This window comes from Numenius arquata, chromosome 15, assembly GCF_964106895.1.
Source record: "Numenius arquata chromosome 15, bNumArq3.hap1.1, whole genome shotgun sequence".
NCBI classification, from domain to species: Eukaryota; Metazoa; Chordata; class Aves; order Charadriiformes; family Scolopacidae; genus Numenius; species Numenius arquata.
This window is the reverse complement of record NC_133590.1, coordinates 16587592-16731435: the sequence shown is the minus strand read 5'-3', so window position 1 is coordinate 16731435 and position 143844 is coordinate 16587592. Positions and strand designations below refer to the sequence as shown.

The 143844-nt window shown below is 44.9% G+C and overlaps 1 protein-coding gene across 1 annotated transcript; it reads left to right on the top strand.

The window, feature by feature from the left end:
- The first annotated feature begins 32296 nt into the window (after nt 1–32296).
- On the top strand, nt 32297–100484 carry TCERG1L (transcription elongation regulator 1 like). The gene is made up of 13 exons (XM_074159096.1): nt 32297–32578; nt 33984–34130; nt 34950–35130; nt 44158–44337; nt 74286–74411; nt 80218–80312; nt 80708–80796; nt 84316–84470; nt 89456–89525; nt 91589–91724; nt 95366–95455; nt 98838–98956; nt 100328–100484. The coding sequence occupies exons 1-13, from the start codon at nt 32297–32299 to the stop codon at nt 100482–100484; spliced, it is 1827 nt and encodes a 608-aa protein (XP_074015197.1).
- Nucleotides 100485–143844: the final 43360 nt, after the last annotated feature.

Sequence of the window (143844 nt, the reverse complement as noted above, 5' to 3'; positions counted from 1 at the left end):
TTTTTCTTCATTGTGTTAGAACATTGCACACAGGAAGACGAGGAAAACGTCGGGGACTCTCAGGCACCGGGATGCTGATGCCATGACCGTGAAACGTAGTACTACAGCTCACTTCTGCTGTAGGAACGTACACGAAATGGACAACATGAATTCCTGCTTTTCCCACTTAGAAACAGACTTCCACTTAAAAACGGTGTGTGAAGTGTTGCCGCAACTCCCCAGAAAACTAAAAACACTTTAGACCCCTGCTCCCAGCGAGCCAGCCTCCTCCTAAGAGCTCTGGGCAGGCGAGCTGCCAAGCCGGGAACAGCAGCCACCCAGAGAGAGTTCTTTTTTGCTCCGGCTCATTAGTGAGAAGCAGCTGTGAGTTCATTCAGTATTAATGTCAGCCATAATGAAAGACACCCACTTGTAGGAAGAGGTGAATTTGGAGAGAGCTCTGAAGACAGACTCTGTGCCAAATTGCACGGTATCCGTCAGGGCGGTAGAATTATAGCAAGACTCGACTTTTTGTGAAACCATAAAGGAATAATGATAAAAGCAGGAAAAATGTACATTCTCCTGACTCAGCAGACTCCAGCCATAAGGCATGCGCTTGGCTTGAAATTAATGCAACACATAAAATTAAGAGGACTTTTGCTGGGATGATTTCAAATGTCGAAACGTAACACAGAGAGAGATGTATGATGCTGTTCATGCTTGATACAACCTGACTCTGCTGCTGCCTCAAAATTTTGCCCCAGGGAATATCTGAAAAAAAACACCCTCCTGAAATGAAACTCACTTCATTTATTTTCCACTTCTAAAAATATAGGATAAGACTTTACAAATATTTAACCGTTTTTCTCCCTTTTAAGAATTGAAAAGGAAACAATAGACCTGCAGGGACAATACTCATTGCGTTACAAAACCAGAAAACACAGAACCAAAGTATTTGCCAGAGGAAATGTTTTTTTAATACAAATTATTCATTTTGCAGAAATATCCAGGGATGTTGCTGCTAAATGAGGGGAGGGCAGGAGAGGAAATAACCCAGAAGGTGTCAGGTCTGCTTCCAACGACGGGGAGGGATTGGATTTACTGCTTGTATGCAAAATGCCTAACAAAGTTACTGATTTTATTTTATAAAAAAGAGAAAAAAATGGCAAAAAATTATTTCTGATAAATATGATGATTATGATTTTGTTAGTGATGGGAAAAAGTGAAGAACGAGGATGGGAGGTTCAGCGGCTCTTGTCCCCGCTGCTGCCTGGAGAAGGCACTGCTCCTGCAGAGAGCGTTTGACCCACGGGGAGGGATTTTACAGCATCCACCCCCTCTGCCTGCCCAGTGTCTGTCACAAGAAGCTGCTCCTGTGGTTGAAGTCGAGAGGTTGAGGACGCGATGCTCATGAAACTGAGCTCCTCCACTGCCTCTGGAGCCCCAGAGAAAGCTGAAGCTGGCTGTTGCCGGCAGCCAATACCCCTCCTGTGCCCGGAGTTGGGAAAAACAATATAATTCTGATGGAAATGTGGCACCGTTGGCGCGTTGTGGAGCCGCAGCAGAGCCTTCACCCATCTCAGGCAGAACTGCCCAATGAACCCCCCGCATGGAGCCCGGGGAGCTGAGCAGATGCTGTGGGAGAGAATATAATATAGAGGAAAAATACCCCCCATGCCACTGAGGTGGGTTTCCTCTTTTTTGCGTGCCAACCCAACACACACCGGGGGAGCTGACAGTTGCCTAATTATTTCTCTCCCCCTGCAGCAGTGATGATGGGCTCTGCAGCATCTCAGGCTTCGTGTTTCCTCGTCTTCTGTGTCTTTTCCAGTGTGTTTCATATGGGCGGAAGATGGAGCTGAAGGCAGATGCCTCAATTCCACCGGAATGGCACATCTCGGGGTTTGGCTTTCATGTGCCATAGGCACATCCATGGGGATGGCATTTACAGCCGTAATCTCTGTTTCCCTGGGAAACCTCATCTGTTTCCCTGCCAGCCCTCCCAAACTTGCTTTCTTCTCACCTAACATCATCTTTCTCAAAGGAGACCCTTCTCCTTGGTGGTACCAGTCTCATCTGTAAAACACCCAGCCAGAGAGGCCAGTTTCTGCAAACATCTCAATCAAAATGTGGCTCTCAGCCGTCCCCTCTCTCTGGACGCTCTCAGCTCCACCAGGATCTCATTCACCCTCTTTGTTGCTGTTAAACCCCATCTCTCTTAGGCTTTAAAGCGTGGGACATCTGAGCAGCAGCCCATAGGGAAGAAGGGAATCCCTGAGAGCAGCGATGGGGTTAGGATTGGGAGCCAGGGGAGCACTCAGCAGGTTCGGAGCCCTGGCACGGGCTTGAGAGAGCCAGGCATGAGAATTCCCCTGGTAGAACAGTCTGACCTAATCGCCTTGTGCTCCTCTTGGCTTTGTACTCGTCTCACCTCTTCTTGAGTTGAATGGGAAAGCCCAGGCTCCCCCAATAGACTGCCCAGGTCTTCACAGAACCCCAGCATGGAAGGGGTTGGAAGGGACCTCTAGAGACCACCCAGTCCAACTCCCTGCCAGAGCAGGGTCACCCAGAGCAGGGTCACCCAGAGCAGGTTGCACAGGAGCATGTCCAGGGGGGTTTGAATGTCTCCAGAGAAGGAGACTCCACCACCTTTCTGGGCAGCCTGTTCCAGGGCTCTGCCACCCTCACAGGAAAGAAGTTCCTCCTCATGTTGAGCTGGAATTTCCCATGTTCCAGCTTGTGCCCATTGCCCGTTGTCCTGTCACCAGGCTCCACTCTTGGTGAGGTGCTGCACCCGTGGAGCGAGGAGGAGGATCTGTGCCACCTCAGATGGGCTTCACCCATGCCTCTTGGTCCCAGCTGGTGACATCCCCTTCCCAGGATGGAGAGGAGAGAGAGGACAACCCAGACTCTCCGTGGTCCCCCAGCCACAGGGGATGAAGGATGCCCGCTTGGGCTGCAAACCTGTTTACGTGCAGAATTTAGCACAATAAACTTCAACGCTGAGCTTGGCTCCTTGGCACTAATGACGCCTCTGGATAATTAAGACAAAGCAGAAAGCTTAAGGGACTGAGACATGTCATCTATTAAAGTTAATAACGGAGAGGTAGTTAAGCTCACTGAGCTCCTGCAGGGACCTAAGCCAATTTTTATGCAGGGCAATTTCGGGGAGTTTTATAGATTTTAAAGTGAGGGAGATTGTAAGGGTGGGAAAAGAGTAAGATGGCAGATAAGAGACGGGAAAGCAAACAGCTCAGAGCTGATTGGGGCTGAGGGGAGAGAAATCCAATTCTCGTTGCAGCTTTAAAACAAACAGATGAAGTCAAAATCAAAGCAAAACAGATGAAATGGCAAATATTAAAAACATATTGTAATGGGAGAGAACATGCAGTGTTGGTTCTGCTTCAAAGCCATGCACGAGCCAGGCTGGGGTTTCTCTGCTTCTTTCACTGTATTTTCTCACCTTCCCCCACCACAATGGGTTTATGGCAGTTTTGGGGGGTGCAGGTAAATTCTACTTTCTTGAATTCAGGCAAGATTAGCAGCTTCTATGCCCAGCCCCACCGCTCCTGCACGGGCTGGTGCTGCTGCTGGCAAGTGCAAAAACCTGATTTTTTTTCTCCTTGTCTTTCTCCACTTTCTGAAGAAAAACGCTGGTGTTCCCCAGCAAATTGGCACCTTTCGTTCTCATCACGCTGCCAGCACAAGCTGGGAGTGCAGAAAATGATGTTGCTCCTTAAGTGGGAAATATTAAGGTCACACGTATAATCTCAGTGTCTCTCCCAAACAGCTTTAACCGTGCTGGAAAAATACTCGTTTCCAGCAGCTTCACCCCGGGAGGGGGAGAACGTGTGATGTGCAGAGCAAATAACAGCACGTTTGCTGGCGAGGTGCTGCCGCTCACCCAACCATGTTGTAGCCCATGAAGCAGGAGATGGGGGTCAGCATCTGGGCCAGGAGGGGACCTGGGCAGCCCTTTACACCTTCTGCTGTCAGCAGCCACTGGCCTGACACAAGAGAGCAAAGAGTTTTAAAGGTTTTGGGGCTCAAGCTCCCTCAGGTTCAAGAAGGCAGGGCGAGTTGTCCCCCTATTACCAGCCATGGGAAGGCAGGAGGGTGAGGGCAGGGTGGGTCGTGTCCTTCATTGCCCACACCTGGTGGCAATCCCACCCCAGAGGAAAAAAACCTGCAGCCAGAAGAGATAAAAGGGCTGGGGAGGGCAGGGTAAGGGGCTCTTTGTGAGGTGGTGGGTGGAAGGTCTTCTCTTCTGTCCTGGTGAGTGGCTCTGTGGGCATGGGTGGGTTGGGTCATGCCCTTCAGCATGTTGCTGCTTGGTGGTGGTCAGCTCTTGATAACCATTTTATAGTTATTTGGGTTATAGGGGGTTATCATGAAAGAGGGGAGACTGAGATGAGATCTGGGGAAGAACTTCTTTGCTGTGAGGGTGGTGAGAGCCTGGCCCAGGTTGCCCAGAGAAGCTGTGGCTGCCCCATCCCTGGAGGGGTTCAAGGCCAGGTTGGAGGGGGCTTGGAGCAACCTGTTCTGGTGGGAGGTGTCCCTGCCCAGGGCAGGGACTTGAAACTGCATGATCTTTAAGGTCCCTCCTAACCCAAACCATTCTGTTATTCTATGATCATCACCCTCCACATCCTGCCTCCTCCTGCAGCCTCCCTGCCCCTTGCCACTGTTTCACGTGCTGGCTGAAATAGTGATCTGACTAAAAATAGCCTGTTTTAAGTCTGGTATCATGGTGGTGTCAGACCTTCTTCATGATTGCCAGAGAAAAATCCTTTTTTTCAGTGCTATGTGTATGTTTCTGTGTCTGTCATTCTTCTCTGAAATGGTCTTGCTCAGATAATGGCTGAGGGGGTGCGTGAAATGTAATTTATCTTCTGGCAGATGCTCTCAGCCTGTAGTGCTCTGTGCTGGGCAAGGACTCCGTGTGCTCCCTGTCCCTGCTGCTCTGGGGTGTTGTGGTTTGCAATGTACCCTGTCACTGCCTGTCCCAACACCATGGTGTCATGAGGAATGGCAACACTTAATCCGACTGTGGCATTGCATTTACCTTCTGAACAGGTAACACTTCATCTGCAGCCCTTCCGAGCTGCTAAAGAGAGTCTTGACGGTGGTGTCCCCTCTGTCCCCCTCAGATGCTTCTACATCTCCACTTGATGAGGCACTGAAGTGCTGGGGGAGGCTCTCTGACAGTGGCATCAGGATGCAAGCAGGTTTTTAGGTGAAAATGGTGAAGAGAACTATACCTCAAATCTGTGTATGTGTGAATTTTGGCCACTGAGTAACTGCTGTTTGCTTTTCCTTAGCTAGGGGAAAAGTTTTTTTTAGGTAGAATGATATTATGAACTCATTAACATTAGCTCTATCCACACATTTTATGCAAATACTGGGTGAATTTATAAACTGTTACTTCTTTTCAATTTAGTATGGGATAGTTATAAATACCTAGGCCAAAAATAGGTTTATTACGAAAGCTCTTTTCTCATTAGGAAATTCAAATGTGAGTTGATTTTGCATATACATATATTAAGATATCTGGTTTCAAGGATTCCCATGGAATAACTTATGCATGTGGTTAGGCTATGTGGGTCAGGAGTGATGGTGGTGGGGGAAAAAAACCCCAAAGTTCATGTATAAATTTCTAGGTTGTTTGTGTTGTAAGAAATTGGATACTAATTTGACTGTGCAATGGGCTTTTCATTTTATTTTGGTCTGATTTTCTAGTGCACTGTACCCTTCTCCAAACCCCTCTGTTTTCAGAAGAGGGGGGGAGGTGAGGGAATGCCTCTTCTCAGGGGGCATGTTCCAGCTTAAAGGAAAAAAAAGAAATTCAAAATGCCTGAGAATCGTCTTCCTACTACTCAAGGTGAAGCACTTGATGTGCATCATTTTATAGCAAATGAAGAGAATAAATGCGGTGAAACACCGTCACTGCGGTTTTCTGGAGTGGTAGCCCACTGCTGGGGGAGTGGAGGTCACCCCACTGCCCGTGTGGGGGAGGCCAAGGCTGGAAGGAGAAATGTGGGAGTGACACCATGAGCCGTGGGGTTCCTTGGCCTTACTGTTGGCCTGTGACAATGATGTTGTGTTGAGAAGCAACGCAATGATGTGATTGAACAGGCAGCTGGCCAGGGGCTTGGTAATACCTGGGCTCTCCTGCAGCGAGGGTGTTTCTGCCCTGATTATGCACGGCTCGGACCTGGCACCATGGGGTGGAAGGAAAAAAAGGCAAAATATAGTGAAAAGTTAGACTGGGTCTCTGTGTTCCTGCAAGAAGGGTCCAGGAGATGATCCAAACCATCTGAATGTCTCTCTGAGCATCTGGATGTTGCAGCAGGATCAAGGACTGATGTCCCTGACTCACCCCTGGCACGTCGCCTCCCAAGGAAGGGCTGGGAGGGGAGGAGAACGGCTGCCTGATTTGTCCATTGGATTTTCTGACATATCCTTTGCCATGGGAGCAAATGGTCCTTCCCCTGATCCCCCAGGTTCTTGGTCTGCGTGAGGCTGTTGGTGGCTCTCAGGATCCCTGGCTGAGACTGGGGAGAAGAAAGGCAATAGAAGACTAAATACTGAGTTACAGGCTGACTTAACACGAACTAGACATGTACTTTTAAGTATGCCATTTTAGAAACTTTACAACTTTTCCTTGTGAGCAGGCCCTGTGTCTCACTAGGGATGTGCTGCTGAGGAAGCACAGCCGTGGCTGGTGTATTACAAAACATTTTTTTTCCCTAACGAAGCCAAAATTAAATTTGATGTTTCCTGAGTGTAGCCTTATATGATGATGTAAGAGGCATTCATTTGCAGCTGTCATCATTAATTACGTGTTATCAGGAAATTTTACGATGTGATTTAAGCAGCCAACTGTGAAACGCTGCATTAAATGCATTACTGAGAAGAGACCCAAAGGTGAGCTTTGCTGAGAATCCCAGTGAGAGGAACAGTGGATTTCATGGTGAAATCTCCATTTACAGGCTGTAATGGAGGTGTATGTGCTGTGTGCTTGCTTTATTTGGTGGGTAATGATCTGTCTTCATCGTGGGGCAAAACCAAATTCAAGAAAACGCTCATTTAGGAGTGTCGTGATGCTGTTGAGCTGAAAAAAGTGCATGAATAAGTGGAGGACTTGAGCAAAGAACCCATTAATAACAAGGGAAAGCAGTAGTCACTGGCATGCATGAGACAACATTTGTAATCTTGGAGATTTTGGAGTTAGACAAGTTCTACAATCACAAATGCTTTTTTTATTGATCCAAGACATGTTTTCCCGATTCCCTGCTGTCTCATGATGAGAGCATTTCTGCTGTTTCTTTCTGTATTTGACAGTTTTATACCTGCTCTTCCTGCAGTCCCTGGCCTGACGGCTCGCACGGGTACAAGAGAGATGCTCCTGCCATGTGATGGGGGCAGGCAATGAGACCATTACTTTTTCATTTTCCATCAACCGGAGCCAGGCATAGGTGGAAATGCTACTTAGTGGTATGAATTATTTATATATAGTAGTAGACAAATAATATGTATTGATGGATTAATGCTGAGATGTATTTTTAAAAACTGCTAGTCTGCTGCATTACATAAGAAAAATAATCCATGGATGAATCCATAAGTGTTGGGAAGGGGTCTCTGTGAGCTCTCTGTGGGTCTGGGCACACACGGGAGTGGGTTGGCTGCTGCCCCACAGCTGTCCCACCCTCCAATTCACATTTATAAACCCACAGGAAACAAATCACTCACCTCTGTCTTTCTTCCTTGCTAATGTTTTTGCGTAAGGGCACCATGGTGCTGTCTTGCCTGTTTTTAAATGCATACATCTTTTCTGCTAATTGTTTTTGGGGTATTTTGGGGCAAATTAAATAACTAAACCCTTTCCTGGGATCTGTAGTGGTTTTTGGATCACCAGCCCTTTGGCAGAGCTGGGCGTCCCAGCGGGGGAAGTTTCCTGGTGGAGTTTGCTGTCTTGACTTACTGAGGATTTATGTCAGTGGAGAAACAAAGCAGTCAGGGACTGAACTTGTAGAAATCCTGTTGGAACAGACAGTAAATAACTTATATATTCTAGTCATCACTGAAGGAAGACAAGGAGGGGTGTTTCTGAGAGCCTGGTAAATTTTAGATCTCAGCTGTGTCGCTGTAAGTTTGGAAACTGCTATTTCTCAAATACTTCAGGAACTGGCTGTATCAAAGTTTGTGTAAACCGAAAATATTACCTCTAATAAGCCACATCTCATTAGTGGTATGAACACACTTCTAAACCCTTGCTTTTCAGAGAGATGTAATGTGCAATCCCAGATGATAAAACATTGAACTCAGCAAGCTGTTCTCTGCCTGACAACCAGGTAGTGATTAACTTAAATGATGCCTTACACAGAGTATTTTGGTGTCTAATGAACTTCTGGGTAATACTGATTGCAATCAGTTCTCTGTCCAAAACTCACAAAATGATGGCTTTTTTTTTTCTTTTGCAAAACAATTCAGAGACTTTAAGCATACATCTTCTGCCAACTTTCCAATGAATATTAATCTACTCGTAATAAACTGTCTTATGAATAATTCCAGTTCTACAAAATGAGTGAATTTAAGATATTGCAAAGTTAAATGAACCATTAGTGATGTATCTCTTGTAAATATTGCCAATTATTGGATGTTGTTTCAGAGTTTTCTGTCATGTTATTTTATTCCTTCATTTATGAATGTGTTACAAAGAATCTTTAACTTTTGTTCCTTATCTATCTTTTTATTGTCTCTATTGAAACATAAGATGGATTTATGTTGGATTACAATGGTTATGGCCTGTTGCTAAGCAGGAAAGACTGGAATGTTACCATCCAGTGAAGAACAGAAGGCAGGAGATGAAGTAACTTGATAAAATGAGGGCTAAGGATGCCCAAGTTAAGATTTTGGATCTTAAATTGCCTTCCTTACCCAGGACAAGACTTTCAGCCTATCTCAGCTGCCCATATTATAAAATAAGGATGATATTCCCTATTTTGTTTTAAAAATCTGTTCTTGATGAGAATAGTTGGGCACCTTTCTGCATGAGTGTGCTCCTTAGGGAACTGAGTTCCATTACCTGAATTTTAATAACAAAAAGTTTGCAAAGCTTAAGGAAATTCAGCTGAGAACTTTAATTTCGTTTATTTTTTACTTTTTTCAGCTGTTTCCTCAGATTATGGACTTATTGCAGTGCCCCTTTCTCTCAGACCTGCTTTCCATCTCTCATCTTGTTGGGTGCCATTAACTGTTATTTCTGTGAAGCCTCAGGGCCCCATAAAAGTGGCAGGGGGTGGGGAGGAGGGCCCCAAACTCAGATGGTCTCCATGGGTACTTAACTATGTGTTAGTTAGTCCCTGGTTTCTGTGAGACCTCTGCCTTCAGGAAGCTCCATTTGGATACTGGAGTGGCAAGTATCACGGGAAGGCAGCCAACCAGCAGCGTGCCAAGAGGTAGCCTTGAGAAGAAATATGGGGCTTTTAACAGCTACTGGTATATAAAGCTCAGCACACAAGGGCAGTTGAGCGAGTGTTGGCTCCGCTGGCTCATACACCTACAACTGGGTGTGAATGGGAATTCCCCAAAACCTGAGGAATTGGAAGGAAAAGAGCACAGGGTTCTTCCCAGAGTAATGATCTGTCTTGGATGGGGGCCTTTGTGTCCTTCACCTTGACCGCTGTGAACAGCCGATGGTCTCTGCAAGATGCCCTGATGTGGTTCTTGTCTCCGTACCCTCTTCAGGCACTCCCTGTCCTGGTGAGAAAGCAGGGCACACCCAAAAAGGAGGAAATCTGTCCACCGATGTCTTCAAAATAGTTCTCTAATTCTAAACAAATCAATATTATCTTAATAACATGTTATTTTCCCATTTTTCTCTTATTTTGAAATGCGAGTTACACATTTCTGTAGCTGAGCATCAGATAGGCAAGAAGATGATTTGCTTTTGGAATTCAGAAAAAAAGTCAAACCATGTAAGCTTAATTATTAATGGCTAAAACTGCAGTGAAAAATTTCTTAAACTGCTTCCTTTGAAATAAAAGGTCTAGTAAACTGTGGAAAAAGCAATTTTAAAGAAAATGTTTATAGCAGTTAGATGATTTATTCCCTGGAAACCACTCTCAGCTTGACTTTTTGGAAGCTCTCAGTAAAAAAAAAATAAAATAAATTACTACTTTAAGAAATGCAAGATTTTAAAGTAGACAATAAAGCCATAATGACAGTAGCCTACTTCAATCTGCAATTTAAAGCATATTAAATAACTAGACTCTTTGTATTTAAAGCTTTTAAAGTTGTTGTTATGCCTGATTATAGGAATATCTTCATAATTGCTGAAACTCATCCATTTATATTGTTGAAGAATGTAACCTACATGTGGAGAAGCAAATGGAGAAGAAAATGCTCTGGTTTTGTTTGTATCATTTAATCCAGTGATGGGAGTGAGAGTTTCCCTTGAGTGAGCACGGCTCAGAAATGGTGCTTTGTCAGCAAGTTGCCGCCTCCTTTTTAAAAAGCTCCCTGCGACCCCCATGGTGCCAGTGCCTGGGCTCTGGTATCACCCAACTGGTGATTCCACGGTGTGGAGGCTTCATCAGACTCATCAAGCTGAAAACCTCCAACTAATTGGAAGTTGGCTGTACAGCAGGCATAAATCCATTTCCTCTGAGAAATGAGGTGAGACACAAATCTCCCGGCTTCCAAACCTTGAATGGTTAAAGAATTTAGTTATTTATAAAAAATATGCAAGCTGTACAGAGACAGATAAGGTTTACTTATGAATAACATTACCCTATAATTCTCATCTGACGCTCTTCTCCTTTCTCTGCCATTGCTACGAAGATCGCAAAGTAGATAATAGAGCCATTTGTAAATTAAACAAAATGTTTTTTATAAATTACTCTAACATTTCAATTTGCTTCTCTTTTTTTTTTTTTTCCACTTTGGGCTGATTTGGACCCAACTTTTTTTTTCCCCTTCACTCCTGGTAGCCCATCTCTCAGCGCAGGGCCTGTTCCTTGCCGACTCCTGCAGGGGGGCCCCTGGGGCTGTGGGTTGGTCATCACTGCATTTCTTTGTCACATAACTGTGTCCTTGTGTCACACATCTGACCCCATCCAATGGTCCTGTTTCCATCTTAATTTAGGTGAAAGTTACTCTTCACATCAATTCCCCATGAAATATTGCAGGCTTGAGAGAGTTGGGGGGGTTCAGCCTGGAGAAGAGAAGGCTCTGGGGAGACCTTAGAGCCCCTTCCAGTCCCTAAAGGGGCTCCAGGAAAGCTGGGGAGGGACTCTGGATCAGGGAGGGGAGCCATAGGAGGAGGGGGAAGGGTTTGACACTGACAGAGGGGAGATTGAGATGAGATGTGGGGAAGAACTTCTTTGCTGTGAGGGTGGTGAGACCCTGGCCCAGGTTGCCCAGAGAAGCTGTGGCTGCCCCATCCCTGGAGGAATGGGGTTGGATGTCCCAGGTTGGATGGGGCTTGGAGCAACCTGGTCTGGTGGGAGGTGTCCCTGCCCAGGGCAGGGGGTGGCACTGGATGGGCTTTAAGGTCCCTTCCCACCCAAACCATTCTGAGATTCTATGATGTCACTGTCCCTCTGGTATCCCCTTGTTATAAAGACTTGTAGTGGTCCTTCCCCTTGAGGAGTGCTGGTGCTGAGGACAATGGCTCTTGCCGTGGTGTGGTGGTTTGGGCTGGATTGGCCAATGGTGATGTGCTGGATGGCTTTTCTCCGCACCCCTAGCGGGTAGGAATTTGGGCAATTGCAGCCTGAAGGTGTTGCCTTCTCCATTTCCCATTTGGTGATTAATAGCTCTGCTCTCTGCAGGAGGTGGCAGCTGATTTCCTTCCTGCTGCCTCTGAACCTTCAGGTTCTCCTTCAGTCTGCAGGAGGACATATGACGGGAAGACCCCCACCAGTCTGTACTTGCAGGTAAACCAGCCACGCTTCACTGGAGAAGCCCTGTGCTTGGGAGAAGTGTTTCATAAAAGGTTGCAACCCCAATAAAATCTGTACAAAACAAAATTCTTCCAGCAAATCTCTGGCCATTTCTCCTGTACTGGGGTGTACATCCATCCTCCACACACACATGTGGATGGGAAGTTTGGGAAGGAGCAAAACTGGAGCTGGTTTGTCGAGGTGATTATTCAACTTTGTTCTATTATAGAAAATTAATTAGTCTATTATCAGGGGCTCAGCAGCAGCAGGTTGCCATGTGGTTCTCATGTGTGTGGGTGTAGTCCTGAAGGTTTTCTGGATCTTTTAATTACTAGTCATGAGTGTAGCAAAGCCTTGTTGGAGATAAATGCCTTTGGAGGAAAATATTAATACTATCTGGATGGGGGACTGTGGGGAATATTTCTAGCCAGGTGCCTGGAGGCAAACCTGCTTGAAACAGTCTCTGTGAGAAATGAAATCAGAAGGAACAATTCCATGTGTTTGAATCAACATTACAACAGCAGTGGGGCTATATACATTATGCTTTTAATTTTAACAATCTTATCAAATCCGGGTACCACAGAGAAGGTTTCAGAGGGCCTTTAGCACTGCCAATATTTTTTTCTCCATTAAAAGCGTCCTTTTATGTGTTCCCTTCTAGGGAAAAAAACCTTCCTGTTTTCACTTGGCTAATCTGGTTTCTTATACAGATTTTAAAGGCTTATTGCTTAAGAACAGAAACCACCTCATCCATACACAAGCTGTGTTACATTCCTCAACTGTCACTGAAAAACAAACAGAAAAAAACCCTTAATTAATATCTCCATGGGAAGCTGCCTGTACAGCATCACCCAGGACAGGCTGCCACGTTCTTCAGTAGCTTGGACCTGCTAAGGTCCGTGAGGGGTTTCCTGGACAATAAATACAGCATCTGGTCCATAATCCTTATATATCTTTTTAATATAAAATATAAAAAAAAATCTAACAAGCTTTCAGGTGTGGTTGCCCAGGTGGTTCCAGGGCATTACCCGGTTTAAGCCAAACTCAGAGCTCTACAAATGTCTGAATCTGGATTTATTCAACTTGTCAGAGGAACCTCAGTCTTTATCCCACTCTTGATGCACAGCTCCTGCTCCATTTGGTGGGAAAATAAATAATTTCCTATATTTTGGGACATAATATTTCCTCAAAAAATGGCATGTAAACACTTGGGGTTTCTCTTTACTTGGAAACTCAAAGGAGTCAACAGTGTAAATGTTTCTGCTACCCACAAGCGCTGTGTTCTGGCAGCCATGTGATTATTTTAGGCTGAGACTTTCCAAAAGCTGATCCTGCAAAGACACGTGAATGAGATGGGAAATGGGGCATAGTGAGCCAAAGGTGTTCACTGCTTCCTGTGGGATGGGGGGGAAAAGGGGCGAACTGGAGCTGCAGTACCAATAAATGCATTGATTCTTGACCTTTCAGAATAAAAATCCAGCACTTAATTCTGAAGTGGAGGAATACCCTCAGCATTATCAGTATTTTGTCTGTAGCTTTGAACAAATACACTGAAAGCAGCAGCATCAAGTAATAATAGCCCTTCTCTGCAATCACCAGCAGATTACTGGTTAGAACAGTGTTTATTACCCGTGATGTTACCTCTGATGTTGTGTAGTCTCTGGCAAACCTTAAATGTCACAAAGAACGTTAAAACTGGAGATTTTGAGCTGCGTTTGCTGCCTCCCCCCAAAAATGCAGCTAACTTTTCTTTTGTGACAATCTTTAGATCGCATTTGTGCAATTGCAGGTAGAAGTTTCTGCACGTAGTTTTTATTCTGAAGATAGACATGAGCTAAAAAAAGAAACAACAAAAAAAATCTAATAGCCTGTAATAACTCATAATGTCAATTCCTAAATTGCGTTTCTGTGGCGCTGAGATTGGCACCGAGATTACAGAAATGCTTTCCTCCAACTGAGGATCTGAAAGATCTGCATATTTTATTTCGTTGATGAAGACAAATTCTTCAAATGTTCAGTTGCATTAGGTTAATGTCTGGGTGTGTTTCCTCAGGAATATGATGATAAATTAAATTGGCTGGTGTTTGGCGTATGGGTGTGCAGTTGGTCAGTACGAGGTTTCAGGATAATATGTAGAAATTATCTACCTGTAAAGATATTCTATATGTAACAGTTCACATCCTGGGTGTTGCTGCCATCACATCTGCTGGCTTTTCTCCCACCCCAACTTCAGTTGTGGGATTTTGAGCTTTTCTAGGGCTACCTTTGCTTTCTATGCAGGAATTTAGCTGATTTTCAACATTCAGCTGAAGCATTTGGTAAAATAGAGTTCTACCAAACCTTGCTTTTATCATGTAGGAAACATTCATTTGTGAGATAGTTTAAAACTTGTTTTTCTTGTAACTGAGCTTCTTTGATCTCTCTTTCTTTTCATTATTTTCTTTCCTTCATCATCTTACTGTTCTCACTTATTTTTGAGCATCCATCTTTCTCTCCCCTCGGTTTCACTCATCCTTCTTTCCATTTCTTATCCTTCTTCTTGATAATCTTTCATCAGTCTGCTCTCCCTGCTTTTTCTTAACATTACTTTCTTCTCATTTCCTTTTGATGTTATTTTCTTGGCATTACTTTCTGGATACACGTTTTAAAAAGCCCGATGGGAGGGGGTGTCAAGGTGGAGGGAGGTAGTTCTCTCTGTTCAGAAAGCTGGTTTCTGTTGCTAGCCTTCAACCCACTTTCAGTTCACAATTTCTTTCAATCAAATCCAGATTTTGGTCCTGCATGATGATGGCTAAATTAATATCTTAGCCTCGTTGGGAAGGTGATGACCTTCAGCCCGTTCAGCTCTTGTTGGGTTAGTTTCAAGAGGGAAGGGTGGACCTGGTGATGCTCATCTGCCCCTGTCAAGCACTGGTTGGATGTTGATGGAAAGTTTTGTGGTAATCCCGTCTCTCTAATTCCGTACTCCTATCAAAAGAGAGAGGGGGGGGGGAAAATGTGATTCAGAATGTATTTGACTCAAGATAATGTCTAGCCTTCCTGCAAAGGCAGCCTGACCATCTATGGAAGAAATATGATCTATTTAGTTTCATATTTCAGACTACTTCAGTTTCAACCAGAACAGCAGTAATGAATCACTGACCCTAGAAAAATATCACTGATTTGATTAATTAGCACTTAAAAGAACTCTTCAGAAAGGAAACTTTCAAAGGTTGGAAATAATGTTGGTATTTTAGTTGTCCTTGCATTAACTGGAATCCTAAGAGAAATTCTGACATGATTTTTATGGGAATTACTTTCCAGTTGGTGCAGTGTAACCTCTGATTGGGCTACCTCTAGCAGAAATATTGCCATACATAGACCAGAAGGGAAATTCAAAGGGAAGTAGATTTCATTTTAATGAGTTGGAATTTACTTTTTAAATTTAGAAAGCATAGGACCTATCCAGGACAGATAATGTATGCCTTCCTTTTTATTCATGAAGATAGTGGTAAATCATATTTCACTATTTTCAATCAGAGCTGTTCACACAGATACTTCTGCCGGTTTCATCCTTCAACAACACAACTGCCCGGCAGCAAAGAAAAGGCACGTCCTCCAGTTCTCTGCAGGAGTTGCTCCTACAGGGTAGTTTGTGGTGCTCAAAATTTCTGATGAGAGAGGTGAGAACCTCTGCAGAGGGAGAGAATACTTGGGAGCTGACTGGTGCTGTTGCAGGTGATCATCTTCATCTTGTCACATGTCCTGTGTTGACAATCTACCAACGCGGTGTTGGCTCTGGAGACTTGCCAGAGTCTCCTCAGTGAACCAAATGAACTATTAACGGGTTAGAAAAGGCTTTAAGTGTAATTTTTTTGCTACAGGGAGAGCGAAGCCTTGCACGTGACCAGTGAATGGTGGAGAACCGCTCTGGAGTAGGGGAGCTCAGCAGATACCTGGAGGTGTGGTGACTGTGGTCAAAGCTCTCCCCACAGAAGACAGGGGTGTTGGTGTTCATAGCAGTGTACAGAGTCACAGTCAGACGGCAGCTTGGGGGGAATGGAGGGCTCATCTCTGCTGACTGCCTTGAAGGTGCCCTGGCTCAGAAATAGCCTTGCTGTCACCTGGACAGAGACACCCAGAGTAAAGAAAACTGGGCAAATTTCAGTAGAATTACAGAAAAAAAAAAAAAGTAATCCCAACCTCCTCCTGCTGCCGTGCTCCCTCACTCGGCCACTCTTCTCTCCTCTCCCATCCCTGCATTTTGTGACTTATTTTCCCTCACTCTTTCCACTGGACCTGACTTGTGCCGCAGCCAATTTCTTATTGTCGCATTCCCACAGAAAACAGTGGTGACAAGCAAACACCTTTCAAAGCTCTACGGGCTGTTACTTACCCTTTTATCAAGATTGCTGTTTTGAAAGTGATCTTTATTTCTTTTTTATTTTATGCTTTCTAGTAGACCAAAGCAGAATTTCAAAGAGGCTGGTGTGAAAGGCAGCTAACGCTCTGGCAGCGGGAAGTCCCCCAGTCTCCGCTGCCTTGTTGCTGGAGGCATCTCGTTGAGACCTGGGAAGCGGTTCCCAGTGTCCTTCAAGAAGTGGGGGGCTGGGGCAGGGTGATGGGTGCCAGATAAACTCTCTTTGGGTCCAAAAAAGAGATTAAACACCAGGAGAGGTGTCAGGAATGCTAGCCAACTGCTTGGATTTGGTTGCCCTTTGTGGGAGCTGGAGAACCACCAGACTTGAATCGCGTCTGATCATCCCGGTGGTACGAACCAGGGCAGGATGAGCTGACCAGGACCGTAACTGGGTGTGGGGAGTACTCCCGTGGCAAATCCCGGGAATCCCTCATGCCTGGCATCTGCCCGATACAACTCAAGAAGCACACAAATAGTCTTGGGTTTATTGAACCTATGGATTTCATGAAACCTGCATGTTCACTTAATGAATTCAGTTTTCCAAAAATTAAGTCTGTGTCTATTCTTATAAGGTGCCAGGGAGAAAAGTAGCTTTCATTTTTATTTCCTTTAGGAATGGACATGTTCTGCACTAATTTAGAATTTGATCTGAAAACAATTTACGGTATTATCTTTGCATGATGTAATGTTATTACATGTTAATTAAATTAATTGAAATATGTTAACTGGTGATTAGTCAAATGCACTTTAATTGGATAGGCAGCATTACAGCACTGGGAATAAAGCGACAGACACATCTTACAGCTCTCTCCTACCTTTGGGTTGGCTACGTATGCAGTAAATAGGCTTTGCATTTTACGTTGCTGAACTTTACATGAGCAGTTTTCTGCCTATTGTGCCTCTGGGATATCCTTTGATCCATGCTGCTTATGTTTTATTGGATTAAAACCACTTTAATAACTGCAGAAAGCTGTGTTTGGATTAAGAAGGAAAATTAATGCTATGAGGAAGGAAATAATGAGACTGATCCTGCGCTTTGCTCCTCTGACTCCAGACTCATTGCACGAGCAAAGTCTCTTTGTCAGTGGGACTGGCTGAAACGGGCATTTCTGAGTTCTGTTGACCATCACGTGTCAGTCAGGGAAAGGAAATGCGTACTACACTTTTTCTTAAACTTCTGCAGAAATTTGTCATTCGCAGTTGCGTGTGGGCAAGGGAGGTGTGCCTGCCCAGGGCAGGGGGTGGGACTGGATGGTCTTTAAGGTCCCTTCCAACCCAAACAATTCCATGATTCTATCTTGTCTCGGTGACTTGCCCCTCAGTTCCTACAGAGAAGCTTCAAACGGGGCTCGGGCACATGGGGTCAGTCTGTAGGGCTGCAGCACTTACAAGGATAAACTGAAAAGTGGATTTCTAACTGCATCAGAACACCTACTTTATTTTGCATTATATCTGTGAGTTGAGAACTGAAATCCTCACCCAAGCCAGTGAGGGAATGCCGACGTTACTACTGATGAAGTTATAACCCAGAGGATGGGTAGAGAGTTTGGGAAGAGAGGGAGGATGTGTATTCATTCAAAGACAGGGGTTCACTTGTATTTAGGAGGAACATAAAGCTCCTGGAGAAGTTTGTGTGCTGTCACAGAGGCAATGCACGTGCTCTCTCTCTCTTTTCCTTCCTTATTCTCATGCTAGATCAAGTCATAAACTCCTTCCTTCCCTTTAAACTCTCTCCGTCAGTATCTCGAGGCCTGGACTTGATCGCAGCCTATTTTGGCGTTTGAGAAACGTACTTAAAACCCTCACTAAAAAAAAAGAGGAGGCCGAGGATCTCCCATCCCTGTTTGCAGAGCCCCCAGAAGGAACAGCGCATTCACGGGGCTCCATAAATATTGCTGCTAATACTCCAAGCCCGGCTGCGCTCATCAGCACCCTTCATTTGGGCATTAGCCCCGCAGCCGGGGAGCAGCGCGCTGCCTGAACAGCACCACGGCTTGGCAATTTCCTCTGATTGCTGGAGTAAGTGGTGCATAGGAAAGAAAGCTGCCTAATGACAGGGCCCTGATACGAGGGATCTGGAGATTAATCAGGCACATCACTTTTTTTTTTTTTTTTTTTTTTTTCCTGTAGGAAACAGCCAATTTCTTTAAAATTAATGGCTTGGAAAACTTTCTACTAGATGGAAACCCCCCCCTACATCTTGACAGATTTGTTTGGCCTCGTGGGAAATCCTGCTCAGCTCCCTGTCGGGGACCGGCACTTGCCAACACCCGCTTTGGGAAGCCTTGGGAAGTCCCAGGTCTCCCCCACGATGTCCCCTCACAGCCCCGATCGCTGCTACAAAGCAGGGAGTGAAGAGAGAATATTTTATATTTTTTAAAGCCTGCTATTATTGCTATTCAACAAACAATAATAATGTAATCAGAGCGATCAAATCTTCAAGTACTGTCAAATTATTTCTGGAAGATGAAAGCATGAAATGTTCGGTGCTTCTGGCAGGTTTTTTGCTACAGAAACTGAACAAAGTGGAGAGTTTGATAACGCATTAATGTTACAGGTTTTAAGCGGAGCTGTGTGAAATGCTGCATTTCCCTGCCAGGGGATCGGTGGGGATTTTGTTGCTGTTTGGCGTGTGTGGGTTTTCGCTCCCAGTTCTCATAATTTCTCCTCATGCTCAGCTCTTGCATAAAGCCCTGCATCTCCCAGCAGCGCAGCATCTCAACTGATCTGTTGGTCCTGCCTGGGGGCCTGGGCTTCACGATGGACCAGGGAGCTGAAAAAACTGCCCCTCACGTTAAAATCTCCGAGGGGATTTGAGGAACCAAACATGGCTGTGGTTAAATGTTTGGGTGTCTGTAAAACTCCTCAAGAATGAAAAAGAGCCAGTTAAAAGACTTTGATCATTTATTTGTCCAAAATGATAAATACAAGACTTTCTGTCTTTTTTCTAACGTGTGTAATATGGAATAAGGGGAAGTGAAAAGAAAATAAGGCCTCGGGGGTGCAGTGTGAGCTGGGTTGTGGTCTGGACTGGGCTACTGGGGTTCAAGATAAGAGGAGAGTCTGAAACACTGATGGGATCACAGAGAAGGACAGCTTTCCTCCTCGTACCAAAGGAAAAATAATTGGCAGACTCAAAGTAAAATAAGAAAGCAACATAAGAGAGGAACAGCAAAATTCAGAGGGATTGCAGAGGAGAGTAAAAATAGCACTGACATTTTGAGAAATATTTAAGAGATACGGGTAACTGAGATGTTTGTTTGAAGTGCTGTGATATGAAATATCTACCCCTCAGTTCCGACTGCTCAGATAGGCAGGGCTGATCCCATAACAAAGCGGCATCACTTGGTGATGCAGGATAGACATGCCTGCTCTGTGTCCACCATGAACGGAGAGAGGTGCCACCGCTTGTCCCTGCACTGGGGACCTCCAGGAGGCTGCCTGCTGACCTGGGCAGTGGGGCCAGTGGTCAGCGGGCAATCTCTGGTCCAGTCCCTGGCAGGGAGGACTCCGGCTCCCTGGCGGTGCTGGCTCCTGTTGGGTGCGGCTTGAGGGGTGATGCTCATGTCTGGGTGGAGAGGTGGTAATTCCATTTATTTATTTTATTTTTTTAGTGAAAGAGCTGCTTCATTTAGCTCCGAGAAAACCTCCACCTATGGCAAGTGGCAGCCTTCACTAGAAATATTATACTTTCCCCACTGCTGAGAAACTTTTGGAGTTCTTCTGGCTTGCTACTGTAAATATGGAAGGCTTTTTAATGGGAGAGCTTAGGAGAGGGCAGGCAACAAAGTTAATCATGTCATTATCTAAGTGGATAAATAACTCTTCAGGAATGCCATTAAATTCTCATTGTCTAACTGTATTACTAAGAAGGTTGGCCATTTCCTTAGAAATATTTGTACTTGGGATTTTTTTCTTTAGAAAGTTACTGGGGAATCCAGTTCAGCTCTTTCCACCAAGTCCCCCTCTATCTCAGTGTGGTCTAACAGGGATGTATAGTTTTCTTTGAAAGACCCCATGAAGAACTCAAAAAGGACTTAAAAAAACCCAAAGCCCAACAACCAAACCCCAAACAAACACATAAAAGACTGTGAAGAGCTCAGGGACCTTCCTCCCCACTTTTACTGGGGTCACAAGAAGCGACACAGAGAACTCAATTACCCAGAAGAAATACCGTGGAAGATGTAATTGCCATCTACCAGCAGGACCCTCTCGAATTGATTACTTTTTTCCCTTCAGGAGCTTGCTTGTCAGTTGAGCTTTGCTTTCATTAAAGTACTTCTTTTGCTTTCAATTTTTGTCAGCTCAAAAATATCCAAAAAAGAAACTTAGAGGTTTTTTCCCTCCCTAGTAGAATAGCACTACCAGCAGTTGCTTGGGCTATTTTTAAATTAAACAGTGTGGAGGAATTTTCTAATAAGAAGAGAGGATTTCAGTCATTATTACTCTCCCTTAAAGCCCAAGCCCAAAGCAGACCATTTTCTCCACCTCCAGCTCCCCTCGTGTTAGAAGAAAGGCACAAGTCTGATCTTGTGCCAGGCACCGTGTTCTTTTTTTTGGGGTTGTTTTGTAATGTAAGATGTTTTACTCTTGTCTTAAATTGGCAATCCTCAAGGTGTCTGGAGAATTAAACTGCTTTACAAGCTTGATCACAAGTATTTACTGAGCACTAATAGTGATTATTTATTTATTTGTTTTTAATGAGCAATACCAAGATGGCTAGATGTGTATTCCTTCCAAAAACTGGCATTACCTGATATTTTTTTTAAAGCTGCTTAGAAATTCTCCTCTCTGTCCCTGTCTCTCTTTCCATCTTCCTACAAAAATTTAAGTTCATATCCATTTGTACATTAAAAATAACCATTTATTTTCTTACAGGAGAAGAAAGTAATAATTTCGCATTCTGTCTCAGTGACTTTTTAGTGTGTATTTCTTTAAAACCTATTTGAATGTTTTCTAAGGGCTAATCTTATAAAAATAAAGTTAGGGAAGTGCCATTATGGATGGATGAAATAACAAGGAACATTATTACTTGAATGCAAGGAAGTGACTTGAATGCAGTAATGACTGGTTTAATGATAATGATTAGCCAGAAATACTTTGGGCCAACACATTTATAATTTTTTTTTTTTTTTTTTTTAGGTAAGCTGGATGCATATTTATAATTTACAAGGTACATCTGGCACAGCAGAAGTAAGTGTTCAGAAGCAAAGCAATAGACTTCTGTGATACTGCTACCAAGACTTCCGAAACAAAAGCACACGTGCTCTGAGGGTGAGAGAAAGGATGTCACAGCAGGTTTCTGGTTGTTTTCTCCTTTTTAAGGACTCTGATCAGGTCTATCAATGAGAGGGGAAAAAAGTGTAGATGATTTTATGGCAAATGAAACAGGCAAATACCTTGTCTAATTGTATTAATAAACAAAACCAAAGTATCCACTTGTAATCAAAACTAGTGCAAAATCATTGTTGGTGTATGGGTTTGAGATGAGAACCTACGGTGTTATTTTTAGGGTGGTATAAGGGGTCCTTTTTTTTCCTGAACATATTAAAACAGATAAGGAAAAATGAACAGAGAGGAAGAGAAATCCAGCAGGTAGCTCTTGCAGGAGGTGCCACTGGTATTACGATAAGTACGGTGGATGTCTATGGGGCTCCAAGGGCGTATGAGAAGGATTCCAGTTCTTCTGGTGCCTGCCACCAGCCCAAAGCACCGTGTCGCTTGGTCATTTTTGTCTTGCAAGGTCAGGTTAAACAATACGTGAACTTTGTGCTTTCACATGCCTGAAATTCAACTACCGTGAGCTCACCTCGTGAGCGGCAGAAGCTGTTTTGTTGTGAGATCTTCCCGACCTGGGGCTGGGTCTTGGTTAGGAGATGTCCCTGGGCGTGACCTCAAACACGCGTTCAGATCCTCTTGCAATGCTCCACGTCTCTGGAGTGGTTTTGCTTCTCTCTGCCCCTGACAGCTGACTTTTGGCATCTGCATTGAACCCTTCTGCAAAAGAAGCCAAGTGAAGAATGTTCTTGATGTCAGCTCGTAGCCTGTAGGAAAACTCATTAAGAGACGAGCTGCTCCACAGACCGTTCTGAAAAAATAGAAGTTCTAGCACAAGAAAGATTATTATTCAACAAAATGATTTCTTCAAGCAGCAAACAAAAGACAAATCGAGCTTGTGACATGAATGACATATTGTGAAGAAGCATCAGTTGGGAATATCGACTTAGAAGAGCAAGTGCATCTGCCCCGGCCGCGGGAGCGTGGGGTCTTTGTGGAGCCCTCCTTCCCCAGAGCACGGCGGGGATCAGAGGGAGTCTCTGGCTGTAATGAAGGGAAGAAGGCAAGAGAGAAAATAATGCTCACTTCTGCCCTCCGGTATTTCCTTTTAACACCGGAGGTGGTGTCCTCTTCAGCTGAGCAAAACATAAATAAGTTATGATGCTGGTAATGCTCAACCCAAAGACAGAAATGCGCAGCTTGGCGATCTCTGGAGAGAAGAGAGCATGCATTTACCGACCATGGACAGAGATCAAATCAGTCCTTGAAGGTTGGTTTTGTTTTGTTTTTTTTTTGTTTGGGTCTTTCGTGGGTTTTTTTATTGACCAAAGTGTCAGGAAAATAAAGAGGGAAGATGAATTCCAAAGGCTAGATGATAAACAACAGCAACAAACCAACCCAAAAATGTATTTTAAGATTTTGAAATTAGTGGAATCAGCCCAAACATCTCAGAGGAGGAAAAACAAACCTGAAAACCAAAGTTAAAACCATCCTGAGCAAACCTCTGAGTCCTGGACGGAAAGGGGAGGCTGCCTGGCAGGGGCCCAGAGAAATAGCAAGGCTGGGGTATGGGATGGTCTTCTACAGCCTGATCTTGAGAGATGGGAATAACGTTTTGTATTTGCTGCTCAAGTCAATGTCGTGTACCGGGATGACGTACCACAAGAAACTGCAAGCAAAAGTGTACAAGTAATTAATTTTTTTTTTTTTGTCATAACTTGCCGATTATTAAAACCTGGAAACCCAGTAAAGAAGAAACAACAGAACTGCTCCACCACTTTCCATAGCCTTTCCCAGACTTTGGACTTACTTATCTCCAAAACCACTAAGGAGAGAATGTGATCTGGTACGCTGTCTCCACCACTGAATCCAGAATAATAGCGATGTTATTTAAGAGCAACAATCTGGGAAGAGAAATAATTAGGTAACGAACGTCTATTAAAGTTACTACAATGTGGATGAAGCTCATAAAAATGAAATTGCTCGGCTGATAAAGCGACGTTTTAAACTTGCAATGAGCTTTGACATAACGGTGTTAATATGGGGAGGTAAAGTACCTAATTAAGAAGCTAAAAGCATGTATTTGTACCTTGCAATAATGTGCACAAAGCAGAGGTAGAAACGATTTTCCACCTTCTGTGGAGACCAAAGTGCCCACGACTCGCCCTCCCTCCCCCCGTGAATTTTAAATAACCTGAGCTCAGTGTAACCAACTGTCTCCTGACGCTGCCTTTGCAACAAGCCCTTCTCAGCCATTTGTGAAAATAGCGTGTGGGCTGATGGTAATTAGGTGCCTCAGGAAAAGTCTGTCCTTGGCAGGAAACATTGCTGTCTCCTCTCCGACGGGTTTGGTGCCTGTTGTCTTCGGCAGTGGGGTGGTGGGTGGGCGCAGCACCTTGCAAACCCTCCCACTCGGCACCCAGAACGTTCCCGTGGGGCATCGCGTCTGCAGCCAGAAGCCTCCTCCTTGTCTGATGAAAGATGTGACTGCCCTTCCATGGACCAGCAGTCGCTGTGGGTGCTGGAAACAGCAGCTCCGAGACAGAAAATTGCGTCCTGTGGGCAGTTTTGAAGGCTTTCTCCAAGACATGGTGTGATGAATGACTGTTTCCAGCCCACTGCAAAGCTGGCCACGCTTTTTGTTGTTCTCCAATGTTACCCGCATTTCAGAGCTGCTCCTGTTGTTCCTCTTACTGCTAAGGTCCACTGCTGAGTTCCAATAAAGCAGGTCTCACGAAGGACTTGTGACTATCAGACAAGCTGTGGGGCTGCTCTGCTGTCTGATGTCCTATCAGTTAATGCAGCCTTCTCTGGAAAACTCAGCTTTTCTAGACTGGAGATTAAGCAATAGCAAATGTTTTAGAGCTGTAAGAACAGATACGAAGACTTCTCTTCTTCCCACTTCCATGCAAACCACAGTGTTAAAATGCTAAGTGGTCTACAGCAGTGAGAGGAGGACAATTTTTTATCCCTCCAGGATGAAATGCAACTTCTTTTTGAGAGTAAATAAAAAGTTGCTGAGTACGTGACAGTGTCTTGCTGGACCGTGCTATGGAGCGTGTGGATTTGATTACTGCTCTTTACCTTTTATTAATAAACTAGCTACTAGTGGGCACCAAAAAAATGTGAGTCTTTATGCTATAAGCCCTACTGTTTTTCCAGTCTTTCCACAAGGGAGTTCATCTGACTAACCATCAAGTATCTCTTTAGAGCAGTAGGTAGATGTGAGATGGCACCATCTGTTGTTTGTTGTTTTGGAATCCACAGCTTTTTGACTAGTGAGAGGTTTTGAGCTTATCACATACGTATTTTGCTGAAATTCAGGAAACAGTTAATTTCTAAGCAAGTTATTGAGAGTGAATTCATTGATCTGACTTCACTGAGAACCTGGAATGCTCAAAATTTCTTCCTAACCACCTGAGGTACTCGAGGTACCCAAAATGCGTGTGAGACACATGGTGACGCAGAGGGCCAGATCTCCAGGCCTTCAGTGATGGCTGAAGAATGTAAGTTCGGAAAGCATCCATATTCTGCAAAGTTAAAAATAAGAGACTCCTACTGATTCTCTTGTGGGGCGTAACAACGTCTTCTCTTCTGGGGTGTACCTGCTGCGATCCAACATCTTTGCTTCAAACCCTCAATGCTAAGCACGTACCTCAGTATTTTGGAGGATGAAGAAGGTGCAAATCTGATTCTGATAAGGCTACTTTTCCACAATGTGTCTTCTCTGAGACCCATAGACTCCTTCCAGACAATCTGTAGGCTCTGAGAGACAGGAGGGAGGGAGTAGTCAGCGATGTCGACTGGGAGCATCTCCTGTGGAAAGCCTCTGGACTCGGTGGATGCGTCTATGGATTGCTTGGTCCCAAAATCGCTTGGAAACTTTTGGGAGCCTTTTAAAGGAAGGTCCAGATCTGTGAATGTTCTCATGAGTGCTCTGGGACAAAGCATGGCCAGAGGTAGAGATCTTTATCCTACAGGGTTTTTATCCTTCTGCCACTGTGGGGTGGAACCAGGAATGGCTACCAAAGGAGGTTAAAATTAGACCAAACAGAGATGTGTTCCATCTGACTAGTTAAAAAGCAAATCTTGCCTCAAACGACTGTGCTCTTCACTCTTCAATTCAAAAGGGAGATGTTTCCAGCTACTTAGTCTCTTGCATGAACATACAAAATATGCCATTTTTTGTATTTCTCATGGTCTGAACGCATTCCTGTTTCTTTTCTTAGCTGCCTGAATTGATCTTCCTATATGCAAAACCCTGCAGAGCTTTACTCTGGTCTATGCATTAGTCGTTCTGTTTGAAAGAAAAAAGGTATGTTTGACTTCTGCATCCAGCATTATTAGACTAAATTAGGATTTCAGCAAAGGGGTTTAGCTGTTCCAGCAGTCCTGGCAGAAGAGACTTGTCAATCCCCTCCATGTCCTGTTTTCAGTTGACCATGCAACTGAAGGGCAGTGGTCTCTTGTTTGTTTTCTCCTCCTAAATAACCAGAATTTGAAATTTTGTTTTCAATAACTCCATCTTTGTATAAATAAAATTAAGAATATTGTTTAGGAAATCAGAAAAAAAAAATGAAGTATAATGGAAAGGAAATTCATATTTTATAGCTTAACTTGCCAAATAATCATCTTTGTGCACTCACATGCTTCTCTGACAGCTGCTCAAACTGCCGTTGGGTTAATCTATCACCCAGCGAAGAGAAGATTAGCCCTAATCTCCTGGTGGAACCACAAGAAACCTGAAGGCCGTTGAGTTTGGAGACAGAGTGAAAAAGGAACAAACGGCTAACTCAGAAATGGAAAAGTGTCAACGGCAGAGCAGCTCCAGAAATCCTCAGCAGCATTAGGAGGACTTGGTTCATTCCCACCAGCAGAAGGTGTTGGTGTCTCCTGGGGATGGAGGATGCTGCTCCAGCTGTTTCCCCACCCAGAGGTGAGTCTCCTTTCTGTAAGCTGTGCCCAGCCCCACTCCCCGGCTGGCGGAGGGCTGTGCTGACCTGCAGGACAGTCCTGGGGGGTGATGGGACCATCTGCAAAGCCTCAGCTGCTCTATCAGGTCTCCAGGCCGTGACCAAATCCTGCTGGTTGCTCATCCACCGCTCATTCTCCCACCGGCTCATTTCAGTATCCATAACCTCTTACTCCGAGACTTCAAACCAAAGAAATTCAGATGATCTTCTTGTAGTTTCCTCAAGTTTCTCCCCTTGTTTAACCACTTTTCTCTGCTGTTTGATTTTTTGTTCTCCTTGCCCATCTCCTGCTGCAGTTCAGGGCGTCCTTGTCCCCTGGGTCCCTGGCAGTGTCTGACCTGGTTTGCCATGGGTCACCTCCTGCCAGAGCTGGGGCAGCCTCCCAGGGAGCTGTGTGTCTCCAGGCAATTCTCATCATCCCCAGAGGCTGAGAAAGAATTCCGAGGAAGGCTGAAGTTACATATCGTGCTTGTTTCCCTGCAGTGATTTTTATGGCACTGAAGCTACTATTCATTTGGCTCCTATTTCTTTGATTTCTCTTAATGGGGTTGCCTGGTTTGGGCATTGGGGCTTAATCCCTCTGTCCGGGTATGGAGGGGCTACTGCTTGGTAGCCACCCTTTCCAAAAAGGGGGGTTTGTCAGAGCTTCGGATGAGCTACACAGGAGAATAAAAATAGCATCTGGGATCCTGCTGGGTAGAATAAAAGCTGTAGGAACAATCAATCCTTGTGCTACAGACTATAAACCGGTCGCTAGCCGGACTCGAGCTCATTTCCCTTTGTAGCACGGTATCGCACAATTAGGTGCATAGGGGGTTTATTTGATACTTTTCTGAAATATCTGCTATTTATCCGCTGTTGGAAAGAAATGACTAATGCAGAGGAAAAGGATTAACCCAAGGGACAGACCATTAGTCCACGTCGTTACGAGAGAACTCAGCAGAATAACCAGCTGGCCAGCTCGCTTGTTTGGCCGGTGATTTTGACAGCTCTGCTTGGGAAGGAGCGAGAGCGGCTCGGCCGGGGTTCCCGGCTCTGCGCTGCCGTGACACAGCCAATCAGGCGGGTTAGCACCTAAAAAAATAATAATAAAAATGTGCTTGTGTTCAGGCTTGCTTTCTCACGCAGCACCAGGTGCCGAAAGATGGCAGAGGAGATCCCCTTTTCTGGCTCCAGCCGTTCCGCACGGTATGAAAGGAGCAGTTTAACCTGGCAGAGAGGGCTGCAAACCTCGCTCCCCGGGACCCGGGGCTTAGATACATGGAAACAGGGAGGGATTTATTTATCAGGAATTTGCTGAAGCATGTAATTCTGCCAAGATTCTGGTCAGTCCTATCATCTATGGGAAACTTCAGTCTGTTCAAACATACACGGCTACAGATGTGCCTGTGCACAGGGGGTTCTTCTGGGTCACGGAACAGGTTACTCTTCTGTTTGTGTTTACCATACCAAATGAAATTTATCCCTGTGGATGGCTACTGTGCTACAGCAGCAAGTTACATCCCCTAATGTGTAAAATAGTTTTGTGCATTGCCACCAGAAAGCTTGGTCATTACCTGATATTGTCTCAAAACAAGGCAACCTCAGCATGAAGACAAGTGGTTCAGAGCGTCCTCAGTAAGGAAAGCCTGTAATTTAGATATTAACGAAAGGGATCACTTTTTGACTGTTTAAACCCACTTTTCAGACTTAAAAATGAAGGTGGTAGCTCTAAACCTTTCATTCTAGTGCTCAATTGGCTTTTTGGCTACCTAAAGTACACTGTGGCTTTTGAGGGCTAATGTGTGCACTAGACGTGAGACCAATTAACTCTTCCAGCTGTGATCCCCCCCTGCCCCCCAAAGCACTTCCAACTTGAAGTTGCAAGAGTTGAAAAAAGTTATGCCCCAAATACTTTTCTTTCCTATTAACTCTCTCTTTTGTCATGAAAAGTGAAAAATACCCCCCCGCACCTTTGCTGACAATGTGAGATTTTTCCAGTTGGGTTGTACCCCCAGGGCTGGTATGGGATGCACTGCGGGATGAGCCCTCATCCCTTCCCCAACCCATGCTGGAGGAGACCATGGCCCTTCTGTGTCCCTTCCTCACCCTTAGAAAACCCTTCTAAGGTCCAAGCTAGATTTTTCTGGCTACAATTTCGAACTGCTGCTTCTTGTTCTGTCCATGAGGAGCATGAAAAACAGATTAATCTCTTCTTGCCAGCGGACCTCCTGCATATTTATAGGTTATTACCATGCCTCTGCTCCCCCTGTCTCCTTCCTGTTCCTTAGCCCCAGTGGACCACTGGCATCTCCAGCCCACCAGCATCACTGTCACGCGTTTCACCCATCATGGAGCACTGGGGAGAGACCCCTTGAGTGCGTCAATGCTGTGGCTGGAAGGGGCTGTTGCTGACATGACAAGGGGGTTACTGTGCCATCCTCTCGGCGATACACACCATTTCAAGCACATCAGGTTTTAATGTGACCGTAAATGCCCCCTTTCATTCATAGGAGTGCGTAACAAGCTTGTCAGCAGAGGAAGAGCAGGATTGCCATGAGAATAAGCTCCACGAGGAACTGGGGAAGTTCTCACTGGAATGTACAGACACCCCTTGCCCTTATGGAAACCACTGTGAGGGCTGGGCTGGGCAGGAGGCAGAGGTGTGTTCAGGGCAGCCCCTGACCAGAACGAAGGGACTTCTGGAGAGGGAGGCAGCAGCTGGTGGTAAGGAGCACTAGAGATGCCACTTCATTCTCCAGGGGAGGCCACCTCTTGCTCTGAAGATGAACACGATGCAGATCCTGAGTGAGTCCAGAACGTGAAAACTTTCTCTGACCCTTTTCCCTTTGTGAAGTGCGGCTCCGGAGGCAGCGGGCGCCCAGACATCACCCATCGCCCCTCTGGGGGTCTGTCCCCTGCCCAGCCACGGCTGTCACCTGAGGCTCGATGCCGCCTGGGCTTCATCTCCGCTCCGGCGCTGGCCTCGGCGTCACTGCCACTCACTGGGCTGGCCAGGAAAAGCAGAGCTCTGGCAGGGAGCATCACCTGGCTCCGGTGGGGATGCTGTCCTTGCTCCTGCTGTCACCTTCGATCCTGCTGTCACCTCTCACTCTGCCATCACCCCTCACTCCTGCCATTATCCCTGTCTCTTGTTGTCAGCCCTCACTCTGCCATCACTCCTCACTCCCACGGTCGGCCCTCATGTCACCCCTCTCTCCCGCTGTCACCCCTTGCTGGCTGGGCTGCAGCGTGGGAGCGCTGGGCTTGGACCACGCTGAGCCTCTTGCCTTTGGGCTTGTTACCACCCTGCCCACACACCCAGCCCGGGAAACACCCAGACGCCTCCCCGGCTCCAGGCAGGAAGGCAACAAAAGCTTTATTACCATTTTTAAAGCGTAGAAAAAAGAAGCCTAAGCAAAAAAGCAGCTGATGGCCGCGAGTGTATCCTTCATCCCGGCTGCAGTGTGCCCGGCAGATGAGAAACTCTCCTCTAACCCCAGCGAGCTGGGACTTTTTGCCACCACGTTACATTTATAGACTTTCCCATCTAATATTAGGGAAGTGCTAAGTAAGACTGCCCACTGGTAAGAAATTATAATGATTTTGATCTATTAATCGGTGGTTTTGGTGGTCTAAATAACAACACTGATTTGTGCTTTAAATAGTTACACAGCTGGTGGGTCTGGGCTGGCCGTTGGCCATTTCAGTGGGCTGATGTTAGCCATGGTTCCAACACAGGGAATAAAGTCTGCTCAGAAACAATTTTTCTTCTACTCAAGGACCATTGCATTTCACAGCAAACAGCCTTTTTTTGGTTGTTTTTCTTGTTGCTGTCATTGTGTTTCTGTTCCTCTGTTTACTTACAATTACCAGGAAGTGATTTTTGAGTTTAACAAATAGCCCAGCACTGAAACGTTTAGAAGTGAGCTTCTCTTTATCTGATTTCTGTCACTTTGTAGATTACTCAAACCTGTATTTCCCAGTATCCTTCCGAGGATAATTGCAAGCAGTGTATTTCCCTGATCTCGTGTTTATCCACAGGTCATAATAATTTGATTTCAAAACTTCTTGGGAATTACACCTTTACTAAGGTTATCCACTGCCACGGGAGGTCCAGTTCCTCCGCACACCACATAGCGTTAGAGAGGCTGAGGAGAAAAGATTAATTTCTGAGGCTTTTGACTTTCTTCCGTGCAGGTTTAAGAAGTGATGGAGAGCTGGTGGTTTGGCAGCGAAATGTAAGCAATGATTTTAAACCATAAAGTTGAAGTGTTTGTATGTTCTGTGAGCTCAGGCTCAGCCCATTTCTCTGTTATTCATCCCTTTTTTTGCTGTGATGCCATCAGCAGCTGGAAGAGGGTTGCTCAGCTCCTCTCTGCTCGAGGCCATGGGAAGGATGGAGCAGAAGGGAAGAGGAATAAGCCCACAAGTTGCCAGCAAACAAGTTGCTCGCCCCGGGGACTGCCTGACCCGGGCCAGGGAAGGGAGATGCTCTCAGGCTTTTGCAGACGTCAGTGCTTGTTCTTGCTCAAATCATTAAATGGAGCGTGGTGCCTCACTCTCAACTGCTAGAGGTCACCTGTGACCAAGTGTCAAAGGCTTAATTTTTAACGAGGAGCTACCAGTGGCTTCTTCCACAGTGTGGCAGAAGCAGCGGGTGCTTGGTAGGGCTGGTGGTGGTGTCCTGGGACTCTTCCCACCTTCTCTGCAGTAGAACTCGCAGAGATCCCAGTGCCATGCTGGGTACCTGTTTCCCAAAACGCCATTCTCCAGCAGCAGCAACGGGCTTGTCTCCATCTGGATGTGAGCAAATTTGTGTTACTTCTACTGAAGACAGGAGAAAGACCTTATTCGAGGGGGGTGTCCATGGGATTGTTATGGTTTGAAGCACCCACAACGATTTATTGTCGTATACATAATGATTCTATCACCTGATGAGCCCTCCCCACCTGGGAAGGGGAATCAGGAAAAACTAAGGAAACGTTCCAACATGGGGGCTGGAATATAAACAGATTTAATAGAACAAGACTGAGACCTCAAAACTTGCATCCCAGAGCTGGCTATAAAATAAGTATTTTCACCAATTCAGACATTTAGAGTCTTTTAAATGTGCAGTTTTCCCAAGCGTTGGCAGAGACCTTACTGACAAGCAGCGTTACCGAAAGAGAAATTAATCCTGTGCTGCCCACAGCAGGATGTGGGCGCTTGGGCCTGAGGCTGCGGTTCCCCGGGAGCAGCTCTCTCCGTCCCGTCCATCCCGGGGGCGGCAGCGGCGCCGTGCCCAGCCCTGGCATCGCCCCGCATCTCCGGGACGCCCGCTCCTCCGGGGCCTCCCCCCACCCCCCCGTGGGAGCCGTAAGGGGTCCGGAGGCGGCGGCGATGTGTCCCCCCCACCGGGCAGAGGGAGCTCTGCGGCGCCGGGCGCTGCTAAACAACCTTAATATGGGATATGATGCTGGAAACCCCGTTTTCCCCCCGTACGAGGACCACCGCAAGCGCAGCGCTGCCCCGCCTGGGGGGAGCTGGCCCCGGAGGCTGCCCAGCCCGGCTGCCCCCGCCCCCCCCCCCCGGGGCGGCCCCACCGCAGCCCCCGCCCCGCTCCCCCCACGCCGGGCGGAGCTTTACCGGCGGGGCCCCGCCGCCAAGTGGAGTTTCACTCGGTGGCAGCGGCGGCGGTGCGGAGCGTGGGGCTCCGCCGCCAGCCCCCCCCCCCCCCCCCCAGCTCCGTACCATGTAGGATGCTGCCGGCTCCCGCAGCCCAGCGGCCGCCGCCCCTGCTCTGGTCCCCCCCCCCCGCCGCCGAGCCCCCGCCGCCCCCCTGGGCCTGGGTCCTGCCGGGGTTCCTCAGGGTCGGTGCCGCCGGGGGTCCCCCCCCTCCTCCGCCTCCGCTGCTGCTGCCGGCGCCCCCCCCCGCCGCCGCCCTGCTGCGGGCCGCCCCGGGCTGGCGCCTCCCTGGCGAGCCGCTCCTGCCGCTGCTCGCCACCGGCGACCCGCACGCCGCCGCGCTCCGCCACGGGCAGGTAAGGGCGGCTCGGACCGCACCGCGGGGCGGGGGGGGGAAGGGGAGGGGGGGCACACACAAGTTTCCCGTCGCCGCGCTCTGAGCATCGTCGGAGCCGCGGGGACGGAGCCTCCGGCCGCCCCGGGAGCGGCGGGACGGAGCGGGGCGGCGGGGGATGCTGCGGGCTCGGCTGCGCTCCCCGCCGCCCTGCGCAGCTTCCGCGGGGATGGCGGGGCGGGAGAGGGGGCTCCTGGGGGAGAGGGGCTGGAGGGGAGGCTGGAGGGGGCTTCTCGGGGAAGGGGGGGGCTGGAGAAGGGACTGTAGGGGGGGCTTCCCGGGGGAGAGGGGTTGGAAACGGGGCTGGAGGGGGGTTTCCCGGGGAAGGGAGCGAGGGCTGGAGAGGGGCTGCCGCTCTCTCCGGCTGGGCTCGTCTCCATCAGCCGGAGAACGGCGGCTGCGGGGTGCGTGTTCTGCAGACAGGGACCAGAAAGGGAGAAAACCGGTCGTATTTAGCGTCAAGTGTTTTGGGGTGGGTTTTTTTTTTTTTTTTTGAAAATTCATAAAGACTGAAGTTTTGAGTCATGTCAGTTGAGCCAATCTGTCTACTCGTTGCTTTGCCTGATGAATATTTCAATTATTCATCGCTGTCGTAAGGCTGCTAGAATCATAGAATGGTTTAGGCTGGAAGGGACCTTAAAGATCATCTAGTTCCAACTTTGTCCTGTTATAGCGGAGATGTCAGAAGCTCCACTTGTAGTTTTGCCTTGTCTTTATATTTTTTACAAGAAAGAAGTAAAAATGAAATGGAGATTTGAGCACTGTAGTATCCACTCAGTTTCATCTGAAGACTTCCAGCCTTTTCGAGCACGAGCGTCTCTTGTGGTTTGGGAGAGTGAGTGGGAGGGAGAAAATAGGTAGTGCTGGGTCTAATGAAACAGTAACATCAATTATTCCCCAGTGTGAGACCACTTAAATAAACTGCAGAGGTGGTTTTACTGTGGGAACCCATTTGCCAAACGAATTTAAGTCAAGAGAAAAATATGCTTCCAACATTTCCTTTGGTTCTCATCTGCCTCGAGACGAATTTTAAAAATGCTTTCTATGATGTTTTTATTTTGCATGTGAGATTCTGTTTGAGCAGAGGAAAACCGAGCTTTCCTGGCGACTAGCAGCCATTAGCCAAGTGCTGTGGTTTTGCTGCCAGGCTACTGATTTGTGGCTTCCTAAAGCAGTTTATAACGCCGGTGCCATATGTCACTCGCCGTGTAACGCCTAAAGAAACGCAAGTGGTGGTTGGACTGAAGAGACATGTTTGAAATTTTCTGTATTCCTCTTCTATGTAATTAAGAAATAATGAAAAGCATCGCTTTACTCAGGATAAAATCCTTTTGTAAACTTGTTGTCGGTTTTTCTTTTCCCCTCAGTGGATATTTGGAGCTCATTCTCCGGTCATAGGATTTTCACCTTCTTCGAGTGTGGAATTTGTTCCTGTTTTTCCACCTGTGTACACATCTACGGTTCCGCCTCATGCTGGGAAAAACTGGATCGATAAAAGGCTACCGAGCTGCAAAGTAGGTCTGATCTTTGTATGTTGAAGTATTTTAAAGGCTAAAGTATATAAAGCTGAAAAATGTTACGGGTTTTATGAATGGTGAAGGCACACAAAAGGTCAGGGAAAACCCCTTGGAGGAGGAATGTTGTAAGGGGCAGTTAATGGGGGAGGCTTCTTCAGCAGTTGCACGTCTGCACTCTTCTGGAGTTTTAAAAAAACTAAAATATCTTCAATATTAATCTTTACTGCGTTGAGTACAATGTTTTAACTTTACTATGGGATGTGATTATGAGGGTTTTCTATTCTCCCTTTCTTCTTGGTACTCCAACTGTTTTTCCCCAAAAGGGAAGCAGTGAGCGCTGCCACCTCCCCGTGCCCAGGGTGTTACTCAGCGTCCTGCGCCCTCATCCTGCCCACAGTTACCCACATCTGTACAGTTACCAACCCAGATAATTAAATCACGGCTTTGTGACTTTATCCTGCTTCCCTCCCTCATCCCCGTCTCTCCAGCTCGGAAGGTGGCTGCAGACCCTGAGGTGCGGGTGGGCTTGCGCTGGGGTGGCTGTGGCTGGGACACAGTTGCCTTCAGCTATTCTCTGCTTTCTGTGAGGCTGCATTGGCCGATTGGTCGTGTTAAAAGCCCATTAGTTTTTAAATGATCAGCTAAACTCGGCCAACAGCACCCATGGAGCAGAAATCAACCTATTTTTGCAAGTTCATCCCCAGCTTGAGATCCTACCTGTACTGTAATACTGAGTTAAAGATACTTTATTCTTACTTTGATTTCGAGTTTTTGATCTCAAACCTTAACATTCTTTTATTTACCGATGTTGGACAGATATACTTGAATAATGCATTTGCTCTGGATTCGGCGTGGATACATCCTGAGGAATCCAGGCTCTTCCAGGGAAATGAGAAGCCTCTGTTAATGACCAATCAAGTCGCTATGGCTATAGCCAGGCCGGCTGCTGCCTCCAGGCCTCTTCCCACAGTGGTGTTGGCACCTCAGCTGATACCAGGTCAGTAGCACATAAATAATTAAGTATTTACTTTTTTTTTTTTTTTAATGCATCTTCCCAAAGAGACATAAGCCATTTTCTAAAGTAAAGGTTTCGTTCCATTCAGCTGAAAATCTTTTGCTTGATCTGAACCTTGATGACAAAGCGCATTTCATTCTCTAAATTACTTTTAAAGAAAGAAAAGACCACGGGTGGTTATGGAAGATTGTAAATAGATGATTCAGTAACTGGTTGTTGACTTCTGGACGGCAGGGGCCAGCCGCTCCCGGCTTACTTGGCTTGTTTTCAAACAAGAAATTGCCGACACAGTTCCTGTATAATTCTCCCATCGGCTGCTAATTTTAAGAGTTTGCTGTGGTTTCTGTAGACAGCGATCAGTAGAGAAAAGCAATTGATCCATCATCTTGTTAAGGCTCAGTTATGCACAATGATATTTGTGAAATAAATTCCATTAATCTGCATAACTCAGGTGTGTCAGAGCTGTTAACGGAAGAGCTACGCTTTATACTTGGGAAAGGACAGAAAACACATTGCAGTAAAGCTGAATCTCCCTGTTTTGGTGCTACAGTAGTGATTTGAAATAGCGGATGTCTCACAGAAAGGGTTAAGAAGTAAAATGCTGCTGATGTTTAAACCTCTAACATATATTCTTAAATTCAGAATTAATTATCTTCTTAACGGCTTGATGTCATTTTTTCTTCCTTTCTCGTAACAACGGTGATGCCCGCTCAGTTGACAGCAGAGCCCTCTTACCTGTAAATAATAACTATAAAGTTATTTCTCATTTTGCAGCTCTGCAGATGCAGGAAGTTTCCCTGTGTTTTGCCGGTAAGGCAGAGACTCAGTGAGAGCGTGCTGGAAGAGATCCTCACTGTTTGGGTTCGTTTGCCAGACTGATTAATTAGCAGTGAATATTGTTCTGTATTGAAACATGTTGAACCGCCCAAATGGGTTCCATATTTTGCTGTTTTAGCAGCCAGTGTGGGGAAACTGCCTCCCCCTCCTGCCAGAATCCCCCGATGCTCAGCTGGGGAGCAGGGATGGCCCTGGTGGACCCGTCCCATGGCTGCATTCCTCCTGGGATGCTGAGGACCAGTCCAGATGTGCCCCCAGCCAGGAGGCACTGATCCAAGCCCATAAGGACAGGCACGTTGGTGAGAGATCTGTTCTGCACAGGGGAGTGCCAGCCTACTGTTTGTTTATCTACGTTTAAAGTAATTCAATATTTTAAACAAACATATTTTATCACCTGCAACATTTCAGACATAAAGCCACAGTTAGGGAATTGCACCTGGCAGAACAGGGGCATCCCCAGCCTGATGCTGTGTCATAGACTCATACAATTGTCCGGGTTGGAAGGGACCTTTCAGATCTTCAAGTCCAACCGTCAGCCCAGCACTGACAAACCACTGACCCATGTCCCTCAGCACCACGTCTGCCCGGCTTTTAAATACCTTCAGGGATGGCGACTCCACCACTGCCCTGGGCAGCTTCTTCCAAGGCTTGTCAAACCTTTCTGTGCAAAAATTATTCTATCCTAAACCTCCCCTGGCACAACTTGAGGCCATTTTCTCTTGTCCCATCGCCTGTTCCTTGGGAGAAGAGACTGACACCCTCTGGTTACCGCCTTCTTTCAGGGAGTTGTAGAGAGCGAGAAGGTCTCCCCTCAGCCCCCTTTTCTACAGGCTGAACACCCCCAGCTCCTTCAGCTGCTCCTCAGAAGTTCTCCAAACCCTACTCCTTGTTCTCCAGACCCCTCACCATCTTCGTTGCCCTTCTCTGGACACGCTCCAACCCCTCAATGCCTTTCCTGTCGTGAAGGGCCCACTGTGGTCTGTCAGTAGCACAGAGAAGGTTTTCTTCCCCCTGCACAATACGTGGATGCTGAAGCCTGTTTGCTCAGGAGATCTTCAGGTGGCCCCAGCTCCTCCTCCAGCAGCCTGCTCGGTGTTGGCTGTCACCCCCTGAGCATCCCTCTGGCTGGGAGCAGCACAAAGACCCCCAACCACCTTTCTGAGTCTTCCCATCCTATTTCTGGTCCATGCCATCGATGCTCACCCCGTGATGCCCATGGCCACGTGTGAGCTCCAGAGACGGTGATGGCTTTGCTGCAGGATGGCCGTGTCGGTGCCCTGCAGTGTTACGGTAGCACTTGAGGTATTTCCTATATAATTTTTACACTTATTATGAAGAGTAATAAGAAATACTGAGAGCAAATTGCTTAGTTAAGTGGTTTAAGCTGAGGAATTAACAAGTTTTTTGCAGGCTCTGCGGCCGCGTTCGTTCTGAAAGCCCGTCTGACGGCAGGTTTGCCTTCCCCAGTTATCAGTAATGATATAATTGTTTTCTCAGTGTATCAGCAGTTTTACAAAGATAAAGGAGTGAGGCACTGGAGTTTGGTGAATGGTAATGCGCATAATTTAACAGCCATGAGCTCCAGCTACTAGAAGGTGTTATTTTCTGTAAGAAAGGGAAGCAGCTATTATTCTCGCGCATATTGCAAAAACATGAATTTATGTACTTACCATTTTGTGTATCTAAAGTGAATAGTGACATTTTATTTTCCCACCTAGGAATGATAGCTTGGTTTATGTCTACTGGATAGTGCGGGGGTTCTTTTTTTGGTGAGGAAAGCAGCGCCTGGATGTTTTTGCAGAGAAAGGACTGATATTTTTGTCTCCTGCGTTGTGCTCTTTGCCGTGGGGATGCAGTTGGGGCTGGTTTGGTCCCCAGTCAGGAGTGTCCATACAGTATCTCTGTGCTCTGCGTGTCCCTGTGAGGTCGGTGGCCACTGGACATGGGGTGAGGGACCACCATCAGGACCCCTTGGTGGCCCCCGTTAGATGAAACCTGTAGCCCTCTGATATGACTTTCAGTGATTTTACTATTATTGATGATATTTTAAATGTTTGAAGATCCGTTCTTGCTGTTTGGCATCTCTGGCTCTCAAGAGCATCGCCAGGATTGGTTCCTTGCAAAATGGGTGCTCTTACTGGTGTGTTTGAGAAGGCTTTCCCAGGAAACCTTGGAGAACAAGCCTTTCATTCAGCCTCCTGTGAGGGAGGGAGCAGGAGATGCAGATGGAAGGGTGTTGTCCGCTCTTCAGGTAGCGAAGTACCCCAGAAGAACTTCAAGAAGTGGCCAGTGGCAAGCACTGAGCAGAGCCCACAGCTGGGCTGGGTGGCTGAGGGAGCATCCTGAGGGAGGCCACCAGGAATGTGGTGATTTTGCTGTGGTGAGGTGGTGGCGCTCAGCTCGTAGCCCTTGAAATCCGTGTTTGCCTTCTGCTTGCTGGAGGATGATGGTGAAATGTGAGGTTAGCGAGGTTCCTTCTGTTAATGTTGCCAAAGGCTTATTGAATGAACACCCTCAAGAGCTTCTGGGGGTAAAAGTCATGGGCAGCTGCTCAGCAGCAATTTGGAGACCTGCATAACCTCAAAATCAGAGTGTTTATGGTACAGGAGTTTCGGGTAGGGTGTCGGGTCAATGGAGCCTGGATGCTGCCTTCTGCACTTCTACTCAAAGAAAATCCAGCATTTCAACATCTGTTTTCAGTTTGAAGCATTTGACAATCCTCAAATGGATTTTTAAATTTTTTTTTTTTTTTTTACACATTTCAACATAAATTGCATTTTCTTACTGATCTTGAGTGTTGTACTGGCCCTGGCCCCATGGATGCCTTCAGTAACAGCCGTGAAGGTGTGTGCAGAAGAACGCAGGTGGCAGAAGCTCTGTGTTCTCCCAGGCCTCCGGCAGAGAGCTGTGTCGGAGCCGGGAGCTCTAGGAGGAGGCGCTGACGAGGTGAAAGCCTCCTCGTGGTTTGCATCCTTAACAAAATGCTCAGAATACTTTTTTTTCATTTGTAACAGGAGCAATTTCACCTGGTATGAAGACTTTCAGTGTTGGTTGCCTTGAAGGAAAATAGTCTTCTTAAATAAGATATTTTATTTCTTCCTTTTTATTTTTTTTGATTTTTTGTGGAATGATTTTTCAGTAGAAGATATTTTTCAGTGATGTTGCTGCCTCTACGTTTCTGCAGTGTCTCTTTGCTCAAAAGCAATCTTTTTGCTCTTTCATCCATTGGTGTTGAAGTCACAAATACCAGAATGAAGAGTTCATGTATATTCTTTCAGCAGATTGCTTTAGCGTTACCGATCCTGTGTATAGATTAAAATTTTGATCCTTCTTGTTTTCCTTTTTTTTTCTTTTAATCCCACTGACCTTTACAGAACTGAGCTAATATTTTTCCTGGCAGGTATCAGGATTAGAATTTCTATGCATATAGACATATATGTACAGATACAGTTTTCTAGGTAATTTCAGTTTAAATTTTACAAATCCATGAAGAAATGGGGTTGCTTTGTGTTAAATTTGGGTTCTGTTCTCTTGTGGTTTTTAACAGTTTTGAGACGCATGACACAGGACCTCTGACCTTCTCTATTTCCTCGACGGAAGCTTTATATCTGAAGCACATGTGTGTGTATATAAGGAGGCAGGTTTTGGGCCTCTCAAGTTGGATTCTCTTATATTTAAGGGCTCCCTGCTTGGAAAAAAAAGAATAGCACTGCAGGAACCTGAGTATTCCTGAAATGCTGTGAAAACCCTCTTTATTTGTGGAGCGCTCAGGCACCACAGAGACGAGTGTTTATTAACTCTCTGGGAATGCTTGACTTCAATCACAGCCGTTAAAAAGTTTTTGTTTTGCTTATTAAGTTTGTGCTTTTTTGATGCTTTTCCTGTCGTCTACCTAAATCAAGTGCAAACTTTAGTCAATTAAGATTATTTTTTTTTCCCCACTTAAGTTATAGAAATAAAACTACAGGTAATGTGTTCATGGGAAAGGCCTGTAGCTCTCACCCTTTCATAATACTGTCCTCTCTGGCCCCAGGACCTCTTTATAAAGAAACCCGGACCTTTCAGTGATTTGCAGTGGCTGCTCTTGTTTGTGAGGAGCCAGGTATTGTTATCTACGGTATATGAGCATTGCGATGGGGTGCAGGAACTGGACTGAAATTCCAGGTGGGACTGGGACATTTATAAGTTGTCGTTCAGTGAAGCCTGGGCTGAAAGGATAAGCAAAACCCAGCCATTCATTGGATCGTTAAATAAAGTTAGAAGGAACATCATGCTTGTGTGCATTTAATTCCTTTTTCTCCAAGAGAGATGAGGAGTTCAAAAGGTCTTTGACCTGCTTGAAATTTTTTCCTCTCTTATTTTTTTTAATGTGGGTCTTTTGGGAAGGATATTCATAACCCTTTAGTAAAGATGTTTTCCTGTAGGCAAAACCGAAGACAAAGACTGAAAAGCTGTAATAATCAAGTGCAATTTAAAATTCATTACCTTGTACAGTAAGTTCTCACAATACCAATTAACTTTTTTATCTGCAAGGGAAGGTCTTGAATTAACCTTTTTGGGTGGGAGCGGGTCTTCATATCTCACAAGTGTTAGTGGTCTTTACTTTTGCCTTGTTAAATAAAGTCCTTTCTGTTCTTTTGGGCGTTTTTTGCTCAAGGAGGAAAATCTCGTGATTTCAGTTGTTAAGGTGTTGGGCAACGTCAGTAGCCAAAAGGCAGTTTTGGTGTGTTCTGGCTGCAGAGACCGTACATGAGTGCAGAGGGCACTGGGGGGAGCTGAGGGGTTTGGTGGCTTTTGGGAAGGATGCAGGGCACACCCTGGGCTGCTCATGATGCCTCTGGTGGGTCTCAGCAGGGTTGGCCTTTGCATTGCTGAGGGTCTCCTTCCTCCCTGGCAGCTGATGGAGACCACTTGTGGGCATCGCGCTGCATGGTTTGGCATGTGCCACAGGACCACCACGTCTGTCTGTTGGGTTTGAATACGTCCCTGGGGAAGGCTCGCAGCCTGCTCTCAGAGTCCTGAAGCCCCGGGAAGGAACTGCTGGCTTTGGGTGGTGGAGGTCGTGCTGTTCTGTCAGTGTGGCCCAGCCTGGTTTCTCCTACGCCAGGGGTGGTACCCAATGGCTCAGTGATGTCGGCGTCACGCACAGGTCTGCCTCATGAAAATGAGTCCTCTCATCAAGAACATGATGGTACAGTTCAGAAACTTCTTGTAGATGATGCTGTGCTAGAAGAGAAGGCACAACAGAAACAGCTCCTCTTCTGCATCTGTGTGTGTAGGCCTTTTGCCACACGGATTTTAGCAGGTAGATCTTTGGCAATCAGGCGTCATCCTGTGCGATGGCTTTGCTGCCCAGTTCTAGTGCCCTCATCACATTTCTCCACCATCCATGAATTGTCTTTGTTGGTTCTTCAACTGCTCTCTGCCCTGCAGTTGCTACACACTAAAATGTGCTGCCCATCTCAGGTGTTTCCCCTCATCTCTTTGCTTGTGAGGAGCTGGAAGGCTGGGGAAGGACACTGGGATGGGGTTTGGTATCTCAGCAGATAAGGATCACCTTTCTCCCAGGATGTAGCGGGACTTGGCAAAACCAGATTTGGGGAAACCACCGTTGCTAGGAAGAAAATTGTGGGTTTTTTTTCCCTCAAGGGCATATTGGTGATAATATTTCACTAGTATGTTCAAGGCATTTGACTCTTGAAATTCATGTAAATGTGGGGTGATTAATGATGATTCTAAAAAGCCCTTTCAAAAAAATTTTTGGAAATCATTACAGCAAAACCTGGTTTGTTTCTGAGAACTTCTTCTCTCCAACTATGCCGAGTGCAGATGAAAGTCCTTGGCTCTCAACAGGGCCTGGGCCAGCTTCCAGTTACTTTGGCAAATCATTCTCTGTGTTAGAGGTGGATAAATTGCGGAGATGACTGTTCAGTTGACTGCAAAGCGAGAGACAGGGCTTGATGACCCCCGGACACCCTGTCCGTGCTCTCCTCTCAAGTATTAACAGTTACAGGGGGTAGTCCTTTCTGCACGGAATTATTTAGCAGGAGAGAGGGAGAGAGAACTTCATCAAAGACGGGGAAATCACCAAAACTTCTCTTTCAACTGACTGATGAAACTTTAATAAGGGAATTGATGAAACTTTAATAAGGAAGCCCTGCTTCAGGAGCGTTACTCATCTGAGCTGGTGCAAGACTTCGGCTTTCCAAGCAACTAAGGCTTACATTATTTTGCTGCTTTCCTGGGCTCTTCGGGGAAATTGCATCTTCTTCTCCAAAATAAAAGAATCAAAATGAGAAGTAAACAACCTTTCTGCTCCCGTACCCTGTAGGAAACCAGTAGAAAAGTCATTTTTCTAGACAACATTAGTTTTCATAAGATTTACAGAAGATGTTTTGTGGATTTTTCCCCAACTGCCAACAGCTGGAATCAGGAATGAGGGCAGGCTCTTGGAGGCCAGGTGTTTAACCTAACGGCCTGTGAATAAACAATAAACTTGTATTAAACAGTTGGATTAGTTGGACACTGATTTTTATTTTATTTAATTTCCATTGTGACTGTTGCAGAATAATCTGTTACTCATCTATCCATGGTAGAATCACTAAAACTCTAATATTTGTGGTTTTTTGCCTGCGTGCCTGTTAATTAGTGCACATGCAGGTGTTTTAAATGAATTCTCTTGGAATTGACAAATGCAGTAGAAATAATAGAAGGTTCTTTTGTGATGCTTACTGAAAATATTTGACTTCTGTTTTGTTAACGCAGAGCTTATTTTCCTGGCAAATAATTGTTTATAAAGAGTCAGGAGCAAAGCTGCCAGCAGTTGGTATAATGGGCAGCCTCAGGAGCCCCAATTAGCTGCAACCAAAGCAGGGCCCTTTCCAAAAACCGCTGACCCGCTCCTGCCCAACTCCAGCTGAGAGCAGAACAGCACTTGGCGTCTGAAAATCATAACTTTTTAGGTGTCTGGAGCCAGAGTGGGATGGAAAACCCTGGATAAGGTGCCTGGGCTATGAAGCCATGTAGGGAATGTGCCCTGAACCAGGCTGTGTCACACCCCAGCGCCCCAATGGCCGCCATTCCCATGGCCATGGGTCCAGCCCCAGCTTCCCTCGCTTGGAAGCACGTAGGGAAAGAGCTGCCGCAAACCCCTGGAATGCCTGGAGTAAGGAATCTGATCAAATAGTGATTTTTTTTTTTTTTTTTTTGCAGAGCTGCAGTTGGCTCTTAGTGCCTGAAGGATTTCCACATGAACTGAAAACATTTGCTAAATGACATAATAAGCTAATGATTGCTTAATTTTTGAATACATAGCTCAGTGTAGGGAGAGTAACAGCTGGTGTTTGTCAAATTAGGTTTTCTCCTTAAGATTTTTTACTACTCATTTTCTTGTTTATTTAACGTACTTAGCCAAGATTGAGCTCTGAAGGTCTTTCCCCCCAAGCTTCTTAGACTTAAAGGTAAAGGTTGCACAGGCTAAAGTGCTTTTGGGCCTGGATTTGGGGGACTTCTCAGCTGCCGTGTGAAACCATGTGAAGTTTCCTGCATGGTGTGCTTTCAAGATGAAAGACGTTAGTACATAAAACTAGTAAAACTCGGGTATTTGCATGTGTATTACGGGAGAAGAGCTGAGCAGACAACATTGACATTGGACGGTGAATAGAGCAAGTAACGAAAATGTCCAGATTTGAAATCAGACAACTTCTGTTGAGGAAAAGTCAGAATAAGGGTGGTCGTGTGTCTTTATGAAGCTGTGGGAGCTGAAGAAAACGCCGACAAATGTGTTCAAATATTTGACTTTTTTTATTGAGGTTCTTTTCATCTAAATTTAATAACTCTGCACAGTTTGTATATGATTCACTACTGTCTTGTCCCTCTGGGCTATAATGGTATGTTCACATATATGTGGTTTTAATATCTAAAAATGCACCAACCACAAACTAGAACTTTAAGAATAATGGTTAGGAAAGGGGCTTTGAGAGTCCTTAGAAAATATGTTGTCTAATATATTTGAAATCTAGTGTCTCGCTAGGGTGGACAGGCTGGGTGGGAAACGTTGCAGACCTTCCTTCCATCGCACATCAAAATTCAGAAATGCTGAAAGCATCATCCTACATAAATCCACTGGCTTCCAATTAAAAATAAAACCTGCTGTATCTTGCCCTTCCACAGGTGGTTGCCAGAATAGCCTTAAACCAGTTGGCGGTAATCAGAGCCTGGCGTTGGCCACCACTGCGATGGTGTCAGTAGAGCCCGAAGCCCCCCAGGGACCTTCAGCGCCAAGCGTCCAGCCCTGCCACGTCCTCACCTTCTCTCCCATCAAAATTCCAGTCTTGGCGTCGCCTTTTCCAGGTAAGATCTCTCCTGGTGGCACTAATGAGCAGCTTTTTTATATTTACTTTGCAACGGAGAGAGGCTTCTGAGCGCGAGTGGTGGTGGTGCTGGTGATTGTTGGTAAATTAAATATTCAGGCGATATAGGTGGCATTACTGCAATCCAGAATTAAAGTTATTTTCTGTGGTGCTGCTTAGCTGTTCTTTGATATTGTGTGTTTAAAGTGAGTTCAAGGCTCCACCTATGTTTGCAGTGTGTGTCTCGCTGTGGTGTTTGCTGTCACTGTATGAACTGAGCTGTGTCCTGTCCTCCCTGTGAGAAAACGGGACCCCAGTGTCACCAAGGCTTTGGAGCAGATCCTCAGGTTGCGGGATTGGGGCTTGAGAGGTGTCTGCTCGATGTACAGTAATATTTGATTAAGACTTAAGTAGGTTGTTGGGGTGTTTATAGTTATAAAATATGCTGTAAAAACACAGCCAAGGTTTTGTATGTTTTCTGATAGGTCTGGATGCTTGCTGGAAGGAATGCTATTTTCTTAGCATGGCTTTGTGTGACAGCTTCTGAGTGTGGCGGCTGGGGACATCCGATGGCATCCCTGACTCATTGTAGAACTCTGATTTGAAGTCTTTAGGGCAGTTTTTGAAAATGTTTGTAATTTGAATGCTTAAGGCTATATTTAGAAAAGTTATCTGCCAATTAAGTTAAAAATTTAAATTAGGGTGCATTTTCCATCTTTTTCGTACCTGAAGTGTAACGCAGCGAGATTGAATTTTGCAGGAGGCACGCGGTTATGATTTTTTGGTGTTCAGATGAAATCTTTTGATGAGCGATGTGTCTCGGTAATTATCGTTCCTGTTGAGCAGCCGTTAGCATCCCCCGGGTAAATGCCTGTCAAGGGCGTTGGGCAGCGGGTTTGTGTTCAGGGAGCCTGAAGAACAAAGTGGCCCCTAGGAATAGAGGGACAAGTACTGTGTCCAGCTCTGGGGTCCTCAGCACAGGAGGGACATGGAGCTGTTGGAGAGGGGCCAGAGGAGGCCCCGGAGATGCTGGGAGGGCTGGAGCCCCTCTGCTGTGAGGACAGGCTGAGAGGGTTGGGGGGGTTCAGCCTGGAGAAGAGAAGGCTCCGGGGAGACCTTAGAGCCCCTTCCAGTCCCTAAAGGGGCTCCAGGAGAGATGGGGAGGGACTCTGGATCAGGGAGGGGAGTCATAGGAGGAGGGGGAAGGGTTTGACACTGAAAGAGGGGAGATTGAGCTGAGATGTGGGGAAGAAGTTCTTTGCTGTGAGGGTGGTGAGAGCCTGGCCCAGGTTGCCCAGAGAAGCTGTGGCTGCCCCATCCCTGGAGGGGTTCAAGGCCAGGTTGGAGGGGGCTTGGAGCAACCTGGTCTGGTGGGAGGTGTCCCTGCCCAGGGCAGGGGGTGGCACTGGGTGGGTTTTAAGGTCCCTTCTAACCCAAAACATTCTGTTTCTAAGTACTGGAATAAGAAGGGGAAGCCGGGTGTGTGGCTGCTGTGGGGCGGGGAGCTGGGAGCTGTTTGACCCATGGAAACCATTTTGCCTGTTTGTACATGGGCGTCTGAGAGGAGAATGCAAAGCGTGTGTGGGAAAATCATTCTTTATCTTGCTGAAAAGCAGACTTGTGTGGCAGAAGTGTTCTTCCCCAGCTGGAGATGCTGGAGCCGGCGCAGCTGCCGGGAGGGTGATTGTACCGTGATCCGACGCGATATCGCCGGGAAGCTCTGACGCCTGGCTCGCGGGCTCGGCGAGGATAAATGTGTCAGGCCATGATAATTGTCGCTTCCCTTTGGAGCGGGTGTGTGATAGGCGATCAAATATCACGCTCCGAGTGCCTGAGCAATCATCCCATTATCAATCATTCACAGTAAACCACGCGCTTCTGGGTGGTTTTTTCCTACAGAATATATAGTAGCTTTTTAGAAGAGAAAGCTTGAAGATGCCCAGTCCACGTCCGATAAACTCGAGATCCAGCTCACCGTTTTTCCCTATTAATCACCATCTCTGGAGGGAAGCCTTTGCAAAGGCTTACATAAAACATTTTTTATGAAATCCCGTTTTATTGTGCTGGCGGAGAAGGGGACTTGGAGGTGTTTGGTTTAGACGATCTTTGTCAGCATCAGCTGGATGAGGAGCTTTCCCCGCGGGTGCTGGGTTGTGGGATGGAGGGAGGGAGCCTTTGGGTGCCCCTGGGGCAGGGACCGCTCTGCAGGTGGGCTGCATCACTGCCTGGGATGCTTTTCCTTAATTTACAGAGGGAAAAAATGCTCTGTTGGCCAAAGGCAGCTCTCTGCTGTCAAAAATAAATGTCTCTATTGCTATATAAGTTAATGATTGGGAAAAGATGAAGAAAGCGCAATCTAGTGTCCAGATAGTCCCGATGGAATGTGCTTTATGACCCTGTTGGCTTCTCAGTTAAAAACATCCATGCTTTGGCGTTTATTAAAGATGACTTATTGTTTTGGAAGAGAAATACATCTTGGAGAGAGCGTAATCTGTGGACCCCGGGGGCAGCTGCGTTTTTCTTGATCCGTGTGTGATTTATAAAGTAACGGGGTAATTAATGAACTTTCCCTGTTCTCCTTGTCTAAAGTTTACACAAGGCAATGTTCACGTAATAGGAATGAACTCAGGGAACAAAAGATTAAATTATTTCCAACTTAAATCTACGTGTATATTGGTGCCTGTAAGGCTGAACATTGTGTGCTTAGTTATACACTGTTAATTGATTATACTGGAGATTGGTATTGTAATACCACCTTGTGCAGCACCGTGTTTCTAATCACAGCGGTTTGTTTAATCAATATTCTTATAATTTAATATTTACTTTTAAGGAGGCCTTTTAATGTGATTAGTTTGCAGCCTTGCTGTTCGGCCGTGTTCCTTTCTGCCAGCCTAATTCGAAAACTTGGTGAGTTAGTAAGAAATGGCCAGTTGGTGACACAAGGTGGGCTGTTGGGGTGGTCTGGTTCTTTTAACCCCCGGGGAGCCCCCAGGGGTGGTTTCGAGGGAGGCGGATGGTGTGGTCACAGCCTTCCCTCCTGGAGATAGGGGTGTTCAAGATGATGGTGTGTAACCTAAAATGCTTTACCCTGCCATTACCATCTGGCAGCTTCTGGAGGGTAAGATGTGGTCATTTTACCTTATGTTTTATCTATGATGACTTGAGACAAGCCTCAACCAAGCTGGAGATACGATATCGATCCCGTTGGCCAAACAAATGGGAAACTGTTGGCAGCTGAGTCATTCCTGAGCTGTTCATGGAAACATCCTGGGGTATCTACTGTGGCCGTGTGAGCGCGCTCTTCAATGGGCTCCAGTCCTTAGTGTCTGGTGGAAAAAATACCAAATTTTCAATACTAGCAAATGTCCTTATCCCTGGGGGGGAAAAATCCCATCCTTAAGCAGCAGGCAGCCAGCTGGGTGAGTGTGACGTTAATAGGTGGCCCTGCGACCTCTGGGATGCAACTTTTGCCTTCTGACAGTTTTGCATCCCAAAAGGTGTTGGACCTTTTCTGGCTCTTCTCTTAAATGATCCTTTTGCTCATCTTTTTTCTAGAGAACCTCAGGATTTAATTTAAATTGTTTGCAAGCAGCAACTGAGATATAAGCAATGTTTCTTTGAAAAAAAAAAAAATCATGTTTCTTTGCATAACTCTGTTTTCACATCCATGAGTTAAAGTGGAGAAGGTTCCAGCAATGCTCTTGGAGCTCTGTTTGGGGTTATTTGTTCCTTTATTTCCTTTCTTCTTTTTTCATCGACTGGTGGTTCTGCTCATAGATGTACCAGGCAAAATGTTCCCTTAAATATTTAATGTCAGCCTTGCTGTTAACTTAGGTGTTGTGCTAGATTTAACATAAAGACTAAATAGGAGCGTGTGGAGATGCAGTTACTCGGTGATCTGGGCTGCGTCTTCATGCTTATTTGCTCTGCTGGTAAAGAGAAAACTTAATTTTCCAGCACTATCAAGCCAAGTCTTTGAAGATGACTCTATCTTTAAAAAAAAAAAAGGCAATAAACTTTGGGAATATAAACAGTTATGTGGAGCAATTCAGGTATGGGTTATGTAGTAATCACTAATACCCCTTTTATGGCTACTGTATTAAGAATTGGGGTATTTATTTTCTTACTTTCACATATGACTTCTTAATTATTCAAGTGAAAAAGGTAAGATATGAGTCTGTGGTTATGGACTCTGTAAATTAGCAGCGAGTACAAATATTAAAAAAGGCACCATCTGCCATATAAACCATTTGCCACCTGTTCCCTTGCTTTCAGAATTATTTAATGGTGTAAATTTAATGTTTTAGCCTGCCACAGAACAGCTGGGAAGTGACTAAGTATTTTTCCTATCAGTACCTTAACGGCCAAGCAACATTATATGTTAAAAACAGCTCTTAATGCCAGCGTTTTTCTACATGCTCTTTCATGTGTCTGTCAGCTTGCTTCATTAGCAAATTCTGCTGATAGAAAACACATTTTCATAACAACAATTACTCAATTATTTTTATGGTGGTTTTTTGGAAGAAACAGGTTCTCTTCTGCAGCAAACCTGAGTGATGGTGAGTTCAAAGAGGTCCCAGCACACTGGGATGGAGGGAAAGGCGGTGGGACAGCAGAGTTATTCCTGGGGAACCCCTAAGCTCAGCCTGGCATCTTCCCTCCCTGGTTCCTCACCGTGTCCTAGCTGGGATGGACGAGTGAGGTGAGGTGAAATTTGTCTGTAAGAAGTATTATTGCTAGGAAGAGGGATTTTAAGAAACTTAGGAGTAAGGTTAGACATCTCTAGAACCTTCCAGATGAGTTCTGCTCATCTCCTGCCAGCGCCTGGTGGTGGGGCTGGGCTGGTCCAGCAGGGCTGAGGAAAGCTGGTTGGGGTTTCGACAGTGATGGAATGGGTGTTTCCCTCCAAGGTACGTTGTCCAACTTCTCTGGAAAATACAAACGCTTTTCTTTCCTTTCTTAACAAGATTAATTAAAAAATGTAATTCAGTGATTAAATACTTGGAGACGTTGTGCAGTTCTGTGCATCTGGATGCTTCTCCCTGCTCTGCCTGTCCGGGTGCGCTCCGCAGGGCTGTGTCCCCAGGCACTCATTCCTCATTCCCACCATTGACACGATGCACTCTGTGGGGATTTTCCTTGGGCATTTCTTATTTAAGACAATCTTGCCATTACATAAAATGAAATTCCTAGATGTTAGGTGAGCAAGAAATATCAGTTTTGGAAAATCAGGTGAGCAATTTGAAATATTCCAACCAGCCAGTGCGATGTTCATCTACTCAGCAAGCTCCTCTCCCCCCCCCAACCCTGGGGTGTCCTGCGTGCCTCGCAGTAAAACAGGCCTGACTTTGAATACTGAGTAGTTCTAACAAGCTTGTTGTAAATGATCTGCCCAGCTTTAATGCTGTGTAACGAAGCAAGCAAATGAATGTTTATAGTTATTAAAGTGATAACTTCCTACTCGAGCTAATATTTGGCATAAAATCACTTTTCTGTTTCATATCTGTGTTGGCACATGCAAGTAAGGCATGTACAGTGGGTTTCTGAGCTAAAATAACGCCAGAGATCACACTGAAATGAGTATCAGTTTTCTTATACTGTTGGATAGTAAATCTCTGCTGGAAACCCTAATTGCTCAGATGCCTGATTAAGACTCTCTAAGAAATGGGATGGTCGTTCCTAAGATGGTTCTTACCCTTGTGTGAAAATTCAGCCATTTCTTTGGGTTCCAAGGCTTTTTTACACCATCTGCATTGAAAAATAAAGTCAAATATTTTGGATTGACTGAAGTGGCTTTATGGGTCATGACGCTGTTAGTCTCTTCAAATAGACGGTGATTTCTAAGGCATTAAGATGATGTCTGTCTGAGCATATCTTATGGATCTATAGCAAAAGACATTTCTAATCCTCCTTTTCCTGCAATATCATTGATATGACTAGCTAGAAGTAGAAGGGAAGATCTTCTGGTGGGATAAAAATACGCTTGCAGAGGGAATGTACTGCTGTGGTACTTCATCTTATCTCTTGCAAGAATCCTACAGCCAAGCTGCTTTCAGATACAAACTAGTCCTGTTTCATTTATGCCGAGTTCTTGGGTAAACAGCTATTTTCTTTCGTGGGAACCAGAAGAAACTGATTCAGTGTCTTGAATGTAATATCAAGATATTGACAATAGCAAAAACTTAATTAAATATTTCAGTTAGTAGTTAGAAAAGACAAACAACCCAAATCTTCTCATGCGTGTCCAACTGTTTGCTTGGTAAATGTCATGAAAGTCAGACTAAATTTACTATATGTTTAACTGCTTGTTAAAACAAGTAGTAGGTTTTTTTCCTTCGAAAAATGCTGGTGCACTGCTGTAGAGAGAGTTTAAATCAGATTTCTCGTGTTAGTAATAGCATTTACACTGTTAAAATACCTGCGGGGTGGTTTTTCTGTGTTCAAGAGACAAGCGAGTGGTGCAGACCTGGGCAGATCTTGCTGCTGGTGCCTGGAAACTAATACTACAGAGCAGTTAGTGTTTTTCCCTGCGGAAAACAGGGGCACTTGGAGAAACTTTGTCTGGATTGGTGACTTTTTTCCCTTTCCCCAGCAGGATGGGCCTCCTGGGCTGTGGTGGGCCACGGTGCTGCCAGCCCCCTTTGCTGTGGCGCACGGAGAGTGAGCTAAAAGCACACTACATACTGCTTTTCTGCCTCTTTTATGCTTTAGAAACGTAGAATCATTTTGGTTGGAAGAGACCTTTAAGATCATCAAGTCCAACTGTTAATCCAGCACTGCCAAGTTACCACCAAACCATGTCCCTCAACACCATGACTACATGTCTTTTAAATCCCTCCAGGGATGGCGACTCCACCATTTCCCTGGGCAGCCTCTTCCAGAGCTTGAATTGTTCCAACGCTTTGCGATTGTTTGCCAGCCTCATAATATTTGAATCTCTGTCTCAGGAGTGTTGAACCCCTTCCCTGGTGGGACATGGACTCTCTCTTGATCTCACGTTCAAGACGAGGGGTTGCAATGGGGGCAGGACTGGTGGGATCTCTACTGGACTCGCTGAGATTATGGGCTGAATTCCTCCCACAGGGGCAGAAGGGGGACCACTGGGGATCCACAGGGGAAAGGTCTCCGTTTCTGTACGGTTCCTGAGCTGCCAACCTGCCCTTCAGGGTTCCTGAGGCCTGATCCCCAGGCTGGGGCAGTTTCGTGTGTCGGGGTGTTTCACACCCTTCCTCAAACATTTCATTTCTAATCAGTTCAGCTCCTCCTCATTACCTACAAGAGACTCTTATTTTCCCCTGGGAAGACTTTTCAATACGGGATTCTCCTGCTTCATGTTTTTTGTCTTGCAAACTCAAATTTGTAGCTTAAAGCAGAGTCTTAGCTAAACTGGATATATTGTAAGTGGAGCATAAGTCTTAGAAGAAAAAGCCAAATTGACTGAACCGAAGAAATAGGTCTTGCAAGGGTAACGGAATAGTTTCAAGAAGAGAGTCATTAGATTGTCCCCCTCCAGGAGAAGACGAAGGGACAAGAATTACTGTTTGTGATCGTGAGTTTTAAATTGGAGCTGAAGGAACACGTTGTTTTGGTGGCTGCTGTTGTTGTTTCCTTAAATTTATTTATGCAATTAAACCATTAGGAACTTTGTGTTGCCAAGGCTTAACACAGTTACGTTGTAATGATGCTGCCATGCAAAATAACTCAAGGAATGATGACGCAAAGCCATCGTTTCTGAACTGCTTATTGGTACCCACCAGAAATACCATGGAGATTCTGAGAGCCATATAAAGGAGCAAATTTTACTCAGGTCTGTGTAAAAGATGGAAAGATGCAACAGGAGTGACATGACTTTGTGTGCATTTCTCTTGTGCTAGAGAAAATTGTATGTTATCAGTGAGAAGAGAAATGTGTGCTTGTTTTAAAAATTATTTTTCATAATATGTTCAGCCTTTATTTTTCACATTTTTTTTTTTTCACCTATTTTGGTATTGTAAAATGAAGGTGTAGTGTGGATTTCAACCAACGTGTTCTCAGTTTGACCTGAATTTGCGGTGCTGAATCGGGTCTGTATGAAATGCAAACTTAGTGTAAAACCAGCATCTGATGGAGGAAGAAATTCTGTGGTCTCAGTGGATTGATCTCTTCTGGTAGAACTTGTATCTGCAGAATCTTGTACCTTCTAGTAGAAAATTCTCAGTATGATGTGTTAGACAAGGAAATGATTTCACAGCATTCCCTGAAATAGAACGGGTCCTTGAAAGGCTAATAGTTCGTTAATTTTCTCCTTACAGTTTGTCTAATGTAATTGTGAGCTCAGTAAACTCTGTGCCACAAAAGTGTCCTTCAGATAATTTAAGGATGCCATTACATTTCATCTTGGAAATTAAAAATGATCTATAATCACCTGTTTGGAAGATTATTTTAAGGAAACCCAAATGTAAATATGAATTTCAGGGAACTGTAGCAGTTACGGGTACTTGCCCATGAGCAGCTCGGAGCAGTTGGAGGGGTCTGCAAGGGTGAGACCTCCAGGTGGTTCCCTGCCAGCCCTTCTGCTGGTGGCTTTGGTCTCCAGCCCCAGGGACACATGGTGGCCAGCACGCCCCAAGGAGGGACATGGAGAGTGGGGGAGCTGCTGTTAGTATTTTAATTTATCCAGTAAAAACCACTTTGCCTGTTCAATCTCTTAGGTTGTGGGAAACAAATTTGTAGCAATTTTCATGGTATTTTTAGCCAGTTACGGTTAGGAGTCAGTGGACGTTTTCTGGTTGACTTCATGTGTTTCTCAATCAGGCCCCACTATATAAGTGTAAATAAATTTAACGACATAAAATGAATCTTAGTTCGTTGGCCAGAATATAAATAAGGAAAATTAATTAAATTCCACAATTTTAAGTGTGCCGTGGATGCTTCCCTAGAGTACCTAAATAGAATTTCATTGATTTTTATTGCAAATTTAGTTCTGTTTACCGCACGCGAAGTGCACCGGTGGTGTTTCTGCCGCGATGGGGGGAGGCCTGGGAGCCGGGGAAGTAAAAATCTGGAGTAAGATCGAGGGTTGGGAACTTATTCAGCTGAAGTTTTCCGGAGGAGCTGTGCGGTTTGGCTCGAGGAGCTGGCAGCAAATAGCCCAGTGCCGAGCGTCCCTCTGTCTTGGGTTGGCTTTGCAGAATGGATAAAGCAGCAGAGAAAAGCCCGAGGAGACCCCCAGGGTTCCAGCAAAGAAAACCCCTCCCACAAGCCCCCTGTTGTGTCGACTTCCCCACTGCGGTCTCAAGAACCAGTTACTTTTGTAAAAAAATCTCAGCTCTGACGCCATCATAAGGAATCGTGCAAGAATTGAAAAAAGAGAGAAACGCATTTCTGGTTTGTACTTCACTGGTTTTAAAATTCCAAACCCCATTTGTAACTCAAATCCTCCTAGAAATAAGTATTTGAAGATTTTACTCAGAAATACAAAGGATTAGTTCATGCAGAAATAATTACTCTGATGCGATGGAGAGAAAGTGGAAGTTGTGAAGGTTTGATGCTGCATAATTTAGTGTATTCTCTCAGAATTACATCCTGTTAAATGAAAAGATTGAAATTTTATGCTGGAGTTAGTTTTCATAGGGCTGGGGAAAAAGAAAAAAATCGTAAAAGTTTTGCAAATGGGACCATATCAAGGAGCAGCGAGAAGCATTTCGGGAGATGAACGGGGTGGGGTGATCATCGTTGTCCCCATCCTGTCCCTGTCGTGGGCACCCTGCAGCCCTTCTCCCTGTTCGCTGGAGCATCTCAGCACACCCTCCTGGGTTTGAGGACCTACATCCTCATCTTCCAACTTTATATGATGGGTTGTGTGAATAAGTCACAAGGATCTTTTCATCCGACACCGCCGTCACCTTCCTGGGTTGGGGATGTCACCCAGGTTGGGAGCTACCGCATTGAGAAACCTGCCAAAAATCTAATATTAACTTTTTTTTTCCGTTTGATGGGACTGCACTATGCTCTGACGCAGCAGGAGCCAGTGGTGCCTAAAGTGATCTCAGTGGAGTTTTAGACGTGTGTCCCTAGAAACTCCCAGGAACCATGGCCAGAAAAACACAGCGGCTCAAATGCTGCTTCTGAGCCATCAGTTACATCTCATTTGTGTTTTACCGAAGAGTAAAATAGCGGTGCCATGATTGTGCTGTTTATAAAAGGGAATTTGGAGGAAGTAATCTTTAAAATGAGAGTCCAGAAAAAATTAAATTATTGATACTTTGACATCAATATAAATAATGACATTATTTTAAATATCAATAAATAATTCAGATGTTGAGAAGATACTGGTTCAGTTCTGGATCTGTAAGATAGGATGGCAGAATATAAAAGAATTTAGTGTGCTGCTTTATTACAGGTGGGTCGTGGTGGGAGGGACCTGATCCAGAGAACACGGTGTGTCCTCTCTCCAGCCCAAGGAGGAGACGGGCAGGAGATGCTTCTGCAGTGACCATCCATCCATTCATCCATCTTCAACAAAGAAGATGTTGAAGATGGCTTTACGTATCCAGCCCCTTAAAGCTTGGGCTGGAGAAAGAGCATGGACCCAGAGCCCACCGCAGCTGCTACGGATGCTCATTCCTACGTTCAATAAGTCCCTGCAGGAGTGACAACCTGCATGGTGTCATCTCTTGTCGGATGGCTTTGGTTTTACTAGCTATTAAAACTAAGCACAGAAGAGAAACAGTCTTTTAAAATAAAAGGGTAAACAATTCTTTTTGTTTGTTTGTTTTTAAGTAAGCGGAAGAGCTCGGTTTCGCTTCACACATAGCTTGTTCTGATGGCAAATCTGGAGGATGATTTAATTCCATGGGCTTTGCAAATCACACAAACTAAGCATCCGGATTTCATTCGCTTTTAACGAAGGAGCAATCTGACTGTCTGTGCAGCGTTGCACAAATCCAGCTCCGGCGCTTGTTATGCCTGGCAGGCGCGCTCTGTTTACTGCGGGCAGAGACGCTTTTGCTGGGGGAATGGTAGTGTTTGATTATTATTTTTTTTTTCCTGAATTAGCATATTGTTTGCTTTCCAGAGGATCATACTCACTAGGCTGTTTGGGTTTAGAAGGCTGCAGTGGCTTTGGGAAGGATAAAGATAAATGTCCTTTTGCTGTGGGAGGACTCAGTGCCATTGTGTACGTTTCCTCTGCAAAGGTTTGGTGCTGGCCACGCGTTCCCAGGGCGTGTTGCAGGAATTAATTTAATTATTATGTGGTGGTGAGCTCATGCCATTCATGGGAATGCAAATGAATATCTGAGCTTCTGCCCAGGGGGGCGGGGAAGTTTGTTTAATCCTGTGTGGTCCCATCTGCAGGTCGTGGGTGCTGAGATGTCCAGACCCTTCCTCCCAGTTTCTGGTGGCATCTTGGGTCCACCAAGGCCCGTGGTGGGCTCTGCAGGAGGTTTTGTCCCTGCTGGGCAGAGCATTCCCCTTTTTTATTTTCCCCCTTTTCTTGTGCCTTTTCCCTCTCCTGCCTCACAGCCCAGCTCAGCTAGGGAAGTTTTCGGTAATTTTTGTTTTCCTACTGAATCACACTGCCTCAAACATTGCCATCGTTGTCATCTCATCGTGGGATCCAGCTCTTCAGTGTCTCATTTTTTGGTACAATTCTGGCAAGATTTCTTTTTAATCAGTAGTACCACCTTGATACCTTTTTCCTCAGGGTAGTATTTTGAAAATCAGGAGAATATTCAGCCAGAAAGGTATTAATGTAAGAAGAACAGCCAATCAGAGCCGAGGTCTCTGTGATGATAAATGGTGATAAATGGCATGAGTTTATCCTGGGAAGTGTGGGACACGGTGCCGTTGCCCATGTTGCCAAAACAGTAACTCAGAGAAATTTGTCATAATTCAGAATAATCTGGGGAAGTGTGCCTTACGGAATTGTTTGTGGTTTCCAGCATATATTTTTGGCATCTGCTGCTATCCTGTCCCCCTTTCCCATGGAACAAGCTAGAGGACCAGCAGTCCCTCGGGATGCTCTGGTTTTCATGGTGAGGTGGTCTTTTTCTTTGTTTGCTAGAATTGCAGCAAATATTCGTTTTCCTTCTTAACAGTTAATCTAGGAGCAGTGGTGTTTTCACACGGGTTTCATGGCAGGGATGTCGCTGGGCTGTCTCCTCCCGACCGTCAGTGCTGCAGAGGCTCAGCCTGCTCTGGACACGGTGGCACTGGAATATAGAGACTCGGGGGTGCTTTGTGGAGGAGAAGTCCACGTGGGTTACTGGCGTGAAATACATGAGACTTTTCTAGTCTGGTACTTGGCCTTTTTTTTAATTTCTTCTTTTTTTCTTTTCTATGGAACTGCCTTCCCTCTCTTATCAAAGTCAGCAGAATTAGGTGGAATTGCTCATTTCTAATACTACTGCTTTTGAAAGAAGGAACACCCCTTTGGTTTCTAGATATAAGGAAGAAATTCTTTGCTGTGAGGGTGGTGAGAGCCTGGCCCAGGATGCCCAGAGAAGCTGTGGCTGCCCCATCCCTGGAGGGGTTCAAGGTTGGAGGGGGCTTGGGGCAACCTGGTGTGGTGGGAGGTGTCCCTGCCCAGGGCAGGGGGTGGCACTGGGGGGGCTTTAAGGTCCCTTCCAACCCAAACCAGTCTGTGATTAATACAGAAAAATGAGTAAGTGGGCGTAGGGTGGTCTGTGGTCACAGGAGGTTGGAGGGGTTTGTCGGTAAGGACAGCCCCCTCGCGAGGAGGAGGAGGAGGAGGAGCAGAGGAGCTCTCCCTCCCAGGGAGAGGGAGAGCTGGGACTCCAGCCCTGGGTGTCGCACAGCCTGTGATTGCTGAGATGGATTCCGGGAGTTAATTAATGAGAGCAAAAGGAGGGAATCTCATTTCACACTTGATGTATGCAGCTGTTAGGAAGCTCGCTGTAAACGGTGCTAAAGTTCTCTGTTGCTAAATATATCAAGATCTTTCCTTGAGTTGAAATCTTTGGGGCGTCTCTCGGTTCTCTTCTGTGGCTGCCTGACTCGAAACACTGCAGGAAAACCTGAAATATTAGAGATGGGGAATTTTCCCTTTATGACTTCCAGTCAGAGTTTGATGGCTCAGAACCTGGGTACCTTCTGGGCTGTACCTTTTCATCTTTAAAAATAAAAAGGGTGAGAAAAAACTTCCAGACAGCACTTGTATTTTCATTCTGAAGATGTGGAATCTAACCCCGAGCAAAGTGTCCCCGGCGTTGGGTCAGTAGAAATCCAGGCAGTAAGATGGGGACACCACCTGAGGCTCTGGGGATCTGCATCATTTGCTTTTCTAACTATGAGACTTAAAGCTGTCTTTAATGGTCTTGTTATTTCTGTTATTAAATATGTCAGTTTAAATACCATTATTATGATTCTTGCTTTTACGGCTATTGTGATGAGAAATCTCATTAAAAGTTGGGCAATGGTTTGTGTTAACTTTTGCCGGTCACAGAGCTCTCGCTTACATTTAGACTTTTTTTTCAATTAAATGCCAGTGACAGGAGACACAGCTGATGGTGATGCACAGGGGGGATAAATGCTCACCCCAGATCCCAGGGGTCTAAAGGCAGCACCAGAGTAGAAGCAGAGCGCTGTTGGGTCTGGGGGAGGGAGTATGGACCTGGAGAACTGTTGCTTCCCCAAAGGCAAGAAATGAGGAAGCTAAAAACCTATCTAAAAATAATTCCTCTGAGAAGTCTTTTAGCTGGAGAAGCTTCTGCTTTCCCAAAAGTGGCAACAGGACTTTGGAAGAGCAGAGTTGTAACTGCCTGCAGTTAACGCCTGCTGAATGGCAAAACCATGGTGGAGAGGAGCGGGGAGGACAAGGGCTTTCTTTTGGGGATGTTTCACGTGCATCGAGGTGGCTTCTGTCATCTCTTTCCCCCTTCCCTCAGGGCAGACAGAGATTTTTTGGTTGTTTTCTAACCGATGGTATTTACAAACATCAATAACATATTACCCAGGATTTAGAAAAGGCCAAACGTGGCACTTCAGCTGTTGACTTTTAAGGGGTTTTGACTAGTTTTGACTTCATTTTGGTTCTGAAGCCACTTTGACTTTACATGTTTCTCTGCTCATCTGTTGGGAATTGCAGAAAGCCAGGTTGTCAGAAGAGGAGGAGGTGGGCAGGAGAATCCTACCCAGCTGGGCTCGTTGGCAGGAGATGCTCATGGACGCTCTGTACTTTCTCTGCAGATTCACAGAAATTTTTGCTGACTTTCTATCTGGGCGTCTTCGGTCCCCACTCCGATGAGCAATTTACTTCAGCAGTTCCTTGTTCCTAAAGCGGCCGTGTCAATGCACGCTGAAATGAAAGCTTAAAATTGTCACCCAGGGACAGAAGTGCAGCCGCTGCCTGTGCTCGGGGCGCGCTCGCTCCGTGCCAGCCGGGATTGCATGGTTCCTCTTGGAGGCACACAACGATTTCACCTTTTCCTGCCTTCAGGGGAGAGCCAGGGCAAAGCCACGAGTTTCTGTAGCAGGAACAAATACAGAGCGAGGCTGTTGGAGCTCAGGTAAAGGGAAAAAAAGGACAATTTTGAGTAAGACCACAGGACTTGCTGTATTGGATGGAGCTAGGGAGGATGTAAGTAGCCAACTGGTTGGTGGGTTACCCTCAGGGAGACACGCAGCAGAGGTACGGGAGCTGGTGGGACAGGACCAGGTTGCAGCAGGCGGTGGTGGAGGATGGAGGGAAACCAAGTTCACGTGGGGAGCTCTGAGGGAAAGGGCTGGAACCCACCTTCCTTCCAACCCACAGGCAAGAATGGACTCTAGGACCTTCTGCTCTTGACCCAAAGATGTCCAGATTTACTTTCAGAGTTTTGCAGAAGTGTGTGGGGCTCTGTTTAATTATTTTTAAAGTACTGGGCAGGGTCAGGTGCCCGTGGCACTCCCACAGGCATTTCTTCTGCCCATGGTTTGCCATTTTCACCTCCAGATGTTTTCCTCCATCTGTCCACTTAGCACATGTGCTTGCGTTCTCCAAAGAGCATGGTGTAGTCAGCTCTTGATTCTCTATGATCCTATGTCTGAGGAAGTTATATCCTCATGTTGTTTTTCTAGGGCAGCTGTTCTGCCAGGCTGCTGTGCCACCATCTCTGTCCATCTGATCCCTTCTGCCACCCGAACCTGTCCTACCAAGGAGAATTTGGTGTCTTTCCTCAGATCATGGCTCCTCTCTGCCAAAATAATTTTGGGAAGTAGTAACAAAATATGTCTTGGTTTTCCTGCTCATATTGGTATTTACCCAGCTTCTGTTTTCTACTTGGAGAAATTAAAATCTACTAGGAAATTGAAACCTGGCTGGAGGCAAGGGTGCCCTGGGTGCCCAGCTCTGCTGCTGGCTGGGCTGCTGAGGTGGCTGTGAAGTTTTTGAGCCTTTTACACCCCCAGGTTTTCTGGGAAATTCACTTTGGTTGCATAAATTGACATAAATGGGTAGTTGGAAAGTTCAGAAAACTTCCTGATTCAGCTTTCCTAAGAAGCCAGGTTCTGCCTTGAGATGTTCAGTTACTGCTCTGGGGTTTCTGGGGGAATTTTGGCATTTGGCTGATTTAGCATCACTCGGGTTTGCAGCTGCTGCTGCGGCATTCGTTGGGTATGAAGGACATGGGTGAAGGTGCAGCAATGAGCCCTGGTTTGGAGTTGGCTGCGAGTGTGTGGATCCCGCGTGGATCATGGACCAGTGAGAGCATCTACTTGAGCACGTGGATGCTCTTTTGCAGGGTTTAAGGTCAACATCAGGTGTATTTGCCCTGCTAATTGTTCCCTGCATTTGAGCTGGAGATTTTCTTACTGCTCTTAGTACAGATGTGGTGATGCTGAGAGCACTTGGCATCTGTTGAGGAAAGGCCAAGAAGTTGCCCATGGAGCTGGTGCGACATCGAGCAGCTGAGGATGGAGCCTCTTATTTTGCAGTTATGGGCCTGTGTGCCCGCTTTCTTTTGATTAAAAGTGACAAATTTTATCTCTGGTTATCTCTGTTTATGTCCCACTTAGTTTGAAGGTGCATTTCCTGGAGACTCGGTTGCAAATGTTTTTATAGGGTTTACCCTAAATGCTGTTGGTCTGTCTGCACATTGTATGGTCATCCTGTAAGGCTCAGGGTGATGGGGAATCCGAGCTGCAGAACACCAATAATTTGCTAAATATGTCTCGTTGCAAAAGTGAAGTGGCTGATTTTACTCTTCTTCCCTCAAATTATTATTTTTGTGTGTGTGTCTGCAATATATACTTGGTATCAATATAGATCATTATGAAGGAAAAATTTTCTGGTGTAAGCTTTACTAGAAGCAAAGTAATTTAAAACCGTGCCAGTCTCGCACAGATTGTAATCTAATATTTGTAGCCATGTTGTCTTTATGATTTGTATCTTGTAAATATCCGCCTGCATGAAATGAGATGAAATCATATTTTCTCTTCATCCCTAAAAATCAATTGTCCTGTTAAAATCATAGTGAAAAAAAATTATACATTGCAGAGCGGTATCATAATTTGCAATCATCTAGGGCAGTCTGACCTTTTTTTCTGGTCTGTTCTTGGATAGGAAGAGAGTCATCTCCGTCCTTCCTTTATGAAGGACAAGGGATGTTGAGCAACCTGGTCTAGTGGGAGGTGTCCCTGCCCATGGCAGGGGGGTGGAACGAGATGAGCTTTAAGGGCCCTTCCAACCCAAAGCATTCTGTGCTTCTATGTAGGATGTAGTTAAGAATGGGTGGGCATGGCTGTGTCCCACAGCGGGTCTGGGGACACACTCAGAACATGGCATGTCTCCACCCACCCACCCTGGGCGAGCAGGGACCCAGCACTTGTTTCCGTAGCACCCGCTGGAGCCAAGATACATCTCCAGAGACAAACCTTGAGCTTTCTGCTATCCAAACCACGGTTCCAGAGGCTGTTTGTGGAATAACAGTTTGTACAAAGCTGGCAGTGGAGAACCTGCTGTTGGAGAGCGGAAGGAAATGCAATGCCAGGATGTTGGAGATGGGAACCCAAACTGAGATCTTGAACTTCTCCTGGTCTCCTGAACCCTGACCTGGCTCCTGAAGAACTAGGAAACATTTTAAAAAGAAGGGGTATAGGAGGAATAAAGGATACCAAACCCCTCTGTGCATCAACACACAGAGCCCGAGAGCATCCCGAGGTGGGAGACTTTGTCTGGGAGCCTCCTGGATGGGAAGGGCCACTGATGCTTCCACCTCAGTGAGCTGGGCTGGGTCAGTCCATGCTGGCATTGCACACTCAAGGATTCATCCAGAAATGCCCTGCAAAATCTGGCTTCGGAAGGACGACACCGAGCCTGCCCTTACTAAGCAGCAATGTGAAAGCAGCGGTTTTGTTTTAGATAGTTTCAGACCCGAGTTTCAAACAAGACAGTAATGAAGACGCAGGAGGAGAGCGCTGTATGATCTTGACTGGGCTCTCCAGAAGTAACTGCCATGTTATCGGGATTTGGCTCTGCTCCAGAACACACCTCACTTAATTATCTGACACTGATAGTGACACGCAGCTTGCCCGTTATTTGGCATGATAATTTATTTTTGATTTTATCTTTAAGGGAAAAAGGGATTATTGCACATAGAAATATAAAAACTGTAAACTCACAAATGTTTTTTAAAAAATTATATCAGTTTCTCTTAGCATCTCATCATATTGTTTTTGTGATAATTTTTGTGTATTTCTTTCCTGAAGAAAAAAAAGCACACTGATTCAGTTTCGATGTAACCCAGTGCTTCCTAGACAATGAAAATATAGCTAGAAAATATTAAAATGCTCCCAGGATTTTCCTTCAAACAATTAGAATAGTAGAAGCACCGAGTTGCTTCATTAAGTTACCAGTGGGTGTTTAATACTGCCTTGTACAATTTAGCCTCCCGCAGCTGAACTGGGTTGCAAGGGGTGGGGGTTATTCCCCAGAAGAGTCAGACTCTCGATATAAATTTCCTTTTTTCAGCTTTACAGGAGTGGAGAAAGGGGTTGAATTCAGGATGGGGTAGTGGGAGGAGGTGGGAGATGCTGTTCGGTTCTGCTGGATGTACCGTCCTGTCTTTACCCTGAAGATGGGTTTGCATTTTGTTTCTCCCTTTGGTTTGGAAAAAAAAAAATCCCAGAAAAACCAGTGTTGCTTCCACTTTTGGCCTTAAAGTTATGGAGTTGATGGCAATTAAATATTCAAATTGCTGAACGTGTCTGTAAATCAGAGCTGGGTGGGTTGTGCACCGGTGGCTCCGTTACTGGATCAAAGTTACTGACCCTGGAGACCAGTCGGACGTTCCCTGTGGGAGATTTCCAGAGAGTGGACACCGTAGGCAATGAAATTGTGACCTGGGAAAATGGTATGAGTGAGAATCCCGAGTTGTGCCCTTTAAACAAGGAGTTTTTCAGCACGGCCTCCCTGCCTTTGGGAGAGGGGGTATTCATCATCAGTGATCTCGTACCTGATCTCAATTTTGATACGGGGTGAAACGCGCTTTGTTTTAATTTCTCTTTGCAGAGGTAACTCACCCGTGTTCCGACTGCGGTGCTAAGTCAGACCCGGGAATCACTGAAAACAGAGGAAGCTGCTGAGGAAAGAAAAAAAAAGCCAAACAGATTTGTTTTCTTAGGAACCCTAATTTCTCTTTAATGAACTATATTATCATGCATAAGTTTAAGCACAGGTTTTGCATATTTTTAAAATGCGTTTTTGCAGAAGAAAACCGTAGCTGTTGCCCACATACCTCCCAGCTGATCTGGATCTGGTGCAATGCTCTGGTGCCTTTAAAATTTCATGATAGAAGATGTTTCTCGCGCAGAAGAGCTATCGTCTGTGCAGCTGGCAGAAAACCCGAAGCGTAACACTCCAGTAAGTTTGCATTACTGCGGATTGGTTTGGCTCACGAAGGATCCCTTTTGTTTTATCCCTTTTGGCACCTGAGACGGGGCCCTGTTTCATTTGTTTTCTGTTGCCGATTTTGTTTCTTCAAACAGATATTTGAGAAATCATGAGTTCGGTCTGAGGAGAGTAGCCGCCGCGTGTTGGCAAGGGAGCCAACGCGTTTCCAGAGGCATTGCCAATTTATTGATCTGTTCCAAAAACCTGGGAGATTTCCAGTATTTCCAAATATTGAGAGATATTCCACCCTGGAGGGGTTCAAGGCCAGATTGGACGGGGCTTTGAGCAACCTGCTCTGGTGGGAGGTGTCCCTGCCCAGGGCAGGGGGTGGCACTGGGGGGGCTTTAAGATCCCTTCCCACCCAAACCATTCCGTGATTCTGTGACTTCTGGACTTGCAATCAAAGACCCCCTACCACTTCCCCTGAAAATCCCAATATGAAAAATATTATTGAACTTTGTTGTGGGGTGCAGGGAGGAATCACAGCGTGTGTTAGAGTTGCCGTCTGTCTGTCTGGTCATTGGAAAGCGGCGGAGGACTTTGGCAGATTCCCGAGTGAAAGTCCTGCCACAGTCAGAGGACTGAATTGTAAGAACTAAGCAAAAACAAATATTGTTTGTTTTGTGAGCCACCACAGTAAATATATACATTTGTACTCATCCTAAGTAAGGGTATTCTCATTCAAAACAAACAGTTATTCATTTTCCCTACTTTAACTGTGTTTGAGAGCTGAATCTGTCTTCTCAAGTGCCTTTTTCGGGCATAACAGCCATTTGTTATGTAGGTTATTGTGAAAATTCCCCATTCCTGCATTAAGCAGAAGGAGCCGGACGATGCTGCCCGAGCTGCTGCTCTTCCTGCCCCGTGTGGCTACCCTGACCCCTCTCGGTCCATGCGAGACTACTGAAAATAGTTCCCAATAATCTGTTTTTTATGCAGAATTCACTTGCCAGCCTGGCACTCAGACACGTAACAGAGGATGATTGTAATGAAATGTAAATATTTTCCAAATGCAGGATCTTTTCTGCCAGGAGCTGCTGCTGGCTGGGCTGTCTCCCAGCGCGCTGGCTCGGTTGCCTGTGGGCTACTTGATGTGCCCGGGGGCTAGCAGCATGGCTGGGCTCGTGGCCCTGCTGAGGGGTGGTGGGGATGGGCAGAGAGCATCGCTCACCCCTTGTACCTGGGAATTAACCCTGGGCAGAGCCCTTGCAGCTGAAACCCTTAATTCCCTTAATTCCTTGGTGATAAATGATGATAAAATGGGTTTTTCCGAACGCCAGGCGATGCAGCGATGGTTGGAGGAGGTGACTTGCGCTCGATTGCCGAGACAGCTGTGTCTGCTGGTCAGTGAGCCTGCAAAGAGATGGGCAGTTACCTCCTTAAGTAATTCCCTGAGCTAATGAGGGGTAGTTTCCTACGGATTCATGTCTCCTGGCATTTAAATAAGTGCAAACTTCAATTGGAGCTTTTTTGACATTCAGAGCACTTTGCGTTCTCCTGGATGCTGGGGCACTTCAGAAAAGATGAGGTTTTGCCGTCACCTTTCAGTCAGAACACTTAAAGCATCTCTCTTCTTCTCCCTTCTCTGCCGGTCATGACAACAGAGATGTTCCTTCAGCCTTCCAAGATCGACCTTGCTTTTCAAATTTTTACAAAAGCTACTAGCGGTTTCCAATGTATTTGTGGAGGAGCACAGGAATGTTTGGGGAAATATCCCCTAAAAAAGAAGGTATGATGAAAACACTTTGCTTCTGTAGGAGCCTGGTGCCATGCTGGGGCAGCTCTGGGGGATGGATGCTCATCACTAGAAAACTCATTACTTCCAAAAGTTTCGTGATGAGCGGGAGATGAAGGGCTTTGGGGTGATGCTGTTGGCACCTGGGTCCTCAGCGCCCTGGTCATATTTCTGCACCTGTTTTTTAAAAGGTATTGTCAGTCTGCGTTTCTGTTAAAAGCTATAGATATCTGTCTATAAAGTACCTAAGTACTCTGTAAGTTGGGCTTGAGGAGGGCTGTCGAGCCCCTGAAGCAGCCCAGCCACCATGGTGCATCTTGGTAGCACCATGCCGTTGGCATTGGCATTGCCTTCCTCCCGGCCAGGGATGCAGGGATGCTTTGGGGATGCTGCTGGTGCTGCGCTGGGTAAGAGCTTTCTGCCACATTTACCTTCTAAAACCATTCCCTATCAAGCAGTTACAATTAAGCAGTAGGAATTTGCTTATTTCATATCACTTATTGTTGGTATATATATATATATATGGTATATATATGTTGGTATATATAATATATATGTTGGTTCATATCACTTATTGGATTATTGTTGGTACTGCTTCACTAAATTCCGGTGTAAAGGTGGTAAAATGGGTCTATCCTTTAGAAAAGACTGGTGACAGCTCTCCAGGTTGTCTTTCTGCTGTACAGTTATACTTGCACACGTCTCTGTGTATCTATCTGTAGCTATGTGTGCATTTTTCATTTAGCCAACGAGTCCAAGTCCTATACTCATTTTCTGACCTCCTTAAAGGGCAATTTATTAATCTGATGGAATAGCAATGAGGTGACAAAGCTTCTACGCTATCCATTTTTAACTAAAAAGGAAATAAAAAAAATCCTGTGTCAAAATCCACAAGCCAGCTAATGCTTTTTCCAGCTCGCTGTGGTGCCCTCGAGTCCCTCGTGCCTGTGCCGGGCGGTACCGTAACCTGCTGAGAGCTCGTCCTTTCTAGAAACATACATTCATTTTGGTATCACCCTTTACCCTTCCATCTCATTGCCATTCTTCTATTTTCCATCCCAGGTCACTGAATATATTATTTTTGCTACTTTCTGGTATGGTAGCAAAATAGATCTTCAGTAGCAATTTCCTTTTTTTTTTTTTTTTTTTTTTTTAAATTTAAAAATAGGAAAACTCAAAAAAAACCCCAAAACCTCAGGAAACCTGGACAAAACTGCAAAGCGATCAAGGTAATTCTGCCAAAAGCAATGATGCTGCTGAAATTTAAAGCGTTATTTCTATTGAGATGGGAAACAAGGAAAGTCTTCATTTCTCATCACCCCTCTGCTGTGAGGACAGGCTGAGAGAGTTGGGGGGGTTCAGCCTGGAGAAGAGAAAGCTCCGGGGAGACCTTAGAGCCCCTTCCAGTCCCTAAAGGGGCTCCAGGAGAGATGGGGAGGGACTCTGGATCAGGGAGGGGAGCCATAGGAGGGGGAAGGGTTTGACATTGAAAGAGGGGAGATGGAGATGAGATGTGGGGAAGAACTTCTTTGCTGTGAGGGTGGTGAGAGCCTGGCCCAGGTTGCCCAGAGAAGCTGTGGCTGCCCTATCTGCAGTCTAAAGCAGAGGAAGATAAGCAGATTCAGAAAGTGCTGAATTTTTTTAATGGAAGCATCTGGGCCTTCCAAAGGAACAGAGTAAGGAAGGAGAACTGAGCAAAGGTGGCTTCTAGACCAGCTGTAAGTGGCCCTGAGGAAGAGCGTGGTGGGACCTTGAGGAGCAGGGAGAAGCAGAGCTGAGGGGCTGAACGTGTAGGGGTAAGAAATAAGGAATTGGTGGCGAGTTTGTGGGTAGTGTGCTCTGCTCCCAAAACTCTTGCTTTCTGTGGGTACTCACCACGAAAGGAGACAGCAGCTGTATCTACTGCTGTGAGGAAAGCTCTTTTGAGTGTTTAGAATCAATATTAGCATTTTATTTCATGTGTATAGGTTGTCTCCTGCTTTAGGCCTTTCTGGGGTGGGTTGGTTGGGTTTTGTTTGGTTTTTCTGTGCAGAAGTGGAATTCCTCTAGACAGTGTCAGAAGGGCAAAGCCCGCCTCACATCAGCGATGCTCTGCCGTCCCTCGGGAAGTGTAAGGTAAAGCCTTTCCCCAGCAGAGCCAGGCCACTGAATATTTAATGCTCTTTGTTAATACATTCTCATTACATTTCAATTTGGATGTAAAAAAGAATCATTGTGGCTCACATTTGACTTAGAAATAAGCATATCTCGGAGTACCTGCTGGGCTTCTTATTGAGTGCGGGATTTTCAGTGTTGCATCAGTGACTTGAAAGTCAACAAAATTATACTGTTAATAGGTTTTCGACTCTTTGGTCATGGGCACACTTTTTAAAATTACTTTCTTGGATTTTTACTGCTGAAAATGTTCACCTTCTTTAGAAACCAAGGGTGATGCTGTCTGCACACAGCAGAATGTAATGAATATATGTGCAAACAAGCAAGAATAAAATTTCTGACAAAGCAGAGGAATTAAAACACTGGCGTTCCAGGAACAAAACAAGGTGCTAGAATAGATTAAAATAGGAAAGGAAGCAAAATTCCCGTTTTCCCACGCCTGAGCCCTGCTGCACTGTCAGGAAGCTTGGATTTGTACGGATTTCAGCCCAGCAGCTGTGCACATCAGCCGGGTGAGCAACGTAAATCTTCTGTGCCATCACTGGGGTCAGAAGGTGAAGCTGGGAACCAGCAGGAGCGGAGACCCCAGGGTTTTCACGGATGTGGGAAGCCCTGCAGACCGGAGGGGATAACCCCGATGGCCAGGCAGGCCTGTCATCGGCTCAGGGGGACATAATCAGTAGGTGCTGCCATAGGGTGAAGTGCGTGCACAGATTAACTATGTACAAGGGTGCTAGAATGTATTTTCCGTTTGTTGTCCCGTTTCTGAACTACTTATGGTGTGAATAAGCATTAAATATTCCTGTCCTCTTTCCAAGACTGTTGGTGTTTTCCCATCAACTCCAGGGTTGAGAGCTTTTCAGTAACAAGAACCCCCCTGTGTAATCTCCGTCTCTCAGCAGCAAAGGCACAGCGTTTTTTCTTGTTTTAAGGCAGTGAACTTTACGACGGGTGCCATCTGGACAGTAGTCTCCAGTCGAAAAATAATGTATCTGATTTAAAGGTGGTTTTCAATAACAAGTATATTAATGTATGTCTTGATTTTGTTGAAATATCGTAGAGTTAATTGGAAATCCACCGAGACAGTGAAGATTTTGTGTTTAAAAGCCAGTTTGTGATAAGATGGAGGGGTGTTGCGCATGGTTTTGCGTGGTTTCCCGGGGCAGGATGACTCGCTCGCCCTCGGCCCCAGCCCAATGCTGCTCTCCAGCAAACACCACCCACCGTTTCCTGGTGGCTGAAGTCCATCTGCTGGGCTGGTACCGGGGCTGAGGGGAGCAGCTCCGATGGGCTGGGGGATTCCTGCCTCTGCGGCACCACAGATAGAGATATGGACTAGATATAAGGAAGAAATCTTTTATGCTGAGGGTGGTGAGACACTGGCCCAGGTTGCCCAGAGAGATGGTTGATCCCATCCCTGAAAACATTCCAGGCCAGGTTGGACGGGGCTCTGAGCAACCTGCTGTAGTGGAAGGTGTCCCTGCCCAGGGCAGGGGGTTGGACTAGATGGACTTTAAAGGTCCCTTCCAATCCAAACTGTTCTGTGATTCTATGATTCTATGATTTTATGCTTCGCTGTTTCAGATAGTGACGATCAGTGTTACTAACCCATTTGAAGAGCAGCTCTGGCGGGTTCATGCCATCCTTGGGCTACTGGCCTGGTGGCATTCACTGTGTTTCCCGAGCATGGGTCATGGCAGGCTGTGATGACAGTGAAGGCATTGGTACTCTTCTTTTGGGGGCAGTGCTGTTAGATGCTCCTTGAATCACAGTGAGGAAAATTAGGCTTAAACCCTTGCTGAACTGGTAACGTAGCCTTCGGATAATGTTGGCAGTGCCATCGTTTAATTGGAAAAGGTAAGAATTAAAACTGAACAGCAGGAGCAGGAGAACTCCCGTGCCATGTCCAGCTGTGGTGCAGTCCAGGACTGGTGTCGTGTTGTTTTGCCATGGGCAGCACAAGTCCCCTGAAGACGGGTTGTTAACATCCACACACCACGTAATGGAATGATGAGAGCCGACGGGTCTGCTGAGGCACGGAGTAAACATTTACAAAAAACAGTTTTGCACTGAAAAATCTGTCCTACCCCTTTCAACCAGGTCATGAGTGTCAGTAACGTATCTGCTCCCTCTCCTGAGGTCTGTTTTGGCCGTGAGCAAGTAAAGGAGGGAGCTGATGACAGTGTGGGGTAAAACAAGAAATAGCCTTTAAATATGGATTGCTAGAAATAACAAAGGTGGAAAAGTTAGTTGTCTGTTCCGGAAAAAGTCTGCTGGCTAATTTACTTTGATTCCTGGTGCATGGCTGGGGATGGTGGGTTCTGCTGGAGACGGGGCACAGTTGGTCTGTTACGTGATGGGGAGTTTCCCCTTTTTCTTCCTCAGGTGCTGAAGCAACAGCCTAAAAATGCCAGTTCAGACATGCTGGGTGACGGAGTTGTCGGTTATAGCTGTTCCCAGTTTGACCAGTGTGACTGTAGCCATTCCCAGTTTGGCCAGTGTGGCTGTGGGACTTGGCCTCCCCGAGCTGCCCTGGCTGGGCACAGAAGGAGAGGGGCTGGGGCTGCTCTTCTCTCATCCTCTGTCAGGGATGTAAATCAGCATCTGCTCGTCAGGGATGCAAATCAGGGCCGTGTGGCACTTGCAGAGGATCCTCAGATCTCTGAACCTTCCGCTCGTCTGCTGTTGTCCTCCCGTGTCCTCGCAGAGCCCCCGCTGCAGTTGAGTGGAGTCGTAGGTGGCCTGTGTTCGCAGGCGGCAGTAACATGCCTCTGCACCGAAATAATCTTAAAACTGGACAGATGTTCTCAAAACACACGACTTGCTCGCCAGGGCTCCTTGGCTCTAGCAATAGTCAGAAACTTCATGGAGAAGATCACTTTTATCCTCCCCCTCCTCAGTATTGTTTTCTAGTAAAATTTTCCTAAACTTAATCACAGGATGCCCAGAGTGTGGGTGGGTGGGTGGTAGGTTCATGTTTAGGTGTTATTCCAGCCCGAGTTATCTTCAGTTCATCCTGAGAGCTTATATTGCATCCTGACATTAAACTCAATCCACAGAGTTTATTTGTATTCCAAATCCATCTATTGCAAAGGCTGCTTTTTATGAGCACGAAGACCTAGAAAGCATAAATATTTATTCCTTAAAGTTTATGATTGCCTTAAATCATTCAAGCTTATTTGGTGAGCATCAGATGTAATTAAACTAAACACTTGAACACATCTGCATGTATGAAATAATATATATATGTGTATATATATGTATATGCTTGCCTCCAATATGGATGGGAGCTGGGAGCTAATTGCTTCCATCACACCAAGAGATGCACTGATAATTTTATTATTCCTGGATGTGAAAATGAATCAACATAAAGCAGCAGTTGAAATTATGTACTGGAAAGTCACGTTTCAACACGCAGCGTACGCTGTGGTAATGGAACAAGCAGAGCCGATCTCAGGTGGTGTTTGTCTAACTATGGGGAGATAATTAAGCACATCATGAAAATGAGTCCAGTTTTGGGTGCAGACAGTTGCTTGTGTACTGAAACTCACGTACAGACCTTCATGTGAACGTACATCTGCCTGGTGTCTCTACACAACTCGGAATATGGGGGTGAACCTGCAAGTGTCTGTGTGGTTCATATGCTGTGTGCCGGAGTCCCGGTGCAGCCTCCCGGTGAGGCATCCCAGTGCAGCATCCTGGTGCAGCATCTCGGCTCCCATGACCACGGGAGGCAGCGGTGGGATGGGACCAGGGGTGTTTTTGGAGCCCGGTGTGAATTTTCTCCCCTTCACAGTAACGCAGTCCCCGGTAAAGGGTGGTGGTGGGAGCCGTGGTGCCCAGCCACGCTTGGGGGCCAGTTGCGGATCAGTGTTTCTCCTAGAGCTTGTCTGGAAAGCGTGGGGCTGCCCGAGAGAAGCCTTGTCCCCCCGGGGGGCCTGCAGCAGCAGGAGGGGACCTGGGCTGAGCCCGTCGGGTGGCACAGGTTCACATCTGGAGGCGTGAACGTCTCCCTCCTCCTTTGCAAATATACAGGTGGAAAAGGAGAAGCCAGAGATTCCCGGCCATGCTCATCTCCAGCATTGTTTGATTTGTTGTTATCTTTAAAGGAGGTCATTTTGGATAAATTCAGAAGAGCTGCATGGCCTTTTCCGCGTATATTGCTGTAGGTAGCGAGGCTGCCACGTGAGTCGGAAGGGACCAGATGATGAAATACGATTTTAATCTGTCCCTGATGACTCTGGAAGTGAGAGGATGAAAGTGTCGTTTTTGTTGTCGTTAAAATTAAATTGAAAAGCCAGAGAAAACCAAACAACTCTTGCTCTATAAAATATTACTGGTGGAATTAATTGTGTAGCGCTGTACATCTAAGTTACAGAGGGAAATCCTGCCTGAAGAAGTGGTCTCCAAGGGTATGGAAACCAGAATTCCAGTATGTTCACCTGTGTGTCCTGCTGGGCATCTCCGTCAAACAGGAGGGGCCGTTGTGAATCTGCTGCTGCCTGGATTGCTTCATGTGGTAGGAGGCACCTTAGACTTCAGTGTTGGAATTGATGGTTCCTCGGTGTTTCTCTATATCCAGAGAGCTCATCAAAGTTAATAGTTTTGCCAGGGGCTTTTACAGAAACAGAAAAAAGAAACTGTCATTGCCTGAGGTCCGAACATTGTCTCGGGCTGGAAAATGGTTCACTGTCTTGTTAGAGATGGCCAAGGTTACAAGTGCCTCCAGTTACGTTGTTGTGCTGTAGGTAGCACAACAAACATCACACCGACCTGTTCCTCTTCCATAAATGCCTTACTTATCATTCTTTCTTCAAAGCAAATATGGATTAAATGTGTCAACGTACCTTGCGGTGTAGTTTCTTTATCATGCTGCTGATTGTGTCTTGCAGGAATTTCTCTTACCTTGACTTAATGGCAAAAAAAAAAAAAGAAAAAAAAGAAATAACAAAATGTTTCCTTTTCTAGTGTTTTTCCTGCAGCTACTTGCCATTAATCTTCCCTGTGCCCCCAGGCAGCCCGTGCTGCCGTCCCGGGGAGGAGACTGCAGGAGGACGGCATGGGGCTGTTGGGGACAGTGTGTCACAAAGGTCTCAGTTCCTCTCTCCCCCTGCTCCGATGATGTTAATGGTCCAGGAGCCCTTGCTCCATTGATCGAGGAGCATCTCTTGGTACCCGTTTTGCTTTGTCCTAGGCTGCTGCAGGTCCGTGGAGGCCTCTCACCAGTTCAGATGGGCACTATGCATGTACCTGAACACCTGAGTTATTGCCTAAGAAAATCCATGCTTTGTGTACATATTTTTACACATGCCTTGAGCCGTGTCCAACCTAGACAATTCTATGTGGTCTTCTCCATTGTCTGCCCTGTATGAACCTCAGCTGGACCTGGGAGGTTAAAATTGTGCTGGCACTGTCCTCTTGTTCCCTCTTTTCTGTCCCTTCCACTGGCTGGCTGGCAGGATGGTGGCTCACTAATTAACCCTTGGCTTGGAATGGCTGTACTCCAGGCGTGGGTGAAGCTGAAGGGTGGGAGGAAGCCTGTAAAACTATTAAACGTGCCAGCTCCCGGAGGGAGGGAATGCTGTGCTCATACATCACTCCTAGCCCTGGGCTGGAGCTCCCCAGAGGGCAGGAGGAGTAGAGGGGGCTAATGGGGTGATCCCCCAGCAGATGGGGGTAGACATCCTCTGGGCACATGGGAAAATGGCAATTGTCCTCCTTCTTCTTCCATTCAGCACCTCTGGAAACTCATTTTGTTTTTCCTTGCTGGATGGGGGTCATGGTTTTCAGAGATGTTTCATTTGCATTTAAAATTAATAAAGCATTCCTTAACAAGTAATGTCTGTGAGATACCCTGGATAATAGCAAGTTGGTATCATGCAAATGCATTATTGAATATTCAATGAACTTGGCGTTCTGGCCCCAGCTCCTAAAGCGTCATGGACCTCCTGCTTTTTCCTTAGATTATTTTTTGGCAAAACTTTACTTTTCCCTGGATGGTTCTCTAGCCGTGTTAACCCTTTATAGGAGGAGGTACCCTCTTGTGTTATCACGATACCCAAGACTCCAGTTTTCAGGAAGAAAAAGTGTCCTTTTTAATGATAAAATGATGTTATAGTTGCATTCAAAAAAGCAAAGTGTCCCCATGTTGGTGAGAGTTAGGTTTAATAATCTGCTTTGGCAGCTGGAGTCTGAGAAGCAAAAATCAATGAAGAGGTTTATAGCGTGCGAGTGAGTTTTTCTGACGGAGTGAAGATTCCAGAAATGATCCCTGTTGCTGTGAAATGCAGAGGAGTTGGGATAAGAAGTGTTCAAGGAGTTAGTGAAAGGAAAGGACAGTAAATTCCGCAGCTTGGATTGTGCTTGGGAAATACGATGTTATTCCCAGAGTCTGCCTTAAACCAGGGATAGGTCCCTACTGCACATTTAGTTTTGAAATTTTGGGTTCTAAACAGGGTGTGGAGCCTCCTGAGGGGACGCCTGAATTCGCGTCTGAGATGAGATGATGTGGTACCGGTCTTCTAGTTTCTGAAAAATGGTTTCCTCTCTAAATGCACAGTTAATGGGAAACTGATGCTCAAGGTTTGACCTCAAATTTGGCAATAGTGGCCAGTTCTCAAGGATTAAGTAGCCTGGTTTAATTAGTATAGTTTTAACAGCAGACCTGTGTTACTACTTTATCGTGAATAACGTGTAGGAGCAATTCAGCGATTTTCTGGTTTGTGAGTAGTCTCAGCAGACTGTAATTCCCTTGGATAAAGCTGCTGTTTTAAATTATCAGCAAAATAATTTCCTATGGATGGAGTGGGACACCAAGGGTCTGTGATGAGTAACAAACTGGAGGTGTGTTATTTAGTCTTAAATAAGAAAACTGATCTGGCTGTAATCTGTTCTGAAAGCTTTGATATAACCTTGAAAATTCTTATTTTGAGGACCACGTTTTTATTAGTTTAAAATTTCCACTGATGCTTATTTGCTGAGAATCGCTGGACATCATGGCTGGAGCAGACCAGCAATGCAACTAAATGCAAAACTTCCTGGTTTCACCATGCAAATGGGTACAGAGGGAAATGTTTAGGAGGAGGTTAAAAGAGCATTCTGAAATAGGGCTGGGAAAAAAGTGAGTTTTTTGAAGGCGTTTTTCTTTTCTGGGAAAAAAAAATAAGGTTTCCTTACGGTTTGAATGCAGGTTCTGCCTCCAGAATGGATGCTCACGTGGGACCGTTGATGCCGACACAAGTCACCCGGGTAACTGCTGTGTCCACGCCGGCGGTGACCTTCATGGCAACCAACATGATGGAGCAGACCTTACCAGGTGTGTTTATGTTTCTGTATGCGGCTTGCGTTGCTGGAGCATATGTTGGATATTCGCGTACTTCTCAACCGAGCCATGCTGCCCATTCTGCACAGAAATGGGGGGACCCTTAAAAAACCAGCTCAGATTTTATGACGTTTGCTTTAGCTAATCACGAGAGTGTTTCGGTGCCTGTTTACTCGGCCTGGCAGTTGGCAGTCGCTTTGCATTTGGTGATACAAAAGGCAAGTTCCTGAAACGTCCTTGGGCTTTTCATTTCCCAGGCCGGTGGTATTCGCGAGCATTACAGCGATAATGTGGTTATCTCCTGGATAGTGGCTCCATGAAGCCTCGTTGGCTGCAGCCTCCGAGGATGCTTTGCGCTGCGCCGGGTGATAAAGCCGCTTTATTCACTGTCATGTAAATGCCTGTGTGTTGTCGTGAGCGGAGGGGTTTGCTGTTCCCGACGGCTGGAGGAAGCTGTGTGGCTTTATTTAGATTCACATATGCCCATTGCAAATCACGGTGGAAAAGCGGGCAGGTTTCGATAGGAAATTGGAGACTTATTTTTCCTAATAAGGTGAAATCCCTCTTAGGTTGTTGTGAAGTCAGGAGCCCTGTTAATGGAGGTGAGATGCTGTGATGGGGCTGGAGGGGCTGTTCCTCTGCCCGACCTGGGGATGGAGAGGGGCTGCCAGCCCTCACCGGCCATGCGGGGTCCCAAACCCACCTTCCCCGCTGGGTTCCTTGGGAAAAACTGGCGTTTATCGGGAATTACTAGGTATCAGCTCAGGCGTGATTTCTCTGATCCTTCACACCTCGGGGTTAGCGTGGTTGTGGAGGTGATGAAGGGTCAGAAATGAAATACATTCATTGTGTTTGTTCATGTACACATTTTTGGTATGGAAGCTCTCACTTGTCCAGCGAAGCCGGTTCCTCCGTGGGTACCTCAGGCTCACCAGTTCTACCCACAGATAAGATAAAAGTTTCCTGGAATACTTTGTGGTCAGCTGTGCCGGGGAAATCCATAAGTGGAGCTGGAGGCTCCCTTTGAAGCAGGTCTGCCCACTGCCGTACCTGTCTTGAATAAGATCCTCTGATTGACTTTATGCTGCTGAGTATTCCAGCTCTGTCTGGAAATTGCTGAAAATTTTATGACACAGACACCTTAAAACTGAAGGAAAGTTCATAGACGTCTCTTTCGACATACGGCAGTTTAAAGTTTGTTGTCTGACTTGCTTTGCTTTTGGTAAACACCTACTTCTTCTATCCTCTGTGCAGTTATTGTGCTTGAAGACCTGCAGACTCCTCCTTAAAGTCACTCATATTGACTCGCTTTCTTCTCAGAAGCGAGTGAGATGGAGGAAATATTAAAACTGTTCAAAGAATACAGGGAGAGAAGGTGAAGATTTGTGCAAGGGTCATGCTGATCTGCAGCTTGTTGACAACTGGAGTTGTGGTTTCTAATCTATTTTATATCAAATATGTTTCATAACTCTCTTCTTGGCAGATTCGAAAACACAAACACTCCTGATTTTATCCATCGTGCTGAATAAGGATTTAATGGTATAAAGCCTTTTGATGAGTAGATGACTTCTGATAAAGGCCAGCGTGACATTTGGTCAATAGGTTGCCTAAATCAAAGGGCTGTTCTGTTGGGAGGCCATCAGTTTGGGAGAGCAATCGTTACATTTTTATATGCAAACAAGTAATGTAGATAAGATGAACGTTATATATTTGTTTCCAGCTTTCTCCTGAAAATACAAAATACCTTCCTCTTCCTCCTTTTGTCATCTTTGATTTACTGCCAACTATGCCTAAGAGAAAAATGGTAATTTCACTCATGTATAGTATGGATTTTTCTTTGATGCTTTTGAGGATATCACACTCTTTTCTCTAGGTTGTTACAAACTGTCATTATCTCCAGCGGAAAAACAATCAAAGTAGGAATCATAATTAAGAGCAAATAACAGTAATAAAGGTGTTTTCACAAATCAGCCTCAAAGTGCTACAGAAAAGCAAACCTGCCCTTTAGGAAGTTGTTGGAGATGCTGAGAACCTCACCAAGTCCCGCGGTGACCTGTCCCCGCGTCAGCGGGTGGTGGGGGCCAGGGCTGAGCCAGCTGGTGGCCCCACCAGGACCTAGTGCTGGGACCTTCTGCCTGGGGGCATAGTCAAGCAGGCCAGCCCGCTCTGCGTTGTCTGGGTGGACAGTTAGGGTGGAGAGATGGTTTAAGATGATATCGTCCTCCAAGTTTGGGGTATTTTTAATAATTTTTTTTTTTTTAATTTTTAATTTAAAAGCTCAGGACCTTGAAAAACGTATTCATTGAGTGTCTCCAGCCCAGGAGCACCAAAACACAGGGGTTGTTTCTAAGAGAGGACTTGGGTGGACAACTGGAATACCAACACATTAAGCCATGAATCTTACATCTAGTATGTAGAGCACTTTAACGTACACACAAGGCTTGTACAGTCACGCTTTGCCGCCTGCTGCAGTGGCAGTATTAAGCCAACGTACAGATTTTATATGGCGTTACAGCCATGCTTTTGTTTTGCAATATAGATAAGCCTTTCTTTGACTTGGTTTCTAAAGAGAAAATTGTGCCTTCAGCAAGGCTTGGCACAGTTGGATTTTGCTCATGACGACACCAAATCCTTCTTTCTCTGAAGACAACATTAATAAAATTTTCTGTATATCTGGAGCAGGAGGAGTAAACTTTGCACTGGTCCTGGCTTCCAATAAGCAATTATTTTTGTACTGGAAGCTGGAAAAGCCCAGTCTTAAGTAGAAATTGGACTTTTTTTGCATTCCAGTAGGTACAAGAGAGGTGGAGCTGTAACTACCACCTTCACAGAGCTCTGCATGATTTTATAGATATTCAGAGCTCAGATCGTTAAGTGCCTTGAAGATCAGGGCCGAGATCTTGATATTTAAAAAGAATCACGTGCAAAGAGCAGAGGAAGGAAGGTCGGCAAGAACTTAGTGAAGGTCTTTGACTCAGAGCCCGGCTTCGCCTGGGCCAGCACATGGGGGCGCAGAGAGAGAGAGGCTGAGAAATGAGGCTTAAATGAGGGGGAAATGCAAAACTGGGGAGAAACCCCCTGCAATGGGCGTCAAGCGGCCTCGTGCTCAGGGAGGGAGGAGGGGAATGAACGAGGACCCTGTGCTGTGGCTGATGTTGTTGGGAGCTGGAGCTGCTCTGTGGGATGTGATGCTTGTCGGGATGCTCGTGGTGATGCTCATAGGGATGCTCATAGCGATGATTCTGCCTGTGCAGCTCTGAGAAACGCACGCACAGAGCCAGTCTGGGAGCTGGGGATGGTACTGTGTCCAAGGGAATATGCTGGCAGGAGTTTTTCACCTTTTCCTGCTTTAACAAAGAAACTGTTTTCAGGGTTGTGGCAAACAGCATCTATTGGGCAGTGCTGGCTGTGTGCCTGAAAAGTCCAGCAATGAAATGAGTTTGTCCTTGAACTCTGCAGCGGGCGTATAGCCCATGGTATGGTACAGTAAACAGAGAATTTGTCCTTGTTATTTTACTGTTCTCATTACAAATCTCCAGAAAAATAAAGGGGTGAGTGGGAAGAGATGGCTATGGAAGGGAAAAAGCATTGCTGAAGGAGATTTGTTGTAAGAGGGGAGAGAGAGCGCGCTTGGCAGGGCACAGGGAAACCAGTGAAAGCAGAAAATAGACAAATTACAGGGTGAAATACAGTGTGGAGGCAGGAGCGGGAGCAGGGTCTGTTCCCCTGCAGCAGTGGTGATGGGGAAGGTGGGACCCCTGCCTGCGGGAGTGGGGCACAGACCCGGCTGACGTGGCCGGCGCTGAAATCCCAGGCTTGGCTCGAGCCAGAACCGACAGGGGAGGAACTGGGGGTCAGTCAGGGGTGGGTTTTAGGCTGATCTCAAAAATACAAAAGCAGTGAGGTTGTAGGGAGAGACAGAGCTGCCTGGCGGGGATGCTGGTGGGATAATAAAAGCTGAGTGTTTAGATGTGTGCACTTCAAGTAAATCCAATTCTCTGAAACAGTTAGAATCAAAATTTTAAACTTCCTTTGGGATTAACGGAGGTTTGGCCTCTAAATACCTTTGCAAAACAAATTTTTTAAATCTATTCTCCATACTTACTTCTGGAGTGAATTCCTCTCCCCTCTTCCCTCTTCCCCTTCCTCTCCCTCTCCAGTTCTGCTTTTAATAAGATGTTTATGATCATACACCTACATCCTCTGTGATATACCCAAGACAGTTTTGCTACTTCACCTTTACTTTTCATACTGTGAATTATTCATGTCTCTCTACCTGCCGTGGAACCTCGGAGAAGTCTCTGTAATCAGGTATCTTTATCCTCCCGTCTCCAGCGCAACCTTCGGCAGCGTTGCAGCGAGTGCGGGAGCACATCGTTAGTAATTACACTGCTAAGTTTAGGGGCAAAAAAGCTGCGTGATTATGTTGGAAATACATCGTGGTGGCTTAATTGTCAGGCTGCAGTTTATTTGATGCACTTAAGTTAAAGGATGGTGGTGGGGGGAAGGTTGATTAATGAAAAAAGAGTAAAACTGAGCAAAAATGGGCACCAGCTGCCAATGGAAGGTAGAGGTATGTCTTGCTGTCTGTCCTTCTGCAGTGTGAGCAGAGGAGAAGAAACCTCTCAGGATCTGAGGAGCCCTAACAGCGTTGTGCTCGGTGTCCTCCTGGGGGAGCAGAGCAGGTCAGCGGGAGCTGCAGCTCCAGGGGCAAGCGCAAGCCTGAATTATTCTTCTTGTGACGTTATTCTTAGGGAAAACAGTCACAATGTTCAACTATAGATATAAAAATAAATGACTCCTGATGTGCACAGTGACTTTCAGGACTTACTTTTTCAAAATTTTATTTTAATTTTTTTAAATTTCCATCTTATTTTATATGTGCTGATGGTCCAAAGTTTTGTGTAAGTATATTTCACGTGGGAATGGCTAATGAACTGTGTGCTGCAGAAGTTCACCTACATGTGCTGTGCTGGTGATGCTCTATTTTGAGCACCCGAGTCCCTCCCTGGGCCTTCAGCTTTCCCGTTTGGATGCTGTGAGGGAGCTTTTCAAAGGAGGGAAAAGAGAGGTTGCCTTGGGCATTGGCAGCACAGAGTGTCTCTGTGCCAAAGACGTGTCAGGTTCAAATGGGAGTGGGAATCACAACGGTGCGTCCATGCTCAGTTCTTCAAACCGATCCTCAGTTATTAAAGAGCAGGGTCAGGGCAGGCATGAGAAAAGCAGTTACACCATACGCCGTACCTTCCTTTGCATCAACACAGAGCTCTGCGAGTGGTTTAGACTCTCAATCCTATTTCATTTCTTCAGCATCAGCTGCGGGAAACTGCTCTGCCGAATTTTGCATGTGCAACAGTTTGTTTAAGTCTGCCGATTAACATCTATGTATTTGTATTAATGCTTGTAATGGTTAATTAAAAGTTGATATCAGCTAGATAAATGTGTTTTCTTGTTCCTCGTGCATATGCTGGGGGGAGAGGGAGCTCTGAGCCCCTGGGGAGATGGGCATGGCCTGTGAAAAAAAGGTTTCTGTTCAGGGAAAGCAGGAAAAAAAACCTCAGGGCAATAAAAGCCTCACTGCAAAGTGTGTGAATGTGTCCCAATAAAATCCAGCACGGTACTTAGGAAGGTGATATGGTCCTCGGCACATGTATGTGTGTAAATAAAGGACTGAGGGAGGAGGAGGAGGAGGTGAGGAGACTTGGAGCCACAGGATTGGTTTGATTTTTCTTTGCCAGTTTTGGCTTGCTGGAGATCTATTTATTGCACATTAAAAAAACCCAATCCTTTCCCCTTGCAGATAATGTCAAAGAATCGAGTAGATCCTCCTGCCCACCGACCCTGATTTTACACGCGGAGAGGAAGAGTGCCCCCGTGGAGGGCGATGGCGATAAGGTCTGTGATGGTGTCTCTTCTTTTAAAAAACCTCTTTAAACTATTGAACTGCACAAATCAGAGTCAGGATGAAGGACTGTCCTGTGCCGGGAGCTGTGCTGGTGATACGGGATCATTTCCAGTGCACAGAGTTATACCCGCTGTTTTCCCAAGTGAGCCGTTGGCCTGGACAAAAGCACGTCTGATGGTTTTTCATTTGTACGGCTGTAAGTGGGGCGACATCTTTATTACTTCCCGTTTATCTGGGCTATTCTCAAGGTAGCTGGTTGTTCATAAAGCTGCTCGTGGAATAATGGCTATAAGGGTAATCCACTTCACCTTAGAGTGATTTGTATAACAAGAACTGTCTTCTGCATCGGCTTTATTTGTTGACTAATCTCTATCTGTCTTTCAAGGATCATTCTTTTAAACTAGTAAATGAGGATGACAGCACATCAAACGGCAACAAGCCCGTGGCCTCCACTCCCGTGCCAGGATCACCATGGTAAGCAAATGCAATCAGACCTGCGAGAAGCCATTCGTCAGTGCTGTTTCCCTCGCCAGACACGCATTAGTGGTCTGGAATGTGGGGAAAATACGCTGTCCTGGGTGTTAGGTAGCAATGCTGGGTTCTGGTGGAGCTTTTCCTCGTTAATCATGTACTTACGGAAAATGCTTGGATGGTGCTTGGGTGGATCAGGGAGGAAATACAAGATCCATAAGAAATGTTCTTGCTTTTTAGATCCTCTTTCTCTCCCAGTTATTTCCTTGGCAGTGGATGGCTCTTACTGCCTTGAAAGAATGGGTTGATTTCAGGTTGTATCAGAGCAAATAGGTTGTGTCTCATGACCCAGGTTTCCTGACCACATTCCCATCCAGGTAACTACATGTTGGGTAACTAAACCTCTCGTGTCATTTTTAAATGGATAAAAACTTTCTTCACTTTCTGTCCCGAATGGCCGACTAAAGGATTTTCTGCCTCCTTTACCCGTATTCATTCTTATGCTGGATGAAATAACCAGGTTATGCTCAGTGGCTGACATCTGTGGGATCTTTGGCTGAGGCATTCCACACAGACGTCAGCCGTTATTTGTTGTTATCATATTGTGCCATTTTGCAAACCCGGGTTGTAGGCACAGTCCGATGTCCTACTTAATCTCAACGTCATAAATACGGGGTTTACTTCAATCGGTTCTCTTCCTGCCAGTTGCTACTCTGTGGTGTGGTGCAGAGGAGCTGTTTGAGCCCAGCAGTGCCATAGGCAGGTTATGGTTTCGTCTGTTCTTGCAGAGAAGAGCCACAGCCCGTGGTACCCGCAGGGGGTTTCACCGCACCCCCTGGTCTCCAGCAGTGTCTGCTGAGGGGTGGACGGGCAGCTGGTACCTCCACCAAAGTGCACAACTCCCAGATCCAAACTTGGGATATTTCAGTTTCTAGGGAGAAACCTTACATTTCTAGGTTTCCAGAGGGCGTCTGCCCATGGTTCATGGTGGAACATGGAGCATGCCTCTAGGGTGCTTCAGTCACAATTTACAATTATTTTTTTTTGATAGGTTGAAACTAGATATGCAGCACAAATTCCACAAATTTGGAATTTACTTCAACCACTCCCCACCCAAAGCTTGTCTCCCTGCTTCTGTGGGACCCATGGTTGCTGCAACATCACCAAGCCCCTGTTGGGAGCTGCTTGACCATCATCTGGACCCTCATTTTTAATGGCAGAAAAATTTTCAGGAATCTTACCAAACCTTACCTATCTTATGAAATAAAAAAAACCCCAAACAAACCAAAAAAGAACCCCAAAACCTAATACCATCATCTTGTGCCCTTACTCATTCTGAAAATTACAATTTTCTAAAGAGAAACATGAACATAACAATATCTGCATTTCCAGTTCATGCTCTGTGACTCAAACAAAATACCATGCGTCCCCTGTGGATAATTGAAACTGTTATTACACCAAAGAGGAACAGGCGACATGTTACATGGGGAAAAGGACATTAATTTTAAATTAAATGTCAAATTATATTATGGAAAAAGTCATGGAAAAGTGAAGAGGTGTCACAAGGGACCCCAGGGTTTCTAACGTGGGGTGATGGCACGCGAGACCTGGTGATACTCGGTGATTAATGAGCACCATTGGGATCTGTGTGCGTGGCCAAAGGAGTGTACCAGCAGCAAAAAACCACACGTTTCCAAACCCACTGGTTATAATCTCTGTCAAATAAGGGCTTCGATGGTCCCGCGTGCACGTGGTAGCATCACACGTCCCAAACGAGATGTTGGTTTCAAGTTGACCGTTATTTGCAACTAATTCCCCAGGTGGCTCCAATCCCGCAGTGAGCTACTTACAGCAAGGGGCATTTCAGAGCAGGCACTTACTCCTGGGCAGGACTGGACTGTAATTTGAATATTTATAAAAGGCTAACAATAACCCATTTATATTAATCAGCTACATCTGTCCTCTTCACCTAAATGCCAAGATTTTTTCCCTTCCTTCTGGGATGACACTGGTATTTCTGGGAGCGTGGAGCTTTGGCGTGAGATGTTCCCTTGAAATCCCTCTGGGTGTGTCCTGCCGAAGAGGCTTGGGGCTGGTGGGTTGGTGTTTTGGGAGAACAGAGGTTCCCGTAGCTCCAAGGTACAAAGTAAGAAGTAATTACACCTAATCATTGCGGAACAGAGGACTAGAACATCTGTCTTGTGAGGCTCTTTTGTGATCCAAAACTTTGGTGTATTATAAGAACCAAAGGGGTATTAAAGTATTTGTCATGTCCGTGTCACTGAATTCAGGATGACAAAACTTCTGTGGGGTGTGACTGCAGACCACAGCCGGCTTTATACAACCAATTCTGTGCTGCTCTTCATCGGGAGAACGTTTAAGTCCACAGAACATAATTACTGTGGTGTTGGGGCTCAGTAACACGCTCACACCGCGCTGCTCCTGGCGCCCCGCGGCTCCCACCACCGTTTCTCACCGAGGTTATGTATTTTTCATGACATGTTTGGGCAAGATCAATGGCGATGTCCTACCAGTGGTACAGAGTGTGTTGGATTATCTTATTATGATACTCTGCAGTGATGGAGCATTTTTCATATTTGCAGTCTTTTACCCTTAACAGACATTTTTTTGAACCAGTTTTGTTCCCTGCTTTTAATAACAATTAAGTACCAGAGCTTCTAACAATAAGATTTGTCCCTTCTCTTTATGATTCAGAGAGACCGACGTTTCCTGCTATAAGTGTATGTGTGAGGAAGTCAGAGTGTGTGTGATGTTTCTTAGTTTTCATTACGATTCAGAAAGCGCGAGCTTGAGATTGATATTCTGTTTGTTTGTTTACATGTAGATTTAGTGAAGTACAACTCGAGGTTTCTGAACGTCTATTAAGGGTGGTGCGATACTTATTTTCATATTATTTTAGCTGATTTAAAGTGAACGTCAGGACAAAAAGCTGAACCGCTGTCAGGCATGTTTTAATCGACCAAGTCAAGAAGCTGGGGTTTGCACGGAGGCACTTGGTCACATTTTTCGAATTTGAAAGAGAGCCCATAAAAATCAACTTAAACCTTTGTAGTGGGCTTCTACGGTGGCTGGTTGTACTGTCCAGGGCAGAGTGTGGTGGGAGCCAGTGGGGATGCCACCGGGATGCCACTGGGAATGCCACTGGGGTGCCACTGGGATGCCACTTGCTGCTCTCAGCCACAGCTTTAGAACGTGAAATGCATTTTCCTGTGGCTTCCCTTGCTGTGAGCACCACGCCATTCCTCCTCGCCTGGTTCTTTTTCCGTTCCAGGATAGAATATTTCACCTACTGCTTTTTGGGGGTGTTTAGACCATTTCTGTGATGTTTTATTGATAAGAAGAGAGTTACCCAAGGTGAGTGGCGTGGGCTGACAGGGCCTGGGGCAGGCTTTCAGTCTCGCCCACGCACTGCGAAGGGAGATGCAATGATCCATTGCGGATGAATTTCTTGTTCGTGGGTGTATCTGGCATTATCTAAGCATAGTTTATCACTTGGAATAGGTGTGTAGTCTGGACTGGAGATGACCGGGTCTTCTTCTTCAACCCTACAATGCAGCTGTCCGTCTGGGAGAAGCCGGTGGACCTGAAGCACCGCGGCGACATAAACCGGATCATCGAGGATCCCCCCCACAAGCGCAAGCTGGAAGCTGCAGCAAGTAACTACAGCCCTGTGATTATTTGCCTCTATTTAAACTCAAATGTCGAATGAAACGTGGTCGCTAAATGCCTTCAGTCAAAGTTTGATAACCGTAATTAGAGTGGTTTTCCTTCTGAGATTTCATATAAAGCATTGTGTTTAAAATTGATGTTTATTGCAAAACCCTTACTTTCACTGACATGCTGGGCTGGGGGATAGAACATTCTCGTTATTGGCAATGAAGAAATAGGTGGCTTCTTATACCGGATGAATCTTTGATGTATAAAATACATCTCGGAAGGTGCTGTCTTTATGTTTTATTACATTTATTTCCAGGATGTACATTAGGAAGGCATTGCCAATGCATTATTCAGCTGTTAGACAAAAGCAGATACTCCGTAGCTAATGATTATCCAACCAAGCTGTAGAGGGAAGAAAAAAAATCCCAGTAGTAAACCTCTAATGAGTGCTAAAAGGTTTGGTGGAAACGTGGGTGCTTCCATCTAAACGTGAACTCTGCCTGTCCCCTTCTGAACACAGCGGATCCCTGAGATCGTGGCTGAAGAAGAACCTGCTGATCTGCAGGAATCCACATTCAGGGGCTCCAGATGCAGCTGAAAAGACACCCCTTGGCTTGTCAGTCACCCAAGGTGTCTGACGACTTCTTCTCTGACAGACTTCACTGTCTTCTTCTCCCCAAGACAGCCAGGTTTCAAAGGCAGTTTTCCCATCCCGTGCTCCTCACCGTGCCATCCTTTTTTCTGCTCTCCCTACCTTCATTGTTCAGTCCACGTTTTGTCCCTGCTGGTGACCAGTCCAGAAGCAGCCTGTTCTTGCTGGTGCAGAAGTGGCTCCATAGCTTGTTCCACCACATATCTCTCCAAAGATTATATTTCACCGTTGTTTTTGTGGACTCCCTGTTACTGGGAGCTGCTCCTTTTATTTCCTGACCCTCTACATTGGCTTTCACATGGTAGCAGTGTCAGGAGGACCTGCCATTGCTGGGAGGACATCAAGGTGCATGGCCATTGTCTGAAATGCTGATTGTCTTACAATTCTTGAATAATCTGCTTTACAGCAGTTTCTTTGGAGAGCCTCCTCCAGCCAACAGCTGTTCTGTAGTGGTGAGGTCTATAAAAATGGAGAGGGGAAAAAAAATGATACTTTTGCCATTCTTTTGAAGTGTAGTTTTTTGTAACTCAAGGCAGGGTAGCACTGCCGGTCTCGTGGAGTGACAACCTGCCTCTTACGCTCGGGCCATCGGGGGCTGCGACACACGCACAGCTCCCACTCAGCTGCTGCAAAAGAGGGGCTGCGAGTGTGCGTTTGTGGACTTGAAACTCTATGTCTGCAGGCAGATGAAAGTGAGAGATAATCAGGATTTACATTAGCAGAATTTTGCTGAAAAAAGTTACAAAGAATGGGTTTCCAGTAGTGTAGTCCTTGTCAACACATAGTGCCATTACATTTTTCAATGTAAATTTCAATCGTCAGATGCTTGTATACGTATCACTTTTGTATACGGCTTGAATAAGTTCAGCTGGGTATCTAATCATTCCTAAGCGTTTCTGCTGAAGTTCATTCTTCAGGAGAAAGTATATCATGCATTTTTTATTACAGGATATATTGAAAGATCAATTAATTACTGACAAGGGGGAACGATGGCTAAAGACAAAACTGAGGGTCATTGTTCATGGTCTATAATTAATTAAGAAGAAGAGTCTAAAGTCATTGTTGATATGTGCCACTTCAGAAATCTATTTTTTTGCTGTGTTCCATCTTTTCCATCCTTTTTATTTATTTAATATCTATATGTACCACCAAGATTTGATTCATGCATCAGTTTCTTTATGACCATGGTTTTCAGTGCTGCTAATAGTCTTAATTTTCCTTGATGTAATTGGGAGTTGCGGTTGCTCAGTATTTGAGACAGTCAGGTTATAATTAGTATATATTAGCTGCTGAGGTGAAAGGAATTATTTGTTACCATTTCTCTTAGCCTGTAATCTCAAGTAAATAAATAACACAAATGAGCTGTGTGTCTGTAACAATGGTTGCCAAATTTATTTAGCTTAGTTGCTGCTGCTGAGTTTTAATTAGAATTTTTAAATCAAAGGCACAAAAAAAGTTGGCAAGCGTGGTTCTTCACAGGGTGCGATAGGTTATCTGTGCATCGCTCTGCTGAAAGATCAAGTGCATTTATAATTTAGGCATAAATGAAAAATTACTCATTTATCAATTACTCTGCTTCCACAAAGTATTAGTTCTTAGGGAGATTTATGGAGGTGTCACGGCTCTTTTCTAATGCGTTCCCATCAGGGCATCCTATGGAGTCATTACTCCTCTGTCTCAGTTCAGTCACAGACTGACCGTAATGCCCCTATTTCCCCTCAAAAATTCCTTGAAATGTTTCTTATTGCAATGGAGAAAAACATTTTTATCTATTCCTATTCCTTCACCTGCTCACATGGGTTGTCTGTATGTTTAGGCTGAGGACGTTCTTTTAAAATTAAATAATAATTAAAAGAAAACTGACATTCTGTTTACAGAAAATGGCATGATGATTCATAGTTGGTGTGATCCCTATTGAAAACCAGTTATGATTTAGTTTGCTCTGTCCCCACAAATATTTTGGACCCTTTCAGACAAAACCATGAAGCGTGGTCCCTAGAAGCAGCCTAGGTACACTCCCAGGCTGAGGTGTGACCTGTGGGTGCCAGGTCTCTTTACAAAACTGTGAATCAGATTTTTGCCTGTGGCCGGTGGATGGACAACGCTTTAGCTCACCTGGTAAATGCTGGTCTTTGCTCTGGGAAATGAGCCGGAATTTGTGATGTGGCTGGGATTAGCTGAATGATTTAATTAATCGGCACTAAGCTTGATGGACCACAGACTGGGGCAGCGCTCCGCTTCATGGTTTCATGGAAAGGTTATTGTCAAGTAATATTCTTCCTCAAAGCTTTAAATCAATTATTGGTTTTTGTGCTCGGCTGCTTCCCTTGCGAAGTCGGTCTATGATTGTACCATAGGTCCAGCGGTGCGATGTGACTCAGGAGGTCCCTGAGTCGGAGGTAGACACCGTTTGTCATGTCTCAGCGAGTTTTCCATTGCACTGAAATTGTAAGGGAAGATGCTGACGCTAATCTTGTCCCGTTTCCCTAAGATGCTCTTCCCGGAGCAGGCAGTGATGCAGGCAAAGTGAGAGAGATTTGGTGGGAGGACCCGAGGGGCTGGCTATGCTGTGGGAAAAACGCAGGAGGTGCCCCATGGGCATAGCTTTTCCTTGTCTTCAGTAGTGGTGACATTTGGAAGGGACAGGATTGTGCTTGTCCGCTCACCGTTACCTTCAGCTCTCCTGGAAAACACCACCAAGTGCTCTGTCGTTTCAAATTATTGCCTTCAGCGTTGGTAGCAGTTGAGATCAGTGCTGCCTCCGCAGGTTGTTCAGCTCCTGATCGATACCTTTGTGATATCTCTGTCGAATTACATTCCACCTTCTGCATTTACACGTTCTTTTTCCTATTTCTTTATATTTTTAATTGGTTTTCCCAAAGAAGAACTTACAAGAAGAGGTAATAGTTCCAGTGAATTTATGTTTACTTAAAACATTATTAAATTCATTTATGTATTCATAATGCTCATATATTGGCAGCAACATTGAGATCAAACTGCTTATTTCAGAATGCCATTCATTGCTCCTTGTTATCGCTTTAAGTTGTAGTTAGTAAAGTGTCCATTTGTGCCTGCAGTGTGTTCCCTCCTCACGAGGTCTCTGCTCCTGCTCTGCCCACGTTGCAGCTGCTCTTGGGGTTTTATTGTTCCTTTTGCAGTGATTTAGTGGATGCCGTGTTCATGCACTTAATATAAATAAAAGGTAGCATTTGCTGAAAGCACACCAATAAACATGTAATTTCCCTAAAACAGGGAAACAAAATGAGCTAAGAACAAGATTCTTAAATTGAAACTTGAAATAAATGGCCAAATTTCTGTTAGCTTCAATGATACAAAGATTGGACTCATTTTCTAGGATGTTTTGAGTTTCATCTGATTTCAGTAAGATCAGATCTCTCTATATCAAGTTATTCAAACCTTTTATCTCCATAACCTAAATTCAATTTTATATTTATTTTAAATTTATTTCTTCATAGTTTCCTAAACAGCAAGAGATGTCTTCACTACCAGTCTAATGTAGAAAGGCTGAGGTTTGGTGTTTTAGATATTCCCAAGCTAACCACATATAGTTTGATTCTCAACTAATTCATGGTGAACTACTGAAGACCCCGCACCCAAACCAAGCACTGGGTGGACACGATGTCTGGTGGTTGGTCCATTGGAATTTTGATGAAAACTGCAGGTTATATCACGTGGAAAAAAAATAATTTCCAGAATAATTTCCCTCTGTTCCGTATACTTTACATTCATTATGAGTGACGATGCAACCTTAGTGTCCTTCAAGGACGGGTGTCCAGCCCCAACCAGGAGCACAACGGTGCCTTGGAGATACCCTGCAACATCAGGAGTGAGGAGGTTGTTGGCATCTCCACACCCTTGCTATCCTGGACATTGAATTTCTGGAAAAGCAGTGTTATATTTGCCTGTATAAGAATGAGAAGTGGGCTAAGGAGGGAGATTCTGGAGTCAGCAGGATTGAATCCCTCAGACTGAAATAATTGTGCAGAAATGTCTTTGGAGTTGCGTTTTTAAGGGAAGGGAGGAAGGAATATCAGGTGAAACAATAACAAGATTTAAAACAATCATGTCACAAATGAACAATGAGCGTTTTTTCAGAATGAAAATGGTTGGTTTTATTGCTATTACTTTCATTTGGATGAAGGCAATTCTGAAGATCTGATTAAATATGTGTTATTTTTAAAATGCTCTGTGGAAAGTGAAAAATAGTAAATACCTGAGCAGCGGCCAAAGACAAGAAATGAAAGGTTGATTTGAGGATTTTGTATTCCCATTTATCTAGTTCAAATCTAATAACTATTTATTTCTTTTTAGCAGACAAATGTGTTAGCTCTTGTCCAGGGGATGAAAATGATGATCTTAGCATCAAATCTAAGAGAAATAAGTAAGTTCTAAAGTTTACTTATCTATATGTAATGTTGGGAAGCTCATGTCTAGTACAAATAAGCTACTCAGGTCGCTCAGGGACATGTCCAGGGAGGCTGGAGGCTGTCTCCAAGGCTGGAGCCCCGCAGCCTCCCTGGGCAGCTGCCCCAGTGTCCAGCCATCCTCACAGTAAAAAAAGCTTTTTCTTATGCTTAGATGGGTGTCCCTGTATTGCAGTTTGTGCCCGTTGCCTCTTCCCCTTTCTGTGGGTACCGCTGATGCACAAATGTCTCACCGCCCTGTCCATGTTGAGATTTGAAGGCTTCCAAGGTCGCGCTGGTAGGCTGCCCCTACGTGTCCTTCTGAGGAGGAAGTCACATAGTTTGTCGTGCAGATTTTTTTATTATTTCCTAAAGAAAACTGTATTCTTTATTGTCATTTTTGGCATGAGAAAGAAGTCTGAATTTCCGCACCGTTTTCAACTGCATAAGAAGGAGTGATGGAAAGCGGGGCTCTTCTGGTGCTTGGCTGGTGGAGGAGCACGTTGTATTTTTCTCAGTTTCAGCTTCAAAAAGCTCTTTGTGTGTCCTAGAAATTGAATTGGGCTTTTCATGGATCATGTCACAGAATAAAATTTGCTATTACGATATAAAAGTCGGTGTCATTGTGTGAAGAACACCAATTTGATCTCTCTCAAAACACTAGGAATACAGCGTCATTTTAGGATAAATGTAAGTGTAATGTAATTATTTGTAGAAGGAAGGTAATGAGCGAGGGCTCGTGTTACATGCTGATCTATTACATTTGCTTAGAAACAAAAAAGTGTTTTCCTGTTGAAATTTCAAACTAAGTATTGTTCCGCAGTGGTGAAAATTACATCAGTAGAAAATGCAGTCAGGCGTGGTAGGAGGCTAAAAATCAGATTGCCTTATTTCATTATCCTCACTTGAACCTTGTGATCATTCTAAGGCTCCCGATCTTTCCAGAAAGAGCCTTAATTTTTACTGAACCCACTCATTGCTCAAAGCATGAAGAAAGAGCAGGATGGACCCAGAAGTCTGATTTGGAGGTCTGGGTTGGCCGCCTTCTCTAAAGTGGGGAGTTCCGTATGCTCATCTCCCATCCCATCTCCTAGCACAGCCCCTGCCCCCCGGTCAAGTTCCCACCTCATTCATCTCCTCCAGCAGATGCTGAGGGTCCATGGGGACAAATCTCCAGCCCTCCAGACCACAGGGAGATAGGTGTTGGCTTCCAGCCCTGCAAGAGTGCAGTGTTAATGGTCTCTAACTCTGATAAAATTATGTAGGTGTTCATCTGGTGTGAAACAGTTCCGCTCCAGTGGTGACACTGGTTCTGTAGGGCTGCACCAGAGGAGACCATAACTCTAACGCTGCTGCTACTTTCTGGTTGCAACCAGCAATAAACTCCTTCTGTCCTGTGATGGGCACACGTGTCTTTATCCAGGGGGTCTTGTAAGCAAAGGGGCTCAGGCAAAAGTATTCAGTATTTTCTCAGAAACCCCTATTTATTCTAATCAGATACAATCTTGGAAGAAAGCTTTGGGGATAAACGCAGACCTTCAGGCACCGACACAGGGCAGGTTCTTCGCTGCTGCTTTATTGCAGGTTTGTGCATGCGATGCATTGCCCGGTTCCTTCCCTCAGGAACGAGCTCGTGGGCTGCATGGGAACATAAAATAAAGATTAGTGTTGACTTTCAAGTTCGGGGGCAGAAAAACCAAGGAAAGAAAAACAAAACAAGATGAGTCTCTTCAGTCACTCCTTTAGAGTCTCCGCTCCTTGACAAATTTTATATGAAGCTGTCACTTTTCTGTAGCTTGAAATATAGCATAGTATTTGGCTGCTGAGCTCCTCTTTGATCACCCCGACAGACCATCCTTCCACACGAGGAGCTGTTGGAGATCCCTGTGGGTTAATAACGAGCTGGAGGTTTGGGTCAGTTCTCAGCAGATGCTCCACACATGGAGATGTCCTACTGTCCAGGAGGATTTTCTAGAGAGGCTTAAAAATCCCCTCCCGAGTTGACAATTACTGAACTATTTTCTATCTTACCTTGTTAAAGAACAGAAGATTCCCAAGCTGCTGACCAGGGGAAGGCTGAAAGGGAGGAGAAAACCGAGGAAACATCAGCACCGCGGGTCTCGCCGCCCCTGGAAGAGCGCATCACGCATTTCCGAGACATGCTGCTGGAGAGAGGGGTGAGAATCGCGCTGCCCTCCTTTGGCATATCCCGTTTATGAAAACAGGGCATCATCCTGGACCACTACAGGACTCATTTCATAACTATTGCTTAGCAGTCAAATGAAGAATTATCGAGAGGGTTTTTTCTCTCTGTTACCCTGTTGGTTTGGTGATACTGTGACTTTTCCTCCCGTGCGCCCACCCAGACGTGGCTGTGCAGAACTGAAAGCCCTTTGCAGGTGCAGTTCTAATTAAATTCCTACAGACAGACCTAAAGAGAAGCAGAGGCAGTAGCTCTTCCAGCACGGACCAGTGCCACGTGCCATCCCGGGGATCCCACACAAACCTCAGAAATGGTGATTAAAGAGCCAAAGGTGTGTCATGTACATCACCCGAAGGACAGGGGCAGGCTCAGAAACACCCTTGGCAAGCTCTTTGATTATTTTTTTTAGTGTGGGAGAGGTTTCATCACCTCCAACTCCAATGATCCAAGCAGTGGGAAACCAAATTCACTTACTGGCCATCCAGAATCATAGAGTTGTCTAGGTTGGAAGGGACTTTTCACACCACTGAGTCCAACCATCAACCCAACACTGACAAAAACCACCTCTAAACCATATCGCTAAGCCCTACATTTGCCTGTCTTTTAAATACCTCCAGGGATGGTGATTCCGCTACTTCCCTGGACAGCCTCTTCCAATGCCTCATAACCCTTTCAGTGTAAAAAATTTCCCAAATATCTAATCTAAACCTCCCCTGGTGCATCTTGAGACAGTTTCCCCCCGATCTGTTAGGAAAGGATGTACTGGAGTCTCAGGAGGGTTAAGAAAACCTGCCCTTTTTCCTGGACCTCACATAATAATCACTGATTTTGTAAAGAGCTTCAGCCTGACTTCAACCTGTGCTGAACTGGCCACATGAAGACTACCATCACTATGAGAATTTAGGATACAGTTATTTATATACATAAAATCACCTCTGCAAAAATTCGTCTGACAGTGTCCCTTCTTGCAGAGAACTGGTGATTTTGAGTGTGAATGGAATTAATAAGCATCACACATTTAAGCCCTGATCCTTCCAATGTAAATGGGTGTATGATGGGGCAGTGTGGGGAGATTTTATGCCTCCCCCCAACACTCTGCCAGTGTGTATTCTGTAGAAGTTCATGTAGTTTCTGTAAAGAAAAAAAAATAATCCAAGGTGTCTGTTGTTAGGCAGTAAAGCCTATAAAATTTATCACTAGTAATCAGCAGAGTTTAAAGGTAGATAATGAGACCTTCAGAAGCTCAACAGTAAATTATCTCCATGCCAGAGCTGCTTTATTAATACATTTTGTTATTTATGCTTAAAAAATGCAGAAGTGCCATAAATGAATACTGGTTGAAGACTCCTGCTGGCATAGTTTAAATCAGGGGACAATAAGTCAAAATTCAAAAGGATTTGGTATGTTCTGTAACAAGATTCCTCAAGCGTTTCCAGTGTAAGAGTCAGACTTGCTCATAAAAAATAGAAATTCAGGGGATTTACTGTTTGCTTTGCTATTATTTACAAATATATAGATAATAGGTTACTTTGCTTTTGCCCTGAGCATTTTTAAATGTCCAGAGGAGCTGCTGGTGAGCACCAGCTGGTTGGCATTGCCTGAAATGCAGTGGGGCCATTAGTGTTATTTTAAACTAATTATGGAAACAGACAACTCCTGCCATTTCCTTGTAATGTTATTTCTCAAGAAGTTACTTGATGGCGTTACAGAGAGCTTGAACTAGATGGAGTGCTCCCGTGTACTTCCGACTCTTCCTACATCAATTATATCAGAATAATACTGTAACGTTTTGAAAATAAAATGTGATTTTAGTGTAGCTCCAAGACAATAGCACTATTGTTAAGTCTGTGGCAAGTTTTCCAACGAGACAATGTAATCTCGGGTATTCTCCTGGAAATTTAAAAATTTGCACAAAATCCTGAGCAAATCCAAGCCTTTTGCTGGCTCCCTCCCAGCCCCAGCATCAACACACCCAAGTTCTTCAGGCTGCATTTCTAGGACAGTTTTTGCTTTGCTGGGGTGCTGTCAGTGAAACAAGACATTTTTAAAGATTCAAAATGATATTTTTTTCTCAAGATTTTACCTTCTTAATACTGAGGAGAAAAAAGGGGGGTCGGGGGTTCCTAACCCCGCCTTTTCCATCTCATTTTTTTCCCTGCCCTTTGCACTCTGGTTACGAGCAGGAGCTGAGAACTGGAAGCCCAGGGCAAGCTCAGGTCTCTTTCCCTTTTCCTCTGTAGTGATACCGAAATCATTGAATTTCGAACAGAAATAGTTGTTTTTTCTGGGGAGAGATGCCACCTCCACCATCCCCCGGACATGTGTTCCCATCGTGGGGAAGAAGACCACGATACAATATAGATTGGGAGATCAGTCAGAATATTAATATTTTATATGCATTTTTAGAGCTCCAAAATGAGTATCCTGAACAACATATGATGTGTGTAGCTAGAATTAAATTATAAATATCTGTAGCCAACACTTAATTTAGGTTTATGTCTGCAGTATGTGAAATTGAATAATTACTAAAGAAAAAATCATAAACAGGAGTGATTACATGATAAATTAGCCCGAGCTTCACTAGCTTTGAGTTCAAATTGGCCTCTGTACTGGAAACAAAGCTGATGTCCAAAAGAGAATATAAAAGACAGCCTGGAAAAAAAGGATTCCTGCTGCTGATCTGTCTGGGGCAGGAAAACCCGAGACCTCAGGACCGGGGTACCTGCGTGGGCAGAGAGGCCACTCGCAAGCTGCAAGAAGGTGATGTAAGAGGAAAACAAGTCCATTTAAACCCACTGTGCTTCATCAGAGCTTCCCTGTTTGAGTGTTCATTGCTCTACTTTAATTATACTCCACATACTTATTTTAGTGAATTTACTCTTTGTTGTTAGGTGGAGTGATCAGAATATTTCATGTTACTCCAGAGTTTACCTTCATAAGCTAATTAACAGTGAAGTTGTGTGAGGAACCGAAATCCGTACACTCCCAGAATGTTGTTCCATAAAGTCCTGGGCAAAGGGGTCTGGGTGGGTGAGGGACCTGTGTGGGTTCCTGGTGGTCCTTCCAGCTCGCTCACCGCAAGAAGGTTCTGGAGAAGGTGGAAGAGCCTCCATAGGAGATGACACTTCCCTGTGCTTGGGTGGCTGCCCCGGGTCCCGCTGCAAAGCGGCACATTTACTACAAAAAGACAGTGCTGTGAAGATTCCCAGTGTGTGCCTGCACCGACAGCCTCGTTTGGGTTATAATTCAAGTTTTGGAAAGGAGGGGAACTAAAGCTGAGATAATTGCTTAAATGGAAATTGATGCTTCTGTTGTACAAAGGGGATGATAAAATGGGAATTTTCCATTCTGCTACAGATTCTTTCCATCAAAAATGTGGAATGAGCGTCTCCCAGCCACTCGCTGAGATGTCCTAGAGCAAATCAATACTAATGGTGTGGGGGCGACCAGAGCATTGCCAGAAACAGATTAAAATTCAGCTTCCAACCGCTCTGAGGCATCCTTTAGAGGGTTCATTAGCTTTCTGAACTACTCTTTTGCTTCACCTTGGAACATTTCCTTCTTTCACATTCTTATTAAAATTCCTTAATGCCACTGTGTTTGTGTACTTCACAGGTTTCAGCATTTTCTACGTGGGAAAAAGAGTTGCACAAAATAGTATTTGATCCACGCTACCTTCTGCTAAATTCAGAGGAACGTAAACAGGTGAGCATTACCTCCAGCGTAGCTTCTGATTGGCAGCAAACATCTCCCAAATTAACTGGAATAACAGAGTAACTATCTTGGTAGGATAAAAAGGATTGCACAAAATTAAAATTTCTTTCTTGAGTTTTTCAGTAAGACTCGTATTGTCGGCTCTGCTCATGAGAAAGTGCTCTGGCTTTTGAAAAGCGAATGGTGACAAGTGATTTTGCACGTAGAGAGAGGAGCTGCCGGAGCTTGGGGTGTGGGAACAACTCCCGCTGAGTCCGGGAGACTGGGCTGCAGAAAGAGAAAGGGCCATAAGGCAATGTTTCCACTCTGAACTATTTAAATATTGTAGAGAGACTACTGCATTTTTATTGCCTAGAATATTTTCTAGAAGTTTGACAGTATTTACCGCTGTATTTTGCAATAAATAAACTGGCTAGACATAAAGGGATAGAGCACTGTGGCTGCGCTGGTACCTGCTTCAATGGGGTTTGTTTTTCTGGCAAGCTGCAAAGGGAAGTGGGCTTTTTGCTGCCTTCTTTATTTGGGCGTTAATTATCACCGGGGATCTAAAAGGACCTGAGGGCTGCAAATTAGTCTAAAAAATTTAGGAGAGATGCAAGGATGTTGCGGAGAAGGTGAACACTTTATTCTGTGGTGATTTCTCTTCCTTACTGGTCTTTTGTCATCCTGGAGGAGGAAGAATTTTGAATATGGAATTGTCCAGTTTTTAAATAAACACGATGAAAAATGGACTTATTCCTATTCCATTCCACAGGGTCCCATATTGCCTTGTGATTCTCCAGAGAGCTTCTTGTAGGTATTTACTGAAGGTCTGGGCACATACGTCTTCATTTACTACCTTTCCAATATTTTCTTTCTTAAAAAAAACGTACAAGAAAACAATAAGGAAATATGGGAATGAAAATGTAAGAGAAAACTGCTAGAATGGAAAATACCACTAAACAAGAGACTAAGCAGGGAGTTTTGTATCTATTTCAGGGAATTAGCAAGGACAAAATCGAGACCTTGATGAGTCAATCAAGATATATTACTTCTTTCGCTTTATCAGCCTTGGGGATGGTATGATAAAAATACATCATGAATACACATAATATAATGTGCTTGAGGCACTGCTGAGGGGGACCTTGTGTGGGGGGTGTATTTAATACTCAAGGGAAGGGTTCTGAGAAGCAAGTAGTTGACAGGGCTGTAGGTAGAAACCCATCATCAGGCAGGGGTTGGCTCTGCAAGAGACAGTAGTTTGGGGGAAGAGGGTGATGGTTGGGTGCTCTTCTGCAAAATAGGGTTAAAAAGCCAATAAGCTTGGGAGCACATGCCAGGTCTGTAATATATTTTAGATACTACACTTGAAGTTAAGACTTGTAGATGTTCATTATGAGTCGTGCCACTTAATTAGACCCCATTTTCCTCCAAGAAGTAGTTTAAGAAGAAAGTTGGACAAGAGTAATTGCCTGATTTAATGAAAGTACTTCTTGAAGTGCAACTCAAATTAGTAGAAGGCATTATTCAGGTTTATGGAAGCATTTACCTTCATGGATGCTGACGGCGTGACCTCAATAGCGAGCATCTGAGAGCTGCTTAAATTATGCAAATGAATTTATGTTGGAGGGGGCTAGAGGTGAAAAGCGGCGCATGGTGAAAGTGAGGAGTGAAGGAAGGAGGGAAGGATGGAAGGAAGGGAATAAAGGAAGAAGGGAAGGAAGGAGTGAAGGAAGGGAAGGAGGGAACCAAGGGAAAAAAAGGAAGGAGGGAAGAAGGAAGGAAGGAAGTAAAGGCCAGGCTGGATGGGGCTTTAAGCAACCTGCTCTAGTGAGAGGTGTCCCTGCCCATGGCAGGGGGGTTGGAACTAGATGATCTTTAAGGTCCTTTCCAACTCTAGCCATTCTATGATTCTATGATTCTATGAAAGTAACTAAGTGCCGGAGCATGGCTGGCTGTACCACAGTTTCCTTGTGAAGGGCAGGGCAAGCTTTTTGACTGTGATCTCCACATGTCTGAGGGAACTTCCTCTTGACTTGAGCTGTTGTTGAGGTGGGTTTGACTTCCAGGAGTGGAAACCCTGCCCTTACACCGCCCGAGAAACTTAACGATTTGTATTGAGCATCTGTGGTTTGCTCTGCTTACTTACCAATATTTTCTGAGGGGTTATTAGCAGTTGAAAGATGCTACGATGTTTCAGCAAGGAACAGTGAAGGGTAAAGGAGCAACTGTATTAAAATAATGAGCTACCTGTTAATTTTGATTTATTACCTTCATCATAGCTTCACTGATAGCAGAAAGGCGAGCAATAACGGTGTCACCTGCTTTATTTGTTTCATTTTTTCCTTCTCATCTTACGCTCAACTTGTGCAATTGCATACAGTATCATATATTCTGATTTCCTAGGTTTTCTGTAGTATTTCTTTCATGGCCATTTGTTGATGTTTACTTTTCCGGTGCTATTTCTTCCCTTTTCCACATACCAGACTAAATAGCAGTTGTAATTTGGTTACTTTAGCTTTCATGACATGTAGATTTGCACCTGTGTATCCTCATGGCTGATGAGAAAGCAACTGTGGTAGTAACCGTAGCAATCATAGTTAATGTGTGTAATTTGTGGTGGAAAGGATGGTGAATATGGAAAGCTAATAGCATTTCAAGGAGCAGCTCCTACTATTCAACGACTTGCCACACAAAATTTTTAGAGCATGAAACCAGCAGGGCCAGATTTTTGATGTTAAAAATGTGATCAAAGCAGTTGGCAGAATTTTGTGGCATAGTGAACTCCTTAACTCCTTTCCAAGACACCAAAAACCCTGATGCTGAGCACCGTGCTGCATATTTAGCTGCCAAATACTGTTAGAGGGAGGCTGTTGACCCTTCCAAATGCATAAAAGCTTTGGAGTGTATGTGTACAGAGGGTCATGTGTAAGCTCGTGGGTTTTGACAACTGATTTGAAAGGTCTTCAGGCTTTTTTGGGGGTGACCTAGAGAACATTGATGTTTAGCAATGTAGACATTTTCAGGAATTTCAGCAAGTTGGGAAAGATGTGGGAGCCAAAATAAGTAAATGCAGTCAGTTGTACAGATGTACAAAAATAATGCTATGGGCATGAAAATGCGAGCAAGACACTCAAGTCGGGAAATCTTGATTTATGTTGCACTTGATGTTTGAATGGAGACGTCATCTGTCCAAATGATACCTTTTCCCAGCTACTTATTGTGTGAGAACATGATCAGTGCTGCAAGGAGCAAATTCAGCCGCCTGCGAGTCAGCCTATACTGAGGGCAGATAAGAACTGTAGGCCATGAGATTGACAGCCCTTTGATCAAGCATAAATACCATAAAGGCTCTGTTAATAAATGCTCTATCTTGTTTCCCTTTCTTGGAAAGATATTCGAACAGTTTGTCAAGACCAGGATCAGAGAAGAGTACAAAGAAAAGAAAAATAAACTGTTGTTAGCCAAAGAAGAATTTAAAAAGCTCCTTGAAGAATCCAAGTTATCGCCAAGGTATGGCATTGCCTTATGGAGATTTGTTAAGATAAGGTTTCTCATTTACCCTGTGCTTATCGGCCCCAGAACATCGAGACACTGAACCTACTCTTTGTATTAAACTTGTACATCCATTGTTAAAAGGCTGCGTTGACATTTCTGCCCTAATCTTTTACAATATTTTGTTATAATACTGGGAAAGGGAATGTGCTGTTTCTCTCTCTATTCCTTTCTCTCTCTCTGTGTCATTAAGAATGTGTAATATTTTGCATAGCACATTCATTTTATACACATATATATGGTGTAATTATAGAACACATACATACATTAGCTATATAAAATCAATACCTCAATGTTAAATCTCATTTATATCAGGCATACAGGTGTAACTAGTGAAAAACTCTGTTTATGTTTGTTTTTTGATGGAAAGGAAACATAATTTAACAAAGTATTAATGCCACATCACTAAGTTTTAATAAAGCATGCAATGCAATGGTTTATTTTTATACATTGATTTTTAAATGATGGATCCAAAACTGCCCAACGGCAAATGCAGTGCTTAGGATAGCTCTTGATCATTTGTATATTATATGAAAATAATGAGATTTATGTAGTAGAAGTCTGATTAAATTGTTTGATTGTTTTCTTACAACAAAACTGAGAATATTCTGGGCTAATGTAGCAGCTAAATGCTGGTTCCAGTTCTGATGTTCTCATTCTATAAGGGCAAAATCGCGCTGGCTGTGAGACCACAGTCCCAGAGACCCTCACCCACCAGCCATAGGCTCTGCCTTGGTTGTGATGGGCCATCAAATGTGCGTTTGCCGTGAAAAACGCTGCCCCACGATGAAATCCTCAGGCAGAGCTGCTCGTGCGTTTCAACTGCATCGTGCCCATCACTCAAATTTACAATTAATTCTTTTGCTATTTTTAGAAAAGCTCAAACTAGCGTGGCATTTCATCAGGCGTCATGTTCTACTCACAGTCGAAATCCATTTGTTTGCAATTAGACACGGGTGGGGTTTTCTGCTCTATTATCGGCTAATTATTGAAATGCTGGCCATAAGGCGTAGATTAAAGCTACAGTAACCTGGGCTGCAGCAAATACTGTGTTAATGACTCAAAATCGTCCTGTCGGTGATCAACCAGGTTTTTCTAATCCAAAAAATGGAAGTTAAGTACTGCAGGCTGATGCGTGAGTCTGAAGCCTGGGCAGTTCTGGCATCACCTTGCCTCCCTCATCCCAGGGGTTACCCTCACCTTCCTGGCAAATATTCCCCAGAACACCCATTTTTAGTGTCTGTGTGAAGAGCAAAGTGAGATCCGGGTCAAAGAGACTGAGAGGGGATTGACAAAGTCGCAGCTGTAAAATGTCTCTCTTTTCTGCAGAACAACGTTTAAAGAATTTGCCGAGAAATACGGAAGAGATCAGCGGTTTCGCCTTGTTCAGAAGAAGAAGGACCAAGAGCATTTTTTCAATCAGTTCATACTTCTGCTTAAAAAGAGGGACAAAGAAAACAGGATAAGGCTACGGAAAATGAGATAAAAACTCCTGAAACTGGCAATAAATCGACAAGTCTGTGCTGGGGCTGCAGTAAGAGACTCAAACGAGGGCTAAAGCATTCGGGGTTCAACTTGGAACAGTTTGGTGGGGAAGCGGAGATCCCTGAGAAAAACTTTCTCTGCACAGAGTTTATTGAACATATATTGAATTTGTGAAGGTTGTTCTGCAGGAATCTGAAGGATATTTTGTTCTCAAAGAATTAATGTTTCATATTGAAGCTCTTTTTTGTACAACATCCAGAGTTTGATGCATTTCTAATTGCCATGATATGTCAATCCCTTAATTGTTTTAATTATGCAAATTACTTGTAATATACACAAATTATGAATCCAATGCAGATTTGTAATTAAGCAGGCGCAGATGCCATCCATAACAATCTCAAGATATTTTCATCATTTAGGGGAATTATCTAAAGCAATCTTTTGGAAACTTTCTGCATTACCGTAAAGCGTTTAGAGGTGCGGTGGTACGCAGGAATTCATCACCCGGTGCTCATACGTCTCTGTCCCGTTCTCTGAGTAGTAGTAATAAGATATTCATTGTTAATCTTAGTGAAGAGTGTGGAAATCTTGGCATATGTTCCATAGGAAAACTCTTTAAGTTTCGGAAATTGCTTCCTCCTGACCATGAATGGTGTGTTCAGGCACACGGGCGACAGCAACACTTCTCCCTCCCGCTTCCCACAAAGGAGTTCTTTTGTAAAACCGTCACCTGATGATTTCAGTTGTGTTACTGTGTGTGAAAAGTCTGCATGAGATTTTTCTCATCATATTTGTATAAATAAATATTTTACTTTTTTAATTAATAAATATTTTAAGCCAATTTTCAGGGGAGTTTTAAGTTTCTAAACTTTTTGAAATGTTGGGTAAAGTAGTGCAGGTCTCATGGTTTTTACTGGAGAGGTAGAAAACCAGGAGGAGTTGGACCGCTCATGATTTGTATGCGAATTCCACTAATATCAGTTGGAGTTCTGAGCATATTGAGAGCAAAATAGTTGCTCTGACTATGAAGATAGGATATCGTGGCTAGAGTAAATCAGCACAGCTCCGTGGAACATCAGTATATCCCTTCCTTTATGCTATGGGAAAGACACACTCTCCTCTCTCTGTGCTCATAATCATTTTCTCAGTTGACCTAATTTTTAAGTTATTACTCATTAGCATTACAGATTATTATTTGGTAGAAGTGGTTTTTATATTTTCTCCAACTAATGGTAATGTCTTTAAAGGTGTGCTGGGTATTTTTTATAATCAAGGAAATAAAAGGTATTTTATAATGCTTTGGAAAGATGAACTTGGAATAATTCAAAGAAGGGCATTTAATGTTAGATATGTTTGAGAATGTCTGTACAGTTTCAAGCTTCTACACAAAAAAACCTTGTCATTTATTTCTGTGAGAGAAAAGCCTGCCCCAAAGTTGTTGTCGGTGTGAGTGAGGGAACATGTTGCTGTGCTGGAATTACCAGGTTAAACCGATGCAGCTGGTTTTTCTCACCTCTGCACACAAGGGTTGTACTTTGGAACCGCGCGAGCCGGTAGGTGCAATTTGCTTTTACATGGCTCGCAAGACTTGTGGTAGCCACTCGCTTACACCTTTATTTAAGAACTGTTTTTTCCTCTCTGGAAGAGCCTGGTTTGCTCCCACCCCCGTGTGGTTTAGGATTCCTGCATCAGTTACGTAGGGACCGTAATTCATGAGGACGAGGCAGCAGTGACCCAGAAAAGAGACGTAGGTCTTTTGGTAGACCTAAAGACAGACTTCTTGGGAGTTTTCTTAAGGTTTTGCAAATCTACCTGTTAAAAAGAAAAAAAAAAAAAGGAAGAAAAATTAAGGTGCAGAAAACCAATGAGATCTTGCTTTTATGTCTGAAAGCTCTTGTTTCAGTGGCTTGTACCCCTTGTGTTGTTTTAAATGTATGTGCATATCTAGACCCTATATTGCCATCCCTTATTTCAAATATGAATAAAATGGGGTAGTAATATTTTTGGAGATTCTCCTTGATTTTAGCATTTCCTGACAATGTCAGAAATCCTCAACACGATGTAAGTACAATACTGAATGGATAATCTGCTGGATTTTCTTGTGAAATTGTCCAAAACACAAGGAGTGGTCAGTGCTGGTGGTGAGCCGTATTTGTTAGAAATCCTCCAAGTTTGGCTCCATTCCCTTATCTTTAAAATGGAGGAACATTAAAATAAACACAACTAGCCCCATGGTACAACAGAAGGAAATGTGTATATTAGGGCACATTATGGTGCAAAATACTCATAGTCATCAAGGTAAAATACGTCGAGAGAAGCTCTTCACGTTTCTGGAAGCATCTGGTCTCATCCCAAATAATATTTTTATGACCAGTTCATTTCACAATGCCCTTAACAAATCCTGATCTCACTTCAGGTGCCTCATATTAAAACCTTCTCCCCTCTTGTTATTAATACCTGAAAAAATGACTTTGTCGGGAGTGGCTGCTTTTCACTGTTCATCAGAAGTCTCCTCAGATGATGGCAGAGCCTGTCCTCCACATTACCTTCTCCTGTTCTTATCTAGAGATAGTTTTGCTGAACTGAAAGAGAAATGATGAGAAACACCAAGACCATTTTAGACTTTAGCTTAAATTACAGAGCACCTTGTTCAGAATGCCATATTTGTTGCTGTTGGCTAATATATCTAAAATGTCAAAGAAGAACTTATCACAGCTTTTTAGTACAATCCAAGATGAGTATAGGTGCTTTCGATTGGTATAACAAATAGCACATAATAGCTCATAATATTCGATATTCTATTATATATTACTCTAATGAAGCATGACTACTTTTTGGTTAAGGAGGCCTGGAGGGTTGCAGGTGCCTTTGATGGATCCAGATGCTCTTCTCCAGGTTCATCCATTTGTGCTGCAGATAGTAGGGTGAGGCTGTTTTGTCGAGGCTAGAGGTGAGGTTGGTCTGGTCTCCAAGCACTGAAAAATGAGGCTGTCCCTGATGCCAAATCCAGCAACTCTTAGAGAAAAAGGAGGCCTGGTTGTCTTTCCCCAGAGAAGACCTGTGTGGTATGACCAGGGAACACAGGAGGTTCGGTCTGTCACTGGGGATAACTTCATGGCTTGATTTGGAAATGGCACAGGAATGGTGGCTACGAATGTGTGACCATCACGCATTGACGGCATATAGTGGGTGCCAGGACATTGTACCTATATAAGGCCAAGGGAGGTCACCTCTGGATCATACATGATACCCCAGCGCCACTGACAAGCTCTGCCTGGGTGTTGGGGGTAGCTCTGGGGGCAGCAGGGATCCACACAGCCCACTTATAGAGCACACACAGAGCTTTGAGCTCCTTCGGGAAGCTGTGAAAAGCACGATGCTCCATTAAAGGGTCAGAGTTGGTTATTTTTCTCAGGAAATAAAACTTTTCCAGAATTAATTCTTTCTTTTCTGCAATATATCTAAATTTTCACATGCTGGGATGCACACCCCACCATACCTTACCCAAGCTACAGTAAGGGCAGACAAACGGACCTGCCCACCACCGTATTGTTGGCAAGACCTCATCAAAAATAGCTCGGAATGGAGCTCACCTGTGCGAGGTGGTGCGAGGGCAACCGGACCGGGGGAGACAGACCCCATCACTAGAGGACACCAAGGACAAGAGGAGATGCTAATGCAACAGAAGACTAACAAAAAAAAACCCATAAAAGCCTCAGACTGTTTGCCCAGCACAGTTAAGTCTAGAAAGGGAGATCATTATTCTGCACGATCACACCAGGAGGGGGTGAGCACTCAGAGTGCTCAAGAGGAGACTGGGGGCTTCTGGTGTGGGTGTTTTGGGGACATTTCTCCTGAGCCTGAGATGAGCAGTGGTGGTCTGGCTGTTGAAAGCAGAAAAAGGTCAAATTATACCAGATTTCTGAAAACGAGAAAGAAAAAAAAAGCATGCGTGAGGGAGGCTTGCCTTTCCTGTTGTTGTTAAAGTTGGAAAAAAATTCTAGAAATAGCCTAAGTGGTCCTAAAGGAGCTGATAAAGCTGCATAATGGCCTTGAATTTGCTATTTCTACAGCTACCAAGGGGAAAAAAGTGAAAAAAAACCCCTAAAACTGAATAGTCAACAAGATTTTTACTAAATACAGTCTGTCAGAAGAGGAAGAAAGCCTTAGCTATGTCTTAAAGCACCAAGAAAATGAAATTTTCATTCAGAGGCCAAGCCTGCCGCAGCAGCAAAGGGCAGAACTGAAAATGAATTTGGGAATGGGGGCAGAAAGAATGAGCCAAAACACCTTCAGAAGGAAGCCGCTGGTGTTGGTGGAACTTTCAGCATATTGGATTTCTTAGGATCCAGAAAAAAACTTCTATCAAAATGAAAATATTTTTGTCCTAGAGCATTTGTTCACCACCCCTGTATTTCAGTAAACCAGATCCTGCTGTGCTTTGGTGAAAGAGTTACGGAAATTAAATTTGGAATATTTTAGGGAAAAAAACCTCAACACCACCGTGTTCCTTTAAGCCATTCCCTGTGCTCAGGAGCCTCAGCTGTTTATAATCCCTCCCGATGTGCATTTGGCTGTTTTGGTTCTTTAAACCTGCAGAAACAGAGATTTCAGTGATCCTCAGGCAATTCATTCTTGTGTTTGATTGCTCTTAGTGTGAAAGGTTCTCTTTTTCCAATGTGACCTTCTCTTGCTGGTTTAAGTCTGTTATGGCTTGACCCATGTAGGCATGGAAAACAATGTGTATATTTTTTATTTTGCCAGGAAACATTATATATTTGAAACCATTGACTTTTTTTTTGTGAGATTAATACCCAGAGTCTCTGTTTGCTCTGCCTATTCCTTCAGTTGCTCCGAGATTTCATATCTGTGATGGACTTGGTGCTCTTTTGCCCAGGTAAGTCCCAAAGGGGTTTTGGTTATCTCCTTTTTCTCAATTTTCAAGTTGGAAAAAAAAAAAACCAACTTCACAAAGCGTGTGATGGTTCCCAGTTCAACTAATAATGTATAGAAAACAGCCCTGAAACTTCAAAAAACCCACCCTAAAACAGGGCATGTATAGCAGATGTGTTTGTAAGTTGGCTGGGTCATTGGGAAAATGCTCAAGGAAGAGGAATGAACTTGTGCTGGGTCCATATCCAGAGGCAGCTCTGGTTCTGCCTCCCCTATGATCAAAATGCTAAAAATTAAGGAAGTTGTAATTTAAAACTAAGTTAAGGTGAAATGGTCTGCCAAAGACTGGAACTTGTTGTATATTAGCTTCACATGCTGATAAAATACTAATAATCACTTAGCTTGTATAATGCTGTTTCAAGAGTAATTTGTTTGTTTACATCCTTAGCAGGATTATATTTGGCTAAAAATGAGGTAAATAGGAGGAAACAACCAATGTGATAATTTTGTTGGTTTTTTCTTTAAGAAAAATGAAAAATAGTGAATAAACTCTGAGCAATATGGGCAATGTCAAAATATAGAAAAGACTTTTGATGGCAGGTTTCTATGGGTTTTGGCTTGGGTTTTTTTTCCTCTGCTTTTTGGTCTCCTAACAAGGCTGTGGATTTTGGGGTAGATGTTTAGTGGTTCAGCAACAGTTAAAGTCATTTTGTTTCCCTTTCCTAAGTAGTTTGTGGCTCTTTTTAAAAAAAAAAAAACTTCTTCCTATTTTGATTTCTTCACTTGGGTTTACTTTAGTAAATATTACTTTCTTCCTGTTCCTCTGGGAACACATTTTTATATTGCTGTGATCATTGTTGGGAGAGCTAATCTCTAGCATAAATGAAGAGAAGTCAAAGAAATGAAAACAAATGATGGCAATGTTCCCAAGAGACTACGAATTTACTTTTCTAGATTCACAGCGAGATGCTTTGGGTTTGCTTCTGTGAGCAATTTAACTTGATTTATCCTTCCAACCGTCAATGAAATATCTATATATTGTATTTCTTCAGCAGTGGCTGTGACATCCAGAATTGTTGCCTCTCGACATGCTTTTCATAATGAATACACTTCTGGCAAGTTTGCTTGTACCGGAGCTGTTTTGTATCCAGTTTTTCGTGGTTTTCTTCCATTTACTTGTCTTGAAGTTGTTATAATTTAATAATGTCTTCACATTGTGAAGGAAAACAGGGCAGCAACTAGACCTGCAGAAAAACGCTTCTCTTCACAACTGGGACTGAGTTTTGCACCTTTCTGCAGGGCGAGACCTGAAGCTGATGTAGGGTATTTACCTTTTGAAGAGTTTGTGGAAAGTTACCTTGAGACAATAAACTGGATACTCAGTCTACCCCTGACTGAAGGCTTTATAGTTTATCAAAATTGCTATAAACTGGTCTTTTTTTTTCTTTTTCCTCAAGCATCCTATACTGGAGGGCATGGGAGGAGATAATTAGCGCAAAACTCTGCGGTCTGTAGTTTTGGTGTGTGTTAACCTGTTTTTTTCAAGATGCAAGTTAAAATCTGTAGCTGTGTAAAGTAAAGAGGTGGACGTATGAAACACGTGTTGGGAACCCATCTTTGGAGTGGCACGTGGGCCTCTGCGGTCGCTGCACATATGTGATGCCGAGAACAGTAGGTTTAAATTTTTCTAAGCTTCCAAATCTCCTAATAACTGATAGCCTTAAATAACGTGTAGATAAAGGGTTTTCTTGAAGTTCCTACTGACATCAACAGAGTCAGGCTTTCACCTCTTGGGTCATAAATACTTAAGTTTGGACAGTAGCAAAGAAAGTAAGGACTTTGGTCTTCACTTCTCAGCTCTTTCCTGTTCTCCTACATCCCTGCAGAGGCACCTGATGCCTTCCCAGATTTTAGTCTTTTCATGCTGACAACATTATTATTTTTTATCTAATTTCCAGTCCAGATGCAGCCATAGAAAACACGTAACAATTTTTCTTTCCCTCCTTTAGTGGCCAGTTTCCTGGTGTGTTGCTAGAAGGTGCCCCTGCCATCGCTCACCAGGCAGATTTCTTCCAGCCTCTCGGGTTAAACACTAATTTTTGCAATTGTCTCTCAGCTTCTCTTTGTACCTACCACAATTCATATCCATGAAGGTTTTTTTGCAGTGGTCACAGCAAAATGTGGTAAAGAGGTGCAGTTATTGTACAGGTATAAAGTAAATTTGTCTTTCATGTTTCTGCTTGATGATCCCCTTTGTTTTAGCACAAGTTAATCCCCAGGTGCCTGATCTTGCATTTCTTAGTGTTAAACATTTCGCTTTGCTATCCATCCTACCTGCCAGGTTACTGGTTTCTGCTATTTAAGCCTCCTAAGTTTGATCTGGGTTCATGAGCAGATGGTGGAGGTGGTGCAAAGCCTTGATGCCGTGTAGTCCCGGAGTTTCTCCTGCAGCACATCCCTGTGTTTCTGCCTTGTGATGCTGCTTCCAATTCCTTCCCACCTCTCATGCACCCCAACACCTCTAACCCAGCAGCTGCTGGTGCTGTGTCCTTCTCAAAAGCTCCTCTGAAACCCAGATGCATCACACAGACTGTGTTTGCCTACAAATTGGCTAAAAAAACCCATCTTGGTGTTCTGCCCTGCTTCAGCTGTGGAGCTGTAGCTGCTCCACTAGGGTTGTTCTCCACCTGTTTCATGCTGGTTTTCCCCATTAAAGAAGTTTGGATTGTGATCATATCAAAAGTGTCTGGGTTTGCTTTCAACTCATTTCTGATCCCCTGTATTTCCATACCCAGGTGTTCAGCAGCATTTACCCTGTGGGAGAAAAATGAAGGTTTTTTTCTTTTTTTAAGCTAGACAGCTGTTCCTGTCCTCTCATCCTCGCTGAAGATCACAACACATCCCCCTTTTCTTCCCTTTGTGTTTACAAAACTGAATAATTTGTCAGTATTTAACTCTGAAAACAATTTTCAATATGTGTATCTTGAAAATGTCTTCTGTAGTTGATTTCTTTTGAGATAGGTACAGCCTTCCTTGCTGATTCAGCCTGTTTTTAATTGGCGGGCTCTGAACGCTCCCATCTTGGTGAGCTTGTTATTTAGCTAGACAGAAAACAAGCCTGTCCTTGAGAGTTCTCATTCTGTCTTGAGATGCGAATTTTGGACACCTTTTCAGCTGAAGAGGCTCCAGTTCTACTCCACGTATGAGTTGCTGTGCTGTAAGGACCAGTCTATATCTTTCTAAATTAACTTTTTCCCCATTTGCCTGCTGGAATTGATTTTTCTTTAGCTGTCATTGACTTTGAACCAAACCGCTTCGGGGTTAGCCAATCGGGATCATTTGGGTTTTTTTTTCCTTATGCATAACTAGCTCTTTTATGCAATTCTCGGCGTTTATCAACCCTATTCTTAACAAGAGATGATGCTGTGTTAGTAATTTTTGTTATGTGTTCGGCTAGAGCAGCTCTCCTGTTAAATCCTGGCTGTTGTTGCTTTCATGGCAGAGCCCAGTTGTGGTGAGATTTAAATTCCAGTATTGTCCTTCCCGATACGAGAACCTCTGCTGGCCCTTCCTCAAACTCTTTCTGCAGTGTCTCCTCCTCAAATACACACAACAAAATATGGCAACTCAAGGGGACACTTGTTGGAGGTTCACCCACCTTCCTTCATCGCCTTCACCCAACTTTGTGAGCAGTGTAAATTGCTACTGACATTAAATCAAGTCGTAACTGCTCAAAAAGCAGCAGAATGACTTGGCAAGAAAAGGAGGAGAGGTGAGTGCCAGGACACCCTGGTCTGGGAGCCAAGCTGCAGACCTGGTGTTCTGTGCTCCTAGAGCAGGCATTGCCTGATGAAGCAAAATGTCTTTTTTTATTATATTTTTCTCTTTTTTCTACTTTGAAGAGAAAAGCTTTTTCCTTGGCATCACACGAAAGCAGTGTTTCTGCCTGGAACAAGCGCTGCATGAGAAACAAGAATATATTTAACTTTAAAGAGCATTTTTAATAAAGGCCTTCTACATCTGAAAAGGCGGTGATTGTAAGCGCGGTAGGCTGAGATGTTCAAGGCCTGTGTTTTGTTTGCATTAAAAATAATTTTCCATAAGATGTGATATTTTTCCTCCTAAAAGAATAAAATATTGATTTAATAATTCAAACACAGTCAACTGGAGGTTGGTATGTCTAACCTGCATAGATCTTCTTACAAATCGCAGCAGTATGTTTTTATTTCTTAAACAAAAGCTGCTGATATTTTCTCAAGAATAATCAGAGTAGCTGTAATAGTAGAAAGTGGGGAAAATCCTCTTCCCGGCAGCACCTGACAGCGATGCTCAGGGTGAAGACTCTGCTGGGAGCTGGGTGACGGACACAAAGAGACACAGGGACAATGACAAAATCTGTCTGGGGTTAAAGGAAATGGGTTTGGATGCTTTATCGAGGAAGGTCATAAATTAGCAACAACGGAAACTTCAGAAGAACTCGAGCAATGCGAATGAGCCGGTTCTGGCAGCACCACGTGCAACGTTTCTTCTTTCCGCTCTGATGCCATTTAATACTTATAATCCTAAAGGAGATTAAGGGCGTTTAATTCATTCATAAGTTTTTGTGAGAGGCCTAAGGTGAAATTCGGGCCTTAATTAAAATGTATTATTTACAGACCACTGGAGAGCTCTCTCTTCTCTTCTGTTTCCTCCTCTTCTGTTTCCTCCTCTTCTGTTTCCTCCTCCTCTTTCCTCCTCTCTCTTCTCTTCTGTTTCCTCCTCTCCCACCTTCTGGAGGGAGTATCTGTGTGGTTTTAGCCCCAGTCCCGCTCAGCACGGCATGAGATGCTCCATGCTCATCATGGTGAGAGGTGATGATGGGCAGTGACCAGGAGGAAGGCACCTCCGGTCTTGAGTTACATGGGACTGTTTGCTGGAGAGAAACAGCATCAAAAGGTTGTCACTGCATGAAGGTCAGGTCGGTGGGTCAGTGCTGGTGGTTCCTGCCCACCACCTCCAACAAACAGCCTTTCTGGGTGGGATGAGCTGCTCTGGGAGGTCCCTCCTGTGTTCCTCCAACCAGCAAGAAGCCAAAAGTCAGGCTGGCTGGCTGCCTGAACTGCTTCTGTTGGGTCTTACTCTTCTTTTTGGGGTGTATTGCTGCATCTTTGGAACCTGGCCATCCCTTCATCCCCCCACTGAGAAGCAGTAAAGGGGGGAAAAAAAAGATCCTGAAAAAACATATTCCCTTGGTGGTTTGCCTGGTGTTTAATTAGCTCGCAGCGAGGAGTGGGGGCAGTTATTGCTTGTCATCTGCAGCACTGGTCTCCTGGGGTGGGATCCTGTCTTATGAGACATCCTTATGGTGTTAAATTCTTGCAAGTTATAAATTCTTCTCCTTTCTCTGTCAGAAAAGCCACAGGTTTCATGAGTATTTGGCCTCCTCACAGGAAAGATGAGATAATTTTCAGCACTCAAACATCCTCATTCTTCAAGACCAAATATATAATCACCTGGTAACTCCAAACAGGCGCAGCTGAATTCAGCACAGATAAGACAGATGAGGTAGTCAGTCCATATTTGTCCTGGAGATTGTTTTTGGAGAACATACTCCCCAGGCAGTCTGTGTGCTCCATGCTGAGCTGGGGAACGGCCCAAAAGGAGCCTTTACCTGACACCTGGGCAACACAACTCTCTGTGGTGACGGTGGGGCTGGCACACTTGATTCTTTGGGTCACTGAGTATCTGTGTGGTGTCTGCAAAAATGGTACCAAGCCAACCCTCACCCTCTGCTACTTTTTGAGGGGGAGGTTTAGATTGTTCTTCAACCCATAAGGTTTTTCAAGCACTGAAACAGGCTGCCTAGGGAAGTGGTGGAGTCACCAGCCCTGGAGGTATTTAAAACTGGGTAGATGTGGTGCTGAGGGACATGGTTTGATGGTGGTTTTGGCAGTGTTGGATTAACCATTGGGCTCAATGATCTTAAACGTCTTTTCCAACCAAAATGATTCTATGAATCTAAGCAGACATTGTTCTCTGCCCTGGCAATGTCAATGTGTTATTCTGGCCTCAAAGCAGTTGCTTAAGAGGGATCCTGTATCTTTTTCCCTCAAGACAACTTTCCACCCATGCCATTGTCCTGATATCCTCTGGGGATGGTGGTCCTTCAGGGCTGTGGGTGATGTGGGAGGGGGCTGCCTTTCATTTCCCTTTGCAAGGACATGTGGATGCTGAGCCTCTCCACTGACTCTTCTGAGGCTCCAGATCAGGACCTGCGTATGTGGAGCCACCGTGGTCCCCATGGGGACGGTGTGTCGGGGAGCAGCCCCCCAGCACTTCTCGCACACCCCCCCCTGCTGCAGCCCAGTGCCGCTGACCTAAAAACAAAGCTAATTTCTTTGTATTGGAATCGCTTAGGTGGGCATTGGTTGAGCGAGTAATAAATTGCCGTTGTTGATGAGCAATGAAAGGTCCCAGCAAAGCGGAACTGATCGTCCCTGTGCCTGACATTTAGCGCAGACAGGCTCAGCCAAGGCGCCGGGGGGGCTTTGGCTTTTCTGAGGGAGAATTATGGGTGGCAGATGCATCTACAGACAATACCTTTGTCGGTGCCCATTTGCACTGGTATTGGCTAATTACCGAGTATTAAATCTTTCAAATCTCTGCCATCTCTTTATGTTGCTAAAGTCTCTGCTGTCGCTATGAACAAGGAGGGTTTTCCAACATGTCAACTTTTGAAACTGTTTCACAAAAATCTCTGTGCCCTAGGTCGCTTTGGAAGAAGCAGATCAGTGGACTGCTTTAAAATTAAAGTACTTGCTTTAGGCAGTTTAAAAAAAAAAAAAAAATCTATTTTGACTTTTTAATTTAAAATAAAATGCAAGCTACCAATTTCAGTGCTGAGTATGAATATTCTGCTCACTGTTTCCATAAACTGTATGAGTGACTTTTTTCTGTCAATTTTTTTTTTTCTTCAAAAAAAAAAATTAAGCAAAACCCCCCAAACGCAGTGTGGTAAATAAAACTCAAACTGACTGAATTATAGCCTGCCAAATGGTCATTCTCTTCCCTTGTTCTGGAGAGTTGTTGCTGATGATGGAGTAGTTCCATGGGACTTGGGTGAAGTGATGGAGGAAGGAGATGTAATAGCAGCCCAATGGCTAACACGGGGGGGCCTTAGGGGCCATGGGGGAATTTCTGTGTCACTAAAAAAAAAAAAAAATATTAAAAAATCAGAACTTTGTTTTGATTTTTAAAATTTCACTTTGGAAATGCCATCGGGTAATTTCATGAATCCCTTGTTTCTGTCATTTGTCCCCTGCTTTCTATTATTGTCGCAGCGTCAATGCAGAAATGAGTTTTTAACTGCTGAGGATCTCAAAGTTGGTGCTGACATTGGGCGTCAGTCATACGTCCGGTTAATAGTAACACATTTATTTATTTGTGGGCAGGAAAATGTTAAAAGAAACAGGACAAGTGAGCACCTGGGCCACTCTTGAGCACTTCATGGGTTTCCCAGTGTGACACCAGAGCCATGTGGTGAAAGAGCAACTCTTCTGGGGACCTGCGTTATCCAGGAGCGTGGCCTTGGCTCTCTCCAAAAATACCCATTGCTCGGGCAGCTCTCAGAGCCTGTCCCTAGAGCTACTCAGCACAGAATATTGCCATTAAAAGAAGGGGTTGCTCTTTCCACCAAGGGTCTGCAGCCTTGGCCATGCCCTACCACCCTCATCGTGGGGGTCGCCTGCCTCGTGAGTGTGGAGTTGTGTGGTTTTTTTTGTTCTCCGAAGTGATGATTAGGAAGAGAAAAGGCAACTTTTTCCTCTCGGCTTTGCTGGTCTCTTTAAGTATTCTGTGCTTGTCCTCTGTTAGGAGAAAAGTTTTGCCACGGGAGAGATACTAGGGAAAAACAAAACAAAAGCCGTAAGATTGTTTACTTTATATGCGGGGAATTATAATACAAATTATGCAGAATGCCAAAAGTAAGCTGAAACGCGTTCAGGAGAAAGAATCATGGGTTTACATCCCAGCGCCAGTGGCTGCTGTCACAGTCAGAAATCCAGATTTTGCTGTCGAGGCAGGATCCCACCACTCTGGTCTCACGTCTGTTCCTTGGGGCTTTGGGTGGGAAATCTCATTGCAGGAAAAACATTTTTCTAGACTTCTGGCCCTGTTTCTGGATGTCTTTAATCTTGGTTATTAGGCTTTAACCATGAGAAGAAAGAATTATTTTTTTTGTTTGTTTGTTTTGTTTCCCTCGGTGGAGTTGTCAGCTATTTCTCGGGCTATATAAGTAGCTTGTGATTATCTTTCCATGATAAAACCTTCATGGCAATAAACCCATTGTGTTTTCCAACTGGTATTTTGTAGGGTTGGACAGAATAAGGAGGAGGTGGGGTTATTGGTACTTTCCTTAATATGTTTATTTTGAAACAGCAGACAAGATGATAAGTTTTATTCCACTGGTCTGTCTGTAATACCCAGGAGACAAGATGTTTTATTTTGAATCTCAGTGGCTTTTTGATGTGTATTTAGGAGACCGTCTCCCAGAAATGGGATCTGTATCCTAAGGAAGAGGCAAAAAAATCAATGTATTCCTTTACTGGGGCATGTTGTGGGATTAGCCCCAGAGTAGAGGGGGCACTGAGATCTCTACTCCCGTACGAGCATCCTCAAGCTACCACAGGAAACCCAGTAAAAAGGTGATTTTGGTCCAAGCGAATCATAAACATTGGGTTTTAGCCCAGCCAGCTCCAATCTGATTCCCAAATAAATGGAAAAAGAGCCAAGCCAAGAAAAACACACCAGGGAACCTATTGCTGCTGATGCCCTTGATAATTTCAATCACAATGATGCAAACCCATGGTAAAGCTGATGGTTCGGTGGCTGGTAGTAACTCAGATGCTTCTGACAGTAATGACAGAAGCAGATGGTTTTGCACATGGGTTTTATTTCCATTTCTATAAACAAACATTTATTCTGACTGCTATGTTAAATATATATAGTTTATTAAATGGTCTTAGCTGCTACCGTGAATAACGGTAATTACCCAACCCGTGAGTTGGGTTTATAGCTAAAGTCTGACACCTACTTTACAGCAAATGAGTATATGATATATATATATATATATATCATATATATATATATGAATATAGTGACATCACTCCAAAGTATAAAAAAATAATAATAAATTGAGCCACCTTTAGTTGATGCTCCACAGCCAGAATAATTTCTAAAGCAATCTTCATGGCTGTCTCACGTGCGGCTAAAGGTAGTCTAATATGAAATATGCAATAGCTCTGGTTCTTCCTTGTACTTCTGACATGATGCTTTTAATAAGAAAATATACCTTCACACCACATCCCTGCATCCTCCCAGCAATTCAGGAAAATGTTCCCCGGCTTTAATTAAACAAGAAGCTTTTCTCTTCCATCCAGCCACAGAAAATCAGCTAATCAGGAATTGGGAGGGAGAGCAGCAGTTGAATGTGTGTTAAGCCTGAAGGACAGGCAAATGCTCTGCTCATGGTACAGCCTCAAAGCACGGTGTCAGCAGGGACCGAAAAACAAGGAAAAATGCCAGTAACTGGGACAGATGCCCTTAGCTTATGTTGTTAACCAGGGTGAGCATGCTTGGTCCTGGCTCTGCTGATCCCCACAGCAGGCAGCAGATGACAACATGGAACAGTGAGCCCCCGCTGCCTGAACCACCGCTTTGCTAAACAAGTGGCTGGAGGTAGTTCAGCATTTCCAAAGTCTTTAAGAAATAATTCGTTTCCTCACACCACTGCTTTTATCAGAGAACTGTAGAATGGTTTGGATTAGACAGGACCTTAAATCTCGTCTAGTGCCACCCCCTGCCCTGGTCGGGGACACCTCCCACCAGAACAGGTTGCTCCAAGCCCCCTCCAACCTGGCCTTGAACCCCTCCAGGGATGGGGCAGCCACAGCTTCTCTGGGCAACCTGGGCCAGGGTCTCACCACCCTCACAGCAAAGAATTTCTTCCTAATCTCTAATCTAAACCTCCTCTCTTTCAGTGTCAAACCCTTCCCCCTCCTCCTATGGCTCCCCTCCCTGATCCAGAGTCCTTCCCTATCTCTCCTGGAGCCCCTTAAGGGACTGGAAGGGGCTCTAAGGTCTCCCCGGAGCCTTCTCTTCTCCAGGCTGAACCCCCCCAACTCTCTCAGCCTGTCCTCACAGAAGAGGGGCTACAGCCCTCCCAGCATCATCAGGGCCTCCTCTGGCCCCGCTCCAACAGGTCCACATCTTTCTGATGTTGGTGGCCCCAGAACTGGAGGCAGCACTGGAGGGGGGCAGGTGTCTCCACAGGGCAGAGAGGGAGAATCTCCCCCCCTCCTCACCCTGCTGGCCACGCTGCTGGGGATGCAGCCCAGGATGTGGGGAGCTCTCTGGGATGCCTAAGCAAGTCCCAGATTAATGTGGGATGCTGGAAGGCTGGGCAGGCAGGGCCAGCGACCAGTCTGTGGACCTTCAGACCTTCAGACCTGGCCAAGTGCCAGGTCCTGCACTTCGGTCACAACAACCCCATGCAGCGCTACAGGCTGGGGGCAGAGTGGCTGGAGAGCTGCCTGGCAGAAAAGGACCTGGGGGTGTTGGTCGACTGTTGGCTGAACATGAGCCGGCAGTGTGCCCAGGTGGCTAAGAAGGCCAACAGCATCCTGGCCTGTATCAAGAACAGTGTGGCAAGTAGGGACCGAGAGGTGATCGTCCCCCTGTACTCGGCACTGGTGAGACCCCACCTCGAGTACTGTGTCCAGTTTTGGGCCCCCTACCACAAGAGGGACATTGAGGTGCTGGAGCGGGTCCAGAGAAGGGCAACGAAGCTGGTGAGGGGTCTGGAGCACAAGTCTTACGAGGAGAGGCTGAGGGAGCTGGGGTTGTTCAGTCTGGGGAAGAGGAGACTGAGGGGAGACCTTATTGTTCTGTACAAGTACCTGAAAGGAGGCTGTAGAGAGACGGGGGTCGGTCTCTTCTCCCAAGTCACAGATGATAGGACAAGGGGTAATGGCTTCAAGTTGCGCCAGGGGAAGTTCAGGTTGGATATTAGGAAACATTTCTTTACTGAAAGGGTTATCAGGCATTGGAATGGGCTGCCCAGGGAGGTGGTGGAGTCACCATCCCTGGAGGTATTTAAGAAACGTGTAGACATGGTTCTTCAGGGCATGCTCTAGTGTCCAAGATTACTGGTTTGTGGTGGGGTGCTGTGTGGGTGGGTGATGGTTTTTGGTTTGGTTGTTGTTGTTGTGTGTTCAGGTGGTGGGTGGTGGTTTTGTTTGTGGTGTGTTTTTTTTTTGTGGTTTTTTTTTTTTTTTTTTTTTTTTACTGTTGGTTGGACTCGATGATCTCTGAGGTCCCTTCCAACCACTACGATTCTGATTCTGATTCTGAAATGGTTCATCTCCCCTTAGCAGATAGCAATGGTGTTGCTTGCTCTTGGAGAAAGCCCATGCTGGGCTCTGCGCCTTCCCCTGGCTTCTTTCCGGCAGAGCCGCTGGGATGAAACACGTACAGACAAAGCTCCTGTCCTCCAAAATGGCAAATATATGTAAAAAAAACCCAAACCATTTAGCTGCTGGCCTGGTCCCCTGAGAAGCTCAGGCTGCTGTAAATCCATTTGCAATCCAGCACGAGCCCCACCTGCAATGCATTAGCGTGTGGGTACAGCCTTGTCAAAGCAATATGCTTGAAAATGAGTGCTAGCAAATTGGAAATCATCCTGCTTTATGGAGACTAGAAAAATGAAAGGATATTATCTCTACCATCTCCTCTGCTTCCTCCTCCCCTCAGGATGCTCCTAGGCCAACTGCAGCAGTGCATTAAAAATAGGACAAACAGCTCAGGGAAGGAAGAGTGTGTGCCCCATTGCTCCCAAACCATGGCAGTGACACCTCTTTGGTCATATTGTTCAGTCACCATTGCCCATGCTGCCCTGAACCCCCAGTAAATGTATAATTCAGTTTAAAGATCAGAACTGAAACGTTTCTTGGTGTTGGACAAGCTGTCGGTGGGTGGCTGGAAGCTGGTGGGTACCTGTGTGGGCTCAGGGCAGGATCTCGCCAAGCAAAAGCATCTGGTCGGTCCATCATAATCCAGCACCAGTTCCCCTTCTTCCACAAACCCGTCGCCGTGCAGGAAAGTGCAACAGCATTTATCAACTCGCCAAAATAACAGTGAGAGTCGTAAATAGGCCCAAGCAGAGTGTTTGTAGTCGAAGAACAGCATTTTGCACAAATCCTGCTGGGATTGGGTTATCCTTGGCTTGACTTTCCTGATCCTTTGGTATGCTGCTCAATAGATGTCCTTCTAAACTCCATCTCCTATGTTTTTTTTTCACTTTAATTCCTGAACTCGATTATCCATTCTCCCCTGTGTTTAAGCCAGTTTTGGTTCACTTATTTCACACTTCTCTTTTTCAAAAAGTGTCTCTGTTTACAGTTTAGCTCATTTAACTTTTGTTTTCCTCTGTCTTTCACTGCAATTATGTGTTATAACTGATAATTTATGCTTAGGGCAATAAAAAAAGGGATATTTTGTTCAGAACTGCCTCGCTATTTAGCAAAGTGCTCTCCACTGCTGGTAAATCTCTAGCTGGGTTGGGTATCCACCTCGGCTGGGTTGATATCTGCAGCGGTTGATACCAGGGGGACCGAAGTAGTTCTCATGAGTTATGGAGCTGCTGCTGTGTGGAGAGGAGGGCATGGTTGTGATAGCAGTGCTGGTGTAAATGACCTTAAATTCTCTTTTCCAGCAACTATTACACAGACAGAACTTTTGGAGTTAGCGCTTTGCAAAGAGTTGTACAGATGAGTTCACACAAATATTCTCAGAGCAAATAAAACCGGGAAAGAATGTGGTCAGAGCACATTACTTGTAAAAATTATGAGTGTATTTGCCAAATGTTTGTACATTTTTTCATTCAATCCCCAGTGATGCTTGCTACATCTGGATTATTAGAGATGGAGACAAAGTGATCTTCCTGTTGCATAAGTTGAGATACAACACAGGACAGCAAGCGTCAAACCTTGGACAGGGAGAAATGTCCCAACCACATCAGTGTGGGGCATCCTGCTGCTGCCTACCTCTGTGGCTCGCTGCGGTTGTCCCCGTCCCGCTGTCTGTCACCTGCGTGGGCACAGACATGCTGGGAGGCAGCAGGTACCTGCCCCATGGTTGCACGGTGCCAGGGGTCCCCAAGCTGCAGCCACCACGAGCGGCTGATGGTCACGAGCAGTGTGTTTCACCCATAAGGTCTTTTGCAAAGTCCCTAGAAAACAGGGATAACAAAGCAGCTGATTGGTTTCAGGTAATTAGAAATTTCTCGTCTACCAGATTCATTAAGCAACCCAGTGTACTTATACATATGTATAATCAACCTTTTCCAGCAACTCCCCGTTCCTTTTTATCTCCTGATAAAAGGGGAAGCATTCAATTAGCAAACTGAGGCTTTAAAAGGGTGATTAAACAGAGCTCAGGAAATAATAAACCCGTTTAATGAGAAAGGTCTTTTTAGACTTGCCATTTAAGCTACTTTTGTTCTTTGAGAGAGAGCTCTTGCCAAAAAACCTGCTCTCTGCCGTGTTAATTTGGAGAACTTTGTGTTCCCCACGTGGATACTTGGTGTCCTCATGGGGCGGTTCCCCAGGGATGGGAAGTTTTGGCTGCCCAATCCCATCCTGTTTCCTTGGGTGATGTGCAGATGCCATGGGAGAGCCGCCAAGGGCAGTATCTCCTTCGCTGTGGTGCCGGTGGTGGTTTACTGCAATCCGTGGAGTAGAGGAGGGATGTGCCATCTCCTGTCCTATGGCCTGAGTATGTCCCTCGCATGGCTGTAGTTAATGTACGCTGTAAGAGCCTTGGAAACGGTGTGCTGAGAATGATTAATTACATTTGCAAGCATAACTGGCATAGATTTTACATGGGAAAAGCGAGGGAGAGCTGGTTGTCCAGCAGGCTGGACTAAACATGGCATCGGGGCATCCTTGGCTGCCCTTATGTGGGTGCTCGGAGGAGCTCCACTCACCCCCGCAAACCCTGCTGCCTCCCCCAGCACCACATCTCCAATGTCTCTGAGACATTGGCAACCATCAACTCTGTTGGGCTTTTGGGCTGCTTGGCTTGGAAATAGTTAAGTGTCAAACCAAAGGATGCTCGAGGAGAAGTTCACAGCTGTTCTAGGAGGACATTGGAGGTACAAGGCAAATTAGATTTCGCCTTTAGTCTCCTTTCCTGTAGCGCTTTCAGAGCTACTTTTTTTTTTTCCTGGCTGATGCTGGGAGGGTAAGGACACAGCTGCTTTCACAACACTGTCTCAGAAAAGTGACACCTCATTTATTTCGGACAAGAAATAGCCGTGGTTACGGCCAATTAACCAGGGAGGTGAAGCGGGGAGCAATGGAGACGTGCCGCTTCCCACAGCTGCTGCCCCTGCTTCTCTCCACTCTCGCTCAGGGTGGGAAAGCGCCAGCTTCCTGGGGAAAAACTCCCTGGTTTTAAGATGCTGCTTCTCATGTAGGTTGGACTGTGGTTTCCTGTTCCAAAATTCAGTTTCCTTGCTCCTGACCCAGCGAAGGGGTGAGCCAAGCCCCTGCTCTCTGTGCATGCAACCATTGCTTGTTATCCTCTCTCACCTACTTGAATTATTATCTTTTCTTTTTCCTATCCTAGCACAAATGGAAAGTCTCCTTGGTGCAGGTTCATCTCTTGGCCTCCGTCGTCTTCCCATGGAGGTTGGTATCACAAATTCCCACAGTGCCAGGCGGGAGAAGATTTCCCATGGGCCAGGCAAGGGTTTTCAATCACTTTGGTTGTTAAAATCTGCATCACTCTCCTGTAATGCCCACTTTTATTGACATTGTGTCATTTAGTGGAGCAAAATCTCCATTACCATCTGCGTTGCTCCTATCAGCTGTGCTCCTTCCCAGCTGAGCTGGCTCCCCGGGGTCTTTTACTCCTGCGATAATTTTGTCAAATTGATGCTTACATCCCTCTGCAATTCTTGTAAGTGTGTATTAAGTGAAACTGTTTGCCCTGCGTCACTCTTCCATAACCTTTTGTCGAAAATCTTGAGATCCCTCCTAATGTGCTTTTAATTTGCCTTTAATGCTGGCAGTGTCTCATCTGGAGGCAATGCCCTGTGCTGGAGGTGGCAGGTGGCCCCACTGCTCCTTCCTTTTAGCTTTGCAGATTCCAGCTTCTCTTCAGTGCCCAACCTCCCTCTTTATTTCTTGGTCAACTTCAAAATATTACCCTATTATTATTCATTTACATGATATATATGCTTAACTATGTATATAGAAATTGTACGATTACCCAGTCCTCAATTAACTTGGGTACTAATTCAACAAGTTTGTGCACAGCCATTAATCTTTCTAATAACCTTCAGAAGTATTTTGAACTATGTTTGTAATGGACTCTCCTGGTTTGTTTGGCTCTTGCCCTGTGAGAGCCAAAACACGAGGCCAGTTGTGGTGGCCACTTGGCCTGTGGACAGTGGCCAGTGCCCAGGGACAGGTCTTGGTGAAAAGCAGTGGCTTGGAGAAGGCTTTGGATGCGCTGTACACATGTGGCTAAAGTGGACGGCATGATCTGGTTTGAGATCCTGAAAGCGGTTCCAGGTAGATTTCTTGCTCTTTCAGTCAAATCAAAATGGAGTTTGTTTCATGCCAGAAAAGTGGCTCTCCTCTGTAACTGGTTGGAAAGTGCAGTCTAACATGGTGTGAGTGGAAAGAGCAGAATATCGGTGTCCTGATGACAGGAGAGGGATTCTCTCTTCCACCCTGCAGCAGAAACCTGAGGGCAGGGACTCAGCTCACCCTGGGCATGGGAGGTTTGAGAAGTGGTTTACAACATCCAGCCTGTAGTCGCTGTCCTGCAGGTCAAAGAAAATTGGATTTTGTTATCACTAAAAATTCTCATTTTTTGCAAAGAAGTGTCACTGTAAAAAAAATTTTATTTTTCTTAGTAGGAGAAAATGCTTGTCCCTGATTGACTGTGTGGCTAAGCCAAGTCCAGAAAGGACAACAGATTATGCTTTACAGAAGTAATTTCCTTAATCTTGTGGGCGGCTTGAAGGCTTTAATCTCAGTTGTGAGGATCACAGAAAGATATTTTATTACCGTTGGTATTGCTGATCTGGTGACTTCTTAACAGAAATCCCATATACCCTTTTCCTGAAGATCACATCTTCTTTGTTAATCTTTTAATGTGGCTCAATGAGAAAAGAGAACAAGACTGGGCTTTCTTTGTATCAGAATACTGATATTTGGAGTATATTGGTATTTGGGAGTAATTTTGTTGCCCTTTCCCTTCACTGGACACCAAAGTCCTCTAGAGCATCATCTGAGTGCAGAATGATGTAAGGACAGGCTGCCCAGGGAGGGTGTGGAGTCTCCTTCTCTGGAGACATTCAAACTCTGCCTGGACACGTTCCTGTTCAACTGCTCTGGGTTGGACTGGATGGTCTCCAGAGGTCCCTTTCCACCTCTGCCAGGCTGGGATTCTGTGATCCTTGCCTTCGGCAAAACTAGCAGAAAAGGGCCAAGTGGAGATGACAAACCTTCATGTGTCTTGGAAGAGCTGGCAAGCAGTTTGGCAACAAACTGGTGTAGATTAGAGTAGGGAATGAATGACCACAAGGTCTTTCCTCTCAATAGCTCAGCAGATTGTTTAACTGAGCACGTGAATGATTGGACTACACAGGCAAGGCAGAATTGTCCCTTTTTTTTCCCGGTTCCCGGCGGGCAGAGGGTGGTTTTGGGCACAACATCCACACCCAGTGGTGTTCCCCTGCCCCGTCCAGGTGACACCCATGACACCAGTTTGGAGGGGGAAAGGGCCTGAAATTCCTGCCTGGGCTCCCATGTCATGCAGGGAGGTGTTAAGGATATCCACAGTGGAATGAAATGTTTCTTAATGTGATTGGTGAGCTCTGAAACACACCGCTTGATCTGCTCCTTGGGGAGACAGCTAAATGTGCCTTGAAAGGATTAGCTACTCCATACCAAATCTGCTTACATTTAACCTGAAAAAGGCTCCGTGAAAATATTCTGTGTCAGGGTTTTATTTTTCCTGTCGTGGAAGCTGGCGTATAATAACATTGCCTGCAAATATTGGGGTAGGGGAAGGAAAATGCAAAGAGGCAGATCGGACAAGGGTTGGGATGACTTAAGAATTGGGAAAAGTTTTAAAAGAGATTTTTAAAAAACTGTTTTGCATGCACAGGTGTGGCTGTGCATGCCACTTACATGGCATAACATCTTTTTAATGTAACAGCAAGTGCCTTAAGGGTTAAAGTTGTTTCATTAGAGATCAGCCAGCTGGAAGTGCTGCTCAGAAGGTGCTAAATGCACTTAAAGACACACCCAGGTTCATTATAAATCTGGAGCATGGCATAGTTCAAATGAGATTGTTCCAATGCAGCAAGATTGTACCAAACGGATCGGAGAAGGATCCACTGTAAAGCACGTGTCCTTACATCTACCAGTAGCACTTTACAATACTTTACAATTATTCTGGCCTTTACCCATTACCCGTGTGCCTTTGCCACCAGCTGGTGGAACACTGCCTGGAAGCGTGTGGAGACCAGTCTGATCCCTGTAAAAATTTCCAGTTGTTAAATGCAGTGAGATGATTAAATATGCCTTTATAGACACGCACTTCACACACATTCAGTAATAACGTGTGCTAATCTCAAATGATTAAATTGATGTAAATCTAAATCTGGTTAGTAGAGGTCTTCTTACTGACAAATTGAGTGTTTAACCGCTCGTAGTATTTTTACGCATGTTTTTTCCTGCAAGCAGCAGCTATTGCAGAGGGTGTTGAGCCCCATGGCCCCAGTCAGACTCTCCCCCAGCCCCCCTGAATCCAGCTGGGCCTGAGCATGGGGGAAGAGGGACGCCTGCTCTCCTGGAGCCCCTGGGTGTTCCCAGGCTGCCTTCACATCCCTGCAAAATCACTGTTTCCAATAGTTGCACTTGAAAAGGGAATTAGATAATGATCATGGAGCCTTGCAATGGGGAAGACATCTCCCAGCCATCCCAAAAGCTGTCACAGGATGAGGCAAATCTGGATCATCCAGCAGAATGATCTATGAGGGTGAAATGGGCTGAGAAGTTCATAGAATCACAGAGTGGTTTGGGTGGGAAGGGACTTGTAAAAGACATCAAGTGCAACCCCCTGGGTTGGGGACATCTTCTAGACCAGGTTGCTCAGGACCCTATCCAACCTGACCTGGAATGTTTCCAGGGATAGGGCATCCACAGCTTCTCTGGGTAACCTGGGCCAGGGTTTAGATTAATATCTATATTAGTCAGATAATTAATTGTCTTTGTCTTTGGAATAAGTGAGAGGCCTTGATCTCAGGTGTATAGAGACTATTTTTGGAGCATGACCGTGTTTCACGCACGTGCAGCACTGGGTCCTTAGCCACAGTGTCCCTCGCTGCTCTGTGCCCCACACTGGGCTCATGGGGACAGCAGGGAAAAGGTGAAGGGAGCTCTGCATCATCCTGACACTGGTGGGGCTGGGGCATTGGGGTCTGGGCTTCTCCTCCCCACTGATGCAGGGCGTGAATCACCGAGATGCATTGCTGCATGAAAAGCAGATTGCAGAAGCTACAGTGGGAATAAATCTTTCAAATTGGTCAATTTATCAGTGGATTCACGGTTCCTAATTCAAAACAAGTGAAGTAATTATTGAAAGAAAGTCATTAATTGCAGTAAAGCTCTTTATTGAATATGAATACGGAGTCATTCTGGCAGGCACTGGGGGGTTTATTGCATTGTGTGGGAAACGAAGGAAATCGCTGTGTTTACAAAGCGAGGTCACTGGAACGGGTCAGCCACGCGGATGGTGCTGTTCTCGCCCCATCGGGCTTGTGGACTTGGGGGAGAGATGGGATGGGGTGGTTCTGTAGGAGGAGATGCTGGAGGGGCAGCTTGCTGCCTCCTGCTCTGTCCCCCTCCTGCCGTGGGGCTTCCCAGCAGGTTGCTCCTATCATGGGATGTGTTTCTTATATTTGAGTAGAAAATAGTTTATGCTTCAGTATTCTGCTGTTAGAATTGACTGCAAAGCTCACTGGAGAGACCTTTAAGACACCTTGCAACCTCAAGAGGTGAAACGGAGAGGGGAGATGTTGTGTCCAGGGGTGCTTCTCCCAGTTGGCCAGGCTTGCGTGGAGGCTGCTGGGCTGAGCTGGCCACTGAGGTTGCAGTAATGCTGGGAGAACTGGAAAGCTTCAGATGAAGACCCCTTTACATAAAAACGTGGTACATATCTGCCACCATGGTCTTTACTGGATTGATGATTAGTCAAAATCTCCCTTCAGCATGCCCTAGGGGTCATTGAACTATGCAAATCCAGCGGATTGTCTCGTTTGGTGGATGCCTGTTCAACAGGCAGAGCCCCCACATTTGCCCTGGCTTAGCCCTTGCAGATCCGGATGGTGCCTTAGGGCACCCCTCTGGTGGCTGGGGAGCCAAGGTTGCTCCATGGTGTGGTCACCAAGAGGTGCTCAGCTCCTCAGCTGATGGGTAACCACAGTCCCACCTGCATCAACTGCCTGTGTCCATGTGGTGGCTTGTGGTGAGGAGGTCTCAACCTAACCTGGTGGTTGCTAGACCTCAGGATGAAAGGGGTCTGTTGTCCCCATGACCCACACCTCCAAAAATAGGGGTTTGAGGGAGTGTTTGGAGAGAGAGAGTAATTTTCTGCTATGTGAATAAAAGAAATGAGAAGACGAAACAGCCTATTCTCTTATTCCAGCTTTACCTATCTCAGGTTTTCTGCTGCTATTCTTTGTTATTGTGTCTGAGTTTATGCTCTAATTATCAGCTCTGACTGGCTCCTATCCCATTTTTTTCAGCTGATGGAAAGCATCAAGTCATCCCTGTGTCTATTAAGTCTCTCATTGCTCCAGCCTCAACTAAAAAGGCTGAGATGCATCTGAAGCCAAGGCCAGCGCTGTGCAAAGTGGTGTCTGGCTGCGACCAGGCTCCCCATGGCTCCGGGGAAACTTCTCGTGCAGTTTGGGTCCTAAAGTCCCTGTTCGCCTGGGGAGCAGCTGAGTATTTGCTCAGTGGCAGGAATGGGAGGATGTGGTCTTTGGAGGCTGATCAAGAGGAAGAGGGAAATCCAGATGTAATGATGCCTTTTGGGTAGTGGTGCATTCGTCTTGGTCTCTGTTATTAATTAGTGGCTTTCTGATAAACTCAACAGTCATAGGAGTACCTACGCACTTGTAAATTGCTAGCTGGCTTTTCTTGTGAGGTACAGAGCTTTGTGGTATTTTGACATGGTGTACGTGATCAAAACCCCCAATTACTCTGTTTCAAAGGCGGCAGCTATATATGCTGCACTGGGAATTGTACACGAGCAGATATTTGTAACCCATCAGTATCGGCATCATTTCAGCTTTGCTGAAGAGAAGCCCAGAAAGGAAGAGCCGTTTCAGCAGCAATATTTGGTTGTCCGTGTGTCTGTCTGGACCCGCGGGGAGAGTCCAGCCCAGCTCCGCACCGAGAGACTCACTCGGGAGGACAATTTGCTCAGGATGGTTTTAAAACACAAAGAAATGGATAACAAACTCAACAGGCAACACAAACAACCGGTCCCAGAACAAAGCAGCAGGAAAAGGCTGGCGTTACGAGGACCTCGCTGGAGGTCTCTGGCTCTGAGGCCAAGCAGAGCTTTATTTTCAAAAGGCGTTGAATTAAGAGGCACAGAAAAATCACTCAATCCCTCAGTTTGCTGTTTCAAGCAGTACCAGCGCTGTATTTCACCTACTCTTTCAATGGCGTGTCTTTATGTTGTTTTCAAAGCTCAAACTATCTCTCTCTCCTTGGAATCACTAATATTAATTGATTCCCAAAACCAAAAAGTTACAGAAAACATAAAGCAGATGGGCAATTTATTAGAAAAAAATATATTTCACCTGCGATCAGAAGATTGATCCGAGGACACTCGTAGCAGGGGAACTGCCTGCCCGCCCCCTGTTATTACAGTAATCTGTTCTAAAAATGTGTAATCAAGAATGACAACAGGAAACAAATGAATAGGGCTGGTAATGGCATGGGCAGCAGCAGAGCTGATTAACATATATATTCCATAGCTCCCAAGTGCAGTATTTTATCTGGAGTGCAGGCTGGAGAAATTAAATCATTTATTTCTGTGACTGTAATAGATAGAAAAAGTATATTATAAGCAAAATGAAATAAACATTAAAACATAATTTAATGATCTTTTAAGTAATGCTAATTTGTGTGTTAGCAGTCTGTAACATGGTCACTAATTTCTGTCTCACATTCCCTTGTCTGAAGGAGAATAACTTTCAAAGGAATGGATGAAGGATTGTGTGGCAGGATTTTGCCTGGCACCCTGAGGGACAGTGTATCCCCTTCCTGCAGTTCTCCCAGACATCTGCCTTCTCCAGGAAATCTTCACCTTGTGGTGTATCTGATCTTCCACCTGCCAAGTAACAGTACGTGGTCACTGATACCATTGCTGTCTGACCACCTCTGTGAGATATTTTAGCCATTATTTATGCGGGGGTCTCTTTGTTCTTCATATGGGTCACTCCTGAGTATACCAACCACTTCTTCTCTCCTAATTTTTCCTTTTTCAGAAACACAAATAGAATTTAGAGAGCCAGGTCTTATATGGAGCTAAAGTTTCCTCTCCCCTGGATGGATGGGGAAGCTATGGCAGATGTGTTGCTGACACCTCCTCGCTGAAAATTGGTGAAAGTGGAAAGTTTTGGTTATTCTTCTTATCCTGTGATGCTCTGGGGACTTTCCTAAACATTGAGTTTCTAAATCTTTGAGATTGTACAGCAGCCCAGACAAGTTCTTTTTGGAAAACACAGGAGTTTTGCTCTCTTCTTTGTTCTGCCTTTTGCATTCAAAGACCACATGAATTTTCTTGACTGCTCCATGGAGCTGCATCGACTGTTTCAGTTCAGTTCTGGCCCATTTTAGAGCCTTCTCCTGCTCATTGGTTTGCGTGAATGCCCAATATCTTACAAACGATTCCCAGGTCTAATCCCTACACAACTGCAAGAAATCATCCAAAATTTAGCCTAATGTGTCCTTGGCAAGATGCTGATTCCTCCACCATCATCCTGCCGATTAACCTGGACTTGTTTGGTACCCACTTAATGTCCTCACAGTCTGTTTGGTTTTTTTGACCTTTGACTGGTTTCAAGCAATTTGTGGCATCAGCAATTTTCCCATTGTATCATTCAGTCTGTTTTCCAGAGCCCAGACAGCAGAAGACCCCAATTTAAACTGTAGGAAGTATTGGCTGTTTGTGCTTTGACCTTGATTTCTGTTGGTTTCTGAGTCATGACAAATAGAAAGCCTGGCCTTTCTGAGAAAATTCCCAGAAGGTTCTTAAAAGCTCGCTGGGGTCAGGTCTGAAAGCTGCAGTGGGTTCTCCTGGTGGGGGTAGCTGCTCCTTCTGCAGTGAAAATTAGCAGAGGGCCCCTGAGCACTACTCAATACCCAGAAATGTGGAACTATTTCTTTTCGTTCAGCAGCTTTGTCTGTGACACCCATCTGTAGCCTCTCCCTGGGGTGTTTTTCACTCCTGGGGACCAGAGATGCTCGAGGAAGCATCAAGCTGTGCCAAGGACGATGCAATCTACCATTTAGAATCACAGAATCATAGAATTGTCTGGGTTGGAAGGGACCTTTAAGATCATCGAGTCCAACCATCAACCTAACTCTGATAAAACCCATCACTAAACCATGTCTCTAAGCACTATGTCAACCCGGCTTTTAAATCCCTCCAGGGATGGTGCCTCAACAACCCCCCTGGGCAGCCCATTCCAAGGCTTAATAACCCTTACAGTATAAAAATTGTTCCTAATATCCAATCTGAATTTTGTGCATTTTTAACTACATTTTATTTTGATAAAAAATTGCAGCTCGGGCTTGAGGGATAAATTCAGACTTTTCTCTCTCTCTTTTTTTTTTTTTTTTTTTTTTTTTTTTTTTTACAGGTAATGCATATATAGGGTGCAGACTGTAAAATAATGGCCATGAATATTCATTCACAATCTGTCAGTGGCATTCGATGCTCCTTAACAGGATCCGACAGCTTCTTGGCTCGGTGGAGGGGTTGGCAGCTTATCTCCAGCTGCTAACACACAGGTGACAACATGAAAAACAAAATCCCTGTCCTCATGGTAATTGTAACCCACACCAGCCCTCTCAGCGGAGAGACATCTCCCACGCATGGCTGGAGGCTGGGGGGTCCCTGCCCCAAGGTCTCTTGGGTGCAGGACAGGGGACAGGGCTGCCCTCTGCCCTGTTGTTCCTGTAAACACGACTTTCCACACTGGTCTGTGCCTTTTTACAAGAACTTCAAAAATAAAATTATCGGCTAATTTTACCAGGGAGTCACATACCGTCAGTGCTATTGATCCATTTTATTTGACATGGTGCTTCTTAACAGGGTACAACCTAGTGATCAGAGGAAGGTGAACCCCCTGAGACCAGAGCAGACAGTGGCTAATTTGTGGTCTGTGCAAGGAAGAGCTGATATAAAATCTTTTACCACTTTCAGTTAAATTCTGTCCTTATATCAGACACGCAGGCATGCCTTCATTTCTTTTCTTTAATTTTAAACTCGTACCAAATAAAAAGATTTTTCCACACCTATTGAAATTGAAATTAGGGAAAATCCTCCTAGATTTCTGCAGACGATGAAAGAGAATGGTTCAGCCTTTCCTGAGATGGCAGTGGGTGTTCTCGGCAGCAGGGCAGGCACAGTCTGAGCCTGACCAGCCTTTGCAAAGCAACCCTCCCTGTGGGACATGGCAGCAACAGGGCTCTGCTCTCAAAGGGGAGATCTGCTGGGAGTATTGGGGCACAGCAGGAAAAAAAGGAACAGTCACCAGACTCACATTTTCCCCAGCCCACAGCATCTCCTCTGCAGGGCTCGCTTCCCGGGAGCACTCGGGGAGGACCATCCCCAAAGCATCGCACGTCGCAGGAGGGATGAGAAACTCCTCCAGATTAACCTTGGGGAGCTTCTGAGTTTGCCTGATGCCGCATTCCTCTTCTGTGGGATATTCCTCTTTTCCTCCCACCCGTTGGCATTAAATTCAAGGATAATACAGAATTAATCATAAAGCCGTTTGATAGCTCATCTGAAGATTTATATTCTTTTTCTCAAAGAAAAGAACATAGCCTTGTGCAGCAGAATAGCCATGAATCACATCAGTGTCACCGGCAGGACAGGAGAGAATTAATGTTTATTTTGCTTTTAAAATCTGATATTTAGGGAAGGAAATTCTTCATGCATTTTATAGTGTTATTTTTATTACACTTGTCACTCCAGCATTTAGCCGAAATTACGTTTCTGAGGAAGAGAAGTTTGGAGATGGAGCCAGACATTGTGATGCAGGTCTGTTCGTAGGGGCTGCTCGAGGTGCTGCTTCCCTCCACGCAGCTGGGCTCGAGTGGCCGGACTTTCCTTTGCTCGTAGTTCAAAACCCTTTTCATCCACCACTTCTCTCTATCTTTTTTCGCCTCTGTATTTTCTGGTTTCTGTGCCCGGGGCGTGCTGCCAAGGCCCCTTGTTGCTGGGCTGCTCTCTCCTGCTGCTTCTCCTTCTGCTCTGCTGCTCTTCCTGCATCCCTCCCCGAGTCCCCCTGAGCCCCTGCTGCCTGCAGATGCTCAGTGGGGGGTCACCGCTGCCACTTCAGCCCCTTCCTGCCACGTAACAGCCTCCCTGTTGTTGTGTTCGAGCTTCTCACTAACGTGAAGGATGGTTCTTATGCTGCCCCATGTCAAGAGAGCGCTTGACTCACCAGGACTCTCCCTGGCACTTCCCACAATGAAGTTTCAGAGTGGTGTTGGGACCCCAGTTCGATGCAGGCTCTTACTGGCTTCCCCAAAACCACTCCTGGATTGAAACGAGGGCTCTGCACTGATCTCTGTAGGTTTCCCACTCACGTATCTGTTACACTCTCCATCATCTCAGTGAGTTTACTCTCATTCAGAGAGTTTGCACTCCAGCAGGATGGGAACCACTTCAGTGCAGGATGCTGAACTCTGCTCTGACTAGGATGTAACTGGTGGAGGGACTGGAGATTTGAAAGGATGGGCTGGAAGTCCTGATCTTTTAAAGCAAATACTAAACAGAAGATGAGCAACCTCATGTTTTTGCCTACAAAGAAGTTATCATGAGCATCCTTCCCAGCCTGAGTCCTGCCTGCTCCCCGCGAGCCTTGACCTTGACCTGTCCTCATTGGGAGGTCCCTGGCTGCTGCCAGGGCAGGTCTCCTGGGGGAGCTCACCCCAACCCACAGACCACTGTTTTGAGCAGTTTTGATGACTAAAGAGCAACTTTTGCAGGCCAGTTTATATACAGCCTTTTATACTCTCTCTGGCTCGTGTAGCGATGTATAATTTGCAATACAAAGGTAGCAAAAAGCTTAGACATTGAGCCCTTGTGCTTTGTTGGGTTCCTATATTCATAAACAAAAGGATTTGATAAGAAGTTAATTCAGGGAAACTAATTTCCCATGTAGTTAAATGGTCTTTAGCAAATTAGTTTAAATTTATTTTTCAAAATTTGAAATTAAAATTGTCATACATCTACATCACGGTCTAGTTTTCCTTCACTATCATAACCAAGTTTTAGTGGTGCTGCTTAACTCAATCACGGTGGCATGTAATGGTATTTAACACAGCTTACCATGTTAATCTTTATGGGCTCGCCAGGGACTTTCAATTTAGCAACCTGAACTGTCCTGGGAGCGATTTTAAGATTGTGTGTGGAGCAGACATATTTCAAAGCTATTGCCTTATTCAGTGATCAAATTTCTTGACCAAGTTTTATGATCTATGCTTTTTTATTGTGATCCATATTAGAATAAGTACTTTGTCTTCTGTAGTCATAGCTGATGTGGTAAGTGTTATTGATGCGCAGAGAGCTCGTCTGTATCTGCCTGGCAGAGATCATTGTGCCTCTGGGTAAACCTTGAGCAGAGATTCATCTGCTTTGCAAAAATAAATGTATGAGCCTCAACAAAATGTATAAAAGAACATGAATAATGACTTGAACTTTAAAGTTCCTGAGACTAATCCGTGTTGCTCATAAGTTTTCAGAATCCCTCTGTACAGCAGACAAAAGTAATAAATGCTGCTTTTTTTTTTTCCCCTCTCTGTCCTTTCCGTTGCAACGGGCAATTTTCTTGCAAGAGCAGCCCAAGCTTCACGTGTGCCTTTGGCCACTGAATAGCAGAGTTGGGTCCAAATTGGCTCCAGCTTCTGGGCTCGCCGTTGCTGAATGCGGAGTGGGCAGGACAAGCAGCTGCTCTTCGGATGGAGATGGAGAAGATGGATAATGAGTTGGCCCCTTCTGTTGCTTTAGAGAAACAAAGATATGCATTGCTGTCCTGTTTATATATCGCTGAAATGGCAGAAATCTGTCACCAGAAAAAGGTTGTTGGCTGATATTTCTTTTTTGCAATGTGTCCAGACTTAATTGGCTTGTGTGTTCGCTGGTGAGTTACCCCTGGGTGGATGCTGGAAGACAAGGTTACTGAAAAATAGCTCTCTCAGGTTTTGTGCATTGGGTTTTTTTTTTAAATTCAGAAGGCAGATACTTCTGTTTTCAGTGAGTAATGCATGAAATTCCCATCCCCTGTCATCATCTCATCGCATGGAGTTTGAGGGAAAACTTGTGGTCATTCTCTGCGAATTCCCTTGCACAGTCAGGCTGCCTGTGACAGTCAGCAGCTGGTTTTCAAATGCTTAATTACAGCCTCTCAACACATACGTCATATATAAACTGTTTCTTTTCCCCTCAAAGCTCTCTGAAATTTCTGCAGAAATCCTTCTCTTCCTTGTTGAAATTCTTGCATTTCATATCTCTGGGTACAAACACAGGCTGTCTTTGCAGAAATCTTGTCTCAGACAGAAACAAGTAGCGCAGAGTTTAATCTTGCTGTGTTGAGCTGAGCAGGTTAATGTCATGAAATCGTAAATGTAGAAGGGCTTGTTCATCAAAGCTGAATCCCTGCTGACCAGCCCATTGATGTCCTGGGCTGAAAAATAGGGTGTAAACAGCTGGAGGTGAATAAACTTCCCTCATCATCATCATCGTCAACGCACCAGACATCTGTCCCTTGCCCACCACCTGTAAAAGCCCTCTGCTGCTGAAAGCTTCGGAAATGGGTGCTCGACATAGATAATGGAGTGGTTGTTTGGTAATTGAAATAACTGAAGCCCTGCATTCCTAATGATGAGAACAGTTCTGATAATTTAAGAGGGGTAGAGGCGCGTATGTGAGGTGTGTCTGCGATGTGCATCGGTCTCAAGGCAGGTTTCTAAGTTGAGCAGTTTATATGCCTTAAAAATAAATAAAGAAAATTACATAGTAATCTTGCTGACAGCCTTGCAAGGAAGCAAGCTACATGCTATAGAAAAATACCTCAAAAGAGGATAGCAGCATGCTTTCAAACATGTGGAGAATTTGTCCTAATTCTGTGTAAGCTGCTGTTACACTTTTGTATGGTTTTTAGCTGCCAGTGTTGTCAGCCGTTTTTCAAGATGCATGACTAAAGCTGAACATGGGTTTGGAATATGCTTGGAAGTAAATACGGTCACCCACTTCAGTAGTATTTGCAAACCCTTTTGCTCTTTTCCCCACGATTGTTGAAATGAAGTTGCTTCCCAGGCTGGAATGTCGCCTGTTCCCAAGTCTGGTTGTGGTGCCCTCAGAGGTGGGACGTGCTGGGGACCCGCTCTGCCAAAGACCACAGTCCTCAGCAGAACTGGGAGCAAGCTCTGGATCTTGCTCAGGCATTGGAATCCCCTTCCTCAAAGTTCTGGTGTTTCTTGAGATTGAGATGAGATCTGGGGAAGAAATTCTTTGCTGTGAGGGTGGTGAGAACCTGGCCCAGGTTGCCCAGAGAAGCTGTGGCTGCCCCATCCCTGGAGGGGTTCAAGGCCAGGTTGGAGGGGGCTTGGAGCAACCTGGTCTGGTGGGAGGTGTCCCTGCCCAGGGCAGGGGGTGTCGCTGGATGGGGTCCTTAAGGTCCCTTCCAACCCAAACCATGCTGGGATTCTATGATTCAACATCTCAGATGTCAGCGCTACCACAAATAGAGGTATGAAATACGATTTCACCCTTTTTCTGTTCTTGTAACTCCATCAATGCCTGCAGAGTTATGCTGGATACAAACCAGAGACAATTATCTCCTTATTTTTATTATTATTTTTTTTAAAATTGTCTGATGCCCTTCTTTTAAACTAACCAGTGACTACTACCCTCTGAAATGTGCTTTCAATTTTCATATTTTTCCCTCACATGTGTTATCTACAAAATGACTTTTCCTCAGGTTGACAAAAGTCTAGATAAAATATTTTGGTTTTTCACCTGTAAAGTACAGGGATGCTTTACTAGCTCTTCATAAGTCATTTTTCTAAAATGCTTCCAATTCTTCTTTTACATCGTCCCAATTATCTCTCTCTTTTTTATGATTCTTGTGCAGATGCACATGGTAGAGTGTGTTTTCAGGTATTGCAATAATCAACCATAAAAACATGTTATTTTAAGGAGGCTTTTCTCTCAACATAACATGCGAGCACTCTTTGCAGAGGATGCTTGTGAGCAGAACAACATGAAACAAGTGGAAAGGAGACAAGCTCTGTTAAAAACAGGAAAAAGCAATATTTTTACCCTTTTTGATATGGCAACATCACATTCTTCAAGTCCTCTAACCATGAAGTGACAGGGTACGTGTTGTGTGTGTTTTCAGCTTGCCTTTAGAGCAATGGGTCTGTCCTCTGAATAACCAATTTCAGACTTTCAACCAAATTCTAAACATTACCTGAACCTTTCTCCTTCATTCTTCAGATCTGTTATTAGCCTATATCTTCCATTTTATGTTTTTGCCAAATCATCAATGAAAGATGTTAAAAGCAACACCATCTATAACAGCAAAAACAGCAATAAAAAGGACGCAGAAGAAAGGCTTATGGAAATTTTGTTAGGTAATTTTCAGGGGGTCTATACTTTGGGAAAAACTATAGGCAAAATAGCTATTGAAATTAAGTTTTAAAATCAGACAAGTGCAAAGGTCTCCTGTTTTAATGTGAGTACTTAAAATATTAACATCTTTTAATCTAAGTATCTTAGTGTCTTGAACTTCCAAACTGCACTAAAGAGATTTCAGGCTGAGGCCTCAGGCTCACAGGTGTTTGTGCACGGCAGTAGCTCCACCAAGGTCCTCAAAGGAATAAAACCCGCTGATGGAAGTTGGAGTTTATACAAGAAGGGTGAAGAGCTGTGCTGAGATGCAAAGTGAAACACACAGCTGGATGTACATTTACGCTGTTGGCTTTCCTTAAGCCTTACAGCATCTCTGCAAACAATCTGAATTATGAATTAAATACCTCACAAACAATTTTCGGTGGGACAGAAGAGTTGTAGGGCATCAGTGTGAGCACCTCTTGTCTGTCCAGGGTCAGGCTCACCCCTGGGCAGAGCAGGAGGGACGATGCCCTTCCTCTGCACCCAGATGCTGCAGGAGGGACCATGCTCTGCTTCTGCATCAAGATGCTGCGGAAGGCACAACTGTAGCTCTACGGTATTTTCGGTCAATGTCCAAGCTTTCATTGAAACAGCAATGAACACAAAACCTTTTCTGACTTAAACCAGCACAGGTTTCTCTGTCTTATAAAAATCTCTCATCACTTTCTCATTTGGAAGCAGTTGTCCTGCCTTTTCAATGGACAACATTGGATGCACAGAGGAGCAACAGCTCCACAAGAGCTGTACGTGCAGAGGTGGATGTATGACCTGAACCCCCCCCAAACGTGATAATTGCAGTGAGGAGGGAATGGTAATTGGCATCAGCGCTTTGAAGAGTTTTTATTCAGGTTGAATGACTCCGCTAAGTTAAAAAGTCTTATTAAATCTGATAAACAGCGGAAGAGTGAATTGACTTCATTGAAGTGAAGGAAGCAAATTTGTACTTGCATAACTTAGGGAGGTCAGACCCTGGCTGGATCAGCACTTCAAAGGAGACCTTCAGGAAAAACAGATGAAAAGATCTGTTCCTTCTTAACTGATTAGTGAGGCTCTGACTCAGTATGTACCAGAGACCAACCCAAGCCCTGTGGGGCTGGTCTCCCTGGGAATGGTCTGTGCGTGCCCACTGACGTTCCTGGCATGTGGAGACCAAGCCATGGTGACGTCCCCATAAATTGACTGCCTTCAGACCTGATCCTTTAAAAATCTGCGCTCATGAGGTCTTTGGACTCTTTTTGAACGTCAAGGGAGGAATGGTTGATATTACTCCACTTACGCATATTTCTATTAGGCTGTCGCTATACCGTATAAATTACTCAAAATAAAAAATCAATAAAAATTCTCAATGCCCTAAAAACTCAGGAAATAAATTCATCACGTTTAGAAGGTAGAAATATGGAGAGTTCAGTAAAGGTCTATGTAGCAAACCCAGATATATTGGCTTATTCCAATTTTCTTGTTATCGGCCGTTATTTTGACTAGAAAACTCATGACCGTTTGACTAGAAAACTCATATTTTAGCAATTCAGAAATGTAACAGGATTATCTTATCAGCACCTCCTGAGATAGCGGAGTAACGGTAACTCACATCGCACAGGTGGCCGTGGCAGATACAGTGTTATCCATGCTGAAGCCAGAAGGAAAAAATGTGGGTAGGAACATCCTATGGAGATGATCCTTTCAACAACCTTCCTCTCACCAGCTTTCTCCTCTCAAGTAGTGCCCATCACCTGGTGATTCTTTTAGCACCACCTCCTACCCGACTGCTACATCCATTTTTTAACATCCTCTGCTGGAAAAATCTGGATGGGGCATTTTTTTCCCATCTCCACTTGTCTTGGAGCAATTTTCCAGCTCAGAACAACATTCAGGATGAAGAAAGCTGGGAGCTTTGATTTTTTCCTGCATCACGATTGATGGTAGGTTCCTGGAGGTTTTCCTTATTACAATGTGTAATTTAATGTGTGGCAATGAACCCTGGCTGTGGCTACTGATATTCCTAAAATTCCCCCAAATGTCAGTCTCTACTAACCCGCAGCTTATGAGAAAGACATGCTAGAGATGGCCATGTTGCCCTCTCTCATCACCTTTTGAAGCTAGGAGGACTGTTTTCCCTTTCCTTTCACGCCCCCAAAATGTCCCATACTTGTTGCTTTCCTGGAACAGAATTAGCACCTAATTATTTCAGAGCTCAAGAAGTAGGTATCTCCCATCCACTGATAATAACAGGAAAAATAAACATTAAATCTTTCAGAATTAACTGAACTCAAAGTTTCCGGCAACATCAGAGTATGCTCTATCAAAAAGAAGAATGTTACATTTTAGTCTGAGAAGATGAGAGGGAATAGAAATGAAATAGAAAACTACCAGTTGCTAGAATTTCCTTTAGACGCCAATAGTGAAGTATTCCAGCATCATCTTTCCATTAGGGACGGTGAGTCACATGTTTAACCTGGCCAGAACCATGATTTAGTTTGAACTGCACTTTGATTGAAGATTTCTTTTGAAGATCCACTGCTTTATTTGAGAGTATCAGATAGAATAAATAAAAAGAGCATCAGTACAGAGCAGGAACTGAAAGATAAATGTTACAGGATGTGTTCGGAGCATAGCATGAAATTCAGATGAGTGAAACTGATTTAAAATAGCAGTATAGAGAATGTAAGTATTTAGAGGTGAATGTGAAAATGGACTCTCTACATGGCAGAGGAGGGGGACCAGATTAAAAGTGATTTAGAAAAATTCTTGCCTAGGTCCATTAATAGGTATTTAAGGTAAGAGTGGGTCCTTACAGTTACCAAGGGTAGTGCTTTACAGAGAAAGATCAGAATGCCCTGTTCTTGTGTTGTGTTCGTGATTTCTGGATAATGCATTTTATAGTTATGTTTTCAGTTGTCTGTAAGGAAGCTATTCTCTCTCATTTTAGGGTTTATTCACAAAAAATATTCTTCTACATCCCATGACAATGATCAGTGGGTTTTGACCCTCACTATTAATTTAACTTCTGCTAGAGGGTAAGTAGTCCCTGCGGTAGAAGTCTGGAGATGTTTATAGCAGCTCGTGGGGGAGGGTTTTTCTCCAGCTTCTTCCTCTTGCCCACATGCAGCATCTATTCTTCCTGGGCATCTTCTGTGTCTTTTAAAAAGCTTCCAAGATGAGGATTTCAGTTCAAAATCATGGCCAGTGTTCATTAAAGATGTGATTTGAAAGAATTCCTGCGTTACACATGGGTTTTAGCTGGCTACGCTATAGCTTGTTGTCATCTTGAAGCTGATTTTAAAGCACAGCCAAAATAAGAGTTTTTCAGAATTGTTAATCATAAATATTCATATTGCAGCTGCTGTTCAGCAATACTGATCAGATCTGTGACAATGGGATGAATAATAAGAGCTACTAATCATCACAAGTCCGTGGCTTTTTAACAAAGGGAGCGGCAGGTATTAGTCTGCTCATGGACATGATTAATTACATCCGTCGTCGTTTCCTTTCTGTGTGTGGTTGTTGGTGCTGCCTGGGCAGGGAAGGGGTTAACGGGGGGTGTATGTGTGTGTGTATGCCAACGTGGGTGATTAATGTCATGGTCAGGGTGGGCAGCAGAGACCTGCTCTCTTATCTTTTGCTGCAGGACCAGCAAGCAGAGCACAAAATAATATACTTTGGAATGTAACTTCAAAACATGTATTAATAGCAATATGTTTAATGACACAAATTCTAGGGATTTATAAGCAGAAATCCTTTCCCGGTGAACTCCTCCAGTCTGTTTTAAGGTAGTTCAGTGTTGTGTGGAAAAACGTCTGAGAGCTCCAACTATGGCAATCTGGTACCAAAGAATTTGCTTTTCCAGTGTTCTCCCTGCTGAGGGCTGTCGATAACGAGGCGGTCGGTCCCTGGAGCTGGGAGCTCCTCATGGCCGCAGGTACCATCAGCACACAGAAAATGCCCTGAGAACCGGTTATCCGATTGCTAGCCACCGTTGTCCAAGAAAATAAATAGAAATCAAAACCCGTAAATGTTCTATATAAATAAAGTGCTCAAGCTCAGATCAGTTGAATTTGATTGAGACGGCAGGAAAACCTCACAGGGTTCGGAGCTGGCTCCTGGCAGCCTGGTAAATATTCTTATCTATTAGGACTCAGTTAAAGCAGTGTCTCCTGTTACCATTGTGCGTAGTTACTTTTGGGAGAATTAAGATGAATTGCAAATTTGTCACTATATTGAGCTAGAGCAGGACAGGACCTAATAAATCATCTAATATCAACTTAGATACCACAAGCCTGACCTAAAAAGTTTAGTTCAGAAATTTAACCCACAAACGTACACTGATCTTTCTCAGTTTTCAGGAAATCGGGACCTGGCAGACAAGTAGAAACACACCCACACCCACAAACTGAAAGGAACATCTCCAAAACCTCAAATATGTGGTTGTCGATCTTGCCATATCGATAGCTCTAGCTCCCAGGTATTTCAGAGACTGTTTGCAAAGATCTAATTGATTCCTGATGTGTATGTACCTGATAATAGTTGTTTTTTATGTAGAGCGGTTGCCTGTAGTATTGCAATATTTTATGGAGCAGTATTTCAGGAGTGGTCTCATGTCCTGAAGGTGGATGGACTTTGGAGAAGTCAACTTGAGAGGAGTCTGGGAACACCTTCTTTGGAGCACATGCCTGAAATTAACTGTACGGGTTCCCCTGGAAAAGGGTACCCTCAAGACCAGAAAGACAGCCAGGAAATTTCATTTTTATAGATCATCCCCCCCCAATTAAAATAGGTTAAAAGGCCTAATTGGTTTCCCTTGAAGAGAAATGAGCTCTGGCTGGTTACTAAGCAACTGGGGACAATTTGCCTTTTCCCTTTTATTCAGGAGAACTCGATTCAAACTTTACAAGAGCACTTTCAATTCATGTTTATATTCATCATAAAAAAGCTCTCTGATACTGTTTTGTTAGCCTGAGAAAGCAAAACCCCCTGCTAAATTGTGCCTTAATAACTGAATATATTAGAGGTACTTCCCATGGTGCGGTGCGTGTGGAGAGGCGGGTGGGAAGGATATTTGCTACTCATCACATTTGTACCGGCGGGGGAAATAGCAGGTCTCCTGCTGGACAGAAATTGTAAATTAGCCCAGTTTTGCTCAGTCCTGGCTGAGGGTTTCGTTTGCTCTGAGCAGATGAGTGCTCGGGCATGGATGGACGTAGCAGGAGGTGCTTTCTGGACACACGGCGAGTTTTTACCCTCTTTTCTCTTGTGTGGAAGAGGCTGCCCAGGGCAGTGGTGGAGTCACCATCCCTGGAGGTATTTAAAAGCTGGGCAGACGTGATACTGAGGGACATGGGTCAGTGGTGGTTTTTGTAAGTGTTGGGTTGATGGTTGGACTCGATGATCTGAAAGGTCCCTTCCAACCTTGACCATTCTACGATTCTACTTTTTCTAGACAGCGTTGGCACCTGGAATCAGGCCCCCAGCATCTCTATCAGTCCAGCTCTTCCTGGAGAGCACATCCTGGCAGAAAATGCTCATGGGGTGGAGTTTGATGGCACATGCAGGGAATGACACCACGTCCCTCCTGGGCAGTGCTCCTCCATCATCTCTGTTTTCCTGCGTAATCAGTGCCACAATTTCTGGTTAATCTCCCAAATAAAAGAGGGTAATTAGCAATCACTGCATCAGCGAATGTGCCATCCAGGCAGCAATCAGTGCTGGCTCTGAAATAACCTGGGAGCCGAGGAAATTTCACTGTGCTACCAGTCAGGGATTTACAGCCGTAAGGAGATGCAGTTACAGGATTCACTGACTCATCAGTTTTCCTGGATTAACTCAATACTATCGGAGACTGCTCCCGCAGAGTGCTGCCACTGCCGAGGAGGCCACTCGTGGATGCAGTGCTCCAGCAGCCGTGTTATCTCAGAATCTGCTGAAAAGACATGAAATAGTGGGGTTTTTTTCTACTGCCTTTGTGTAAGGCTATTTCTGTACAGCACTTTGGATGGGACAAGCCATTTTGGTAGCATTAAGATGATGGTGCCATGCTCGGGCACTCAGTTAAGATGCAGACAGTGATATCACATCCCTTGCAACCTCAACAGTGAGTTGTCCACAGATCTCATACACAGTTTTTTTGATTACCTTAAAAATCAGAGGCTAGACCAAGGTGTATGTTATTTGCTATGAGCCTGGAATAGCGCTGTTTGACTTCCAATTAACATCATTCATATCTCTTTGTGGGAGTTCCTCCCATTACTCCATTTCTTTCCCACACAAGCCCTATACAGCTCTGATTTATCATGTGTCAGGGCTCAGTCCTGATGGCTTTCTAAAGTATACTGTTAAAAAAAAGATACTGACTTTTTATATGCTGCCTTTGAAATTAGACTTAGTACAAACTACATCAGTAGCAATTAATCAGTTTTACAGTGCACTGTGTTGTGAATTTGAGGGTCTCCAAATTCTCTCCAAATGCTGATGGACACGTCCTCACAGAAGATGAGCAGCCTTGTGTTTTTTTCTTATGAGAAGGTCACTGCCGGCATCCTGCCCCTGGGGGATGCTCCAAGGCTGAGCCCTATAAGCCTTGACGCTGGCCCGTCCTCGCCCCAAGAGAGCCACAGCAAGAGGATGTGAGCCCAAAGCCTGCAGAAAACAGACTGTTACTGCCTGCAATGGACACAAGATGACCAGGACATTTCGGCAATCTGTTTTACAGAGTCTCCGTGGGCAGGTAAAAATGCAGGTGTGCTGCAATCACCTTCTGTAAGGGCCATTTCCCACACACGACTGCAGCAGGTTCAGTATGGTGAGCATTCTGGTGTAACAGCCTGCAGAATAAGGAACAGCAGGAAAACAGCCACGGTCATCTTTAAAGGAGATGTCCATAACATTAAACCTTTCCCAACAGAACTTTGTTACTGTTTCTAAATGGTCTGCTCATGTTTTGTTTAATATAGGTAAATAATGAAGTGCACAGAGATAAAAGCTTCCAATGTTCTCTGAAGCTCATTCAAAACTTTCAAATGGCTTGAATATAGAACTCTTACTGAAAAAAAAGGCAGAGAGGAAGAACACAGATACAAGTTTGGTGGGAAACATCACCTGGGCACACAAGCACTCATCTGTGGAGCTCCTTGGAAGGCAGAGCTTGAAGGGTAGAACTTGAAGGGTAGAGCTACTCCTCTTTTCTTGCTAAGAGCTTGCTTATTTTTGTGCCTTGGTTAGGGAAATAAGCTAGGAACCGCCTGAACCTCAGCCTCCATAGACTGAGATCAGCATATTGCAGCCGACTCCATCCCTGCCTCACAGCCTTCCTGTGCCACTGGGGTGCGTGACCAGGGGGAGGACTCTGCTCCACCAGTGCAGGAGGCATCGATGAGAGATGCTCAGCACTTGGGTCAGTTCTTTGGTCCCTCGCCTTGGAGTTTATCCCATGACCTGCTCTGAGCAGAGGATTTCGGGTGGAGGCACAATAACCTGTGGTGTCCAAAGCCTGGGAGATGTCGGGCAGCAGGAGCAGACAGGGTTGGCAGCAGAGGAACAATGTTCTGGTAGTGGCCTGGCCGGAAACACGAGTGGATCTTGGCACCATTTCGTTTCCCAGGATGGAAACTACGTGTATTTTTGCTTTAGAAGACGAACTCAGAGGAGGAGTGCGCCAGGCACTCAGTTGATGGCAGGACATCTGTGCTGGTGTGAGCAGTGAACCCTGTTCCCACGCTGTGTGGTGAAATACAGCTGTTTCACGGGAAAGCTGGCTTTCACATGCCATTCCCACCACTATACAGCTCTGTATGCAATTTGCATTACGCCAGACATTATTAGGGTAGTGTTACATTCTTCAGCTGACACAAATTAACAAATTCATTCTCCTTATATCACATTTGCAACCCACCGTTCCCACATTTGACACATTATTCCTTCCAGGACGCTTTTGGAGGAGAAACAGAAACTCCCTGCTACAGAAGAGAAGTGGTGGTAGTCATGGCAGAGTAACGCCATAAGGTGAGTCTTCTTTTTACATAAAACAGTCACAACTGTCTGCAGCAGCAGCAAGGACAGGCAGTCGGGGTGAAGTGCTGGCGAAGGGAATGAAGTATGTGGTACAAGAGTCAGAGCTTTATTTCTTACGGCACCGTTCACTGTGACACTGAAATACATGATGTTTGGTGGCTCATGTGAAGAGTCCCGATGCTGGGTCTGCAGATGGCTTTGTCTAAAGGTGATGCAGGTTCATTGGAGCAGACTAAGGATGATTTCAGCTCCCTAGGGAATAAGGTGCTCTGCGTGCTTGCAGGGAAATAATAGACCTCTAGGTGATCTCAGCAGCTAAATAACAACCTTTGTCTCTTCCAGAAATGTTACTAGATTGAGACTCCAGCAGAAACAGCAAACCAGAGTAAAGGGAGGGGCTTTGAAGAGCACAATGAGTAAAAATCATGACCTCAAAGGTGTTCCTGTGCGGGCAAACCCCTGTGTTCACCCCGTTTCCCAAGGGATGGGTCACAGGAGAGCCTGCAGGACCAAACCCATGGGAAACATGGCACCTCTGATCCTGGGATTAAGTTATAACAAACCAAATTCTCTTCATGTGGCTTAAAAACTGAATGTTTCTATTCTGACTGTTACCTTTCACAGTTCAGCTGGTTTTCCCCTTCAGCTGGTACTTCAGTGTGATCCCGTACAAGTCCTTATGGAGACAGGGAACTCCTCAGGGTTCTGGAAATTTTTTTCCCCCAACCGTCTCCTCAGCATTTGACAGGATTAAAAACATCCCAAACCTTTGAAATCAATGAAAGTCTTCTATAGGCTTTGGTAGGTTTTAGAGTCAGTCCTTCTTTTGTTATCCAGAGGAAAACCAGAAAGGAAAAGGCCCTTCTCAGTTCCCTTCAGTTCCCCCCTCAAGAGCATGTGCTGGCAGCAGGATGGGCAGGAGGGCTCTGGTTCCTGGGGCAGCAAAACGACTTTGCCTCATGCCTTAAAAAGAGCAGTTGCACTAAACAGCTTGAAAATTAATTTAATAAAATGTTTTTAAAGTTATTTCTTTATTACAAGCTAATAATTTTAAACGCACTTTTCCTTTGAGTATACTTTATCTGAACTTTATACTGAAACACGTGGCTGGGTGCAGGCTTGTGTCTGTGTACATTAATACTTCGCTAAGAACATCTCGCACCTGACAGTTGTACTGCCATATACAGGATTTGCATAATAATGAATATATTTCTCAGGAGGGTGCCGCAGATCAGAGCAGAGGAATGCTAACTGGATCTGGAAATTCAGAGGGATGAACCTTCTCCGTACACAGTCTCATTTTCATCTTCAGAAATAAAAACCCAGTGCACAACAGGCTTGCTTTGGTGTTGGAATACAAAATCAAAAGGCTTTATTTAGTAAAACCAGAGAAATAATGCAGTGATGAGGAAAGAAAG

Coding starts and splice junctions, on each gene's coding strand:
- TCERG1L (XM_074159096.1), top strand. CDS start 32,297: ATGCTGCCGGCTCCCGCAGCCCAGCGGCCGCCGCCCCTGCTCTGGTCC. Junction 32,579..33,983: donor CCGCGCTCCGCCACGGGCAG/GTAAGGGCGGCT, acceptor TTTTCCCCTCAG/TGGATATTTGGAGCTCATTC. Junction 80,797..84,315: donor CCCGTGCCAGGATCACCATG/GTAAGCAAATGC, acceptor CACTTGGAATAG/GTGTGTAGTCTGGACTGGAG.